Below are 121,896 nucleotides of genomic sequence, written 5' to 3'. Positions count from 1 at the left end.
CTTCCAGTGCCTCTGAGAAGGGAGCCTGTTTGGAATGCACGGCCCTCTCCCTAGGTGCTGTGTCCTCCCTGCTTAGAGAAGGGGGATTGGAAAGGAGGAAGCAGGGTGCTCTGGGTTCCTCTGCAAATCCCCATGTCCCCCCCCCCCCCCCCCCCCCCCGCCCATCATCACATACAATGCACCAACTTTGGGGCCAGCGTGGTGAGAACTTGCAGAATCTGAATTTTAATACATTAAACATGGTGAAGACTCCTTGTTAGTTCAGAGAAAGCCACTTTGCAGGTTGGCTGTATTTTAGTGAGGGGGGCATTTTATCCACTTAGAGGGAAATTATCAGAGTGTAAAGAAGCCAAGTATCTCTACCTCAAACTGAAGCAGACGTGCATATAAGAAAGTACTAATTACACTTACCTATGCAATGGTAATAGACTCTGCCCCAGCAAAGGAATATTTTTTTAAATTACTCATTATTAAAAAATTATAAATATATGCTAATTAGAATTGTAAAGACCCCTGTGTAATCTTTTCCAGATTCAACAATGATTACCTTACAGCCAGTCTTATTTCATCTATATGCACCCCCACGCTCCCAGATTATGTTGAAGACATTCAAACACCATATTATTTCACTCGTAAGTATTTTTAAGTATCACCTAGGAATCTTATTAGCAATATTGTTCAAACAAGGTACCTTTATAATAAACTTCTCATCTTTCCACAGAATCTGTATTTTGTTCCCTTGAACCTTGAAGTCTATGGGCACTGAAGCGTGAAACTTACATGGAGGATGGGGTTGTGTGAGCTAGCGCCATCCCCGTGATTAATCTATTCTGTACACAATGGCACCCAGGGTGCGGAACGCCCCTCCTTTGGTCACCTAGTAACTTCACACTGGTCAACAAGAAGCTGAATAAACTATTATGTTTCGGGAAAGTGCTCGGCTAGCTGACTTGGATCACCTCCTAGATTTTAGGAAAAATAACCATTGCCAAGTTTGAATTTGCTAAACCTTTAGGCTTTGCTGGCAGGAAAGAAGCATTCCCCTCTTGGAGCATAAAATGGATACAGAAGATATGGGCTCCGGTAAACTCGGCCAAATATTGAAGCAGATTTGGAGACAGAACCTGATGCTGAAGCAGGCACTCCTGGGCCATGACCACGGTGAAGGGGCCGATGGGGCCACGTGGACAGCCACAGTGGTCTTTCTGGGTCAAGAGCTCAGTGGGGCCCTTCAGCAGCTCTTGGAGCACACAGCAGGCACACTGCGCTCCACCTGCCAGCAGCTGTGTGTCCTGCTTGACAAGGAGAATCAGTGTACCTGGAGACAAGGCAAGTATTTATTTTATTCGTTATTTCTGTAAGAAATATTGGTTGGGTAGCCACTCCGAAAGGGATTAAGGGGCACACAAGGAAGGCTAAGATAGAGTCTCTGTCAACAAGGGACACACAATGTAATAGGGGTAGTAAGACTAGACAACCCCAAAAATGCAAAGAAAAATGAGGCCAGTTCCATTAGAAACATACAAATAAAATGTGTTAAGGCTACAGAAGCAGGTGAGGTCTCATTTTAGAGTGAGGATTTGGGAATTTCGCTAAAGAAATGGTATATTTAAACTGAAGCCTAAGGAACAGAAACTGGGAGTCTTGAAGGAGCATTCCAGGCAGCCCTTGCCAGTTTGGCTTAGTGAATAGAGCATTGGCCTGTGGACCGAGGGTTTGATTCCAGTCAGGGGCACGTATGTCTGTTGCAGGCTCCTCCTGGGCCCAGGCTCTGATCAGGGTGTGCACAGGGTGCAACCAATCAATGGTTCTCTCACAGCAATGTTTCTCTCTGTCTTTCCCTCTCTCTTCCACTCTCTCTCTCTCTCTCAAAAAAAAAATCAATGGAAAAATATCCTCAGGTGAAGATTAAAAAATAAATACAAATTTTTTAAAAGTACATCATTTTAAATTAAAAAAAAAGAAAGAAAGAGCATTCCAGGCAGAGATATTATCAGCAGATCCAAGACTTAGAAGTAAGAAAATATAGGCTTACTTTGAGGCAGAACAAGCCGTTTTTCTACATTGGAATGTGATATTCTATTTTTAGACTTATTTGAGTTTGAACCTTTAGTGAAAAAAATTGGAAAGGCTAGGGTGATCTGGGTTATGAAATTGGATTTCCCCCTGCCACTTTGTGTTCAAATTCTTGGGAATAGGCCCAATTATGGATGCTGAGAAGTATAGTACAGCAGGAATGATGAATATGACCTCAGATAACAATTACTCTAGATTAGAAGACGGAGGCATCATGAAATCCAATGCTAAATCATATAGTGTCAAGGCAAGTGGGCAGGTCTTATCACTCAGGAATCTAGGGCCAATAATGTTCAGTCTGAAGGGCAATGGTGGGCATCTGAAAAAATATATCCAAAGATAACCGACCCAGAAACTATCAGCTGGAACTCAGAGCCAGGATTCAAATCTCTGCAGAGAACTCAATGTGCTCCTAGGCAACATATTAACTTGCATTGTTATTCATAGAAAATGATAAGGACTCAGCTATCAGAACAGATATTCAGAATAAACACGCGATCTCAGCTACAAGACAAAAAACCAGTTGTCAGAACTGGATCCCAAAGTTAAGTCCAGACTAGTAAAAGGATGATTTATCTATGATTCTAAAAACACAGAGCTATGGGGTCTTACATATCACATTCCATACTTCAGAATTGAATTCTGAAGACTGGAGAGTTACTAAGACTGCAAGAAGGCGTCAGGTGAGCCCGCTATGAGGACAGGAGAAATGAAAAGGAGAATGTTAAGAAATGGGGATCCATGATGAGGGTATACACTAGAGTGAAGAGGCTTGACTTTCTTTAATGGTGTTTTAGTAGCCACTGCAGCTTCCAATCAGAGAATCAGTATAATTAGAGCTATCCTTTGAAAGACTAATTTGAAAATTGCCAAGGACCACAAGCTCAGCAGGAGAAATAGTGTCAACCTAATCCAATTCTCATAACAGCAAACAAAATACTCAATATAGCTTCCACACCCACAGAAATAATGTTGCAATGGTATACCTCTACCCAAGTCTCATCTAGAGTGTTCGCTAAATTTTAGGCAAATAATTATAAATGGATAATTGATGGGCTATAGTACATTCAAAGGAGAAAGAATAAGTCTCAAAATCTTACCTAATAAGGCATGGCTAAGGGAGATATTGACCTCAATTGAACAGTTTATGGGGAGGTTAGAATATATGTCCTCCAATATTCAAAGAATTTTCACAACAAAAAGGATTTGATTTACTACTAGATTAAAAGCAATTTGTCCCCCATTCCTAGATGTGTTAAGAGAATGACAGTTGTACAAATGACTCCTCCCTCAGGAGGGAGATTGGCTTAATGCCCAGTAGGGGCCTTGGTAGGGTTTCTAAGGTTATCTTGCCATAACTCATTACATGTCAGGGGAGAAACATAATTTGGTTTCGTTTTGCATTTCTTTTTATATGTCTCTCTGTGTGTATGTGTGCGTAGAAATCATTACTTTCATAGACTGCCTCACGAAAATAAATGAATATTTGGGGAGCACTGCTACACTTCTAAAGGAAGAAGGAAAGCAGATGTGTCATTTATGCGGCGTGAGTGAGGAATGTACTCCACTGCAGACAATGTCTGCCATTCAGGACATCAAAGCAACAGACATTGCTGCAAGAGGGGAACAAAATGTCATAGAAACAGCCACTGTTCCTCCCACAAGTGGGGAGGAAAGTCATGACACGCACCAGGACAGATTAAAGAAAAATAAAACACACATGAGTTTGGAATCAGCAGAAAAAGAAAACAATACATCAGTGAACGGAAATGTCACAGGGCAAGAAGAGTCTCAGAACGAAATGTTCCCAGATAATGCAGAAAATGGAGATTATAAACAAATGACACACGTGACTGCTGAAGACACGAATGGCAGCAGGGAAGAGACACATGACATCACCCAGACAACAGAAAGAGAAATTCAAGAGAGCTCAGAAAACCAAAGAGAAGAGGCTACCACAGCCCCAATAACATGCGATATGGCCAATAAATGCGCAAATGGTCTTCTTCCCAATGATTCAAAGAGTCTAAAGCAAAAAGATAACATAATGGAAAAGGAGTAAGTAAATGTAATCAATGGGAGACATGCTTATCTATGCCTATTCATATGTGTTTCTGTAGTTAGCAGTCATAGCATGTATACATGAATAAAATTTTATATTTACATTTAATATCTCCAAAAGATATTGCAAATCAGTAATTCAGTTTAAATTACTTCTATAAAAATTTGTTGGCTGCTATTACTAATATTTCTTGTTTCTTATAGCTTTAGGAGACAAACATTAAATACTTTTTAAAGAAGGAAAAAATTGATGATATGAGAAAGTAGTTAAACTGTATCATTATCCAGAATGGGGACACTTTATAATCACTATTTTTTTTCAATTATAATAAGAAAAAATTAGAAGGCTGCAAAGTGTTCAAAATTTGGGAGAGAATTTCCCAACCTCAGGTTTATTTTATTTACATTCCTCAGTAAATTCTCAGGTTTATTTTATCCTATCTAATAAAAGAGTAATATGCAAATTAACCATCACTCCACGACAAATATGGTGGCGCCCATAGTGGCTGGGCAGGACACTGGTGGCGTCACCCTGGCAATGTGAGCCCAGCAGGCAAGCAGGCATGTAGGCAGCACCCAGCAGGGCCTCCTGGGCGGTGGCGGCGGCGACCCGCAGGCAGGCAAGCAGGGCCGCAGGCAGCACCCAGCAAGGCCTGCTTGCCCATCCCCGTGGTGTAGAGCAGGCAGGCCCTGCAGAGAGCAGAGAACCACAGGGAGTGGGCCCAAGCCATCAGTAGCACATCCCCTGAGGGCTCCCGAATTGGAAAGGGTGCAGGTCGGGCTGAGGGACCTCCCCACCCACCCTCCCGGGCCTCTAGTTTATAAATAATCATGAATTCCGTGTCAGCAGAGCTCTAGGGGGATCAGGGAAAAGCTTTGGGAGGTTCTTAAACCTGAATGCATATTTTCATACCAATTAAATCTCCTTGGTCCAGAGCTACCATAAAACTCTCAAAGAAACTGTGACTTCAAAAAGTGTATAAGACTGATCTTTGTGAAGTATCTCCCCAATACAAGTAGGTAATTACCCCTATATATTTTATTTGTTCAAATAAAATACTCACAAGCTATATTTTTTCAGCAAAAATAACACCCTTAGAAGGCAATGTGGAATATGAAAATAAAAAAATATATATCATTGGTTTGTGAGTCAGACAGACTTACATTTTATCTCCTGTTTTATTACAAACTAGTTCTGTGACCCTGGGCAACGTGCTTCATTACTGGGCCCTCTTTGTAGGAAATTGTATCTTTTTTCTGGGATTACTCAAATGAGAAAATCATGTGAAGGTCCTAGTCCCATGTTACTTTGCAGAGGTTCACGCTAAGCTAAATGTTAGTGTGTTCATTTATTTCACCTCAACAACCCTCACTTTCTCCCCCACATGACCAACCTTCACTTGTCCCCTCACTGGCACCAGGTGTGATGCTCTTTCAGATGCAAGGTACCATTTCAGGACAACACCACAAATGAGTCTGTGATCGCAGGCAAGTCATTCTGCTCACTTTGACTTTAGTCATCTCATTTATAAAATAAGAGGTTGAGCTAGTTTTGCTGTGAGGATGCTATAGGTCTGAAAAATCTAATAAATTCTATAGGCATTCCAGAAGGACATTCAGCGCATGAAAGACCCCCATGGTTCGAAAGAATCAGCGCCCCCGCAAAACAACTGTTGAAGTAGCTGCCCATTTCACTTGAGAAAAACATTAACACTTCAGGATCCTCACATTCAAAAATGACTCAAAGCATCCGCTAATGAGTCATTGCTGCATTACACCTCTCACACGCCTTTAGGTGTTTTGTAGTGGCTGGTTTCCTCTTTGTGGCCTACAAACCAATTGTGCTTGGCTTGCATATCTACGAAGATGACTACTCATTGCAATCTCTCAGGCTACAGAGGCCCACTTGACACATAAAAGATGAGTGTTATTAAAAAAAAACACCTACCACAGAATCTGTTGTGATTCCTCTCTGAATAGTTTCTTTTTTGGGGAAAAAAAGTCTATTTTTTCTAGTGTAGTTGTCCTCCTATATACAGACTGAAAGGAAAACAAAACTGGAACAAACCCATTGATTATTTTCGAGGCTGGACCTTATCTCTTTGACTAGGGTTAGGGTGAATGAAAGCACTTACAGGTCGCCTCACCTTACTTCATCTGGGGCACAGAAGAGAGTCATTCTTGGAGTCATTCTTCTTGAAGTCATTCTTGAAGGCTGGGTCATTGTATCCTACTAGACAATGTTTCTCATTTTCTGAATTACCATAATCACCACCATCAGAGAATACTTCTACATACCAATGGGCTGGGTAATTTTCTTCTACTTCTATGGGTTCAGAATTATAAATACAAATAAATAACCCTCTCGGCAATTTCAACATATATTTTTAGATGTCTATGTTCAAGTACACTATAAAATTTAAGTTACTAATAACTGAAAAATAGTGAAGACTTGGTAATTCTAAAACTGATTATTTTTAATTAAATTTATTGGGGTGACATTGGTCAACTTGAGCATATAGGTTTCAGGTGTGGGTTTCTCTTAAACCTGATTATTAATGTTATATTTTATATAGCTCTGATTTCTCTAAATATATTTCAATTTTATTTCATTTAATCTTTATACTATTGTGAATGAGATATTAGTTTCAGTATGTAAGGCATAAAAATCTCAGGACTTTAGAATAATTTGAGGAAATATGATATTATATTAGAAAGTTTGAACATGCCCGTCGGCCGGTTAGCTCAGTTGGTTAGAGCGTGGTGCTAATATTAGAAAGTTTGAGCTTTTGTGTTAAAGGTGAATGGATTAAATTATTGATTCTATCCTTACCATCAGTGTAATCTTCAGAAAGTTAAAATTTTTAGACCTCACTTTCCTTATCTGTAAAACTAGAGGCCTGGTGCATGGATTCATGTATGCATGGGGTCCCTCTTCCTGGCCATCAATTGGGCCAGTTGGGCCGATGGGGGCCGGTTGGCCATAGGGAGGAACTGTGGGAGGTTGGCCAGCTGCAGGAGGTTGGCTGTGGGAGCACACTGATCCCAGGGGGCAGCTCCTGCATTGAGCATCTGCCCCCTGGTAGTCAGTGCACGTCATAGCTACTGGCTGTTTGTCCAGTTGTAAGGGTTGCTTAGGCTTTTATATAGAGAGAGGGTGATGATATACCTACCTGACCTCATAGTGTGAGGATTAAATGAATTAATGTATAGCCTAGTACCTAGCCCATAGAAAAAGCTAAAAATTAGCAATTTTAATAGTAATTATTGATGTTTAAGGTCAAACATAGCAAGTGACTGATCTCAAATTTGAATTTGAGTCTATAAGACTCTAAAATATTTGGCAAAGGTGATGGTATAAAAGCAAGAGTAACACACATAGTTAAAATAAACTTTCTGTCAAAATATGCTTTTGGATTGATTCTTTGAGGATTTCAAATATTCTATTTGTTTCTAATTACCTTGATTAGTCATAAATTCACAGTACGTTTGTACCTCTCTCAGTTTTTCTAAAAAATGGAATTAACATCATAAGTTGATCTAACATGTTTAGACAATTCCAATACCAGATATACATTTACTCCCCCCATAACTTAAGAAACTACTCAGGTGTTAGTATTTGGTTTATCAAGAAGCGTCAGCAATCTTCAGATTCATATTGGGACATGAACAAAACCGAGGGATGAATCAATCACTTAAATAATAACACCAATGAAAATAGTAACAATAATAATAAGTAACATATGTAATACTATGTTCTAAGTACAGATTAAAAATACTTTTATTGATTTTTAGAGAGAGAGAAAGGGAGAGGGGGAGAGAGAAAGAAACATCTATGTGAGAGTGAAAATTCGATCGGCTGCCTCCAGCACACCCCCCTACTGGGAATCCAACCAACTGAGCCACACTGGCCAGGGCGAGGCACAACTTTTTAATTACTTAACCTATAGTAGTTCATTTAATCTTCACAGCCTTCCTATGAAATCAGTTATTATTTTAATTCCATGCTATAGTTGAGGAAACTGAGGCACAGAGAGTATATTGTTGAGTATATTGCCTAAGGTCACAGCATCAGTAAGTCGGAGAACTGGGATTCACAAAAGAAAATGTGACCCTAGCGCTCAGGCTCTTATATATGTACCCATGCAAACATAAATCAAATATCTGCAAAAACTATGTCCTTTCTCACCCCTGCAGGTATCTTGATGTGCTGAGTGATGATAGGGGCCCTCAAGTATCTTGTTACATCACAGCGCCTTCATACCTTCTACAACACCTAGAATGCCGAATAATTAACAGCATGAGTTCTTTGATAGTGAGTGATAATGAAGAGTTGGTCAGCAATGTCATCACTATTAAGTGCTCAGATATGGAAATGAGAATTCCATTTCCAATATGCATTGCAATTCCATTTACCGCATGTTACAGGGGAAATTACAAAGCCATCATGGTGAAAATGTGTGACATAAACCTTCAGTCAAGTTACCTAACCCCAAGTTCCCTGGATGGAATGAGAGGAAGTTACAAGGTTGGTAAATCATTGGCTACAGCTACACTTGCTGTGTGATTCCTTCTCTAAATATTGCTTATACTACCAGACTGTAGTATAGATATAATTACTCATTAGTAACAAATGAAAGGGCTCATACATTTATTCTAGTGCATTCACTCTTTTTTTTTTTTTTTGCCACAAAGAGCAGAAAGAACAGAAATTACACATGCTAGGAGTTAAAATTATAATTTTTCCATGGTACACTTTATTATATAATTCTGAGGATCTCTAAAGTCACAAAGATCAAAGAACAGAAATTACTGGCCAAATTGAGGGATGGAGAACTTGGGTCTAGACACAGCAAATGTTTTTACGTGGTTAACAAAACCAACACCATGGCTTAATTAACTTCATGTCTTTGTTAGACTATCTTTAGACTAACATTTTTTTTAAAGGTACTTTATATAGTGAAATGTTTTTTTTTTATATTTTATTGATTTTTTACAGAGAGGAAGGGAGAGGGATAAAGAGTTAGAAACATCGATGAGAGAGAAACATCGATCAGCTGCCTCCTGCACACCCCCTACTGGGGATGTGCCCGAAACCAAGGTACATGCCCTTGACCGGAATCGAACCTGGGACCTTTCAGTCCACAGGCCAACGCTCTATCCACAGAGCCAAACCGGTTATGGCTAGACTAACATTTTTTAAAAAATACATTTTTATTGATTTCAGAAAGGAAGGGAAAGGGAGAAAGAGATAGAAATATTAATGATGAGAGAGAATCATTGATCGGCTGCCTCCTACATGCCCCACACTGGGAGTCAAGCCTGCAACCTGGGCATGTGCCCCTACCGGGAACCAAACTGTGACTTCCTGGTTCATAGGTCGACATTCAACCACTTAGCCATGCCAGCCGGGCTTTAGACTAACGTTTTCACTGTGATGGATCTCTGCAAAATTTAAGAATGTTAGAGTTCCCAGATGATAGTAGCTTTATTATTATCAGTCATGGGTTGGAAAATTATGTTAAAATGAACAACTGTGCATGTGTGTGTATGCTCTGAGATAATTTTGAGTCTATAAATTGTGTTTAGTTCATATATGAAGGACAGTATATGTGGTTGTTAGGATGTGGATTGTGAAGGATTCAAATGTGGTTCATATACTTTCTTGCTATGTGAACTTTGGTAAATTATGTAACCTTGCTATGACTCAATTTCTTCATCTGGAAAATGAACAAATAATAACATCTACCTGATAGGGTCATAAGGACAAAATGAAAAACTATTGTACACTTAAAAAGATAAAAGGAAGCCTAAAAACACATGCTAGCAGTTAAAAACGATCTTCCCCCTCCCCCCCCCCCCCATAGTACGCTTTACTGTATAATTCTATGGCCACAAATCCATACATTTTGAAGAAAGAATATTCACAATTACTAAACTTAGCATAGATTTGATGGGAACAAAAATTTAAGAAACTTCTGTGGGCCAGTGAACTTACTTTGAAACAATTTAAATATTTGTCTTGTTTTGCTTTATGTAAATTGTCATTATTTGAAGAGGAGGGCAGGGCATAAATGTGAAAACATTCCATGTATACAAGAAATTCTTTATAACACATCTTTACTTTTTCTGGTTTGGTCTTTTCTGATTCATAAATAAGGATATACAGTTAAATATGAAAGTTAAGCCTGTTCTCATTATCTACTCCAACTTATGCAACTAATACATATTATATTTAGTCTAGGAAGCCTGTAAGTATAACAGCTCTTGATTGGGCTTTTTTAATCTTGGCCATTCTGCCTGACATAGAAGCAAAAAGTGCTCAGGTACATGTGGTTTTCACAAAGTAGGTACACAAGATGTTTAGCAAATGAATAATCAGCCCTAACCGGTTTGGCTCAGTGGATAGAGCGTCGGCCTGCAGACTGAAAAGTCACAGGTTTGATTCTGGTCAAGGGCATGTACCTTGGTTGTGGGCACATCCCCAGTAGGAGGTGTGCAGGAGGCAGATGATTGATGTTTCTCTCTCATCGATGTTTCTAACTCTCTATCCTTCTCCCTTCCTCTCTGTAAAAAAAAAAAAATCAATAAAATATATTTTTAAAAATGAATAATCAAAAAGAGTGAATGAGAGAAAGATAGAGAGAGGGAGGGAGAGAGAGAGAGAGAGAGAGAGAGAGAGAGAACACCATTGCCTACTGGAAAAAAATAAAAGCATGTACTTTTCTCTTTAGAATATTCTAATAGTAGTTATCTCTATTTTTAGCTCAAGACAACTTAAACTCTGGATTCCTTCCAAATGTTTATGTGGTTCATATGACATTTAAGAATTCTAACTCCAGAGTCAGATGAACTGCCATCAGAGCTCTGTTCATGACACTCCCTTGATCAACACCCCTTCCTGTTTCCTAGCATCTGCCAGATGTGCCTGAGATACAGGCCAACCACCACTGGTTCCCAGAACACTTTCTTACCTTTCATCATATTCCCTCCAGCCAATTAGGAACATTCACCATGCCCCTTAATTTTCCCAGCGACGGAGTCATGCAGTGATATTGCGAAATATTCTCCTTAGTCAGTTTTCAAATGATAGATTAGTTTGCATTGTGATTGTCCCTGAAATGTTTGTGTGTCTGCATGATTATCCACTCACACCAGGGCGGAGCCCAGCTGGTACTCAGGAAAGCATGAATAGATCAAATTGCTTCTAAGTCTTCCTTCTCATTCTAAGCACTGGAGATTATATGAGTAGATAATTCTGTTTTCATTTATGTACAGTTCCTTTTATGTGAAAAAAGGGCTTGAAATTTAAATATCACTATATAAAAATGAAACACAAATGTCTCTCTTGGTAGTTAACTGCTCCTACTGCGTGGAGGACAGAAGTAGAGAAAATGACTTTACTAAGAGATTGAGTTGTCAGAAGGAAGAATTTGCTGACGGTACAGGTGCTATCATGTGTACGGAAAGTACCCAATGAAATTTCAGTCCTAAAGTAGGGTTGAATCTGCTGGATAAAGGCCAATATTTGAAGTCCATTCTGGAGAACTTAAGGAGGATGGGATTCCAGAAGTAAAAAATACTTTTTAAAAATAATGAATGTGATTGCTCATTGCACATATACATTTTCTCTTTGGGATATATTTTAAATTAAAAAATAAACTGACATCTTCTCTTTTCTGTTAGTAGCTCAAAACTGAGATATTCCTGGTTACCTATGTTCAGTTGTGGGCAAGTTCAGGGACAGCATGTAGATTTTTTTTCACAGCCACAGAGCATGTAAGAACAGTGCTGTGCTAATGTCCTTGTCTTACTGTCCTTCAATCCACACAGGGGACCTGTGCTGAAGTGAAAGTTTACAAGTTGGGTATCTTCTCTGTCGTGTCCTGTTTAAAGAAAGAGTCCTTCACAGTCACAAAGAAAGGCCTCACTCTCAAGCCAAGCATGGATTCGCGGATATCCCTGCATTACCCTCCGGGAGTTTTCGGCTCACCCGTGCTTGTGCAATTAAAGGTAAATACTAATAACTGGTGATTTCCTTCTTATAGATTGTGTGAGTCATCAAACCTGGTCCTAAAAGATAAAGAAGATAAAAATATTTAATAAAACAGTAAATGAATTCTTCTCTGATATTTTTAACCACCTAACATACAGTGGTTTTAGTAATAAAATGATGATTTGGAGCATACTGAATCTCACTGCAAAATGAATCTCCCCCTTGAAAGATTTTTTCTAGCTAGTTTTTGTATTATTTTGTTTATGATGGTTATGAACAAAAATGTATGTTGAGTATGATAGAATTGATGCCAGGCACTGGACATTCATATGATTCAAGATTTCCACCTCAGAAGCAAAAAAGAGGCTAGTCAATTAAAATATTTATGATTTTGAAAGTCTGGTTATATGTAATTATAAAAAAGTCATTCTTGGGAAGACTGTTTTAGACTGTTAAAGAATTCAATATATACAAAGGTGAGCAATGTTATATCAGTGTTCATTTTAGAAGATGTATTTCCTCAATTTTCCCTGTATTTCTGGCCTCAACTCTTTCCCAGGTGCTTCTATTTCTCCCAGTTGTTACCACAAAAGATAAGCAAAGAAGAAAAGTTTTAAATAAACGATATTATGAATAACTGATTTTTATAAATAGTTTTCATAAACTTTGAAATTTTGAAATTATGCTAGCTATGTTTATTATTAGCTAAAGCAGTGTTTTCTTATGTGAGAGAAAACACTTAAGTAAATATAGTCTTGTGTTTCTAGTTTCTAAGGATCACTTGATCTAACAATAGTTTTAATTAGAAATTACGTAAAATGCTTATTTTGTTTTCTAGGTCATTTTGTTGCCTACAATTAAGAGTGTTTCTGAGTTATTTATAAAAAAGGACAGAGAAACTAGATTTCACAAAGACTTTGTAAAAAGGGACTAAATGTTGTGCTTTTTTATAAATTAATGCAGTATTGGTTCAGCCAACAATGTATAGAGAAATATATTAAAACTACATTCCTTCAAAGTTTCAGAAAACTGGTTTATAAATATGCTGATACTTTACATCTTTTGCTAATTAAATATAGGAATATATATGTACACAAGGTGTCCCCCAAAATGTACACACACTTTGAATGATTATAAAGTGTTTATTAACACACTAGAGGCCCAGTGCATGAATTCGTGCATGGGTAGGGTCCTGCTGGCCCACCCCAATCGGGGCTGATTGGGCCTAGCTGGCCGGGCTGGAGGGCTGGAGGGATTGTGGGCCCTTGGCCAGCCGGCCCCATCCCCAGTCGAACTCCCAGTCAAGGAGACAATTTGCATATTAGCCTTTTTTATATAGGATAGTTCATTTTCAAAATTTAAAATTATCTACAGAAATGAATAATTTTTTTGTCAGTGCCTGTTTTCAAACTGATGACCATTCTGGTCTAGGCACTGCTGATAAAGTGAAGCAATGGAATCACAAACATCAGGAATCACTTCATTTGGTTTTTGTGTGCCCTCAATTTGTGGGCTTTTGCTGGGTTTGTACCATAAACTTTACCTTTTATGTATCCCCATAAAAAAAAGTCTAAGGGCACTTTAGGATAAATTTTCTTTGTTCAAAGCTTAGTCTAGCTTCACCCATTATTTCAAATCAGTTAAACCTGAAAAGGAGTGAAAATTGAGTTATCAGGTGTTAAAGTGTGTATTTTTGGGGGGACAACCTATATATATATATATTTTGTTTGTTTATTTGTTTAGATCCAACCAGTTGACCCATCTCTGGTGGCATATTTAAAAACACAGCAAGATACTTCCTACTCCGTACTATCCACCAGCCCTCTGATTCATGTGCAGCACCCATCCACACATCCTTTCCAGAAGCCAGTCATTGTATGCCTACCTTGTTCTTCACATCCTGATAAAAAAAATTTGGGGTCTGAGATAGATCATAATAGAAGAGCCACTACCACAACAAAAACGATGGTATCTTTATACTTCAACCGGTGAGTTAGATCCTCATATCTCTAACTGACTTGATGGTAAACAAAGAAACATAAATGTTTGAAAAATGTAATCAAATGTCTTGTATTTAAATATCAGCATTAAAATATTATGACATTTTTAATCTATAATAAAAGCATAATATGCTAATTAGACCTGACAGCCGAACAACCTTCTGGACGTCATTCCGGATGTCCTTCCAGACAAGCCACGGCGGTGGGGGCAAAGGCAGAGGCAGTTAGGGGTGATCAGGAAGGCAGGCAAGCAGTTAGGGGTAATCAGGCAGGCAGGCAGAGGCGGTTAGGGGTGATCAGGCAAGGCAGGCAGAGTGGTTAGAGGCAATGAGGCAAGCAGGCAAGCAGATAGGAGCCAGTAGTCCCGGATTGCCAGACTACTGGGATCAGGCCTAAACCGGCAGTCGGACATCCCCCAAGAAGTCCCGGATTGTGAGAGGGTGCAGGCTGGGGTGAGGGACCCTCCCTCCTCCTCCCCCATGCATGAATTTCAGGCACTGGGCCTCTAGTATAGAAATAAAATGTGGATCCATAAAGGGTAATGATTTTATGCTGTAATGGGCCCAAAGTATGCTATACGGTACAAAACAGGCAAAATTAGTCCTGACTTTCAAAGAATTTGATATGGTTAATTACAAAGATGTGGTATGGTGATTTTAATTTCTGTATTTAGGAGTATTCTGTTAATATAGGGAAAAGATTAACTTGACCTTTTCCAACAAATTAAATTTGAGTCTATATTTACCATATAGGTGGCTTCCTTCCCCTCCTGGTGTTTATAATTAAACAAAATCCCCACCAATAAGACAAATATGTATTGAGCTACCAGCCAGAAATAAAATTGCAAATGAAATGCTAACACTGAATAAGGTACACTGAATAACAGTACTCCTGATCTAAACTCCTGTCTCTCATTTAATACTTACTTTATCTTCTTAATGAAAAAAGGTAGAAGGGAATCTTTCTATTTTCTGGTTCTAAAAAGAATTAAAAAAAAAAAAAACAGAAGAAGGAGAAACAATTTCAGACATTTAATAGAAATAACTACTAATAATCGAGAAACTAGTATGCGCCAGGTCCCTTATGTATAGTATCTCATCCAATCTCCTTACCATCTCATCTTCGTTTTATTAGTGAGAAGACTGAGATTAAGCACCTGTACAAGCTAGCTATGCCTATGAAGTAGTGCAACCTAGGTGTGGGCCCAGATCGCTCTATTTGCAGTCATGACTCCAAGTAGCCATTATTTATTTAGTTTAAAGATGCAAGGCTAGAAATGGAGAAGTGGATCATTTGTTCTTCCCCCCTGTGTTGGCAGTAGTGGAATGCTGGGTTTTGGCTGAGAATAAATCAAACTTTCCCTAGTGTTAGATAAGTGAGAGAGAGCATAGAAATATAGGCACAATCCAGTTATAAATACTTTCATTACTTGGGATATATATGTGTATAAGCTCCATTTGCCAGAAATATGTATAACACATACTGGTATATATCCCAGTGGCAATTTAGTTAACCCATGTACCTATATGTCATAGTAAAGTAAGATTTCAAGCAGATATATCCAGAAACTTCTAATTTAAAATGTATCAGTCTAATAGATTAAGACATTCCCTTTTAAATATTCCCTAAAATACATATATAACATATATTTATCTATTCCAAATATAAGAACTTGTCCATAAAAATGGATTCTGACTAGTAATTTGTTGCTAGAGTATTTATACCATCTGTAGAGTACACAGCAAAGGATTAATAAAAATAATTTGTGACTGACATGTACTTTACATCATAAAACAAAGCAATACCATTTTCCAGAAATATGATAGAAGTAATAGTTTGCCTGTCCCCTATTATCTGATTTCCACATACCAATGAAAATATATATTTATCTCTGTAATACACATATATCATTTTTGGAAGTGATTAGATCAATGTTTCTTTGCCCGTCCTTGGTTATATTTCCACATCCCTCAGGAACAATAGAACAGAATGCAGAGAGAAATTGGAGGCAGCCTGTTGCATTGTCAAAAATGAATTTCCCACAAGCATACGGATAAAGATAGAGGCAATAAGAGCCCTAATAGAAATGCATGCTGAGGATGGCACCTTTCATACACTCGGTTGATTCAAAGCAGTGGAAATCCAGTTAGCACACGTAAGAGAAGGCTACACATCGGTCCAGAGGAATTATACTCAGTAAAAATGACTAATCACTGAAAATTGGTTTAAAAATTATGCACATGGATCTGCCATCCAAATCTGAGAGATTCAAATGGCTATTGAATTGAAAGTGAGTAGACAAATATTCATCCAAAGATAAAAACACAAAATCCTACTTGGTGTCTTAAGAGAAAAAACAACAACAATAATCAATACCAAGATTTTAAAAGAAGAACAAAACAAACAAACAAATAAACAAACAAAAGCAGAGACAAAGAAAAAGCATCATCCTGGCTTTCACAGAGTGAGAATAATAGTTATCTGAAGAATATCAGAGAATTCTATTTTGTAAGTTTAGTAGTAAACTTACAGGAAGTAAAATTTCCAAGAAACAGACATCGGAATAGACCAGGAGTAGATGAAAGGACAACAGGATGAAATATAAGATAATATTGAATGTAAACTATAATTAAAAATAAAATAAAAAAGAAAGAATAACAGGCTGAGATATAAAGATGATAAACTGAGATGAAAAGGGACACAGTATGATAAGAAATCATTTGAAGTGATGTAACCTAATAATTAAAGGCACAATCAAAGAAGATATCCAAGCAGCCACAAAAGGATTAATCAAAGGCATAGTGAAACTTAGTTTTCTGATGCTGATTAAAACCTTGAGTTAGAAAGTACTGAATGATTACTAGGCAAAATTTATGAAAAAGAAAAGACATATCATGGAAAACTGAAATGTCTGTTTAAATAAAATATAATTCTATCAGCATCCATTCAGCAGAAACACTTAATGAAAGAAGGCATAAAATCAGTGTAACTTCAGCCTCATTCATTGTCACACTAAAAACCAAGGGGGAAAAATGGATTAAAATTTTCAAAATTTTGAAGGGGAGGTGTTGTGGAATCAGGGTTATCACCAACAAAGGAGTTTTTCCCTTTTTTAAAATATAAGGGCTCATAATAATGTACTACTCACATATTCTTAACAAAATAAATAGATAAAATTAATGAACTGACTTGATTAAGTAAAAGGTAAGAGATTTTTTAAAAAATCTGGTATTGAATATAAAGCTAAAAGCAAAGTGAAAAAGAAAAAAGGAAAAGTTCTTGTAGTAAAGAGATAACAAAGAAAAAAAGAAAGTAGCACAGTGACATTAAAAAGTTGATGTAAATACAATAATCAATTATATTAAATAATTATAAATGGGTTAAATATATCTTAATCTTTAATATTTTATATGTTGCATTTGGGGTAATTTCTGTAGATTGATCATATATATTATCAACTTTCTCATCAGTTGTTTAAACTGTTCATTTCAATCATTATAATTCTCATTTAAAAAGACTTGCTAAATTTAAAAAGCTTTCTTTTCCAAGCTCCTCTTTTTCTTTTTCATTACGCTTTCTATGTATTCCTTTAAAACTTTAGTCATTGTGAACATACTCATTTTGTGATCTCACTCAGATTATTCTATCACCCATTAGCATAATGATTACTATCATGTCTATTAGCATGCTATAATCTAGTACATTATCTCTCATACTAATTTCATTCTCTTGCCCTTAGAAATTCCTTTCTAAATATTGGTTATAATTTTTAATCAGATCAAATTTTCTTCTCCCTTTTCCTTCCACTGGGAGCAGTTTTTATGTGCTTCTTTGTTGTTGCTTTCTTGTACCAATGTTCAAAGAGATGTAGGTTGTTTTTGTTGTTTCTTATTTCATGGTCAATGCTGCCCTTTTGGGATTGCAATATTATGACTTAGTTCCAGCTAACAGCCGGAGGCTGTATCTAATGTGCCTCAATATATGTAAAGCATCAGCCCCCACACACCTGGTTGGTGGGGAGAGTGAGGCTGACCAGGGTGGGAATATCAATAGAATCACTTCCCTGGGGAGAAAAGAGCATTCTAGCATTTTTAGATTCTTTTTTACTTGTTTTCATATCTAGGATATTTCCCCCCCCGCCCCCCCGCCCCAAGATTTTCATTTCCTCCAGAGGGACCGATTGTGCCTCTTGGTCAGCCCCATTCCTTATGCCTATCCTATCTTACCGTAGTATCAAGTTCTTTTTTTCATTTATCATCAGTCAGCAAAAGTATAACTTAGTACGTACTCAAAAAATGTTAAGTGAAACAACAAAATTAATGAGCAAATTTGTGGAAATGTAAATTATATTATTAACTTCTCTGTACTATTTTTTAAAAGCTATAAATTTTTTTAAAAATATTTTTTATTGGTTTCAGCGAGGAAGGGAGAGAGAGATAGAAACATCAATGATGAGAGAATCATTGATTGGTTGCCTCCTACATGCCCCACACTGGCGATCAAACCCGCCATCCGGGCATATGCCCTTACCAGGAATTGAACCATGACCTCCTGGTTCATAGGTTGATGCTCAACCATTGAGTCATGCCAGCCAGGCTAATTTCTCTGTACTTTTGATAATGCTAAATTGACATAATTATCATCAATGCTAAATATGGTAGATGTATTTTTCTCCATCTAGTGGAGCATAAAATAATCAAATGAGAATCTATATCACTCCTTATCTAACATGCATTCCTCAAAGGGTGAAAGCCAGTTGAACATTCTCTATGGAAATAGAAACACAGTGAAGAAATCCATGCCTCATAACATAAAAAGATAAAAACTGGTTGAGGCCAAAACATAGTCTGACTATGAAAATTAAAGGTCTTTATTGCTTTACATTCCTGCATGTCTGAATGATTTCTGGGGAAAAGATGAAAGTCATTTCATTGTGAGCCAGAAAAGATTTATTGACAGTAACGAAAGGGGAAATTTATTAAATAGAAACATTCCACACTATCCAAGAAATATTTTAGAGTTACAAGGAAAGAGTAGCTCATAAAAAAATGGTCATTTCTATTTAATGCTATTGGATTCAAGGTTATCTTATTCAAATATAATATGTGAATCATACATAATATAATAATAAAATGGATAAACTGGTAAAGCTACCACATAACTAAAGAAATTGGATATTACCCCTACAATTGTGTCTCCTTACTTGCCACTCCCCTATTTCATCCTCAGCCTCGCTACATAATTGCTCCTCATCCATACCAAAGTTAAACATATTTGGAAATTTTTAATCATTCTTTTGCTTATATTTATTTTAGTTTTATCACATATTCTTATTCATTTCTATACAGTGTCTTATTTGGCTTTGTCTATGCTTGATAAAAGTAACAATGGTATCCTTTCCACTGTGGATAGTCTTACGGTTTTGCCTTTTCATTTAGAGTTGTGGACATTCATTTTCACGTCTTTATAAAATTCTATTGAATAACTGCTACTTTATTTATCTACTTTCCTACTGATGGACATTTAGGTTCTTTCTGTTATCAGTTTTATTTGTTTGCTAATACAAATAGTGCTGTTATATCTATTCTTGACTCAAAGTATATTTGAGCAAGCACTTCTTCAGAGTAAATATCTAGAAAATGAATTGAGTCATAGGGTATGCACATGTTCAATTTTACAAGTTTTACCAAATGATAGAATGAAATTACAATCTCCTCCCATTGCTCCTCATCTTTGCATATTGTCAGATTTTATAATTTTGAAATATTGTCAGATTTTATAATTTTGAAAATTTAATAGGTGTAAAATGTATCTCATGTGTTTTTAAACTGCACTGTTTTGATTATAATGAAAATGATGCCTTTCAGAATTTCTTTGGTTAGACATCTGTGTTTTCTTATCTGTGAAATATCTGTTAATTTTTTTGCTCATTTTAAAATTTTTACCTTGATTTGTAGTGTTTCTTATCATATTCTCAATGCTAATCCTTTGTCATTTTGTGGCCTGTATTTTCATATTTCTGTGCCAAATTTATTACATTTTCTTTAATGATTAGTGCTTTTTGTCCTGATGCTAAAATCTTCCATTTCCTGAAATTACAAAAATGTTCATCTTTGTTATCACATAATTTTAAAGGTTTGAATTTTATATGTCTGCAATTCATCTGAAATTGATTATTTTTGCATACAGTGTGATGTAGGAATTTAATTTTCCGTGTGGCTAACATATTCTCCCAGCATTGCTATTGAATGGTTCTTCCTTTCACCAACAATCTGCAATGCTTCCCCTGTCATATAACAAATTTCCTTATTTTGAGCTATTCCACTGACCACTATTTTAATATAGTTTTGAGCAAATCTAATACTGTTTTAATAATTACAGCTTTATAAGTTGCTATCTGGTAGTTAAATCATATCATATTCTTCTTTAGAAGAACTTTTTTTTTTGGTTCCCATTTATATAAAATAGAATCAGTTTTTCAAGGTCCACAGAACAAATGTTGGGATTTTTATTGTAATTGTCTCTGACCTATAGGCCAATTTGGGGGGAAAATAAAATATTTACCATATTGAGAGTTTTTATCTATTACAATAATACTAGTATATGCTTCTATTTGTGTAGTTCTCTGTTTCCCAATGAAGTGTTAGAAAAGTTGCCGTATATGTACTCCACAGGCTTTGCTAGACTTTCCTAGATACTTGATAGTTTAGGCTGCTATTAAAAACAGCATTTGAAATTTTTGCTTTTTATTTGTTGGAGATATGTTTATAAGTGAATATAGTGGATTTTCTACAATGGTACTGAAGCCAGCATCTTTCTAAACCCTCTCATTATTTCTAATATTTTTTTGAGAATTCCTTCAAGTTTTGTATGTAAACTCTTACATCATCCTCAGGCAATATCATCACATTCAAGTCTTTAATCTATGTTGAGTTAATTTTTGTATATGGTTTCAGAAAGGAGTCCAATTTCATTCTTCTGCATGTGTATGCCCAGTTTTCCCAAAGCCATTTCGTAAGCAGAGTATCCTTTTTCTATTGTGTTTTTGGCATCCTTGTCAAAGACCAGTCAATTATAGAAGTGTGGACTTGTTTCTAGGCTTTTGATTCTGTTCTAATTGGTCTGTATGTCTGTTTTTATGTCAGTATCATACTGTTATTATTACTGTAGCTTCACAATATATTTTAAAGTCAGGAAGTGTGATGCTTACAGCTTTTTTTTTCTTGCTTATGATTACTTTGGCTATTCAGGTTCTCTTTTGGTTCTATATGCATTTTAGGATTGTTTTTTTCTATTTCTATAAAGAATGCCTTTGGGAATTTTATAGAGTTTGTATTGAATCTATAGATCACTTTAGGCAGTATGGACATTTTAATATTATTAATTCTTCCAATCCATGAGCATAGGATGTCTTTCCATTTGTCTGTGTATACATTTTCTTAAAATAGAATTTTGCTTTGTGCTTCAGTTATCTATTTCTGCATAACAAACTACTTTAAACAACAACTATTTTATTATTTCTCATGATTCTGTGGGTTGTTTGGGGTCTCAACAGAGTGGTTCTCATGTTGATCTTGATTGGGGTTTGTTAAGCATTCCAGATATTTCAGTGTCTGAGGGTGGGGAATCCAAGATGGCTTTATTCACATGTCCGGAGCCTTGACAGTGATAGCGGGAAGCCTGGCACCAGCTGATATGCAGAAATGGTTGGGTTTCTTTCTCTCTCCATGTAATTCCAAAGCCTTTTTCTTCCATCTGACTTCTCCATATGGCCTCTTTCTGCCAACGGGTCTTTCCAGAAGGATAGCTGGACTACTTACATGGAGTATCAGGGCTTCAAAAAGCACAAAAGCTGAGGCTACTAGTATTTCTGGAGTCTGGAATTATCATATCATCAGTTCTGTAACTTTCTACTGGTTCAAGTGAGTCACAGAGGGAACTCTGCTTCATTGTGGGAGAGTGCTACACAAGGTCATGAAAATTGAGAGGTATGTTTTGCTCTTTGGAGACCAGCTACGGCATAAGATTTAGATTGATTTTTTTCTCATTTCTTTGGGGGATATTGTTGCCACTGTTTATGGATTTTTAAAAAATCAATGTTGTAAAAACTGCAGTGAATTTAATTTTCATGACTTTATGGGTGATCTGCTTTATCTTGCTGGCTGCTTTTCAGATCTTTTCTTGGTATTTGATGTTCTGCATTTTTCTATTATGTATCTAGATATGAATTTTAAAAGCCTTTTCTGAATGCAATACATTGTGCTTCTTGAAGAATGAATTTCTGTCTTTTCTGAAAAATCCTTACATGTTTTCTAATCAAATATTGCCTCTTGTCCATTTATTTATTCAGTACTTCTGGGTTTCAATTAGATGTACATTAGGCCATCTCTTTCTAAACTCCATATTTCCTTTCTTCTCTTCCATTTTCCTTTCTCTGTGTGCTATAGCCAAAGTAATTTCTTTACAATCCAGTTCAAATGCCACACACAGTGTATACTTTTAAAATAGACTTTTAATCTATCATTGAGTTATTATTTCCAGCAATTATACATGTTATGTATTAAGATTCTATTTAGCTTTTATCCAAATCTCCCCAGTCATTCTTGCTGCCTGATTGTATTTATGATACTGTCCTTTATCTTATTAAGGTTTTCATATATAGTTGTTTTCATTCTGTATCTACTGATTCTGATATCAGTCGTCTTTGAGGACGTTGCCAGTTGCTTCTGCTATCACTCATGGTATTTACCTCGTGTTTGGGACTTTGTTTCTGAGCATGCATGGATGAGAATTCTGCATGAATGGAGCTGTTTTTCTCCAGATGACATTTGTTCCTGTCTCTGCTGAGAACCAGGTGCTACTTCCTTGAGACTGCATTAGCCTCCTTGAGAATCTTGGCTAAGGTCTCAAGTTTACCTTTTATGGATAGAATCCCAAGGATCACAGTTCTTGCTCTGCTCACTTGATTATCACTTATGCTTTTCTTCCATAACTATATTATTGGAAAGAAATCTGTCCTCCTAGTAATCCCATCATCCTTGTCCAATTGCCCCTTCATCTTCAACCCTAGCTTCATACACTTTTTGGAAGGGAGTTTTGGACATTCCTTTATGATTCCTTCTGCTTATGCAAGCCCGAAAATATATTGTAAAGCCAGTTTATCAGGACCTAGTTTCTTTAGGATTGGGGGGGAGGGGAGAGGTCACAGATTACTTACTCTCAACTTACTATTTATAATCCTGGGTTTTGTATGTTAAATTTATAATGTATTAGATATTCAAACTAAACAGAATTATTTTTTATTTATTATATTTATTGACAAATAAAATGGTAAGATATTTAAAACATACATCATGGTGATTTTAAATGTGTATACACTGTGAAAAAATTCCTCCCATCTAGTTAGTTAACACATACATCACCTCACATATTTATCTCTTATTTATTTATTTATTTATTTATTTGGTGAGAACATTTAAATTGTACCTTCTTAGCAAGTTTCATTTATATAATACAGTGTTATCAACTGCAGTCACCATGTTTTACATTAAGAAATGGTAATTTTATAAATAATAACATCACACATGCCATATTTTCCTTTGTACTCAACAGCCAGTACTATATTGTCAACACAGGTTGACCTTTAATAAAGTGAAATGATTTCAGCAAAATTCTGAAGCAAATGAATGCTTACTGAGCAAATATGACTTTTCACATTTATTCAACTTGGAGGTAGTATACTAGAAATATTTTGAATTTATTATATGCCATTGTAATTACAAGCATATAACATTACCTGTAGTTTAAAAAAACCATATGAAAACAAATTTAATTTTATTTTTCAAAAAAAAATAAACTATCACTCAAAATAGCCAACACAATATTAAAGGAGAAGAACAAAGCTGGAGGACTGACACTTCCTGACTATAAGACTTAGTATAAGATTGGTATAAAGTTATACCAATCAAGACAGAGTGGTATTGCTGAAAAAAATAGACAAATAGATCAATGAAACAGAATAGGTCCACATAAATATAATTAATTGATTTTTCGTAAAGGTGGCTTTTCAACAAATGGTGCCGGAACAAGTGGACATCTAGACACAGACCTTATCTTTCATAAAATATCTCAAAATTGATTATAAAGATAAATGTAAAATGCAAAACTATAAAATTCCTAGACTATAATAACATAGGTAAAAATCCAGATGATCCTTGATATGGTGATGACTTTTTAGATATAACACCAAAAGTACAATCCATAAAAAATAATTGATATGCTGGACTTCATTAAATTAAAAACTTATGCTCTAGGAAAGACAATGTAAACAGAATGAGAAGATGAGCCACAGACTGGGAGAAATTTTTTTGCAAAAGACACATCTGATAAAGGACTTTTGTCCAAAATACACAAGAACTCTTAAAACTCATCAGGAAGGAAACAAAGAACCTGATTTTAAAAATGGGCCAAAGACCTTAATTGACACATCATCAAAGATGTTAACAGTTGGCAAATAAGCATATGGAAAGACTACACATCATATGTCACCAGTGAGAAGCAAATTAAAACAACAATGAGGTACATGGCATATTTATTAGAATGGCCAAAATCCAGAACACTGACAACCTGAAATGCTGGTGAGGATGTAGAGCAGCAAAATTCTCACTTGTTGCTTGTATGAATGCAAAATGGTACAGCTACTTTGGAAGACAGTTCGTTGGTTTCTTACAAAACTAAACATATGCTTTCCACAAAATCCAGCAATAGCACTTCTTGGTATTTACTCAAGGGAGTAGAATACTATGTTCAGACAAAAACCTGCACAAAGACCTTAGAGCAGCTTTATTCATAATTGCCCAAACTTGGAAACAACTAAGGTGTGGTTCAGTAGGTGAATGGATAAATGATACCTGTACAATAAAATATTATTCAGTGCCCCAAACTAATGAACTATCAAGCCACAGAGAGACAGGGAGGAATCTTAAATGCATATTGCTAAGTGAAAGAACCCAAAATGAAAATGCTTCATACTAAATGGCACATACTATATGATATTTTGGAAAAGGCAAAACTATGGAGGCAGTAAAAAATCAGTAGCTGCCAGAGGCTGGGATGGGGGAGGGATGAACAGGCAAAGCATGGAGGATTTCCAGGGTGGTGAAAATACTCTGTATGATGATGGATACATGTCATTATACATTTTTCCAAATCACAGAATGTACAACACTATGCACTTTGGATGAACATGATGTCTCAATGTAGGTCGACCAGTTGATACAAACACACCACTCTGGTGGGGGATGTTGATAATAGAGAAGGCTATGCTCATGTAGGCCCGAGATATATAGGAAATCTCTATATCTTCCTCTCAATTTTTCTATGAACCTAAAACTGTTCTAAAAAATAAAGTGTAAAAAATGTAAAAGAAATTGTCCTGGAAAAGTTCTCAGTAATGTCTAGATCTACTTGTGGAAACAAAATAATGAGGCACTTTGGAACAGATCTTTTTTGAGAAAAATCTCCGGAGTGTCCTTTAATTGTGATGCATTAGGCATTTATCCAGGTCAGAAAGGCAGCCTGGAGCTGACACCTGTTGCTTTGTCTACCTGCCACTTTATTTTGGAGGAATTACATCACAAATTCTAGAAACTGTCCTCTGTATCTATATGGATTTAATGGGATCTTTCATATTTTTCAATGACCCCGTTCATTATAATTGAGCACTTGACCCCAAATGGACTGATTATAATTCCCTAAATGCCATGAATTTAGGACATAGGAAGAGTCTTGAACTCAAGAAGTAGAGAGGTCAGTTATTTTTAAATAAACAAATTCAATTAATAGAGCTTGAATATGTTTCATAGAATTCTTAGTACATCAGAATGTTATCTCAGAGTAGGGTCAAGTGCTATCACTTCTCTGCTATACTAGTTGTCAAAGTTTGCTAATAGCATACAGGGTAGAGCAAAAGTAGGTTTACAGTTGTTCGTTTGGAAAATAATACAGTAACTAATAAATAATAATAGAAGAAATTATGTTTTGTATACTCACAACTGTAAACCTGCATTTGCCACACCCATATATAAATGGAAGCATTTATTTGTAGAGTTAAGAACAGCTGGGATAAGTAAGAATGCCACCAAATCATTGAATTTCAATATGAATTCTATCTATAGTAGTTAAGTCTAAATTTGGGGTGATGGATGTGTTAACTAACTTTATTGTGGTAGTCATTTCACAATAAATGCATGCATCAAATCATCACATTGTACACCTGTAACTTACACAATGTTATGTGTCAATTATATCGCAAGAAAACTGGAAAGTTGAAGTCTAAATTTGATTTTTATATTATTAAGGACTCTTGATTTTAAGTGGTAGAAAAAAATAAAGATTTTTTAAAATAGAATTCTTTGATGAATATAATTAAAAATCTGGGATTATATTTATCTTTATGTATTTCTTGAACCAGAATGAGCTCAATGTCTCACTTCTCTGTCTTCCCTGTGCCAATTCCATTCTCTGTCATGCTCAACCTTTATACTGCAATGTGGCTACATCTTCATAATCCCAAGATCAGTGGAAAAGAGGAAGTTCTTCTCCCCCGCATTAAATATAAAGATCTAGAGTGTTATTCTAAATATAAATCTGTCACAAACCCATCACTGAACAGACCACTGGGCCCATAGGAAGATCTAATATACAGGGCAGGTTAGCCTAGGTTATGGCATGATAAGCAAAAACCTAATAACCCAATGGCTATAACAACAGTCCTTATGTCTCTCACAGGCTCTGTGGCCATCAGAGGCAGGGTGCTTCTTAGTCATCCTCACCCCCGGACTCACCCTAAAGGGCAACCACTGTCTGCTGCTGTCATGGTGGCAGAAGAAAGAGTTTGGCTGGACCCACATTAGCAACCATATGCCTCACCTCAGAGTGACATATACTTCCTTTATTCACTATTCATTAACCAGACAGAATCGTCACAAGCCATGCTCAACCACTGGAGACAAGGAAGTACAACCCTTACCATGTACTCAGAATGGGAAAATTTAATTTTTTTTTTTTTTTTTTTTTGCCAAACAGCATTAATAAATGCCTAATGCACTATTTGGCTCAAGTTATATACCCACCTAGACCTGGGAGCACAGTCAGCCCCACTACAATTGAGACCCTATATGTCCTCACAAAAAAATTTAGTCTATTGGTAGAAAAAAGTAAGAGTTGCCATCAGAAAACAAAACAAAAAACCCAAGATCACATTTAATTAAGTGAGTTTCTAGTAAATGACCAAAGTTTTGGATTCAGTATGAGTGTATTTTCCTATGCTAGTAAATTATTAACATGAAGAGTTATAAACCAAAAGCCAAAAACTAAATGTCATTTTCTCTCCATCCTCCTGATTCTAATCTGGTTGACCCCTGAAGGATCAACACAGTCTAAAGTTTTCACAGTAGACATTTTAAATCTAGTTCAGTTGCTAATTTATAGGTCATAAATAGCGCAACCTATGACACTAAGTTAGTTTTAAACCCATAACTAATTCTATTAAAAAATAAAGATGTATGAGTCACACTTGGGTTTTCATTTTTAGTACCTAGCTAGAACTGTTCTTTTCATTGTAGTTGCAGCATCATTAGATTGGGGGTTTTATTTTTCCTGCAAGATGTTCAGTATCAAGGGTTTTCTTCCTTTGGTTGTGAAGAACAGATATCCATTTAAGTGAATTCAAAAAAAAGGCATCTATTGTAAGGCTACCATAGGTAATCTCTGTTTTCTCCATCTCTAGGACTATGCTGACTTTTTTCATTTTCATTTTTCTCCTCTTCTTCCTTAGCATCTGCCCTTCCATTTTCTTTTATAATGATCTCTCTGCTCGTTCACTTTCATAGCCCAGGGCATGACAATCAAAGGACAATGACAACTTACAATCTCTAGACCTTTTAGTCAAATTCCAAAGAAAAAGAATCAAATTCACTGGGTGTTGGAAACTGGTCTTCTGTTAGTCAAATCAGTTCTGGTTGGGGGGAAAGTATCACATAGTACATATCACTGCTTCTTTCAGGGCTTTTGGGTGGGGTCAGTTAAGCAAGAAGAATTGTACAGAAAGCTAATTGGCTATGACTACTGTAGGAATTAGGATGCAAATATTAACACCACTTATGGTTACTGCAATTATAAGTGTTTTAAATATTAACTTATTGAATCCTATAATGCAGATACTATGATTCGTCTCATATTATAGATAAGAAAACTGAGATACAGAGAGATTTTTAAAAAAACAAAACTCGCCAATGGTCATGCAGTTACTGAAAGTAGGCAGTCTTGTTCAGAGTCTGTGGTCTTACCTTTCATGCTATACTACTACTCTACTATCCTAAAGCATCCAAGTTTACATCAGAGAGTTTATTAATGTTTTGGGGGCTGTTCTCTTAACTCTTTTGCCAGTAGTAAAATGCTTCTCAATCTCCAAAACTCATGTCGAATACCAGGAATATCAGTATTTTCACTTAGCAAGCTTTCCTGAGCACCTTCCTTCTGCTGCTGAACCACCGTGCACTGATGACCTGAATTACCACATGGATTACTTTGTTCTGTAATGGAATAATATTGTAATACTATGAGGTTCTGTAGAGAAAGGGTGATATGTTTCTTATCTTTATATTCAAGGTGCACAGCATAATTAGTGGCACATAGTATATACTTAATGAATTGTTATTAAATTATTCACTTAATGAAAAACATAAATGCACTAACTACGATTTGTGCTATGTAGATTTTACCAATTTCTCTTCTGCTATCATTACATAGGACAAAAAGTGCTTCTATAAGAAAACCCGGGAACAATGCCTGTGAATCTTTGAAATTACTGGGATTCAGAAGCCGAGACAGTGGTTGGTTTGGGCTTGATGGTGTTGTGGTGAGAACCATGCAGAGTGGCTTGATATCATTTGAATTGCATGAACACTTAGAGAGGTAATACAATAGTAAACAATAAAAGCTGATGATGTTCTATCCCAATGATTTATTATTGGTTTTACAAAAATGGGATCATAGGATTACGTTTTTATTCTTCAGATAGGAGTATGAATAGTCCCTTAGGGTGTGCTTAAAATGCTAAAATGCAAACCAGAGCTGACATGAATATGCTATCTGTAATTTCATTTATGATAGTTTAATAACTGCTTTTGGAAACCACTCATAACTTAGATTTATTTTTACAGGTTGCTTCTAACTCCAAAATAGTTTTAAAATAGCACCTTCATTTCTGAAATTCCATGACGATAGTAATTAACTGTTAATAGTATGCTCATCTCATAACTATGTATTTATAAACTGAATTTGTTATTTCAGTGTCCTCATTTTGCTTTCTCATTTCCATGCTTTCTAGACAGCTCATTATGAGAAGAGCTTTAGACCACTGTAAGGTTGATGAGAAGTAGACATTCATAAAGAGAGGGCAATCATATGTCCAAAGACAGACTTTACTTCATAATGGAACAGCTTGTGTCTACAACTGTCTTGGGTCAGGTTCGAGTCTAAGATGTAAATGCAAATGATTTATTGAAAAAGGGCCCTCAGGTGAATCCTGCAAGGGAATAAAAGAAACAACGAGGCTTTGCAGTGTGACTACCAAGGTGTCTGGCTTTCCACCCCTGTGTCAGTCAGTCCTTGTCTCTGGGAGTGGGGCTGCTTTGGATTGAGGGTTCCTGCCGGGCAGTTCCCTGGAGAAGGGCTGGATGATGGATGATCCAACCAAGGGTTGGGGGTCTGTATTAATTTGCTAGGCTCCCAGAATAAAGTAGCAAAAAAACTGGGAAACTTAAACAACAGAAATTTATCGCCTTAGTTCTGGATGCTAGAAGTCCAAAGTCAAGGTGTTGTTAGCAAGGTGCATTCCTTTTGAGGACTGTGAAAGAAGGACCCGTTCCAGGGCTTTCTCTTTGGCTTGTAGATTGCTGTTGTTATGTCCACCAGGCATTGATTCTGTATGCATATCTTTGTGCCCCAAATTCCTCTTTTTATGGCACCAGTCATATCAGATTGGGGCCCATCTTAATGACCTCACATTAACTTCACCTCTGTAGACCCTACCTCCAAATAAGGTCACATTCTGAGGTACTGGGTTTTAGGATTTCAACATATGGGTTTGGGTAGAGGGGACACAATTCAACTCATAATAATTCAAACCATCATAATAATCCTTACAACACCTAACAGAGAGGAATATTTCAACCCCTAGTTACTGATGATATACATATTCTGAATCTTATTGCTAGTAAATAGATTATTTTGATCATCATTCTCTTCTATATTTTGAAATACTTATTAGTAATGCTAATTAAAACATAATTTAAAATAAGCTGCCATATTTAGAGCTGAGCTGAGACTATAAAATTTCTTTGTTTAAGAACATCTGTTGTAGAATTTGGTTTGATTTGAGCTAGTTTCCTGACTGTCCAGAGTTTCATTAAAGTCATTCATGAATCTAACCAGTTGGTCATCAGAATGCTTGATTTTGCCCTAGCCGGTTTGGCTCAGTGGATAGAACCATGGACTGAAGGGTCCCAGGTTCCATTCTGGTCAAGGGCCCCAGTGGGGGGTGTGCAGGAGGCAGCCAATCAATGATTCTCTCTTATCATTGATGTTTCTATCTCTCTCTCCCTCTCCCTTCCTCTCTGAAATCAATAAAGGTATATTAAAAATTTTTTTAAAATAATGCTTGATTTTAAAGGAAATTTAGATGACAATGGCTCCTTTTGTGGGTGTTATTAGTCATCAGTGATATTTTTGAGACTGTATGTTTCCCTTCGGTCATGCCTCTTCTCTCCCATGCAGGTTTATTGTGGTCCACCTGTCCTCCATTGTGGACAATAGCCATTTGGTTTCTTTTGTGAAATCTTTAGAGGAAGCCATGCTCAGCACCAGTGCCTGCATTGTACTGTATCACCAGAAAGACAGTCCACACCGAGTGGTTATCTCAGTGGTGCCTTCTAAAGATCTAAACCAGGAGCTTAGGAACTTGCGCTTGGAAGCCTGCAGTGGTCCTCCAGAGCCGTCTCGCCATTTCCAGGTGAAAGAAGGAGAACAACTTCTTTTAAGGTTTACTGGAAACATATTTGCATCAAGTAAGTATAAAGACATCTTTTTTGCATGTTCTACAGGCTATCAGCCACAGACTTTGGAAGGAGTTTGCTCAACTTGTATCCCTAGGAAAACTTCTGAGGACTGAGGGGCTTCTGAAGAGCAGGGAGAGAAAGAAACTCATTTACTTCTTTCTTTCCAGTCTCTTCCTTTGCTTTTTAGGGGAGGCATTCTCCTTTGTGGGCAGACTCTAAGGGACACTCTTAGAAATCGTCTTCTCTATGATTACTCTCTGAGTCCATGCTAGGGTCATCTCTTTCCTACACCAAAGCAGTTGCCTCCTAAATACTCCTCTTTCTCCACTATTAGTCACAGGAAATCCATTTCCATATTGTGACAACAGTGACCTCTTATAAATAATACTTTATTACTCTCGTGATTAAAACCTTATGATACCTCCTATTCCACTTAAAATAATACCCAAATCTGGTTGTCTTACAATCTAACCTGGGGTCAACAGACTCCTAAGAGATATGTGGATAGAACTATATTCCAGTACAACTGTCTTATTTATAATTCCACTTATTTTATTTTACATATTTAAAAGACTGCTCTGAGAAGGAATCAACAGGTTTCACCAAAGTCCAAAAGGGTTCATGGCACAAAAGTGGTCTGGAACCTCTGATCTGGTGACATACCCCTGCTTCCTGCTGATCCTCATATTTTTTTTTTTAATTTTTTTTTTTCGCTAAAAGTATTACAAAGGGTATTACATAAGTGTCCTTTTTTCCCCCCCACCCTTAACAAGCCCCTGCCCTCCCTTACCCCCCAGTGTCTTATGTCCATTAGTTATGGTTATATGGATGCATACAAGTCCTTCGGTTGATCTCTTACTCCCCTCCCTCCAGTCCCCCAACCCTCCCTGGTCTTCCCACTGCAGTCCGACAGTCAGTTTGAGGCAGCTCTGCCTCTGTATCTACTATTGTTCAAAAGTTTGTAATGGTCTTAATTATCCATGAAAGAGTGAGATCATGTGGTATTTTTCCTTCATTGACTGGCTTGTTTCACTTAGCATAATGCTCTCCAGTCTGATCCTCATATTTACCTAGTGTTTTGTTTTTTTAATCTAGTGCTTTTTGTTTCCACTATAAATCTTGCCACAAGTTGGAATTATTTTACTTATTTAATTGTTTACTTATGTTTCATTCATATGCTTATGCTGTGTCCTAGTTCATCAAAGGCTTTCAACAAATGTGATGATGCTGAGAAAAAACAAACAGGGTGAGTGAATCTGAGAGGGGGCAGGAGAGGTGGGAGAAGTGAGGGAATCAATGAGAAAGAAGAGAGAAAAGGAAATGAAGAGAATGAGAAAAGGAAGGAAAAGGAGAACAGAGAAAACAGCTGAGTAAGAGAAGAGAAAAAGATTCAGGGGGAGCTGCCATCACAGAAATTTTTATTTATTTATTAATTCAACCCCTTCTCTTCTCTAACTCCTCTCTTTGAGGTGGAATAGAATCTAAGAGGTATGCATATAAAAATGAGGTGTGAGCTCTAACTGGTTTGGCTCCGTGGATAGAGTGTCAGCCTGCAGAATGAATGGTCCCGGGTTCAATTCTGATCAAGGACACATGCCTGGGTTGCGGGCTCAATCCCCAGTAGGGGGCATGCAGGAGGCAGCTGATCAATTATTCTCATCATTGATGATTCTATCTCTCTCTCCCTCTCCCAGCCTCTCTGAACTCAATAAAAAAATATTTAAAAAAAAAAAAAAAAAGATGAGGTGTGAGGGAGAACGCAGGGATAGGTTTCTGGGCCAGCAGTCTTGTAATAGACATGACTTGGAGTAATATTCTCTGTTGACTTGTAAATTAATATAGATCCCGTTGATTTTTAATGCTGCCTATTTTTCTCTCTGATTCTGGAAATTACTGCAAGCCCCATGGGCTCTTTGTTGCATCAAAAATGATGCAGCTTGAAGGCGAGGCTGTTGTTTTTCTGATGTTTCTGATGTAAGTGAGAACCAAAGTGTCCCAATTTGAAATATCTCTTCCACTCTCACATGCAGAGTCTCAGCCATCTGATTCAGCTGCCAGGACTTAGAGAGTGTCAAGGATGTCAGAAAAGGGAAAAGGGAGGAGAAGAGGGGGAGGAAGGAAGGGTGGAAGAAACGCTTCTTCCTACTTGGCAGCCGGAGCAGGAATCATGGTGTCCACCGTGGGACAATCTCTCTAAGAATAGAGAGTCAAAAACTGGAAGTGGCCCACCCAAATGAATGATGCAAATGATTTTCCTGTAATACTTGGGACAGCAGCTGTGTTTACCTACTGCCCTAAACAGGAGTGAGTTACTGTGCTTCTTATGGGCAGTGGCACTGAGCGTACTTTTGCCTGTAATGCCAGGGAGCATATGCTAAAACAAGAGTTCCTGAAGATAGCCATTGTGTGTGCAATTCCCCCTGAATGAGGAACAGAGAAGAGCTCATCTTCACTCAAAGAAAATGAGTCAGGCAGGATGCCAGAATCAGTTCTGCTTTGTCTTTTCTAGAAACCCATGTTCAGTTCTGGAGTCTCACTGCTTTTTTGTTTTTTCTCTGTTTAAGAGAAGCCAGGAGTAAGGAATTGTATTCATCTTTGCATCAGGGCCTGGGTCCTTTCTGCGAATCTCATGAAGTCAGAGGCTGTCTGCCTAGGGTTCTCCTCCCCACCCATCCCACCCCTACCTGCAACTATCTCCGCCTGCATCTTCATCTCTCACCTTGATGATTGTGTTCAGAGATGCCTTCTTTCCAGTCCTTATTTTACTTCTTCAGAGTCTATGTGCTTCTTTTTTTTTTGTGGACCTCGCCATAGATGCAATCTTCTACTTATTCATTTAATTGTTGGTCATTGACAGTTTCTCTGACTACAGTCTCACGAAGGGAGGGTGTGTCTTGTTATCAAGCACCATTCAATCCCCTAGGACGGTGCCTGACAGAAGGAGTGTATTGAGTATTTGTTGGAAGAATGAAGACAAAAACGTTTGAAAGGACTTAACACAATAGCATTGTGCAATTAAGTGTTTAAAACTTTAGTACATTTAGATGACTGCTCTCTGAGAAATGTCAAAATCTCTATATTCATTATGTAAAATAGAGATGACTTCTTTGAGTGAGGACCATGAGACATGGATTTTATTTAATGTCTAAGAGAAAAATAGATAGGAACGTCCCTTGGTCTTTATATTGACCTTTGGCATTCTGCACACAAGCCATAGTGTGCATTGTCTAGGTCAGAGGTGTCAATTCAGCACATAAGCTTTTTACTGAATGACATGGAAGCCCCCAGTACTTACAAAATCCAGAAGGTGCTGGGAAATGGGCAGACCAAATTTAAGGGGGCTACTTTTGTCATACAAATCCAAAACAATGAAAAATTCTGCTTCTTATCATTTGCTATCATTTATTGAGCACATTATATGCAAGGCCCTGTGCCAAATATTTTTTATCCATATTATCTCTCTTTATTCCCAGAACAAACCTAGGAGGTAAGTTTTATTTCTCCCCTTTTAAACATAAGAATGTTAAGTAAAGCTCGAAGAAGCTCAGGGATGTGAAAGAACTGGATAAATATGACAGCGTACGAAAGTAGTAGAGGCTGGATTGGGATCTATATCTTTATGGCAAAAACATATTATAACTGCTGCATTATACCTGGCTAAGGGTAATGCAGACATTGCCTTAGGGAACATGGTAGTGTCTGTTTATGGTTGCTGTGATGAAGCAAAATAATCCTGATTGTCATGGTAAAACCCCCATGGGTGAAAGGTTATGTTTACTAAAGCTTCATTATTTTCAGTGTGCAATGTGAAGACTTTGGCATATCATTGTTTGGGGGAATTCACCAGGTTTTAATAGAAATTCCACAAATGTGACTCTAATAACCATTTCATGTAGAAGTTTTCAAACAGCACTGCCTATTTCTGCGATGGTGGAAATATTTTACCTCTGCACTGCCCAGTAATGTAGCTACTGGACAATTTTGGCTAATGAATATTTGAAATGTGGTTAGAGTGACTAAGGAATTGCATTTTAACTTTAATTAATTGTAACTTTAATTTAAAAAGCCACAGGTTGCTAAGTGGCACCGGATCTGGAGTGTCACTACGAGGTCATGATAGTGTGCACTATGATATAGAAAGGGGAAAGGAAAAAAATAACAATTCTTGAAAGGTAAAAATAATTTTTTAAACACAGGGTGAGCTGACTATTTCTAATTGTTTCTTGGTATAGCAAAATGTAATAGAAAATGAAAGATTATTAGACCTAGAAGCAGGTGGAGATTCCTTGGTCTAATTACAGATAAGAAATCTTTTGAGTAATTTACACAGTCTCAGGGTCTATTGCTGCTGCTTTGTCAGGATATATTTTGACAAGAGGTAATGACACCAAAAACGCTTTAAGTGCATTAAAGAATTATATGATTATTTGGATTTTTAAAATTTAAGACAAATTGGTATATCTTACTAATAACAAGTGCATTTTACTTCTATGTAGGCAATGGGAAGGATTATGGAAAAGACTACAAGCTTATTTTTCATTTACAAAGAAAACCCAGGCTGGAACTCCAAATCAAAGAGGTGGATGAATTTGGCAACTACAGCTGCTCTCATTATAAGGGCACTGTTGTAGTTTACAAACTACCTAAACAAAAGACAATCCACAACTTGGACCAATCTCTCATACTTAATGAAAACCATTATCAGTTGCCAGTGTGTAAATTACCATTGAGACTACCAAAGGTGAGTTCTTTTACTTCCCTAATGACCATATTTTGTTAATTATTTGTAATGCTCTAGCACAATCAAAACTTCTGCACACGGATACTTGAAGTTAAAAGGAAAGGTAACAATAAAGTTGATAAGGAAGAAGTGGGTAGCAACAATTTTAGAGTGTAGAATGCATACCAGGGTTCCCACTTTCATATAAACTTTCTAACAGGAACAATTCAAGTTGAGTTGATCCTGACAGCATGTAGTTAATGACTATGGAAATCATGTCATTCAGTTTCTGTAACTGCATTTGAGTGACTGGGAGATCATTATGAAAACATTGGATATATTTTGGAGTACAACCCTTTGAGGAAAAATCATGTGGTGAGCATGGAAATGACATCGAAATATTTTCACCAAGATTTACCAAATCCTGCACATTTTTTTTAAAGAGTTAATTACTCTTATTTAAAACTAGAGGCCTGGTGCACAAAATTCAGCCTGGCCTACTCCCTCTCACAGTCTGGAGCCCTCAGGGATGTCTGACTGATGGCTTAGGCCTGCTCCCTGTGGGCCTAAGCCATCAGTCAGACATCCTTAGTGCTGCCGTGGAGGCAGGAGAGGCTCCTGCCATCGCCACTGTGCTCTCCAGCCATGAGCCCGGCTTCTGGCTGAGCAGGGGAATGCACTGATCACCAGGGGGCAGCTCCTGCATTGAGCGTCTGCCACCTAGTGGAAAGTGCGCATCTTAGCAACTGGTCATTCTGCTGTTCAGTCGATTTACATATTAGCCTTTTATTATATAGGACTAGAGGTCCGGCGCACAAAAATTTGTGCACTGGTGGGGGGGTGTCCCTCAGCCTCACTTGTGCCCTTTCACAGTCTGGGACCCCTCAGGAGATAACGACCTGCTGGCTTAGGCCCGATCCCAGGTGGCAGAGGGCATGCCCAATCCCTAGGTGCAGCCCCTGGTCAGGCTCAGAGCAGGGCTGATTGGGGGATTGGGGCGCCGCCCCCTGTCACACTCAAGGCAGGGTCGATGGGGAGGTTGCCGCACCACCCCCTGTCACGCACAGAGCAGGGCTGATCGGGGGGTTGGGGCGCTGCCCCCTGTCACACATAGAGTAGGGCCGATAGGGGAGTTGGGGCACCTCCCCCTGTCACACACAGAGCAGGGCGGATCAGGAGGTTGGGGTGCCACACCCTGTCACCCACAGAGCAGGGCTGATCAGGGGGTTGGGGCGCCGACCCCTGTCACCCACAGAGCAGGGCCGATCAGGGGGTTGGGGCACTCCCCCCAACACACTCAGGGCAGGGCCGATGGGGAAGTTGCGGTTCCACCCCATCACACACAGAACAGGGCCCATGGGGGGGGTTGGGGCGCCGCACCCTGTCACATACAGAGCAGGGCTGATCAGGGGGTTGGGGAGCTCCTCCCTATCAGGCACAGAGCAGGGCCGATCAGGGGGTTGGGGTGCCTTCCCCTGTCATGAACAGAGCAGGGCGGATAGGGAGGTTGTGGCCCCACCCCCTGTCACACACAGAGCCGCAGGGTGATCAGGGGGTTTGGGATCTGCCCCGTCACGCTGCTCCAGGGGCCAGGAGGCCTCGTGGCTCCACTGATCCCAGTGCTGGGAGGCCTTGCGGCTCCGCTTGACACGAGCAGTGAGGCCTCGCTGCTCCACTGATCCCAGTGCCAGGAGGCCTCGTGGCTCTGCTGATCCCGGTGCCGGGAGGCCTTGCAGCTCCACTGATCCCAGGGCGTGAGGCCTCGTGGCTCTGCTGATCCCAGGTTCGGGAGGCCTCGCGGCTCAGCTGATTCCGGTGCAGGGAGGCATATTACCCTTTTACTATATAGGATAGAGGCCTGGTGCACGGGTGGGGGCCGGATGGTTTGCCCTGAAGGGTGTCCTGGATCAGGGTGGGGGTCCCACTTGGGTGCCTGGCCAGCCTGGATGAGGGGATGATGGCTGTTTGCAGCTGGTCACACCCCCTTCAGGGTGGGGGTCCCCACTGGGGTGCCTGGCCAGCCTGGGTAAGTGATGATTGCTGTTTCCAGCTGATCACACTCCCTTCAGGATGGGGGTCCCCACTGGGGTGCCTGGCCAGTCTGGGTGAGGGGCTGAGGGCTGTTTTCAGGCTGGCGGGCGACTGAAGCTCCAAACTTCTCCTTTTTTTCTTTTTTTTTTTTTATTCTTGGATTTATTTAACTTCTATGGCTGTCACTGGAACTGAGAGCCAGCTTTCTCTCTGAGGCTTGGCTCCATCTCTGAGACCGTGGCTGCTGAAAGCAGGTATCTGGTTTGTTTGGGTTCTATAATCGAAACACTGTTTCAACCTCAGCTCTGAGGCCCAGCTGGCTGAAAGCAGGTTTCTGGGGTTTTGTTTAGCTTCTATATTTGTAACAATGTTTCTTAAACTGCAAGCTCAGAGGCCGTCAGCGGCAGGCGGGGAACGTTGGCTTCCTCCGTCACTGAAGCAAGCAAGCCTCTTGTTCGCTTCGAGCTGCCTGGTTGCCGGCCGCCATCTTGGTTGGCAGTTAATTTGCATATCGCCCTGATTAGCCAATGGGAAGGGTAGTGGAGGTATGGCTAATTACCATGTTTCTCTATTATTAGATAGGACTAGAGGCCCGGTGCACAAAAATTTGTGCACTGGAGGGGGGGGATCCCTCAGCCCAGCTTGCCCCCTATCACATACTGGGAGCCCTAGGGGATGTCCTACTACCTGCTCCCTGCTCCCTTTGGGGAGCGGGCCTAAGCCACAGTCTGGCCTCCCTTTTTGGGAGTCGACCAGGCTGATCAGGGGAAGGCACCAACCCCATCACCGCACTGTTGCAGCCACTGCCAGTCACAGCAGCCACCAAGGTGTTTTCATCAACACGGACTCCAGTACCTTTACCATGAAAAAATGACAACTTTCTTTAGGCATTTTCAAGAAGTGTCTTTCATAGGATATGATCTTTCTTTCTTTCTTTCTTTCTCCTCACCTGAGGATATGTTTCCATTGATTTTTAGAGAATGTGGAACAGAAAGGGAAAGACAGAGAGAAACATCAAAGTGAGAGGAACACTTTGATTGGTTGCCTCCTGCATGAGCCCTGACCTGGGCCCGGGTCAGGGAGGAACCTGCAACCTAGGTACATGCCCTTGGTCAGAATTGAACCCAGAATCTGCGTTGGGCAGGCCGAGGCATTACCCACTGAGCCAAACCAGCTAGGGCAGGATATGACATTTCTTAACCCTCCAGCAGCAGACCTTCCTTTTTTTCTTCAGGAGTGTGGTAAAAAAAACCCTAGATCACCTATTTGGACTCTCATTACCCAAGTTACTAAGAATATTACCAGTGGCATACAGGGAGCTTAACCCAATCAGCAGTCAGAAAAGGTGTTGCCTCTGTAGTTCACACCAATTGCCGGTTTGGCCCCTGTCCAGGCCTAACGCCTCTGGCTAGTCATTAGCCCTGGGCCGGAGCACCCCCAGCTCCCCTCCCCACCGCCACCACCATCAACAATCGCTGGCTGGCTCCTCCCTGGCCCAAGCCTAAAGCCTCAGGCTGAGGTGTTAGGCCTGGGCCGGGGCACCCCCAGCTCCCCGCCGGGGTGCCATCAACGATCGCTGGCTCAATGATCGCTGGCTGGCTCCTCCCTGGCCCAAGGCTAAAGCCTCAGGCCAAGGTTTTAGGCCTTAGCCGGGGCACCCCCAGCTCCCCGCAGCCGCTGCCACCTCCATCAAGGATCGCTGGCTGGCTCCGCCCCAGTTCCCCGTGGCTGCAGCCATCAATGATCCCTGGCTGGCACCTCCCCGGCCCAAGCCTAAAGCCTCTGGCGGAGGCTTTAGGCCAAGGCCTGGACACCCCCAGTTCCCTGCTGCTGATCGCTGGCTGGCTCTGCCCCGGCCCAGGCCTAAAGCCTCAGGCCGAGGCTTTAGGCCTGGACCGGGGCACCCCCAGCTCCCTGCCGCCAATTGCTTGCTGGCTCCGCCAGGTTCTCCGCCGCAGCCGCCATCAAGGATCGCTTGCTGGCTCTGCCCCGGCCCAGGCCTAAAGCCTCCACCAGAGGCTTTAGGCCTGGGCTGGGGCACCCCCTGCTCCCTGCCGCCACCGCCATCAAGGATTGCTGGCTCAAGATCGCTGGCTGGCTCCTCCGTGACCCAGGCCTAAAGCCTCAGTCCGTGGCTTGGGGCTGACATATGCAAATTAGCCGCCATCTTGGCTGGCTATTAATTTGCATATCTTGCTGATTAACCAATGGGAAGGGTAGCGAAGTTATGGTTAATTACCATGTTTCTCTATTATTAGATAGGAGGATTCTTACTCTTATCAGAAAAGTAGGATTGAATTGTTTCTCCAAATGTATCAAACAAAAAAAAATTTTATTACCATACATACTATTTCTTTTAGTGATCCATGGCTTAGTACTTCTAAACAACACTATTAATGAGAAAATAACTGAAAAAGTTGTTTTATCACTCTAGAGGAAGAACAAACTTATTCTTTAAAGATGCCAAGATTATTTTTCCATGTTTTTTTCTTTTTTGTGTTATGACTAGCAGGAATATATTTTCTATCAGGTTAGATTTTGTAATGATGTTAAATAAATCAGTAAAGTAATTACTTTGACAAATATTCATGGAACTTTGGAAATAGGGAATGTGTCATGTTAGACAGGATGACAAATACAGAGCTAGAGAGGGTACTTTATGCCCTAAAGCTGCTTTGTCCTGAGTGGTAGCCACTATCCACATATGCCCATGGAGCACTTGAAATATGGCTCGTCCGAATTGAGATGTGCTGTATGTGTGAAAGACATACTGGATTTCAAAGACTCAGTACAAAGAAATGTAAAATATTTCATTAATAATTTATGTTAGTTACCTAATACTGTAATACTTTGGTTAAATAAAATACATTATTAAATTAATCTCATCTGTTTTTTTAAAAATGTATGTGACTAAAATAAAATAAATAAAATTACTTATGTGTCTGAAGCTATATTTCTATGGGACAGCACTGCTGTAAGTGATTTACAATCTAGTGGGTTTGCAAAACAAGTATACAAATCACCTTGTAAGGGAGTAACAGATGAAGCTATGGCATAAATAGCAGTAGTAATAGTTGCTCAGAAGGGAACTGGCCTTCTTGGAGGCTGAAATCAGAAATTTCATGGTGGTTGTGGCATTTTATCTGAACCATGTAAGTTCGTAGAAATTTGGCCTTTGGAAATGGAGAAAAAGTATGCTAGGATGAGGAAGTGGAATGAATTTAAGTGGGGATGGTAGGCATAGCTTAACAGGAATTCATAAGCCATATAATAACCATCATAATATTTTTAATGAGTTAAAAATCTTCCAAAAGCTTTAAAACACAATATAATTAAATTCTCACAAAGATCTTAGGAGCCATTTTCACTGTTCTCATTTTATAGGAAACTGAGGCATGGAAATTTTAGGTAACTTGCCCACGGTCCCATAGCTAGGTAAGTGTCAGAGCTGGGATGCTAACCCAGAAACCTGCGTGCTGATGCCTCTTTGGCAGATAAACCTAGGATTCTTAGAGATGGATTTTAGTATGGCCAGGTTCACCCTTGAATTTATATGACAATATCATGTATACTATGTTTAGTGTGCAGATGATATTAAAATTAGGTAACAAATGATACGACATGGGTTCTGCTCATTCAAACTGAAAATAGCCACTTACGCAGAAGTGTGGGATCCTTAGAGACATTAACACTTTACTTACTAGTTTCTGGGAAGGTCCTGCAGGTCCTGGCAAGTATGTGTAGGGTGGCAGAGTCTATTAAGCTACTGATACTGAAAAGTGTATGTTAAGAACAGTATAGCCTTTCAGGTGTGTACCCACTCTCAGTTTTCTCTCTTTTCACTTTCATTTCCACCCAGGGCCTTCCCACTTGCTGCTTCCTATGTTTGGGGCTGTCCTCTCTCAGCCACATGGCTGGTTAACATTCAGGTCTCAGCTCAGATATCACTTTCTTAGCCTGATGTCCCCACCCCCAGATCTAAAATCGCTTTAACCCATTACCTTTTTAACACTTACCCCTAATTGAAATTATTAGATTTATTTGTGTCCATTTATTTTCTATTCGCCTTTGCTCCTTGAGAAAGCTTCATGAGTGTAAGCCCTCGCCTACCCCTAAAAGTTTAAGAACTTGACTTGCAAGGGTGGGGGACCTTTTTTCTGCCAAGAGCCATTTGGATATTTAGAACATCATCCACGGGCCACACGAAATTATCAACTTACAAATTAGCCTGATCTATTTGGTCAGACATTTAACTAACTCACCCCACATGCCTTGGCAGGGCCAGAACAAATGATCTTGTGAGCCTTATACAGACATTCCCCTCCCTTGGGTGTTAAAGGGTCTTGAACTGCCTTAGATCAGCGGTTTAGAGTCTGACTGCAAAAATGCTGAATTCGAGGGCTAAGGCATTGATTTGGATTCACACAAAGATTTGAGAGCAGAGGAATGACACATCAGGGCGTCTCCCAATAGCTCGATTTAGCACATTACTTCCTAAGATCACTATGTGGCTCTGCTGCTACGGGGTGACCAGAGGGAGACAAGTAAGAGGGCTTTCAGACTTCTCTACCAGGAGGTAGTGAGGGCCTCACTGTGATGATGGCCGACAATGGAACAAACGGCCATGATGTAAGCGAGGACAAGTTTGAGGTCCAAAATGTGACCACAGATATAGCTTTCGGTTTGCAGTGTTTTCTCTGTGGCCTATCTGATGTCATGAATTAATTAGCTAAATTAGCCAAGCTAGCTAATTTAGGGATTTATATAGATTTGTTTCAATTCAAGTCTATGTTAGTGATTGTCCAGGTCTTTTGCCTAAGCTCTGCCTCTATTTTGATTCTAGTACCGCATTCCCTACCTCCTTGCCTGAGCAATTCCTAGTGGTCACCCCTCACACCTCTGCTGAGGTGTGGCTTCTCCCAGGAAGCCTTCCCTGACCTCCTCCATGCCTAGTCCGGTGTTCCCATAACATCCTGTATTTTCCCTATCGCTGTAATTACCATATTTCACTATAATCACTGGCTTCCCAGTAGACTAATGTTTCTCAATCTTTTTTGTTTGTTTTTGCCACCCTAAAGAATCATTTTAGACAACTTTTTCCCTAACCAGTCTTCCCCATTATATTTTCATATCACAGATATTATGTGTGTCTGTTTATGTACTATGTGTATATATACATATAGAATACATACATATATACATATTTCATATAATATGCATATTTTATAAGATACATATATGTTTTACACATTAAAAGAGTAAGCTTTTTTTTTTTTATCTTGCCCACGAGCAAATTTTCTTTTTTTGAGGGTAACATTACCTCAGATGAGAATGAGAGCAATTGACTGGGCAGGTACTTCCGTTGTCCTGTTCACTTTGTACCATCAGTGCCACATACACATACATGTGCTTGACAACCATTTGGGAATGACTAGCTGAGTCAAACAATTTCTTCAAACCTTAAAATTGTCCAACCTGGATGTTGGTTATTGAAACTATAGGGACGTATTTAAAAATAGTATATTTTAAATATCTGCTGCCTTTCATATGTGTATCTACTGCCAATGTGCCCCTGTCCTGACCTCCTCTTCCAGGGGCGTTTGCATAGGGCCAGTCAGCATCACTCTTTCTTATGCTCAAACACAGTCTTTACAACAGTTCTTGTGATTGAAGAAGAACCTGTGGCTGTGGAAATGTTTCCCATCTTTTTAAACTAATATACCTAAGTGGGAACTGAAACTATGACCATTATTTTTAAAAGAACAGATTTCTTCCATAAAGTTCAAAATTTAAAAAAATCAAACTCAGCTAGACAATATTAGAATGGGCTGTTTTTGAGGAAATGAATGTAGCCTTTTTATATAGAGCTTGGCATTAGTCACTACTATATTATACATACATTTATACATGTAGCATAAATTAAGTGAAGTCATTTGTCAAAATTAAAAGTGCTTTCCACACAGAAGACAGGCAGAAAATGTTTATATGTATGTATTTAGATCTAAACACAAACATATTCATATGACACATAAACATACGATATTATGCTAATATACTACATCTGATTCCCAAAGATGTGAAAACTTACCACCTGTTACTTCATGCTCATGAGGATCTCTGTGTATTTTATGCTTCAGCCACCATAGTGTATTTATTCATATGTTAATTTGATAAACACTGCTTGTATCCCATGAGGAAGACATACATGCTATTCCTGTATATATGGTCTCGTTCTTCCCTGGCCTCTTTGCAGACTATTCTTAACTCAGAGTGTTTCTTCAAACTGTCAGTCAGATCATTTCTTGCCTTTACTCCACCCTGAATGGCTCCTGGTTTCACCCAGAGAGAATGATTCTGTATGAACTTGGCCCCTCCTGACTCTAGGACCTTCTTTCCTACCCTCTTCACTTACTGAACTCTGGCCACAATGACTTTCTTACTGTTACTGGAAATTTCCACACATGCTTTAGGTCTTTGTGTTAGTGGTTTCCCCTGTCTGGAATGTTCTTCCATCAATCAGATACCTGAATGGCTAACAGAATCACCTCCTTCAACTCTTTGCTCAGATGTCACCTTTTCTCTGAGACCACCCCTGATTCTACATTTTATTGCCATCTCCTCCTACCCACACAACCTGACCTGCTGATCCTCCTTAACTTCCTCTGATCTATTCTTTCCTCTAGCATCATTACTTTCAAACATGTATGTCTTCATTTATTATGTTTATTTAGAAAATCCTCCACTCTACAACAAGGACATAAGTTCCTTGAGGGCAGGTCCCTGTATGTGTTTTGTTCGCTGTAAATCACAAAGACCTGGAACAGTGCCTAGCATATGCTAGGTGCTCAAAAAATGTTTGTTGAATGAATGAATTCATAGAAAGAACTTGCATTTTAATACCAAAGTGGGAAGGGGAATGTTGGAAGTGTCAAGTAGGAAAATAAATTAGCATCAGGTGTTGACAGAATTGGCAGTGATTATCACAGATGGGGTGGCCACTGAGGACTTCATTGTGGAGGGGTCTTCTGTGCTGAGAAGCAACAGTGAAAGAAGCGCACTGGCCTGTGTGGCCAGGAGAGCACAGCAGTGAGGAGAACAGCAAATACCAAGATGGCACTAGGCGTGAGCTTCTGGTCCCGGCTAGAAGACCATCAGGGCAAATGCGCGTGTGATGGACAGAGAGAGGTGATGAGGTGTGACAGAAAAAGAGGGTCCTGGTGACAGTTCACATTTCAATAAGATCTCCTGAAAATGGTCTCCAAATCCATATATGTGAAGATGTATGGCTGCAAAGAACAATGATTTGTCTCTAAATCTTCCCAAAGTTGTGCTTCTAACTTCCTCCTTTGACAAAATACTCGCGTGAACTCAGTTCACACTGTGTCTATGTGTGCTTTGGCAGAAGCAAATTTCAAAACTCTCCACAATTTTTTGGGGGGGTGGAAGGAAGCAGTGTGTGAGCTTCTGAAATAATGTCACACAGGGGCCTGTCTGTGCCATCTGGTCATTTGTGCTTGAGTTGTGACTGTCCTTTACTCTTCCTGACGGAGAGAAGGGCTCCAGGCCTGGTGGCTGTTTCTGCCGAAGCCTGTGGGAGGCTGCAGACAGACCTCACCTACACATTTCCGTAAGCCTCCTGCTGACCAAGTTTTGCTTGGGCTGAACTTCCTTTTTTTAAAAACTGAACTCATGACATGTGATTTCTAGTAAATAATGATACTGCCTCAACACTTACTTTCTCACCACATTAAAGAACTCTCTCTGTCAGAGGGAGGAAGCTTGCAGAGGCTAGTGCGACATTCATTTCATCAGAACTACAGCTGCCTCACCACTTGGCATGGTTCGCAGCCAAGTGGTGAAGCAGTGGTGGGATGCCCTGCTGGGCATGATTTTTCTTCTGTATAATTTTTTTTTTTTTTTGGTAATTACATGAAATACTAAAGAACAATCTTGACTAAATAAATGAGAAGATTCTAAGCTATTGAAATTTTTACATTCATAGGCACTTCAATTCTACTTAGGGTGCGTAGTTGTCATAATTTACAAAATTATCTTAAGGTTCAAGAATAAAATGAAATGAAATGAAATGAAATGAAGAAAGCAGATTAGAAAAAGTACATCTCTATATAAAAAAGCCTAAGCCAGCGGTTCTCAACCTGCGGGTCGCGATCCCTTTGGGGGTCGAACGACCCTTTCACAGGGGTCGCCTAAGACCATCGGAAAACACATATATAATTACATATTGTTTTTGTGATTAATCACTATGCTTAAATTATACTCAATTTGTAACAATGAAATCGGGGTCACCACAACATGAGGAACTGTATTAAAGGGTCGCGGCATTAGGAAAGTTGAGAACCACTGGTTCTGACCATTCGCCTATTCGCCTGTTCGACTGTTCACCTGGTAGCTATGATGCGCAATAACCACCAGGGGGCCGATGCTCCAGCCAGTAGAGAAGAGAGCCCAATTCCTTACAGAATTGACCCTGGGTTAGGTTGCTGCTGGGGCACTGTCGGCCCCCAAATCTGCTTCACTCGCACCCCGGACCCAGAGATTGGTTTTGGCCCTATTCCTGCAGGCCAGGCCAAGGGACCCCACCAGTGCATGTATGGAGGGGGAATAGTGGACTACTAGTAACTGGTGATTTTAAAGTTTTCTGTAACTTAGTTTCATGCTTTCCACACTAGACTTAATTCCAATAACATATATGTTGCTTCATGCTAAACCCCCTACCAACGGTGGCGGGGAGTCACAAGAGTCTTGGTAAGTAAAGAGAGCATGTCAATATTTTTTTATCCTGTGAAAAATTTTAAAAACCTTATCACCCTTTCCAGTGTTCCAGTTTGGCTCTCCTTGCTCTTCCTTGATATCCTCCAGGCCAGCAGTCTAACTTTCCTCTAAGTCACCAGAATGACCTTGAAAGACCCAATTTTGACTATGTCACTGAAAATTGACTTTACATTGTATGTGACATGTGAAAATGAGCAAAACTGGTTCAGTCAGAAATAGGAACCTCACTTTTTTTAAGAAAGTGTTTTACCCACCAATGTAATTAGAAGAGAATCTTTCCCTTCTCCTTCCCACCTCCTTCCTTTTCATCTTCTTCCTCCATTTTCTTTTTCCCTCTCCCCTCTCCTCCTATCAATTCCCTTGACTATTCCTCTTTCCCTTGTTTCACCCCTCTTCCTTCTCTGTCCCTTATCATTCCTCTTTTTCCTTCTTCCTCCTTCACCCTCTGTCCATGAAGGGGAAGGTTTGCTCTGCTGAACAGGCAGTATAACTAAACCAGAAATTGAGCATTATGTTGTCATATGGCTTTCAATAATTCATTTATCAAAAAAGTACATATATCCTTGCCTATCTGAGAAAACAAAAAAAAGTGTTTGATACTTGTATTACTCTTTTAAAATTGCAACATTTAAAAGTAAACAATGATGTTCATCAGTTCAAACAATTTTTTAGTTCATAAATTCCAACTATTTCCTTTTTTTGGTAGATTTACCAGTCAACATGCCAATTAACAAGTACTAACTAAGTGCCTATTTGATATGAGATATTATGTAGAGCCTAAAAATAATAGTGGTACAGGTCAAAGTCCAAGCTTTCAAGGAAGTTTCAATCCAGTTCAGGAAAGAAAGCGTAAACACTTGAAAAATTATAAAACAATGCAAGAGATAGTGCAACAATACAGTAATATGGCAAGACAGGAACTGATGACTAATTGCAAATGAATGACCAAGATGGTAAGTGCTAGGGCCTTTCAGAGAAGGGAGTGATTCCTGTGGTCTGAGGTGGCCTGGGGACATGTCACAAAACAAGACAGATGTAGAAAATATTCAGGTTCCAAAGGGGAAGAGAGAAAGAGGCAGTGGATTCCACACCAAGCAATGGAATGAGCTGAAACTCTGAAGTAGCAAAGTACAGGTGTTTCAGGAAACAACCTCTGTGGCCTGAGAAGAAGATGTGGAAAAAATCAGATTGGAAATAAGTTGGGGAAAGGCTTATGGAGGGCTTTGAAGGCTTTGTTTAGGTCTACCAAAGGTCTCTGTGACATTGTCATAGGTGGGGCTCTCTGTCAAGATTTGTCAAAAGAATGTGGCATTTCATGATGTAGAGATCAAGACAGAGATTCAAATCAGAGGTCCTTAGTGCATGAGCAAACAGAAAAGCTCTCAGCCGCTGGTACTGTTGCAATGAGCATGGCCATCACTGAGAGAAATAGGCATCTGGTTAGTTTATACGTAGCTTTTCTTTTATCCTCTAAGTAATGACAAACCATCAGTAAATTTTGACCAGGCAGCTTACATAAACAAATTTTGTTAGCCATATCACTCACTGTAACAGCCTATAAGGATAAATTAGAAAGAGATGAACTTCACAGTAAAATAAGGGCTAAGGAAGGAGTCATGGAAGAAATGGTGATGAACTAATGTAAGACCATGATAGTAAGGATGGCAAGTAGAGAACAGAGCTGGAGAGATTTAGGATCTGGAACCAATTGGACTTGGCCTTAAGGTGAATGTGTGTGAGGGTCATAGGCTAGGAAGATATAGGGAGATAGAGATAGCTGTGGGAAGGGGCTTCTGAGGGTGGCTCCCTGAACACTGGTTTGAGTTATTGTCCTCAAACCAGTCAATAAAATAGTGTTTTATTGACTTTACTTTGGAATTGTGCTTAAATTTGAATTTCATATTTATTCTCCCAAATATTGCCACTTTCTCTTTGAAGGCCTATCACCAGCCCCCTTTGCTGCTCTGGGCCACACAACTGGCGGGGTGGATTATTTCAAAAACAATTATATTTATCACTCTTCTAAAACTTCTCAGTTGATACTTTATATCTATTAATCAAAGTCCAAGCCATTTACCCTGTTATAAGGCCCTTCATAACTCCCCGTATCTTATCCCCACAATCCCTTCATATGACATCTACCCAACTAACTTCTTCTGCTCCAGTCCACTTAAAGTCTCACTCCTTTGACACATGATGCTCTTAGCTGCCTCAGAGACGTTTCACAGCTGCCCTTGTGACAGCATTGACTCCACACTTTGTTCTGTTATCATCTTTTTGGAAGAGGCCTTTCAATTTCCCAGGCAGAATTAGGTACAACACTGTAATAACTAATGTTTATCAAGTTATTCCTTGCTGGTAACTTGATAAAGCATTTACACATATTAACCATTTGCTGAAAAGATAGGTGGTTGAAGAAACTGAGGCACAGAGAGGCTTGTTCAAGGGGAAATAGCTAGAGAATGGTAGTTACTGTGTGAACAAAGTTTGTCTGATTCCGGTGTACCATTACCCTGCTCTCTCCTTTTGGGGCTGAGTTCCTCTGTGCTTGGAGCATAGCTCATTCACTTTTGTAATCCCATCTCCTACTATGCATCCAATGATGTTCTGTTGATTTAGTTCACAGATGAAAGCATGCCTGGGAATTGGTAAAGTGGTTTAAGGCAGAGACAGTGACTGACAAAAGCTTTACCTCTATCCTCCCCCAGCTAGCAGCTACATGGAGCAGAAGCTTTTCATGCCTTTGAAGGAGTGACTACTGTGAGGATACACACACACTGTGGCAAGGCCTGGGAAGATAGAGCTATCCAGGCCTTTCCCAGCAATATTCATATCATACTTTCTGTTTGAAAAGTTATTTCTGTCTATAATCCAAACAAACAAAAACAAAACAAAAATTCAGGAAATTAAAAAATATATATTAGAATATTCTAGAAAGAATTATATCCAAGTTGAATGGGTACCTTGGCAAGTCTTTGGGATGGATAAAAAGTTGTTGCAATTCTAATTTAAAAGCGGAACAGTAAAGAGCAGAGGTGGAAATTGATGCAAGTTCTAACAGTGTTGTGCATCTTTGATTTGTTGAGCTACTTTCCAAATCAATAATATCTCCCACATAGCTGCATTTATGAATCCAGGCCATGTGCCTTTGCCAGACTCACTTTGAACAATGAGAGAAATGTAAAGCATATTAACAATAGTCAGCACTTCATTGCTAAATTCTAGGTATGTTCAAAGCACTTTACCTATTCTAGACTGCTTCTGAAAACTATACCGATTCCATGCATATTCCATATAGATGTCCTGAATTATCCAGGTCTATGGCTCCTTAATATTTGCAGCCATCCCCTTTCTTCTGACTGGCCCGACTCCATAGATCAGTTGGAGTTTCTTAAATTGCTCTCTCTGGTTACTACTAGGGATCTAAGGTTTCTCCTTTTGTGACTAACTTCCTCAAAGGCTGAGAGATAGTTAATCCCTTTCTCTTGACAAAACCATAATCAGAGTGAAGCCTTAAAAAAGATCACTTTCAGAGAAGCAATTGAAAAAAAGAATGAAGTAACAGAACCTAAGTTTGACTGCAGGGGTTTAAAACCAAGAAAGAACTGCATTAAGCAAAGACATAGAACTTCATTATTTTAAGAATTGGCAGCAGCCTGATTTCATGTCCAAAAAAACTTAATTTCTAGATTTATCTCCACTGAAACCACTTTGGGTCAGCTCTTATTGCTCTCAACTTGGTTCCCATTTCTCCCCGGCCCCCCTCTGCACAGTAATCTTATTTCTCTGTGGCTTTATTCTGGTCTTCATATCTCTCTATGTAAAAGCACTTTGCATTTCTGTCCAAGCCATCAGGAAGTTCTACACTGTGTGTGCAATTAGAATAAATCCACAAGGAAAGCAACAGGACATTGATGAACTGATACTGTTCTCTTTTAAGATATTTGTTCTAAAGTTGTTTTTTTGTTGTTTTGTTTGTTTGTGTATGTGTGTGTTGTTTCTTTCTCTTTTTTTGGTGCATATGTTCATGTGGAAATTTTCAGAGGCACACAAAAATAGAGAAAATATACAATGAACCTACATGGACCCATCACCCATCATTTTCTGCCATTCTTGTTTTATCTAATACCCCTGGGTATGTTTGTTTGTTTGAGTATTTTAAAGCAAACCACAGCTACTATATCACTTGTAAATAATTCTGTATGTGTCTTTAAGAGATAAGAATGTCATACATAAAATGAGCTATTATTATTTAACTAGAGGCTCAGTGCACGAAATTTGTGCACTTGGGAGGGGAGTCCCTCAGCCTGGCCTGAACCCTCTCACAGTCTGGGACCCCTCGAAGGATGTCTGACTGATGGCTTAGGCCCAGGGAGTGGGCCTAAGCTGGCAGTCGAACATCCTTAGTGGTGCTGTGGAGGTGGGCTAGGCTCCCACCACTGCTGTTGTGCTTGCCAGTTGTGAACCTGGCTTCTGGCTGAGTGGTGCTCCCCCTGTGAGAGCGCACTGACCACCAGGCAGAAGCTCCTGCATTGAGCATCTGCTCCCTGGTGGTCAGTGAATGTCATAGCAACCAGTCATTCAGCCATTTGGTTAACTTGCATATTAGCCTTTTATTACATAGGATAGTATCTACTATTCAGCATGTGCTATATTCATGACTTACTCTTTTTTTCTTTTTTTTTTTTATGGTTAATTTGTAAAAAAACACACCACAGGGTTCAAGGGTTCTAAAAATGCCCACACATTGCATTCGGCTTGTGTATCTCTGCAACCATTTGTTGAACTGCCAGTGTAGGTTGCATCCTTTACAGACAGTATCTCAATCCACCCTCACAGCATGCTTCAGAGGTCGGGCCCATCATCTCTGTCTCACCAGCTGGAGTTTAGTGAGAATGTTTGGATGGCTTGCCTCAACTTGCATGATTTCCCCAGGCAAAGGCTGTGTATACTGGGACCCAGACTTCAAAGTCATTCCTCTTTTATGCTGGTCTATTTCTTCTTCCCCAAGTAAGTGAGACTCCTGCTTCCTTCACACCTGCCACTCTTAACTCTGTGCCATTGCTTTTCAGATCCTTTGCCCCTTCAGGGTGTTTGGCAAACCTAGACCCTGAAGTTAGGTATCTCCCTTCCCCCAGGTTAGTGAGGTGCTGAAACCCCCCAAGCAGGGGAGACTTTGGTTAAATTGTTTCTTCTGAGAGCCGACCTGTTTATGGTAAGAAGAACAGAATGCTGTGGTGTATTTGAAAATGGTTCCTTTTGCCCTCTCCCTGCCAGATGGATAAGGGGATTTTTTTTCAGATAGTCACTGTGAGAAGCTGGTTGAGCTCCTGGAGGTGACATTCACAAAAGTGTGGGAGCATCCTTGAGGGGTCCCCTAGGGTTTGTAACTTCCAGTCTTGTGTGGACACTGAGCCTCCAGCAACTTGTCAATTACAGTTCAGGTTTCCTTGCAGGAGGGGGTGGGCTAGTTCCTGCTGGTCAGTGCTTGTGGGTTTCAGCTTTGGAAAGTCGCCATATCAACTGTCAGTCTTTTCCAAACTGGGACAGGGGTTTGCCCTGTGACCTTACTTCTCTTACAGATATAAAGAGAGTTGCTCATTTTTTTCCGTTTGTTCAGCTTTTTCCTTGTTGTTAGGACAGAGTAGCAGCTTCCCGCTTCTTACATGCCTTACTGGAAACCAGAAGTTTAGCCCAGTTCACACCAGTGTGTTCTCACTCAACTCTGAAGGAAGCTTTTATTTGATTTGTAGTTGAACCCATGCCGGCAGCACAAACTTTTAATGCTAACATCACTCTTTTGACCAGATTACTTCTTTGATGAATATTCTAACTTATTTGCAATGGGGATTCTATAGGATTTGTACATTATAAAGATTGAGAATATAAATGTTTACTATTATGAAGCAAGAGATGAACTAAAGTTAAGCAAATAGCAGCTATTACTTAGCTGAAGAGGCCTCTATGCAAAATAAACACAGAACACAATAAGCAGTGAAAACCGGTACTTAGTCATGGCATCTAAAAGGCTTATGGTAAAATCCATGCTAAAGATACACAGAAATATAATTATTACATATACTTCCTCATTCTATGTATTATTCATATCACTTTCACTTGTATATCTTTTAAAAAATGATACACAACAGAAATGACCTATTTACCAGAAATGATAGACAACAGAAATGACCTATTTACCAGAAAAATCTGCAATAAGTGTGCGGGGGTGGGAAGAATGTGAGGGTTAAGGCTGCTTGGAGGAGTGGTTGCCACATGCTATTGTAACAATTACTCGTGAAATTCTCTTCATGCATAAGTGCCTCAGGGTAAATGATAAGAAATAATAACATCAGCATGACATCTTTTTGTTATCTGCTGTTGCTGGTTGCATTGCACTGACATTAGCTGTCCTGCTCTGTGATATCCATGTTAGAGGGAGCTTTCAGGGTCTTAAAATCCTTAGCACGTTACTACACAAACTCTGGTTCCCCAGTAGACACCGAAGAACTTGTAGGCAAGTGCAAATTCAAGGGGAGAGGTCTATCACTTATTGTTTCTGTATCTGCTAAAGGGCAACAGTATTGTGGGTATCCTTGGAATTAGTGAGCACCCAAGTTACCATTGAAAATGGGATATTGCCACCAGATTCGAAGAGAGACTTTTATGTCATTATTACCACTTAGTGCTTTAAAATATGTGTGAAAGTCTGGGGAGCGTCAACGTAAAAGCAGGTTACCTCAGAGAAATAACAAACCTTCTTTCAGCAAAAAGTGGAACCTGAGCAGATACAACAGGATAGCACCTTTTGGTTGGGAGAGGAAAGTAGGGAATAATTAGAGGCAGTTCCACCAAGGGAGTCACCTAGGGCCGTGGTCGGCAAACTGCGGCTCGCGAGCCACATGCAGCTCTTTGGCCCTTTGAGTGTGGCTCTTCCTAAGCCTTAGGAGTACCCTAATTAAGTTAATGACAATGTACCTACCTATATAGTTTAAGCTTAAAAAATTTGGCTCTCAAAAGAAATTTCAATCGTTGTACTGTTGATATTTGGCTCTGCCGACCACTGACTAGGGAACCACGTGTAGATGCTGGGAACCTGTGGGAGGGGATACTCTATAGGACAAGCAAAGGCTTCCTGGTTTGGCTTGGAGCTGACCCTGAGCACCAGGGAGATTTCAAAAGTACTGTGCAAGGCAAAAATAATGCACAGATAAAAATCCAGCAATACAAGAAAACAGGAGGGGAAGGGGAGGGGTCATTGAACTTCCCTGATGAAGAGGTCATGTGTGAGGCTAGCACAGGGCCCGGTTGCCTTAAAGAGCCAGGGTGTCCTGTGCTGCTCCTCCGCACTCCACCACCTCCATGGTTCTGTGCTAGACGAAGGGCTTGGCTTGCATTTTCATGCTTGTGAAATACATATATTTAAACACTAGAATCACTCTGAATGCATCAAGATTCTAGGAGACATCTCTGAAGAAAAAAAAATGACTGAGGGGAGAATTATTAATGTGAACAGAAGAAAAAATGCAATATGTATCTCTTGTCCTGGATTCAATCAAGTCCACGTGCCCTTTGATGGGTATGGTAGAATGTGCTGCACTATTCAATTTGGCATTTCTCTTCTTGTTTTGAGAGTTTTAAGCACATAGTTGATGTCTTGAAAATTCTGTGTATTTTGCAGTGCTACAGTATTAGTATATTTGAACTTAAGTTGTTCGTTTGTTGTTTCTTGATTGCCTCCAATTAAAATTTCTTTTTAAAAAAAATATATTTTTATTGATTTCAGAGAGGAAGAGAGAGATAGAAACATCAATGATGAGAAAGAATCATTGATCGGCTGCCTCCTGCATGCCCCCTACTGGGGACCGAGCCCGCAACCCGAGTATATGCCCTTGATGGGAATAGAACCCAGGACTCTTCAGTCCACAGGCTGACGCTTTATCTACTGAGCCACACTGGCTAGGGACGATTAAAATTTCTTAAGGGGAAATATATATATATATATATATATATATATATATATAACTTTATATAAAATTTATGTAATGGCTATGACAAGAATCTCTATAAAATTATATTCAGAATTAACCAACTTGTATTGAGCGCTCATTATGATTTAGACAGTGTTCTACTCATTTGAATAGAGAATTTCCATCCTCCTTGAATCATCGCTGTAAAGTAGGCTTTTAAAAAAATATTTTGAAATAATTATAGATTCACAGAAATTCAAAAAAATAATAATACAGAGAGGTCCCATATAGTCCTCACCCAGTTGTTCCCAGTGGTTACATCTTACAGGACTAGAGTGACATCAAACAGGAAGTTGTCATTGAAGTGCATGCACACTTCTATGTCATGTTATCACGTGTGAGATTTGTGGAACCACTGCACTCAAGATACAGAACTTTCCCATCCACCACAAAGATCTCCCTTATGCTTCCACTAACGGTCATTCCCCCACCATCCCTAATGCCTGGCAATCATTAATCTGTCCTACATCTTTATAAGCCTGTAATTTCAAGAATGTCATGTAAATGAAACCAGAGAATGGTTGACTTTTTCACTCAGATGAGTTCTCTGAGGTCCATGCAAGTTGTTGCATGTATCAGTGACTTGTCCTTTTTATTGCTGAAAAGTATCCTACCATGTTGATGTATCACACGTTGTTCACCCGTTGCAGAAAATATTAGCTGTTTTCAGTTTTCTGGCTACTACAAGTAGAGCTGCTATGCACATTGTGTACAGAATTTTGTGATGTGTGTTTTTAAAAAATATATAAATCACTTTTCAGAGCTGAGATAGAGGAGATAAAGTGTCCGGAGCACAGAACAGGTTTCCAAACCCAGATGTTTTTACTTTATTTCCTGTGCCGTTTCTAATGATCTCAGATTAAATGAGAACAAACTGTTCTACAGACAGTGTAGAAAAGTAATGATTATATTTTTTATTACATCTTGATAAACTATTGGTTTTAGAATAATATCTGCTCAATGACTTGGTTGTTTTTAGCATCCTGTATGCACATTGATTTGCTCATTTGTTCATTAACACTATTGTTTTAGTGCCATTAGGTGCCAGGGCCTGTGCTGTGTCACAACAGGTGCCTGCCCCATGAAGTCCTTTCCAAAATACTATGTTTACAGCACAGAGGTAGCTTGCTGGTTTAATAGTTTTAAGTTATACTTGGAAAAATATTTACTCACAGATAACTGCTATAACAATAGTTAAATCTGTGTTCTTTTTTTAAATTTTTATATTGAGTTTTGGAGAGAGAGGAAGGGAGAGGAAGAGAAAAACATCATCGGCAGCTTCCTGCACAACCCCCTCCCAGGGATTGATCCTGCAACCGAGGAATGTACCCTGACCTTTAGGTGCCTGAGACAATATCCAGCCAATAAAGTCACACCAGCCAGGGCCAAATGTGTATTCTCAGATTTAAATTTTTTGAAAGATTTGGGTTAACATATTTTGCCTCATCGTAGGAAAGCAATTGCTGAGCATGCATGCACAAATGCACAATCTAATTTGCAAGGTATGCAGTTCAGTACTGCTTTCAAATACGGGTGAGGTTCAGATGGATTTTTATTTGTGACTTGTTCACAAATTAATGATTTCTTCTACTTAGTCTATGTCTCTTTCCCCCAATAGCATGGAAAATTAATCAACCGGCCACAGAGTACCAAAAGAATTTCTACAGATCCTCTAGGTAAGAGTGCCCTCACTACAGAGCTGCCTTTTCTCTCTTATATTATACTAGAGGCCTGGTGCACGAAATTCATGCACGGGGGTGGGAGGGTGGGGGTGGGTCGGGGGGGTCCCTCAGCCTGGTCTGTGCCCTCTTGTAATCTGGGACCCCTCGGTGGATGTCTGACTGCCAATTTATGGGCCTAAACCAGCAGTCGGACATCCCTCTTGCAATCCAGGATGCTGCATGCACCAGTGACCATACTTTTCATACAGGTGAAAGGCATCTTGCTGTTGTATGGGCAGCTATATTTTTTTGCCCTGATTATAAAAAGTAGTATGTAACATGATCCTCCTGAGGCAGTAGTACTATTTTCCCCTTCTTATGGGTGGAAAACTGAAGCTGAGAGAAGTTAAGTAATTGGCTTTGTCACACAGTTATAAGTGTCAGAATCAGGGCTGACCACAAAATGTGTAAGCCAGAGTCTATCCATATCATCAATGCATCATCCTGAGTTAGAGTAGCCTTGCCAGGTTTTAATTTTTAAATCTAAGAAACTGTTCCCAATATATAGGGTAGGGTCTCTAGGCCTGGCTGGCGATCAGGGCCAATTGGTGGGGCAACCAGCAAGGCAATTGGGGGGCCCCTGCTGGCACCCACCTTGGCCGGCCTGGCAGCACCTTCTTGCCGGCCCTGCCCCCTACTGCTGCCGCCACCGGTCGCCTCCCTTTACAGGGTGACCAGTGGGGTGATGGGGGGCCTTGGCTGGCCTGGGGCCTGCGGGCTGGGGGCAGCTCCTGCATTGAGCATCTGCCCCCTGGTGGTCAGTGCTCATCATAGCTACTGGTCGTTCTGCTGTTCGGTCAGTTTTCATATTAGGCTTTTATTATATAGGATATTTTATGCAAATTCTTTTATAAAAATGAATAGAGAACTTTGCAGTTCAATAATCATTAAGTTTATCACCCTAATATCACTCCCTTTGGAAGTCATGCATGTTTAATTCAAAGCATTAAATTTTGTATTGGTTTCAGGTGTACAGCATAGTGGTTAGAATGTAGACATAGTTAAATTGATATTAAAATCTATAAGAAATATAAAGTCTACTAAGCAATATTTTACTAAGATAACTAGCAATTGCTTAGTTTGGTAAGTAGACCAGTGCAGTTTTTTTCTGAAATGCTGACTATTAATTGTGAGTCTTAAAGTTTGGTCACCTCAAATCTATATTTGAGGGCAATAGACTTTAAATGGAGGTATACTGGTATGAAACCACAACAGAAACCTGTGCTTTTTATTGTGGTTATGCATAAATCACTTACATAACAATGATGGGGATTGCAGGGTAGAATTGGACAGTTTTATTCTATTTTAGCCTTTGAAACAATTCATTTTGTGATGTTAATAGTGACTTTAGTCATTTATTGGTCTCCAGAAAACACATGAGTGTGTTTCACTTCAGTGTTAAACCCACCACCGATGGCAAAGCCTTCCCTTCAGGGGTTACCTTTATAGATTGGTACAGAAAACGTCCAGGCTTTACTGAATTACACTAGAAGAAAGTAGGCTGGGAATAAACCTCAGTGCTATACATCCTCTCGAGGCACTAAAACTGCTTTCAAAGAGACAGCAGGTGACATAGCAAAACAAAACAGAAAACACCAAAGCTACCCCCTACTCCCCATACACACCTCCGCCAAACAAGAAACCAAACGAAACCAAGTGAAAAACAGCAGTAGATGAAAGCCCAGGAAGTTTGTTAACTTTTGAAGAATCTGATGTTCAAATAACTCTCACTGCCATTGTCACAACCACGGGAGGGCACAGGGCACCCTGCTCTTCCCTGCCTGCACCAGGAAGTCCTAGGTTGTTACACTTTGTGGTCTTACAGGACCAATACCATCTGAGCTGCTGCAGGAAGGGTGATGGGAGGTGAGGTTAGAGCAGGATTAAACTATAAAAAGCTTTAAATGCTAAGTTAGTTAAGGCATTCAGACAATAGTTTATGAGAGATGTATTAACAAGGAAAAATAAGATCTGCTTAGACTGAAAACTTCTCTTTATTACTTATATGGAAGACTAAAGTTAGATAAAACTGATAGCAGTGATATGAATTAGAACCCAGGTTCCTACAATTCTCCAGAAAAGAGAGATAGGTCATGACCAAGAGTGGGTCAGTAAGGCCGAAAACTGGGGGAAATAGCTGAGACATGTTTACCAGTAGAGTTAGAACCAGTTGAACTTTGGTACAGGGGATAAGAAATGGGCTTTGATAAATTAGAATAATATAACATGTTTTAGCTTACTCAATTGAGTGGTCACATTTACTGAAAAAGTTGATAGAGTGAAGGATCAGGTGGAAGAAGGAAAGGCCAAAGTTGATTTTGATTTGAGAAATAGAGAGTGGTATATCCTGGTAAAGATAACTGGGAGATGAACATTGCATAGGCTATACCAGGATCTAGGAAAACAAAGCCACAGATGAAAATCTAGTAGATCTGGGCTGTTTCACAAAGAGTAGATGGCTGAGGTGATAAGAGTTGATGAATTCATTTAGGGGAGAGGATAGAAATAGAGGAGGCCTGAGATCTGAAGCACTAATTCAGCTGTATCAGGAGGAAGAGGCTCAGCAGTAAGAGCCATGTGGCAGAAGAGGGAACCCAAGGGAAGCAGTAAAACGCCTTGTAAAGTCAGATGAGACAGAATGAGAATCAGCTGTTGTAAGGAGTAATCAGGAGGGCTCTGGGAAAACTGGAAAGGCTTCAGTAGAGTTTTAAAGGGGGTCCAGAATCCCTAAAGCAAGCGTTTAAGAAGTGAGCCGGCAGAGATGAACTCGAGGCATCAAGTTTACATTAGGCATTAAAAGATTTTATGGTAAAAGGTGTAACATTTATACAATCTGAAGAGAAACCACAGTATAGGGAATATAGTCAATAATATTGCAAGAACTATAAATGGTGCCAGGTGCATACTGAAAATATCCGGGGGGAACACTTTGTAAACTATGCGATTGTGTAACCACTATGCTGTACACCTGAAACCAATACAAAATAATATTGAAAGTTAAAAAAAAAGATAAAATAAAGACCCTTGTCCTTTAGCTCTGAAAACAAACATAAAAGATTTTATGGGAAGGGAAGGAAGAGATAGCTCAGTAGATTGAAAGAGAAGCAGAAGCAGAGAAATAGGAGGCTTGAGAGTGTTTGTAAGAAGTATGGCAAGAACCTGTGGTGAGAAGGAGACTAAGGAACAGGTGTGAAGGGAAATAATGATGAAAAACACTGTGATGGATGGAATGTGGCAAACACCAGGAGTTAGATTTTGTAAGAAAATGATTGTGAAATGAAAATAAGGTTATGAGAACTTAGGTCAAATGGCTTTGGGTAAAGTAGGAGAAACAGACATTGGCTGAGTGACACAGAATGCGTGTGAGTGTGGGGCTTAAGGATGGTAGAAGATCCTTAAGGATGGGGCATTGTTCTGGAAAACTTTAAATGGAGTGCAGGAAAAAGATTTTTTAATGGATTTGTAATCTACTAAGGGCTTAAATAGTGGAAAAAACATAGAGTTTCTTGATCACATTCACCATAGGTTCATAACCCCGGACGGCCTGATAGTTAAATGTAGTATGAGTCAAGCAGGATTGGGGATGGACAAGTTGAGAGCAATGAAAGCTAAAGAGGACAGCATAGTTTAAGGAAGATCCAAGACCCTTCTTGATGTACACAGCTGGTTGTTAGAAGCAGCATGTGACACCCAGTAGGTTTGACCGAATGACTGAGGGCATCAAAGGAATTGGTATATTAGTAGTGATGTGGGCAAGAAGAATATGAAGCAGGAGCAATGAAACAGAGGCTGTGGAAGTTTAGGAGGTGCTGGTGGGCAGTAATATGGAGAAGCTGAGGCCAAGGAGGTGGAATAATTCTGGTTGATGATGAAACATGAGAACTGGCTATGAGAGTCAGTATCCAACATGGAGTCACACGCAAATCATTGATGTTGACAAGATTAAGGAACTATGTGGTCAGTGATGGTACTGATGGCCAAGGCAGTTGCTGATAATTCTGCCTGCTGATGGCAACAGACAGATGATGTGGACAGGGAGAAGAAGGCCTGTAGCACGGACATCATAATCCATATACTGCAGAATGCTTGTTTGAAAGTGACAATGGAGAGCAAGAATGTGTTGATTCCACTTCCCGGTAGCCTTCACAGAAAAGTGGAATGACTCATAGTGTAAAATCAGGTGTGTTTGAGTGAGCAGGTCAATGGGAAGGAGTACTTGAGTGAAAGGTGGCACAAGACCAGGGAAAATGGTCCGGGGTGAGCATGAGTGGGAAAGTGACTGTGAGGCAGACTAGTGCTGGATGTGAAAGGAGAGAGAGAGTAAGGTTGGGGGTATTATGAGAGTGATGGGTCTGAGTTACACAAGGAAGAAAATAACAACAGAAAAATGAATCGTGAGGTTCGGTGGTAGATGAGAGTCACAGAGTAAGGGAAGAAGTATGCTGAGCACACAGGATATATTCAAAGGAGATGTTTGTGGTTCTGAATACTAGTCTGGAGGGCAGGGGAAATGTTGGTATGGGGAACCTTCCACAGAACTGATCTGTGGGGAATAGATCTTGTTGAGTTTGTGGGTGTCTGTAGTGGTGTGTGTGTTTGTGTGTGTGTGACAATTGTCCAGGTGCCCCCAACACTTAGGCATCAGATTAGTACTAATTAAGGAAAGTATTTTTTGAACCTAAAAAATATCCTTTACCATACATGCTACTTATAATAGGGTTGGGGGCTTGTTAAAAATGCCAAGTTTTGCCCCCCTCCTTGTCCTAATTAAGTAGACTCTCTGAGGCAGGGTGACAAACTATTGCACAAGCCCATTTGGCTCTTAGGAAAGTTAACATTTGAGAAGCATTTTCAACCCTCTGTAGGAGAAGACCCCAGAAATTCAAAGGCTCTCAATGGTCCAACTGGGTGGTCCCAAATCTTCCCGCTGCTCAGAGGACAAACCAGAGAGCACTTAGATTCCTGTGAACAGGGATGGAGGATGAGATGAGCACATGACCCAAGAAAGAGCCTTAACACTGTTCCCCTGTGCCTGGCAGAAGCCCTGTGGGATAACCTGCTCTACTGGTTGGCCGAGGAGCTCTCAGAAGAAAACGCCACGAGTCTCTCCTCGTCCCTCCCCCTTCGCCGCAGCACCATTCAGCTCATCAAACTGAAGAACCCAGATGATCTCACAGGACAGATCCACGAACTCCTCTGCTCCTGGAAGAAATCACTCCCGAATTCCACAGATAAGCTTCGCCTTCTGGCTCGCCATCTCCGCAAGATCGGCAGGAGTGACCTTTCGGAAGAGCTCAAGTTCAAGTGGGAAAATAAAGTGTTCACCGAGCCACAGCAGGGGTTGGAGGTGGCAGAGTAAAGCTGGTTGCTCTTCCTTGGGGTCAGAGTTGGTTGTAAGATTGTTTTCTGTCAACATTTTACTAGGGGCTCCCGGTAATGCTGTCTGAAGTGAATCTATTTGATAGATGTGCTACTGAGTCCAGGGGCAAAGCACTAGTCAGACAATAAAAAGATTCCTAGGTCTGAGTGCTCCTTCATGGGTCAGGGATATGTGTTGTGCAAGCATGACCGTCTTGGGTCCAGCCGAACTTAACGGCATTTGCAGTAGAGTTTGCTCTGTTCACATTTTAATAGGTGAAGTCTCTAAGTGTAAAGGAAAGATATGATATATAGAATCCCTTTTTATTGTTTTAACAATAGCAATATAGGCAACAATACACTGTTATCTAGCTACATAAAAGGAAAATAGTTATCCAGGATTCCAAGCAACTAATCTTCAATACATGATACAGTGGAGCCCATAGGTAACAATGCCAAATAAATTGGGCTGCGGAGATCTGACATAGATGATAGCAAATCACTTTCAGAAAACAGACAGGTTCTAAATAAGTTAAAAATAGAATAACACTTCATTCATTTACTGCCACAAACCTTTCTTTTACTAAAATGTAGCCTGGAATAAGGAAAAACCTCATGTTTTATTACTAGTGGGATGAGGGAAGTGCAGAGGATCTGAAAGAATTCACCTACTTAGGAAAAAACTCTGCTTATAAATCAGTTTGAGAAAAACCTTATTACATGAGCCCTATTTAAAAAGTTAAAAAAAAACAACAACCCACAAACTAAAAGAAAAAAAATAGTAATTATCTAAGCCCCTTCATCACTAATAATCCCTGTTAATGTCTGATGCATAAGCTCTGAGACTTTGATAAACCTAAAGCCCCTTTGCTCCCTGCACAGCATGAAATGAAAAGGACATTACATTAGTAACCAATGTCTTTGAATGTTTTAATAGCTGCTTAAAATCTCATTTCATAGCATTGCCATATTAATTTTAGTATTACCTGTTTTGAAAAATGTAATGATGTAGTACTTTTTTATTTCTGGCTTTTTTATTCAACTTTATGTTGTTGAAATTATCCATGTTGTTTGGCAATAGTTTGTTCCTTCTCATTAATATATAATATTCCATTATATGCATATACTACAAATAAATGTCTATTCCACTGTAGATAGCATTTCAGTAGATTTCTGTTTGGAGCTATTATAAACAGTGTTTTTATGAACATCTGTACCTACCTTTAGTGAATATATATAGTTATTTCTCCTCAATATGTAGCAGAGAGCATAATAAGTGGTTATCAGAATTAACTTAACCTTTCCCCTCTTATTGTATAAGATTGGATTTGTGCACTGGTGGGGACCCTCGGCTTGGCCTGCAGATTGTGACAGGCTAAGGGACCTCAACGGTGCATGATCGGGCCAGGGAAGGACCACAGGAGAGCTCCAGGGCGTGTCCAGCCCATCTTGCCCAGTCCTGATAGGCCAGACCCCAGCAGCAAGCTAACCTACTGGTTGGAGCATCTGCCCCCTGGTGGTCAATGTGCATCATAGTGACTGGTCGAACAGTCAAACAAATGGTCGGACACTTAGCATATTAGGCTTTTATTATATAGGATTCAGGTGACTTCCTTCTTTTCATAAAAATAACACTACAATGACTACTTTTCTACATATGCATGTGAACTATTATTTCTTTGGGATAAACTTTTAGAAATGGGATTACCTGCTGTTAACATATTTTAGGCTCTTGATAGAAATTGACAGATTTCCACTTTATATTCTAATCATCAGGTTATGAAGATTCTTAGCAAAACAGCATTTTCAAATATATCTAAAAATGAATCAACCTGAAGCACATAACATGAAATCCTACATCCCAGAAAAGCCTGGATTGTCTTCAATTGCTTTATTGAGGAAAAAAGATATTGACTTAAATCTTTTACAGCATCTCCTCTACTAATGAGTGGAGTATTTTTCATTGACACTTCAAAAAGTATCAGGAAGAAGAATAATATAGCAGACATGTGGACAGATTTTCAGGATGTCAGAGAGCTATGGTATCAAACAACAGCTAAATTCCAATGAAAAGATGTTAAATTCATTTATTCAACAGATATATGTTGAACACAAATTCTGGGTCAGGCAGTCTATTCTATGCTAGAAGAACAAAACAAGTAAGAGACAGCCCCCGGGATATGTTTTTGTTTGAAGGAAGAGTGAATGAATGAGATCAACAGGCTGTTATTGCCTGTAATGAACCAGGCTCTTAATGTTGAGCTCTTTACAGGAATTCACTCATTTAATTCTCCTAACCTCCTGTGAGGTAGGTACACCGCTGCATTCTATGAGAGGAAACTGGAGATTGGAGAGATTGAGTGCCTTGCCTAAAATCACAAGTAAGTGAGTGACATAACCAGGATTCAAATGCATGCTGCCACCAAATTAAAAAGAAGAAAGAAGAAATATATATATATATATATATATATATATATATATATATATATATATTCCATTATCCTAAACATTCTGTATTTCTACTTCTCATTTTGCAAAACATTTCTAATTCATATCAGTGGTGCAAATAGAAGTTTTGAGGATGAGGATGAGGATGGGGGAGGGACAGGTGATGGGAGGGGAGTGTGATGTTGACATCCTTGATATTTGTCCCAGCTCAATTGGTTAAATGTTGTCTTAGACTTGTTTAAGGGACTGACTAACAGGTTAGGGCAATATTGAAAATTGACTTAATCATAAATTGGTGGTGCATAAATACTGTGGGTTTGTTTTATTTCCACAAATAACAGTAGTCACCAGTAATTAGAGCTACTTTGCCACAACTTGACTCTTCAGGTACATCAAAAGCCCTTCAAAACAGTGGCTGTAAAAAAGGACCATTTAGCAATTAAGCCTTAGACCTCCTTACTGAGGTGCCTGTTTCATACCAGAGGGTAAGAATGCTTTCACTATATAAGAGCCAATCTACTCATCTTGAATAACAAGAATTTCATTTATGAAAAGCCTTTACAACCACCCTTTTGCTAATTATTAAACACCAAATTTTACAAATAAAATAGATCTAACATATATTATTCTAATGAACAAAACTTGTGATGTTAAATCATAGTTACCTTCACCAATGCTTACCATATCTACAGTGTACATTTATGATGAAAAATAATTGATTATTCCTAAAAAATGCAGCTTAAATGGACACATACACACTATCACATTGTGTATTCTGAAGCATTTGAGAGTGAAATAGAAGCACCTTAACAAGTGAGGGAAACTTTGACGGCATCATAATCCAATTTTCAAAACAGCTAAATTTTGCGGGGAAAGTTCCATTTTCCTAACTCGGTGTTTCTAAATGGAGGTGTTATTGGCATTTTGAATGGGATATTTTTTACGTAACCTGAGTTGGCGCCTGCATTGCAGGCCACTCAGCATCCCTGGCTTGTGTTCACCATGTGGACAGAGCCTCTCACCTCCATCAGAGGTGAGAAACAAAATTCTTCCTATAGATTTCTAGTTATGAGGGGTTTGAGAGAGCACAGAAATGCTATAACTGGACTTGAGAGTGGGTTCCATGGACCTTAAGGCGGGGGGTGTTGAGAATCATTGTTTTAATCAACTTTTGGTTTGAAGCAAAGCATAATATAAAGGTGGGGAGGAGGGGGAGAGGGAGAATACAGTAAGAGAAACTAAGAATATTATAAGCAAAAGAGGACCCTACCTTAAACTCTCCAACTGCTGTCACTGTTTGCAAGAAAAGTCAACTGCTGTCTGATGACTTGTCCAGAAATATTCTCTATGAGGATCCCCTCTGAGTTATAATCCAGGGCTGTGGTATAGAACGAGAAGTTTGTCTAAGGGTCAGAGCAGGCTCCTTGGGGTTCAAAGAGCAACACTTCAGAGGAAAAGGAAAATACTGGCTATTGCAGGTTCCCTAGTTCCCCATAGCTTAGCCAAGTACGCAGGGCTTCTGTGATTTTCTTACAGGATAGCGAGAAGCTACAGAAATTCAAAGGCAGGAGGAATAGGGAAACTGAAACAAAAAAACAAACAAACAAAAAACAACAAAAAAGAACTAAACAAGGCCAAACAGTTTGGCAGCCTGCAGCCAGCTTGTAAATAGCAAGCCCTTACCTTCCCCAACCAAGGACGCTTGAAAGCAAATAGTTAATGTCTCCCGCAAAGACAGCAGAAAGGGAGGAAGGGGATGGAAGAGTGCAGTCTTATCTCATCCCACTCCCTAAGCAGAAAAGCCAGCAGTCTTGGGGCTTGGCAAGATAAAATTGCCAGGTGCTCCTCACACATTCTGGGCAAGCCACAACAAAGTATAAGAGGGACCTTGAAAATTGAGCTGTTCCAGACCAGGGAGGGTGGGTAGGTGAGAAGAGATCAACCAAAGAACTTGTATGCATATATGCATAACCTGTGGACACAGACAATAGGGTGATAAGGCCTGGGGCAGGGGATGGCGGAGGGGGGGGGGGGGCATAGAAGAGGTCAATTGTGGGGGGAAGGGACACATGTAAAACTTTCAACAATAAAAATGTTTAAAAAATAAATAAATTAAATTAAATGCTTACCACCAGAAAAGGAAGAAAGAAAAAAAAAGAAGAAAGAAAATTGATCTGTTCCAAGATATTCATTTGGCAGAGGAATTTAAAGATCTATAGACAGAAAAGTATATAAGGAAAAAAAAACCCACTCTACTCGCTCTTCAGATTAGCTGGGAGCCCATCCGTGCATTATACCCGATTATAGATTTGCTGGCCTTGCTTTTTTAATAAACTTGCATGTTTTGCTTTCTCAATAAATTAATAAAGTGGCTTTATCACAACGCAAACATCAGAATCACTCATTTGAATTCACTGATACCAGAAGACAGGAACTGAGGTAGAGACAGCCCTCCCTCTAACTCAGGCGGCTGTCCTGTAAGACCTTTCTTGCATCTGAGAGAGTTGCTTGCTGATGTCATCAGCATGTCCCTGTGCCATGTCTAGGTGTTTTGACAGATGTCACTTCTTTTAATCCTCAACTCATTGCTTCTCCCAGGTTTCCTCCACTGGCACTTCCAATTTCCCCCATTCTGCATTTATTACATAACACAGTAAACACTTTACATTTTAATTGTAATTATTATTTATTTGATAATCCCCCACCTTAGTTCAGGCTATGTAAGGGCTAGGAAGCTTGTATCTTGTATTCAATGATGCAATCCTATCACTTAGGAACATTCCTGTCCCTATGAATGTTTCTTTGTTTTGTTATATTTATTTGACAAGTGAGAAAACTGCAGCTCAGAGTTACAGTGAAACCCACGAAGTGGTACAGCCTGGATTAGAACTCAAATGATTCTGTTTTTTAAAGTTCTTTTTCCTCTATTTCCAAATTTCTGCCCTTGCCTCTTCCTTCCCTCCACCTTACTCCTCACTCTTCCATAACCTCATGTCACATTTTTCCAGTTCCCTGAATTCCCAAGGCTGGGTTAATTGTCCATGGCACCTATTCTTTTTTTCTTTTTTTTAAAAATATATTTTATTGATTTTTTACAGAGAGGAAGGGAGAGAGACAGAGAGTTAGAAACATCGATGAGAGAGAAACATCGACCAGCTGCCTCCTGCACATCTCCCACTGGGGATGTGCCCGCAACCCAGGTACATGCCCTTGACCGGAATCGAACCCGGGACCCTTCAATCCGCAGGCCGACGCTCAATCCACTGAGCCAAACCGGTTTCGGCGTGGCACCTATTCTTAAGTAAGTTATAGCACTTTATTTTCAAGTTATAGTACTTTTATACCCTGCTGTAATCACCTACCTATCTGTGTTTTTCTCTAATCAGTATAGTGTGTAAGTTTCTTGATGGCAGAGAGTGATTTCTGTTCATTACTAAATTTCCAAGACCTCAACACAGGACCTAGCACATAGTAGGCACCCAATAAGTTTCTGTTAAATAAATGCATGAATAATATCTACGTGCTCACATGCTAGGACCCTCTTTTCCTGTCTCTTCTTCCTTCTGGAAGAAACCCGTGGTTATTTTTCAAAAGGTAAAAATTAGCTTGGACTTCAAACATCTGCCCTTCCATTTATCAGACTGGAATAACAGGCACAGAGGAAGCCAGCTGCACAGTTAACTGGATACAGTATATCCCCCCCCCCTCCAAACACCCTTGCAGCTGTAATGTGTCGCCTTCTTTGAGTGACCGCTGTTGTTTTTCATACACTGAAAATCTTTGTTTTCCTAAATCACAGGCTATGAGAAACTTTGCTGTTTGAAATCACATCAGTAAGAATTTAATATCCCTGTCTTGTCCAAGCCACCTTGACACAGAAAAGCAGTCTTGATTGACAAGCCACAGGAAGAACTTCTGCTACAGGGTTTCTGGATGCAACATTGCACACCCGTCTCAACAATGATGCTCTAAGAAAGTGGGGCCCTGGGTCTACTTGGCAGTGCAGACCTAAAGCTGATCCCTACACAGCTCTGTTTTCTTTCCAGCCCATCCAAACACAACTCCACCCAACGCCTATGTCCTAAAATAACTCTGTTTTTGCCTTTGTTTAGTGAGACATCACTGTTCCTTTGGCATGCAATCTCCCTCATTGCAGAATCAATAAACCTGACCTTGTTGAACTTTAGGTGTGTCTCTGGTGGCCTTAAACTGACTAGGCCCAGGCGCCCATGCTTGTGTGCTCTCTAACGCAGTGGCTCTCAGATGGGCTGCAGGTTAGAACCAGCAAGGGGTGCCTGGACTTGTTCTGAGAAATTCTGATTGACATGCTCTAGAGCGGATCCTGGGAGTCACAGTTGGTTCTGCAGCCAGGTCTAAGAATTATTTCTGTAGCCAAATGGACCCAGAAATAACTGAAGTGGATGTTAAAAATCAGGTTTATAGAACTGCAACTCAGTTTTCTAAATCAGAAACGATGGCTACCGACCTGAGGAATCTGTACTCTTGGTGAATACGTGAAGTGATGCTTATATCCCCGGAAGTTTTAGGGAACTGCCTACTTCCTGTCCAAAGCACTCTCTCAGTTTTATTTTTATGTTTCATGGTTAGCACAGAACCAAGAGTAACACAGGAAAGAAACAGAAGGAAACAGAGCAGGCTCTGTGCTGTGATGAATGGAAAAGGCTTTTTCCTCTCAGTTTATAGTTGTCTTTTGAGTCAATTTATCTGTTCCCAAGACTGAGCAGGGTGGGGTCAGGAGCTGAGGCCAGGAACTGGGATAGTTCCGAAGGAGGAACCCTTGACCCAGGCCTCCTAGTAACAGAGGAACCAAATACAGAGTTTTATTACTCTCTTAAGGAGAAGATCTGTGCCACAGTCATAAAGATGAACTGACTTCCCTGGAAGCCGATTATTGTATATTTTCAATCTGGTCCCATTAATAGGCTACATACCCAATCATATGCTGTAAATTGCATTTTTAAAAATTTTCTCTCATTTTAAAGAACAGATTTATGTTCCATTGCATTTTTGCATGCTACAATTTTTAGAAATGCATTGTGCTATGTTCTCTCCCTCCAGACTCCTTTTTGATCATTCTTGCATCTGTTGAGGGCCTGAAGGATTGAGTGGCCCACCCCTTGCTCCACCTGAAAGGCTGTCTCTGCCAGACAAGTTGACATTGAATTTCAGAGGGAAGAGATTAACCAAATAATTTACGTGCATATATGCATAGCCCATGGACACAGACAATAGGTGGTGAAGGCTAGGACGGGGCGGGAACCAGGTGGAGGGAGGCAATAGGAGGGGGTAAGGGGGGAGGGGGGACATCTATAATATTCTCAACATTAAAGATAAAAAAATAAAATAAAACATATTTTAAAAGTCACTGCAAATGTCTACAATATACCACAAGAGGGCACTTGTGTCTCAGATAAAATTAAGAAAACTTTCAAGACTACAGAGAAATTCTCTTATGTTTTCAAAGAACTGTTCTACATGATTCTTTTAAAAAGTTGTTTTAGGGTAAAGGGAGTATAATTTGACTTATGGTTAATATATTGTTAATGTAATAGTAGATGATTCTGTGGCTAACTTCTCTAATATTCTGAAACGTCTAATTCCCGATTGACAAGAAACCAAGTATCTAGAAACTGCTGTATTTATCCTGGCCTTTACATTATATTGTACATTCTGTTTCTTCAGTCAAAACAATAAAAATAATAATGCAATCTGGTATTAATCATTGAAACTGATAAGTAAAATTTCTTTGAAGTTGTCTGGAAATAGAAACTGAGAGTATAAACTATTGACAATACTATAAAATAAATGTAGTTTTGACCCACCTCACTTTCCAATAGATGCTATTAACTGATGTGATTTTCAAACAATTTCTAATTTTTGAAAGGTTCTGAATGGAGTATTGCTATGCTTATTAATAAACAAAAAATGGCTAACATACATTAAAATGAATCTCTAAATTAAGATTATTTAAAAACAATCAAGTAATATTTTTCAGAATATTATTTTTTAATTGTGTTTTACTAAAATCATGTTTCCTGAGATAAATTCTAAAAGAAGCTGAATATTTTCCCTTTCACAAAGCATCACAAAACACAAACCAAAGATTGGGCTGGCGATAGAGCAACACTTAAAACTCAAGCAGAAATGAGCAGCACACCCAAGAGTAGTAGAATATGCAAAGATGCAGGATGGTCAAGTGCCTTAAAACATGTGCTGCTCCTCTTTGAGAGAGGATTGTACAGCCCTGTCATATTGATGCTACCCTTGGTCATGAGATTTAGGGTCCCCAGGAAAATGAGCACCATGATTTCACAGAGAGTTACAAACCAGTGAGTAGCTCACCATGTTTCTTTTCTCTCTGCGTTGAGACCAGCAATGTCCTATAGAGGGCTGGCTCATCTGCCTGGATCTGGGAACATGGAAGAGGTCTACAGCCTACCTGTGGCACACAGCATGAAAAATATAAGTGAAAACTATTTTTTTCTTGCTGTAACTCTATTTTCCTGATGGATACAATTAATTTACCAAGCATAAGAAAGAAAACACTATGATTGGCTCCCAATGCTATCAGACTTTAGAAAAAGGGCTCTATAAATAACGTAAAAAGAAGAAACAGTGGTAAGAAGAGCGGCAGAATCACTGTTAACAGCAGACTGCTACAGAAAATGGGGTTAAGGGAGGTGGGTAAAAGTCTTTATGAAATGGTATGTCCAGATGTTATGCCAAGTAGAAAGATTAATAATAGATACCAATGTACTGCATGTCACATATGCCAAGCACTTTTTATGTATCATTTTCTTTTATTCTTATAGCTATTCTTTAATTAGATGCTATTATTTTTCTTTCTTAGACAAAAACACAAGTTTTGAAATGTTCATCTCATTCATGTATACATTCCCTGTTCACTTGTTCACTTATTCATAATTCAGTTAACAAGTATTAATTAAGAACCTATGATATACCAGCTGGGTAAAGTTAGGTTCTTAACGTCTGTCAGATTTCCAAGCCTATGTTCTCACCATTCCATAGAACTCTGTGCTGGGTAGAATTCTAAGATGACCTCCAGGATTTCCCACTCATATACCCTGAATAATCCCCAGGAGTATGGATATAATTAATTGAACTCCCAGCATTCGGTTATGCCATACGGTATGACACAATTAACTGTAGAATAAGGAGACCTAATCTTATGAGCTGTTGAATCTGGGTAAAGGTTTGTGGCAGTAGTAGTCCACCCATAATATGGGACTTTGAACATGAAATATTTTTCATGGCCATTAGTCATTTAATTTAAACATTTCCATTTAACAAAATTGTTATGACTACGCAAGTCTCTGCAGCAGTTGAACTAGACGTCTTCATCCTTTTCTGTGAGATTCAGAGGTCTGTACAAAAGCTTTCCCAAGAGAATAGTGTGAGCAAATTTATGAGCACTTTTATTATCATGGTTTTTCACTTCCATGCACATATTTCCTACAATAGCCTTGATCTCTCCTCATTTATTCTTTTCCTGTTCTTATCTGTGTCTCATAGGTTAAATAGTCTTTGAATAGTTGACATGTTTTTGACAAGATCCCATAATTTTTGTGCAAGATGGTCTTTATTTAACCTTAGTAATTTTCTGTAGCAATAGCTTCATGAATAATTTTAATTTTTTCTATTTATAATACATTTCTATAATCAAATGTCAGATAAAATACATAGGAAATAAATGGCCTTTATTTTAAGAAAATTATTTTCTATTTCAAGATCTATGTGAAATGTTACTTGGAATTACTAGAGGGGTTTGGACAACAAGCTATATAAAAGTGCTTATACAGCATGATCTTGAAAGCTTGCTAAATTCACAATGCAAAAATTGGGCACAAAAAAAATTGGTCATCCAACCAACAGCTTTATGAAGTGACACCTTGCCATGAGACTCTATCCCACGCTTCCCAAGCATAATGGATCTTCTAGCGTCTCCCTCCAAGTGTGCTGCACTATTCATTCATATGTACTGTCAGGGTGCCCTCCAGCCAGGTTCAATTTCCTTTTCTTTCATTTTGACTTGTTACATTGAATTATGTGTCTCCAGTCAAGAAAAGAACCCCCTTCTTCTTTGTTCTTCCTGTGTATTTGGGAATGTACTTATCATTGGACTCAGTAGCATTGTTTCAATTAATGTCTCAACTTGTCTTCCTGAAAGAGAATCATTTATGTCAAGTATGTGTGTGACTTGCCTGTTTTGAATAACATGTAAAGAAGTTAAATTGCTGCTTCTACTCATTGAGTTTACCTGCTCAATAAGGGCGTTATTTACCTAGTTTGCAAGCTCTTACAGAGGAACAATTCTGCTTTTTGGGGAGAGTCTGGGTTAGAGTGTATGAAAATTGCATAGAATGGGCTGTGACATAGGTGAAAGTTTCCATATTAGATTATGCGTCAGATGTCTAAGTGTCTGTCTAGTTTAGGATCTGAAACTAATTCATTGTTGACTTCTGGCAAGTCCCTTAATATCCCTTTCTCATTATTTTTTCATTTGAAGATGAAGAATTGGATATATTTGGAATAGCATATATGCTGCGTGAGGGATGTTATTCTTCTCCCATCCGTACATACATCCGTAACACAAAGTTGATAATGACACAATTTGTTCATTCACATATTCAAATTCAATCAAAACCTTTTTTTTAAAGTCAGCAGATTTCAATATAATTATTAACATTATTAAGTTACTGTTTAACATGAACTGCTTCTGGTATAAATGGTCTCCAAATCTTCTTCTCTTTTCCTAGTGTTCAATAATTCTTGCATGCATCTTCCTGTACAAGGAATTTTTCATGAAACTTGAAGAAGGCTCCATTTTGCTCGAGTTCTTGACTATGTGTCTTGCTTGGCTGCTCTTTCCTTAATCCGGAAGTTGTTGTTTTTTTTTTTTAGTAGAATTGATTGCTGGACAGTGGTTCCTAAATGTGTGTGGATCCCCATCTGATGAAACATAGATTTCTGGGCCTCACCCCCAGTTACTGACTCAGTAGGTCTGGTGTAGGACCTGTGAATTTGCATGTCTAACAACATCCCAGAACTCAGTGGTCGGCAAACTGCGGCTCTTTGGCCCCTTGAGTGTGGCTCTTCCACAAAATACCACGTGCGGGCGTGCATGTACAGTGCGATTGAAACTTCATGGCCCGTGCATGGAAGTCAGTATTTTGTGGAAGAGCCACACTCAAGGGGCCAAAGAGCCGCAGTTTGCCGACCACTGTCATGTGATTGTGATGTTGCTGGTCTAAGGATGGCATCTGGAGAGCCACTGCTCTCCAGAAGAAGATTCCTTAGCCTAGAGTTCATAGATCTCAAAGTCATCTATGGATAGAATTCTGAGACTTTACAAAAAATAAAAAGAGGGTTAAAAAATTGTATCCTTATTTTTACTCTGAATGTAGGCATCAAACGAGAAATATTAGTAGTACCCTACTTTGCCACAAAAAAAAATCAGAGATATTTTCATAACACTGCACCCTTGTTTCAGATATTTTGAAATGTGTTTGATCCATATCACTACTTGACATGATATTGGTTATTTTCATCTCGTTAGATTTTATTTTACGAGAACATGTATTAATCTTCATTTAAAATATTAATCTTAATTCTATCCTTCTGAATAGAATTTATAGGCTTCCTCTGTCTGTCAGAAGGATTCATGGCAGGAGACATGAACTCCCTCCCCGAAGGATGGGTATAATAAAGGCTTTAAGATCAGGGCACATTCCACCCATCAGGACCATTCTGCTTGTGCGAACGTTGTTGAGGATCTGGTAGCAACAGCTCTGGAGGTGCTGGTCAAGATTATCTCTAATTATTACCTTTGCACCTGAGTAGGTAAACATTGAGCTACATGAATGGACAAATGAAACTATACATTCAATTTTGCCTTCTCATGTCATTTTGCTACTCTAAATTGTGCTACAGAGAGCTGTCACCGGTACATTTTTTAGTTTAACTGTCAGTACAATGGTTCTCAAAAAGTGATGGTTGCCATAGCCGGTTTGGCTCAGTGGATAGAGCATTGGCCTGCGGACTGAAGGGTCCCAGGTTCAATTCCAGTCAAGGGCATATACCTTGGATGCGGGCATGTCCCCAGTAGGGGGTGTGCAGGAGGCAGCTGATGGATGTTTTTCTATCCCTCTTCCTTCCTCTCTGTAAAAAAATCAATAAAATATATATTTTTTTAAAAAAAAAGTGATGGTGGTGGTGTCCCTGAAACTTTTTCAGTGGGTCCGGTGATTTCAGTTCAGTTGGTTACTGGGTAATTCTGACAATCAGTTAGGTTATAGAATCATTGGCTCTAAAGCACTACAAAACGCATGGTACCCTATTGGAAACTACAGAGCTTGTCTGTATTGGGTTTGACACTCATCCTACAAGGTTGGTGCTTGTCTTTGTTTTCCCTGGAACTGTAAGCATGTTAAAGCAAAACTGTCTTACATTTTTTATGCCTCACTGTATCATCACGCTTGCTATTTTGTGCACAGTGTGTACTCAACAAATTGGATTGGGTTTGACACGACAGCACAAAGGGGAGGGGCGGGGGCTGGGACCAGCACATTCGGAAGGATCTAGAGTCTGAGTCTGCTTTTGGAACTGAGGGATCTGTGCCTCTCATTGCACTTAGAAGCCGCCCTGTCCATCGCCTGGGGCACTAGATGCTCAGTATGGTAGGTCAGACATCTGGTCAGATTACAGCCTGTATTTCACCCACACAAACAACAACACTTCTAATGTAATATCTGACATTCACACAAATTTTATGTCAACATTTACCAACTAAAACTAGAAAAGGAGACTCAACGTAGTTTAAAAATTCAATATTGTTGCTGGAGACCTTTAAGATAACAAGTCAAGGAATAAATAGGGTAGCACATATTTTCCCCTATTGTAAATTATATTAAATATTGTGTTTCCTTATTATAGTAAAAATTCTATGAGTAATTTTTATTTATACCTAAGTCAAGACTTAAACTGAAATCTTGATAAGACTAATATAAACAATTATTAGTATAAAAATGAATAACAAATTAGCACATAAATGCATATATTTTAAGAAAATATTCAGATTCTGGGTAATTTGATTTTTTCATGTGAATTATAAACTCACCTTCTGCTTAGACATCTGAGGCACAGTTCCATGGATATTATTTAGGAAAAAATCACTTTTTAACAATTTTTCAATTTGTGCAGTTACCGCTGTCTACATGTTGCCAATAATTCAATCGATTGCTAAAATTAATGAACTCCTCAACCATTAAAGCACAGGCACTCTGTGTGGGATAATTAATATCTCACTTCCTAAAGTTAACACTTACCATTTATTGTAATTTATAAAGCACATAAGTTGGTGCCAGGAAGTAGTTTGCTTACAGGGAAAATTTCTTTCTCTGAGTTCTAATTTCAACTCTTTATTCAGTAAACAATGTACACACAATAAAAGCAAGTAAAAATATATATCACCAAACATACAAAATATAACAGAAGTTGGAGCTGGAAAGGATTTTAGAAATCAATGTGAAGGCTAAATGCACATGAGAAGACTAAAGTCCAGAGTGTTTAAATAATTTTCCATAGGCTATGCACCTATTCATTGCAAAGCAGGTCTAGAACCCAAGTGTCTTGATATCAAACCTATTTATCTTCCAGCATAGTAGCATTTTTAAAAGAGTGACATAATGTTGATGGGAGGAGGGGAGCAAATCTTGCTACACCCAGGTCACAAATCAAGACTTGCTGTGGCTTAGAAAAAGAAATAGGACAATACTCTGTACACCTTGGCAGGGGCAGGAAATCTCCTGGGCCCAGACCACGAAGTCTTCTGCCACTGGGGGAGGGGAATGATCACTGAAGGACCAGAGATGCAGTGATACAGGGTCTGTCTAAGATCGAGCCAGGATCAAGGCAACAATGAACCTGCCTCCCTCTACCAACTGAGTAGCAACCACTCGGTAACAAGCAGCAGCAGTCTTCTGCTGGGAGATGGACAAGAGCTTGGAGAGAAAGCCTCTCTGAAGCACAGGTGCATAGGAAGATCTAAAGCTGAGGGTGGAACAGAACATTGTGCAAAGTCCTTCAGCAAACCAGCCCTCGCCACAAGCACAAGGTAAAACTAGAAGAAATTGCAGCCAGCAATGCACTGAAAGTGGAAAAAAAAAATCTCTCCTCCCCCTTACATGAAAAGACCAGCAGAAGAAGAGGTGTGCTCACTTCCAGGCATAAATAGTAATTATTTCAGCCCCCACTGTCCTATACACAATGTTAAGCATTCAACAAAAATTACAAGACACACAAGAAATCAACAAAAAAAACAACATGCTGTCAATGGACAAAACAATAAATTAAATCATATTCACATATGACCCAGGTATTAGAACTATCAGACAATTTAAGTTAAGCACAATTAATATGTGAAAGGCTCTAGTGGGAAAGGTGGATAATATGGCTGAATAGATGGAGAATTTCAGCAGAGAGATGGAAACTATAGGAAGAAGTCAAGTGGAAAAGCTAGATATAAAATTACAGAAACAGAGATAAGAATTCCTTCCATGGGCTCATCAGGGCATCCAACAGAGCAGAGGATAGAATCAATGAACTTGAAAATAGGTCAACAGAATTTACTGAAACTGAAACACTAAGAGAAAAAAAGAGTGAGAAATGAATTAGAAAAACATGAAAAGCTCACCCAAAGTGTGATATGAATTCTACTTGTTATTTGAGGTTGAAGTGAAAAACAAACACGTTAACAGCAACAGGGCTCAGTCATATTGATGGTATGCAATCTTGATACCGTATGATGAGCAAGACCAAGCTTTGTGGTCTTGCTTACAAAAACCTATAAATCCAATCTAATCATGAGACAAATATCAAACAAAGCCCAACTGAGAGACTACAAAATACCTGACCCTTACTTTCCCAAATGTCAATGTTATCAAAAACAAAGAAATTCTGAGAAACTGGTGCAACCAAGAGGAGCCTGTGAAGACTACATGTAATATAGTAACCTGAATGGGATCTTGGAACATAAAAAATGACATAAAGTAAAATATAGAAAAATCCCAGTAAATTATGGGATTAGTTCATAATAACATGTCAGTATGGGTTCCTTAATTGTAACAAATGCATCAGATTGCTACTGTAAGGTCTTAATAATAGAGGAAATCAGATGTGGGGTATATGGAAACTCTCTGTACCATCTTCACATTTTTCTTATAAATCTAAAACTGTTCTAAAATAAAATGTCTATTTAAAAATAAAAACTTTGATTTTAAACCTCATTTAAATAATTATACACATCTTATGCAGAAATGGTAAAAATTATGAAGGTGCTATGGGAATACGGGGGTTAGGGAACATTGCAGCAAAAACAGTTAAGTGATTATACTATACCACGCTATTAGAAATTTATTTGAGAAAATTCTGAATTTCTTGGTCCTGGGTCTATATTTTTACTCAGTTCTTTAATGGTGTTTTATGGTTCTATAGCTCCACAACATAACTTTCCCTTTGATTGGAAGCTTCATTAGTGCAGAGCATATGCCTTTTTTTCCCAATGCCCTTGGGGTCCTATATGACTATCTAAAATGGATATAAAGCATTTATTCACACAACCAATTCATATGATGATGCAAGCTTCTTTGCACTTTTCTTTAATTTTATGTTACTAATTTCTCTCAAGTGTTGAGAAGCCCAGAGTTTTTGCTATATTTTCCTTTAGAATGACTTTAACATTTTGATCATTGATAATCCCAAAATTATCTTGGGCATTTTTTTCTGTGATCATTTGCATTACCTTATATGGAGCTCAAGGTAGGTGAATCTCTTCATCTCTATTAATTCTCAGTAAATCTGCTTAGAGCTGGTAGAGCCCATAGGTAGCATTTTGCAGGCCAATTCCAATCCCAGGCCAATTCCTGTCCTGTCCTGAGGAGTCTGAGGTCATGAGTGCTATGACCAATCTAAGGGTGAAGGAGAGAGAATGATGATGCCCTGGTGGGTTGCATGCCACACGCCTGGCAAGTTCAATTTGAAGACCACTATTTGACACTGATACGTGTTACCACGCTCATAAGGGGCCTATGAAAGCCTGAAAAAGTTAAATGTTAAAATATATAGATTTCTATGAGCAAATTCAGGCATTTTGGCAGGTGGCAGGTGGCAGTGTGGGCAAGAGGCCTTCCTGGCCTCTTTCAATTCTTGCCAGAAAGGTTATTAAATTTGTCTATTTGTGAGGCTGCTCTTTTTGGCAGCTTTCCATATATTTTCACTAAAATAATTTATAAAACATACATGAAAGTCAATTTAGACAAAAATTGTGTAAGTAAAATACATTACCATTATTTTCATTACTAAAGGAAAAAAGATAATAAATTCAGATGAACATAGAAAGGTAAAAAGTTCTATTTTATAGAATAGGAGTTTTTTTAGAAGAGGAGAGACTAAAAGACACTCTATCACATTTTTAAATGTTTCCCAGCCTGGCAATTGTCCCAGGCATGATTTCTGGGAAAGCTCTGAGTCACCTCTGACTTACCATATAAGCCAAGTTAAGTGTGGTTCATCCCAACTGAGGCCAAGGGCAGTCACTCACCTCCCTATATCACCTCACCTGGCACTGCTTATTCCTGCTGAGAAAGATGCTGCTGTGACCACCAATCAGGTACAACTTTCCAAAAAGTTGCTAGAATTTCCACTTCTAGGAAGTGTTTCCAGAAGGCAAATTAAAGGAGCAAACTCCCCATTGCATCATTTATCTGCTAGATTACCAACTCTTTGAGAATTGAGAGATGGTTTATTTATCTTTACATCTCTGGGACTTTAGCCAAGTGAGATTGCTCTTCTTCACACTGTCTCCATGTTGAGGGCTACTTGGCTCTGGTATATGTCCATTCTCTCTCCGTCCATCCATTACACTAATCAACAGACATTTATCGAGCACCTACTGTTAGCAGGCTTAAAGAGATGAATGCATCAGTTTTTGTCCTCAAAAAGATCACACTCTAGTGTGGGAAAATTATAATACAATACCTCTATGTCAGTTTTCTGTAGATAGATCAGAAGTGCAATTAGTGTCTGCCCAGAATTCAGGGGAACAATTTTTGTCAGTATTCAAAGTAATTCAACCAGCTGATGTGGCTCGGTGATTGACCGTTGAGCTATGAACCAGTAAGTCAAGGTTTGATGCCCAGTCAGAGCACATGCCTGGATTGTGGCTGGATCCCAGTGTGGGGCATGCAGGAGGCAACTAATCAATGATGAGTGCTATGACCAAACTAAGGGTGAAGGAGAGAGAACGATGATGCCCTAGTGGGTCACGTGCCACATGCCTGGCAAGTTCAATTTGAAGACCACTATTTGACACTGATATGTGGTACCACTCTCATAAGGGGCCTATAAAAGCCTGAAAAAGTTAAATGTTAAAATATATAGATTTCTATGAGCAAATTCAGGCATTTTGGCAGGTGGCAGGTGGCAGTGAGAGGATCATTGATGTTTCTATCTCTCTCTCCCTCTCCTTTCCTCTCTGAAATCAATAAAAATATATTTAAAACTAACTAAATAAAAATAATGTATTTATCTGATTCTAAGACTCACATTTCAGCATTTTTGAAATTAGTATATCACTTGAATTGATTTTTTACTTTCTTTTTTTAAAAAACATATTTTCAGTTATAGTTGACATACAATAATATATTATTTCAGGTAAACAACATAATGATTAGACACATATATTTTACAAAGTGATCACCTTGGTGAATTTAGCACCCGCTTGGCCTCATATAGTTATTACAATGTCATTAACTATATTCCCTATGCTGAACTTTACATCCCCATAACTTTTTTTTTTCTTTTGAAGAGTAAAAAAAATCTAAACATCAATGATCTTTTAAAAAAACATAATTTTTTGAGCAGGCTTATCCTGTAAATTGGGAGTCAAAGTACAGGCTGACTACAAAGGGCACTACTATTGAATGATGATTGCTACCCGGCAGGAGGCACCTGGATCAATGCAGAGGCCAAGCAGGTAAGAGGAGTGAGCTCACCCTGGGATCCAGCTGGAGTGTGAGACTGATGGATGTGCTTCTTGCTTTGGAGAAGGACACTCTTTCTATCATTTTTTTTTCTTAGTAGAAATATCTGTTCCATTCATTAATCTTACAATTGAACACCAGAGATGTACTTGAAAATACATCCATCTCTCCCTGGACTCTGCAAAAATACTTTCCCTGGCAGCTGAAAAGTCAGCAATTGTACATCAGTGACAGTGGCACCAGGACCACCAGGAACAGATGCAAAGCCAAACCTGCCACGCCCCACCCCAGGCCTTCTAGGTGTTGAATAGAGGCCTCGCCAAGAACTTGACACAAGGAAAATGAAAAACAAACTATGGCTTATTTTTATGGTTGGTTCTGACTTTTTCTCATAAGAAAAGCTGGAAAGCATGGTGTAAGGTGACTGAAATGGAAATCTTACATGGGGTTGAAAGGGGACAATACTAAATAGGAAGAGAGGTCAGTCCAAGGGCTTTCCTCACTATCCCCCAAACGTCACACACAGCACTGGCCTGTTGCACACGCTAATTATTTCTACCCGGAGTAAACTCTTCCCTTCAGACCTCTCGCCAAACGAAACATCGGTCCATTCTTCCCTCCTTTGTGGCTTTTCCAGCCACAGTGCTCTCCTCTGAACTCATTGTGTGTGTGTATCTCACCCACTTCTCTGTTTAGCCACATGCTGCTTTGTGACTCTTTCAGATCACTCATCTGTTGTTACTGTTCAAGCGTCCAGACTAGGCTCAAAACACAGGCACTTATGCTAAGCCCCACGTAACTTCAACCAGAACGTAGCTAGCTTTCTGTAGTTAGCTCTCCTGGAGAAGGAAGACCTAACCCAAGCAATCCGGGCTTGCCTGCTCAGACAAGTCACCTGACCCAAATCCAAGACTTCTCTTTGCTCCACACGAGGGAAGTAAGCCTGCTTTAACCCGTCAGCAAATGCCCGGTATAACTTCCTATTCCTGCTCACTTTGGTCTATAAAATTCTCTCGCTTTGGAGCTCTTTGCTATTTTCTATACCAGTTGCTTCCTGGTTCATGAGTCACTGAATAACAAACCAGACCTTTTAAAATTTTATGATTGCTAGACATTTAACAGTATTTAGCTCATCCAGGTGGAGATATCTCACATTTTCCCCACCTTATTCATAAATTTGTAGGGATCAGGGATATGTCTTCCACACACTTCTATGTCCATCATGTGGACGAGGCAGAGAGTCAATACCGGATGCACTCATGGCCTTAGGTACTCAGGAGCTACCCTGTAGCTGGATCAGTGAGCCAACTCGCAGATCCCTTCTGGGCCTCATACATCCTTTATCCTAGTTTGGCTTCTTTTTTGAATAATTTTTGGATTTTAATGATAAATATTTGTTGAATAATTAAGTAAATGATTGAGTGATTTGTGTTCCAAATGAAAGTCTTATTCTGGCTCCAAAAATATGGGATATTTTGGATACTTGAGAAAAATATTTGAGGAATCTTTGATCCAAAGGCTTAAAAGAGAGACTTAGGGTACTTTCTCCAACCTCTTGTCAAACACACAAAATGTTGTAAGTTAGCCTTTGCTCCAGATAATGCCTTGTCAGAATTCTGTAGAACACAGAAGAGCATTGTCTTCTGGTACCTTCAGCCCCTCCCTCATGTTTCACTCAAGTGGTGACTGAGAGGAATATATCCCAAATGAATTAGCTTTTTTGCTTTTTTTAAAAAAATAAATCTTTTTTTAAAAAAATATATTTTATTGTTTTTTTACAGAGAGGAAGGGAGAGGGATAGAGAGCTAGAAACATCGATGAGAGAGAAACATCGATCAGCTGCCTCCTGCACACCCCCTACTGGGGATGTGCCTGCAACCAAGGTACATGCCCATGACCGGAATCGAACCTGGGACCCTTCAATCCGCAGGCCGACACTCTATCCACTGAGCCAAACCGGTTAGGGCAATAAATAAATAAATAAATCTTTATTGTTCAGATTACAGTTGTTCCTCTTTTTCCCCCCATAGCTCCCCTCCACCCAGTTCCCACCCTACCCTATGCCCTTACCCCCACTGTCCTTGTCCATAGGTGTACGATTTTTGTCCAGTCTCTTCCCACATACCCCAGACCCTCTTCCCCCTGAGAATTATCAGTACATTCCCTTTCTATGCCCCTGATTCTATTATATTCACCAGTTTATTCTGTTCATCAAATTTTTTATTCACTTGATTTTTAGATTCACTTGTTGATAGATATTTGTTGTCACTTTGTTGTTCATAATTTTTATCTTTACCTTTTTCTTCTTCTTCCTCCTCTTAAAGAATACCCTTCAGCATTTTATATAATACTGGTATGGTGGTGATGAACTCCTTTAGTTTTTTCTTGTCTATGAAGCTCTTTCTCTGACCTTCAATTCTAAATGATAGCTTTGCTGGGTAGAGTAATCTTGGTTGTAAGTCTTTGCTATTGATCACTTTGAATATTTCTTGTCACTCCCTTCTGGCCTGCATAGTTTCTGTTGAGAAATCAGCTGACAGTCATTTTTCTCTCTTTAAAGGCTATATTGCATGACCATTTAACTCCAACTTTATTATCTACTGTAGAGTCCTTTTTTCTTCTTAAGCTTCAATCTTGTAGTTATCAGAATATTCTAAACAGTATATCCCAAAATGTGGCTGGTACATATTAGAAGTAACACAAAAACTGCAAAACTGATTGCATCTTTCTTTAAAATTTCAGAGCCTCTTGATACCTTTCAGAGTAAATATTATGAACATAAACTACATGTTGCTTGGGAAAAAAGTAGGTGCTTTGAGCTTTTAAATAAAAGCTGAATACATGGGAATTTAATGTTTTAGTTTACTGGGATAAGGAACGTTTTTTTTCTCCTAATAACAATTGAAAAGATGATACAGCCCAGCTGGTGTGGTTCAATGGTTGAGCATCGATCTATGAACCAGGAGGTCACAGTTTGATTCCTGGTCAGGGCGCATGCCCAGGTTTCGGGCTTGATCTCCAATGGGGGGCGTGCTGGAGGCAGCTGATCAATGATTTTCTCTTACCATTGATGCTTCTATCTCTTTCTACCTCTCTCTGAAACCAATAAAAAATGGTTTTTTTAAAAAAGAAAAGATGATACAAATATTAAAATAATGGTTAACATGTATCAAGGACTTGCCTTTTTTAATTCCTTTGCATGTTTTATCTCTGTTAAAAATTCTCACAAATACCCCCAAAATATCACTTTTTACTTAAATATAAAGTAACTTGCTCAAGGTCACATAGTATATTGAAGAATCAAGATAAATCCAGCATTCTGACTTAGGAACCCATGCTCTGAATTCTGATAGCAGGAACTGGTTTTTCTTTTCTGGCTCATAAACCAGTTAATGTCCTACTCTTAGTTTGAAATTGGCCATAGGGGTGTTGTAGATAGAAGAATGACTTCCCAAAGTTGTCAATGCCCTAATACCTGAAACTTGTAAATATGTTACTTTACATGGCAAAGGGACTTTGTAGATACAATTAAGATGAAGGACCCAGGAAAAATTATCTTGGATTAACCATGTGGGTCAGTCTAATCACAGGTATCCTTAAAAGTGAAGAACCTTCCCCTAACTGAAGTCAGAGAAATAGGTGTAAAAATAGGAGCACAGTCAGAGAGATGCATTATGAGAAGAAAATTGCTATGGCAGCAACAGATATCTGAGGAGTTGAGTGTGAGTCTTTACACCACAGGAATCAGCAAATGGTATAAATTGGCTTTTATTTATTTTTTCCTGGAGAGACAGTTTATAACCAGTACATCACTGCTCTTAACCAGTATATTATGCAGTATCCTATTAAATAGATGAGGAAATAGGAACATAGAGAAGTTAAGTAATTTATTCAAAAGACAGAGATAGAGATTCAATTGTCTTTATATGTTTGCTGTAATTAATATATAAACTGTTTTTAATCTTTGCAAGAACCAGGAAGTTTAATGCACTTCTTCATTGCTCTACAATGTACGTAGGTTAAATGTATTTAAGTAGGATCCTTCCCTATCACAGAACATCTCTTTAGGGTCCCCTATTTTTCCTGACTACACCTTAGTGCATAACACTGTGTCTCATAAGATGGCATCTAAGAATAGATTAAAGAAAATAATCTAAGAATTTATTAGATTATTTAAATAATCAATGATTATTCATCCATCCGCCCATCCATTCTTCCCTTAATTTTTGCCTTCAAATAATAATCCAGTTACTTCTTCAATTTAGTAAGTCCTTATTGATGAGCTACTATACATATATTCCATTCTACATATTAGGTTAGAAGTAGACAAAACAGTCAAAAAACAACAAGAAGAACAACAAAAACCCAACTACCATGATCCCATAGAGCTCAAGTTTTAATGAAGCAATACACAAAAATTATCCCCAGGAACAAAATATTAATTTGGAGGATAGAGACACTCACATGACTAGATATTGTCATCGTGACAACCCCACCACAGACCTTTGTTACTAGAACTCACTGCTGTCTTCAGTCATTCACTAACTTTCAAGCTGGCTCCTTTTTCTGGTTTACTAACTTAATGTGTTTCAGAGGAAATGCCCTAGTGCTCAAGAAAATAATCAGATATAGGCGACGAGGGGGTTAGGGTATCCCAATTAGGTTCTATCCTCTAATTTATTAGTGTGTATTTGTGCAAAATGAAACACTGTGATTTAAAGAATGGATTTATAAATTTAACAAAGTATTAACAGTTGTTAATTGTACATATGGGTGCATAGGTATCTAATAGGTTGTCATTTGTACATTTCTGTAACTTTCAATTCTTTCCAGATTGCAGTCAAATGTGGTGGTATAGGAGAATAACTGTTGGCATGGGGAAATTGTCAATATATATATTTTAATCTGTTTTATTCGATTTCAGAAAGAAAGGGAGAGGGCGAGGGAGAGAGAGAGAGAGAGAAACATCAATGATGAGAGAGAATCACTGATGTTTGCCTCCTGAGGATCGAGCCCGCAACCTGGGCTTGTGCCCTTGACCAGAATCGAACCTGGGACCCTTCAGTCCACAGGCCAACCCTTTACCAACTGAGCTGAGCTGGGTAGGACCATCAAAATATATTTTTTATGAAAATAAACACAGACTATAAGAGTTAAAGAAAAGGAAAAAGAATGGACCCTATGAGAGACTTTGGGTGAAAGAAAACCTTCCAGGCCTGTGGACATTGGGTAGCCTCGGGAAAGTTATCCACTGATATACTGGGGGGAAGAAGAGTTTTTGCATCATGTACACTGTTAGCCAGCAGATGTCATGCAAAGTCCTGTGCACGTTTTTCTGCTTATTGGCAGTAGACGAACAACAGCATATGGAGTTCAAGAAAGAATTCTTGTAACACCGAGAACTATCCCTGTCTTTATTGAGAATAAATAGCAAGTTTAAGAAAAAATAGCTTGTGTTTTAATGTGTTTGAGGGGAAGAGAAGCAGTCATTTATTTAATACCTTGGGGAGAAAAGAGGCAATCAGAAAGAGAAGTAATCAGATCAGATATTCTTATATTTGAATCTTAATCTTAAAATACAAGTATTCTAATTATTCTTCATGGTGTTCAAGCCCTCATAAGTTAGTAATTGTTCTGTTTCTTAATGTACGGAGGACAGGGAAAATTTAGAGTGCCTTTCACTGGCATTGATTTTGTTTCTTTGATCAATGGCTAAGTCGTATAGATTTATGACAGTGCTCTAGACTGAAGAAATGCTATTATTCGGTGCCAAATCTTCCTGTTAAACACAAAAAGAGTAGCTTTCACCCAGAAAAAGATAGTCACACCTTGTTCTAAGACTGCTTATATCTTAAGATAATTTTTTTTTCATTTTATGCTATACCAATATGGAAATTTTTTCATATTGAATCCTACTCTGTTCATTCTGACTAAAAAAGACCCCCTTCAGATATGTTTAGTTCATTCTTTCCCTTCACCATCAGCTGCATCATTCACAAGCTTTTCATCACCCACATATTTTATCAATTTACTATTATCTTTCTCTTCCAGATCCCTAACAATTTGGTGGACATCACTGGGCTACATACTGAGTTTTGTGGTACTCTAGTGGCCATATCATAATTAGTTGGGAGAAAAGACAATGCATCACTACAGATTATGTTTTTACTCAATCTAATGTGAAACACACAGTTTATACCCAGTGGGTCAATAAACCAATTATATATAGAAGAATACATGATTCCATGATTCATGCCAAGCATGTAGTGATTGTTGATGGCTAATATTTAGGATGATAAGTTTTAATTATTTTTTCTTACGTTAGCCAGAACTTCATTTATGAGTTAGGATTTTTCAGAGAAACAGAACCCATGGGATTATATGTAGAGAGATTTATTATAAGGATTGGATCCTGCATTTATGGAGGCTGACATATCCCAATATCAGCATTCAGCAAGCTAGAGACTAGGACAGTGACGGCATACTTCCAGTCCAAGTAGGAAGGACTGACAACTAAGGAGAGCCAATGGTGTAGACTTAGCCCACAGGCCTTCCGGCTTGAGACTCAGGAAAAGATGATGTTTTAGTTCCAGTCTGAATGCAGGAAAAACCCAATACCCTCACTAGAAGGTATTCAGACAGGGGGAATTTGCTTTTATTCAAGGAGAGGTAGCTTTTTTGTTCTATTCAGGCCTGAATTAGAACAACTGACTGGGTGTGTGGCACATCCGCATCATTGACAGCAATCTGCTTTACTCAGTCTATCAAATAATAGGATGGTAACTAAAATGAAAGGAGGATTAATAAAAAAAATTAATTATACAAAAAACCCGCATATCTATGCATTTCCACTAGAGAGGACAAATTCATGTCCTTGATCTAGGGCATGGGTAGAGAGATTCGCTTTAGACACACTGACAATTCATCTACTATATTTTAAGTCATAAAACATATTATTTCATTCCCCCCAATTAAATTCTGCGAATGATTTTCTCATTGTTTTAGAAGAAAATCCATAATTTTTTACCTTTGCCTTTAAAGTTGAACATGACCTGGATTCTGCCGATTTGGCCAGCAATCATCTCTTACCACACTCCCTGCCACACTCAACTCTAGCTAGACTGACCTCCTTTTTATGTCTTGAATGCATTGAGCTTTTTCCTGCCTCAGGACATTTGCACTTGCTATTCCAACTATTCTCTAGGGTTTTTATGGGCTTCCTCTGTTATATATTTCAGGTTTCAGTCTAACTACCTTTTTCAGAGACTCCCTTCCTGATACCCTTATGTAAAGTATGTGCTCTGTAATTACTCTGTATCCTTGTGCCCTGTTTAATAGCACATCACAATTTGTATTTATCCTGTGTATGTTTGCGTACTGCTCATGATCTTTCTCCCCAACCAAAATGTAAGTTCTGGCTATATCGCCAACACCTAGGAAAGTGCTAGGATCACACAGGTGATCGATAAATTATGTCTGTGACCTAAATAAACTGATGTTAATACAGGAATTAAAACCTCAGTGTCCCAGAGTTCTCTAGACCTTGAGGGTGCTTATTACTTTTAACATACATACAATGATAATCTGAGCGCCCATACTGAATGATTGCAGGAAGTCTCTCTTCCCAAGTAGTTCTGAGATTACTCTGACTGTGTCCTAGAAATTCACCATCTTATTTGTCACTTCTTTCTCTGCTTCACAGATCACCCCCAGCTGTCTCATCACCACTGTCTCACTCCTGAGCATACTTCACTCCAAAACATGGACACACGTCCCCAAACACAGCTAGAGCAATGCTCTCATGCTTAACGTTTATTAACTCTTGGGGGTGGGGATAAACATAGTGTTGGTAATACAATCACATATGAAGCACTTAAGAACTAGATCATATGTATTCACTTAATGATCCCACCATTCCTATAATTTAGGTATTATTATTATCCCCATTTTCTATGTAAGTTTCCCAAAGACATGTAGCTCATAAGTGATTCCAGGCAGTTGTGCTGTACAGTTCATTCTCTTAAATAAAAGGGAATGATGATGTAGAAAAGGTTAAAACTGGCTCTCTTATAGCTTTCTTCCTCTAATGCGTGCCATTCACTTTGAGTTCTCCCACTAGACAAGTCTTTCTCAGCTGCTGGCTTACTTCCATCTTACAGGGGCTTAAATTATTTTCTTTGGGATAAATTCATTGTTTATCAGCTCTTTTTAAAAAATATACATATTTTTATTGATTTCAGAAAAGATGGGAGAGAGATGGAGAAAAATCAATGATGAGAGAGAATCACCAATTGGCTGCTTCCTGCAACTTTACACTGGGAATAGAGCCGCAACCTGGGCATGTGCCCTGACTAGGAATTGAACCATGACCTCCTGGTTCATAGGTGGACGCTCAACCACTGAGCCACACTGCCTAGGCTGTTTCTCAGCTCTTTATTCACCCTCACTGCCGTCCCTCAGCCAGAGAAAAATCAATATGTCTTAAGGACATAATAATCTCTGCAAAGACTGACAATTCAAAATAAAAAGCCTTTTACATGATTAATTATGCGACAACAGCTTGGTCTGAGGCACTTGGATTTTCATTTCTCTGCTGTCTTACAAATGCATGTCTGAAAGGGTCACTTAAAGAGATAGCGATAAGAGCAAATGGAGGATGTTCCAATATTCATCCTAGAATTTAGAACTGGCTGTAACCTTTAAAGTGGCATATTCTTGTCACCACTTTATATGCAAGACACTAGAAGGGTTACACGAAACAACAATGGCATTTGCTACTCCTACAACTAACAGGAAAAGAGGAGACAGCATGACACATGACTTAAAGTGTCACAAAACAGCCTCTGGGAGCTGGGAAATAACAGCATTTTGTTCACCAAAGACATGCTACAATGCACAAGGCCAGAAGCAAAAGTCTAAAGTGACCACCATAAACCTCTAAGACAGCATTCATGTGAAGAGTTTTTTGTGTTTTTTGGGGGGGAAATGCTGTTGAGCAGTAAGGATATTAAAGAAGACTGATTCTCATGGCTAAACTCAGAATGTAGAGACTCCCGGTATATTGAAACCCAAGAGCAAAACTGTCTTCCCTAAACATTTTGAGGGCAATACATGCTTAAGTGAGTTGAAGATTAAAATAAACCCATCTCTCGCTTTATGAATGTCGTACACCTCAAGACCTTACATTAACAACAAATATAAGAACAACAGTACAAGCAGGTGCCATCAATTAATCAATCCTATATAATAAAAGGCTAATATGTAAATCAACTGAATGGCAGAATGACCGGTCGCTATGACACACACTGACCACCAGGGGGCAGACGCTCAATGCAGGAGCTGCCCCTGCCCCCTGGTGGTCAGTGCACTCACACAGGGGGAGTGCCGCTTAGTCAGAAGCTGGGCTCACGGCTGGCGAATGCAGTGGCGGTGGTGGAAGTCTCTCCCGCCTCTGCGGCAGCGCTAAGGATGTCAGACTACAGTGCTAAGGATGTCCAACTGCCATGGGAGCAGGCCTAAGCCGTCAGTCAGACATTGCCCAAGGGGTCTTGGACTGTGAGAGGGTTCAGGCTGGGCTGAGGGACCCTCCCCCCCCAAGTGCACAAATTTCGTGCACTGGGCCTCTAGTTAATCATATAAAAGGTAACTAGGTGGTGTCAGGAGCTGAGGAACTAGCAATGAACAAAGCAGAGAAAAAGCCCTGCCTTCACGGAGTGTATGCTTATGAAGTACTTACTTTGTGCTAGACACTATTGAGTTGCATAGACATTTATTACTGTTACCAGAGGCCCGATGCATGAAAACATGCAAGAGTAGGTCTTCCTTCCCCCAGCTGTTGGCACCAGCTTCCCTCTGGCACCTGGGACCCGAGCTTCCCTCTGGCCGCTGGCAGGCACCTAAGACCTGGGCTTACCTCACAGCCCTGGTTTTGTCCAGAAGGACATCCGGTCTAATTAGCATATTATACTTTTATTATTATAGATTCCTCATAACAACTGAGGTGTTTTCTCTTTGGAAGGCACTGTACACTTACAGAATGTAAAGAGTGAGGCTTAGAAAGACTAAGTCACTGATCCAGGTCCAGGAACCAGTAACAAGGGAGCCGAGTTGCAGACCCAGGCCTGTCTGACTCCAAAGTCTAGGGGTCTAATACTTTTAAACACTATTTGTGTTACTTTTTACTATACCCATTTGTGTTCTGTAAATTCCTTGGTCCTTCATCACTAACGCAGGGTACCAGTGTGGCCGTGTCTCCTCTGCTCTGTCCGTGGATATTTCCACTCCATAATAGACTTGTTTATAGGTATTATTTGTTGACTCCACCCAGACATACACAGAATCATAGTAGCACCATAAGTGCTTCTTTTCTTAGTATATTTCTAATGAGAGCACTTATGAAACCCCAATTTGTAGGAACCTCACTAAATATAATCATCTAGGCCCATTCATTTGTCTAATAAAGAAAGTTTTCTAGTACTCAGATGGTCAAAGGTGTGTTCTAATAAAGTCCTGCATATTGGTCTATAGCTTGTCTAAGCCTTCAAGCACAGACACATTTCACAACTTAATCTGATTTTTACAATAATGGAGCATACATATGACATTCACTGTGGTGACAGTGGGTAGTCCGGAAGCTACCTTTCCCTATATGCTTCCAAATCAGAGTTGGTCTAAAGGACTTGTGTGCACTTGAGATGCAGAAATACAACAGGGTCCATTGTTTTCTGAAGGCCCTTTCCCAGCCGTATATGGGGACAGAAATGCACAGAGGTGCTCGCTCTGTGTCCAGTTATCCCTCCAGACGCCCGGCATGCTGAGCAACAGTGACCTCAGGCTCTCCTCACACACTTGGCTGTACATCCATTGATTCAGTAGCTACTCATAGGCTTCTCCAGAAACTCGCCTTTCCTGCATCTATAGCTTCTCTGATTGAGTAGTTGGTGACTCAATCTCTGGTCTAACCCGTCTTCTGGACCAGTGTTTTCCAACAATTGTGTAAGGTCTACTTCCTATGATAACTCTCTTATTCCAAAACACTCAGACTGACAGTTCACTGATTAAGTCTAGGTGGATTCACCAACAAAGAAAAATCTTAATTATTAGTGAAAGAAACCAAGGTGGCAATTATTTATTTCCAGATATGGAATTCTGAGTAAAAATATTTCTAATCTCTTTTTAAGAAGTATTGTCTCTACCTTAAAGAGATATCTTAAGACCCATGTTCATTGCAGCATTATTCACAATAGCTAAAATTTTGTGTCTATCAATAGATGAATGAATGTGTAGACAATGGAATGTTATTCAGCAGTAAAAAAAAAAAAAAGGGAATATTGCCATTCGTGACAACATCAATGCCCTTGAGGGCATGTGCTAAGTGAAATAAGCCAGACAGAGAAAGATAAATACCATATGGTCACACTTATATTTGGAATTTAATTCCAAATATAATTCATAGAAACAGAGTTGAATGGTGGTTGCCAGGGACTAGGTGGTGGAGAAATGTGGAGATGTTGGTCAAAGGGTACAAACTTCTAATTATAAGATGTATAAGTTCTGGAGATAATGTACAGCCTAGTGTCTATAGTTAACAATTGTATTATATACTTGGAAGTTGCTAAGAGAGTAAACCTTAAATGTTGTGAACACACACACACACACACACACACAGTAATTATGAAAAAATTATTGGGAAAGTTAATATACCACATACCACACATGACTTGGTATTTTACTGCCTCATATGTTGATTTTAACAAGCAATGGCCTGAAGTTGACAAGGCAAGGAATGACAGAACAAGTCTGCCCCAAACCCTCAGACAAGTTTCATTTTGTATGTAATTCAAAAGATAAAAAGTTACTAATAAATATTTTATTATACTCCTTTATTTTCTCTTAAGTCATTACCATAGGACATAAAAAGTGGTTCAGCTGAAATTAAATGAACCACAAGTTGTTTATGTAACTGTCAGAGGATATGTCAAAATATATTATGATTCTTAGTAAACTGAGAGGGAAAAAAAAAATTTATTAGTTATGGTTTTAAAAGGATAAAAAGAACTGTTGGAGATCATTTTAAAATATACATCCTGCCTCACAGAACTGTGTAATTTATATCAATAATTTATGATGGTACCATTTTTTATTTAATGTGTACATTAGCTTTTATGAGCATGTTGGAAATTATTGCAAACTAAATTTTCTATAAAATAAAGCTATATTTCACAGTACTTTGCTTTATGCATTTTAAGTCCATTACCAGATGGGTAACTGATCCAATCTTTTTAATTTATTTAACAAACTTTTCATTATTAAACAGTATGGGATTTATATAAAAATTGAGAACACAGAGAATTCTTATTTTCCCCTATTATCAACATCTTATATGATACATTAATGAACCAATATTGATATATTAAATAAGGTCTTTAATTTAATCCAGTTTCCTTACTTTTAACCCAGTCTCTTTTCTGTTCTTGGACCCTATCCAGGACATCATATTACATTTAATTGTCATACCTCCTTCGGCTCCTGTTGGTTGTGACAGTCCCTAAGACTTTCTTTGATTTAGATTATAGTTTTGGGGAGTACTGGTCAGGTGTTTTGTAGAATGTTCCTCCATTGGGATTTGTCTGATATTTTTCTTATGATTGGACTGGGGTTATGGGTTTTTGTGAGGAAACCCACAGAGGTACAGTGTTCTTTTCAGCACATCTAATGAAGGTACATGCTCTCAATGCTGCTCATCACTGTAGATGTTAACCCTGACCATCTGGCTGAGATAGTGTTTGTCTGGTTCCTCCACTGTCAAGTCACTCATTTTCTTTTCTCTTTCCATACTCTATTCTTTGAAAGGAAGTCGCTGCATTAGTTTCCTGGGGCTGCCATAACAAAGTACCACCAACTGGCTGTCTTAAACATCAGAAATGTATTATCTCATGGTTCTGAAGGCAAGAACATCTAAGATCAAGATGTAGGTAGGGTTGGCTCCTTCTGAGGGTGATGAGGGAGACTCTGCTCCGTGCCTTTCTCCTGGCTTCCAGTGGTTTGCTGACATCTTTGGAGTTCTTTGATTTGTACGCACAGCACCTAGATCTCTGCCTTCCTGGACACTAGGCATTCTCCCCGTGCTTATATCTGTGTCCAAACCTCTCTGTTTTGTAAAGATACTGGTCTTATTGGATCAGGGGCCCGTGCTACTCCAGTATGGCCTCATCTTAACTAATTGTATTTGCAATGACCCTAACCTAAATAAAGTCAAGTTCTGAGGTGCTGGTAGGACTTCACATATGCAGTTTGAGAAGGACACAATTCACCCATTCACAGCTGCTATGAGCAATACACACTTAAAGAGAGGGGAGTTCTAGTCTACTTGATTTATTTATATTAATATGAACTCATCAGCACTTACTTTATGCTTTGGGTTAAAATCCAATGTTACTTCACTTTGTTGTTTAGCTTTGGCCATTTGGAGCTCTTTCATTTGGCTCCTATGTCCTTTTAACATATTCCCATCAACATAGTTTTTTATTTTTATTAAAACATTTTTTTTATTACTTCCTTACTTTCTGACATCACAAAATGCCCTAGCCTGATCTTTTATAATTCCTGTCCCAGTATAATATCAACCCTTCCTTCAAGGATCTGAGGAGCCTGGGTTCCAGTCACTGGAGAACTGCATTAGCAACTAAGATCAGGGCACCAGATGTGCTCAGCACTATAGAGTTGTTTCTAGGCCCTTTCAGCTGACAAAGTAACCATCCTAGGCATGTACACATATCTACATATATTTCCATATGCCAGCATTTGAATCTATCTTAAGCTAAATCAGTTCACATTAATATCTCCAACCTAATCCACTACCACGTGGATCATTCTAGTCTCCTCCCCTGGCTTATCTGTAACCTCCCACTACAACAATGAGAAACCTGGCACCTACCATTCTCCATTGATTCAGCTTAATTGTTCAATTGGAGTACACATTAATAGCAGGTTTTCATTTACTGCTAGTCTACAGAAGTATTAAACTATAAATACTTAGAAACCAATCATAAATATTTAAATATGCAAACATAGCACAGAATAATGACTTACATTTCCCAGGAATAAGCTGCAGACTAAATTGATAAAATGTAATTTCTTCTCTGAATCACTGTTAATGAGAACAGTACCATTACTGAAGTGGCACTGACTTTCTGTTTACTGTAATATGTTAAGATGTGCATTAACCAATTAGAGTGTTGATAGCAACATCAGCTTCATGTTTTATCAGAGTAGTAAATTACAAAGTTTACATAACCCTGCCATATGTATACATGTTCCCTCTCCCTACATATGTGTATACATTCATAACCTCTGTGTACATACATACATATACTCTAAATATCCAAAAATTTCACTGTGGACATCCCAGAAATAGTGAAATAATTAATGAGTTAAGATGACCTAAAATAGAAATGAGATATAAAGGTAAAAAAACTAGAACATATTTTTCAATATAGTAAACGTCTTTGCTTATAGGAAGGGAAGGAAGCTCCTGATGCCAGAGGCTTGTATTGGTAAAATTCCAACTATCTCAGACATAGCAAAATGTAAAATTTCCTCTTTGTTTTGCAATATTGAATTTTTCCTGTCCTTTATACAATGAATATGGTATAGCATCTATCAGTACTCTTTTTCTTTTGGTTATAAGTTTAGTTATAATTGCAAAGTCCTGTTTGCTTCAAGGCAGAGAAAAAAAATTAAGTATGGGAAAAGCACTAAAATTAAATACAAAAGCAAACGGAGTTAATATACAAAATGCATAAATTCTCTGCACTGGTTGTCTACCAATGCAACTCAAAATTTACTATTAGTCAGTATTTATCAGACACTTTTTGGCACTGTTTGGAGTCTCTCAGCCTCACTTATCTCTTGTCCCAGCTACCACTGTGGTGACCAGCTCAGCAAGGATGGGACTACACAGGTAGTGTTGTACACAGCGGGAACGGCACCAGGTATTAGACTGGTGGGGTCAGACAGGGCCTGGGCTCAACAACCTCGGTACTTGAGTTCTGGCTAGGAGAAGTGATTTGTAGAAGAAATGGGCTTAGGAAACAAGTTACAGAGCTTAAGGAAGGGCCCCTGGGAGCTTAGACATGAGGAGGGTTGGGTTGGAGGAGGGGGTGCTCCCAGGAGCACCATCCAATGGGTTTTAAGGGTGGAGATTTTAGGGGAGGTCCCGGGGGAAGATTTCAACAGAATATACAGCAGCTTCCAAGGTGTCTGCTTTCGGGGTTGGGGTTCTCCACTGGTTGGTTGGTGCCAATGCAGCTGGTCCTGAGGGCAGTTGTGGCATAATTTGTCTGGTTTTGCTGCTTTTCTGGGCCTGGAGCTGAAACACAGCTGAGGCCTAGATGTTATCTTTAGGGATGACAAGGTCAGGTCATCCAAACCGCATGGCCAGTGATATGAAAGGCCAGGGCGTTCAAACTGCATGACCAGCAATATGCTAGGGGAGGAAAGGTCACCTTGGGGACAAGGTCCTACTCTACAATTGTCCATTGCTAGGCACCCAGGGCTTTCTGCCTTGATGACCTCTGTACCTGGCCCATTGTCTTTGCTCTGCTCATGTCTGTCTAACTGCCCACCACAGTATATACAGTGATGGCAAACCTATGACACGTGTGTCAGAGGTGACACACGAACTCATTTTTTTGGTTGATTTTTCTTTGTTAAATGGAATTTAAATATATAAAATAAATATCAAAAATATAAGTCTTTGTTTTACTATGGTTGCAAATATCAAAAAATTTCTATATGTGACACGGCACCAGAGTTAAGGTTTTTCAAAATGCTGACACGCCGAGCTCAAAAGGTTTGCCATCACTGGTATATAACATGACAGCCTTGGGCCCTGGACCTGAACTACTGGTCCTCACCTCCCATCCTGTAACTTCTCTTGATATTGCTTTGGGACCTTCACTCTAAAATCTTATCAGTGGCATCGTGAAAGGAATAAGGTAGTCTTTCCCCTTTCAAATTTTAATCCCCAATGCCATTTTCCCTTGTACTGCTCTTTTCTTAGCAAACTCTTATGCATCTGTCTGATTACTGTGTTATGGGGAAAGCATCAAACAGGAGATGGGAGCCTATCACATGTGGGCCTCTGGGTCTCCCAGCAAGAGAATATGGTAATTCATTACAACAGCAATAGAGTTGGTAACAGCATTGTTTAAAGCTTCTTTGTTTATCTTAAGAGTGGACCAAGAAGCTGTGAAGAGCTACAGCTACATCAGGAGAAAAGCTGGTTGTCCTTGATTGGTCACAGGAGGAGGGATTTAATTTTTTGTTCAGTCTCACTGATATGTCTTAGAGGAAAAATCTGCGGATTGCATTTAAATGCAAACCTAAGCTCATTGTTTTCTGGGCAGGTGTCCTTGAGGGAAGTTCCTTTATCTAGGCGTTCATTTCTGATCCCAAGTCACATGGAACCCATTCACTTTGTCTCATTTGAAACTAACTGACTGCTTTTAAAAAGCTCATTTCCTGCTAGTCCTTCTTGACAATACCCTGATGCAGCAGGGGAGATTGTTAATGCAACCAGAGAACAAAACAAGACAAAAGAGAAGATCATTAAGACTTCCTCCAAAACCATCCAAAGTAAAATTCAGGCTGTGAAACAATGATGCCTCTTTCCAGTAGGGGACTTTATAATTGCTATTCATGGAAAATGCAATTAAAATGTGCACCTCTTCTATTGCCTGGAAAAGGTAATTTGCATCTTAACTTGCTACCGCTGTGATCAAGATTTTCAAATCAAATATTAAAAATGAACTCGTCAACTCCAATAGCTTTATGCTGGGAGCTAAACAGTCATAAATTCACTTTCATTTTGAAGTCTATCAAGATACACTTATAAGTGAAAGTGTATTGTCCTAAATGGGTAATGGGTAAATTTTACAATGAGTTTTAAATTAGTCTCTCTCCACTCACTCACTAATCCACCTTATTTCCTGTATGTATTTTTATCTTCATACCAGATTCATGATCTCAGAATCAAACACAAACCATTGTGTTGGTTGAATAATCTCAGAAGCCCTGTAGTCTGATAGCTCATAAACTTGCTTTTCTCTTTAGTTTCTGAACTATTTTAGATATCTTTTAACAACAATGCAAAAAATAAATAAATAAACAAATCAGAATTCATTAGACATATCTGCCTTTGAATGGAGAAATTATGGCTTTATTATTCCTTAAAAAAATATTCAAGATTGAAGTTCAAAATGTTTTTGTTTTTTTAATGTAGATACTGTAGGTGAAAAGGGGGCTACATGATAAACCTGACAGGCTCAGGAGAGGCCTGCATGACCACCTTCCGAACTGAGAGACCAAAAGTAACCACAGAGGATGGTCTGAACTAAAACTTCCTAACTGGCCATCATTGGTTTGGTTCAGTGGATAGAGCATTGGCCTCGGACTGAAGGGTCCCTGATTCAATTCCAGTCAAGGGCATGTACCTGGTGGGGGCATGTGTGGGAGACAATCAATCTATGGGTCTCTCTCACATCAATGTTTCTCTCTCTGTCTCTCCCCACTCTTTACAATCTTTCTAAAAATCAATGGGAAAATATCCTTGGGTGAGGATTAACAACAACAAAGAAACGCACAAAAAGACAACAAAAAAACACACCCAACTTCCTAACGAAAAGCAGTGCATGGCAAGTAGTGATGTGCTAGTCTGGTATTTCTGCCTAGTAGGGGTCACTCTTTACCTTAACTGAGTCTCTCTGTTGTCTCTTTTCGCATCTATGATAACATATCTTTGGAATATCAAAGTAATTTTCTTTTTTCTGGACCCCTCAAAGCACAACCACCCTCACCTGAGCAGAGACCACAAATCCCCTCATTGTTATTTTTATTATGATAACTATCCTATAACTACAGATGTAAAAGCCTGTGTCTATTCATTTTACTCTTTATCCAATTCTAGAGATTTCCCCACTTTGCTTTCTCCCACCTCCCTAATCTATCACCAATGAATTTCATAAACCCCTCCGCTTTTGACTGTAATGCACAAAATTAGGTGCAACCTGCCCTTCTCTAGAGCATTTTCTCAATCCATTGAGATTTTACTTCCCAGCAGTTGTCATCAGTTTGTCTCAAATAAACCCATAAAAATCCTTACAGGTTTGGAAGTTTCTTACATTGACAATACTAAAGGGCTATAGTATATGATATCCTTTGTAAAAACCAGAATTATTTTTACATGCAAGCGGAAGGAAAAAGCCTCACATGAGATTTGCTGGATATGATGTGTAGCTGATTTTCAGCAGGACTAGATCCTGGGGCTCCTTTGGATTCTGTCTCTCCCGTCCCTTCTGTTCCATTGGCTTACAAAATGTCCACCAGAAGCCCTGCCCCCATCTGTCAAGCTTACTGGCCTCAGAGGAAGGACAATCTTTCTCAAGAGTCCTTGAAAGAAAACACACAGAAAGGCCTGGCTAGGAACACAAGATCATTACTGACCTAATTTGACTAGACCTGAGTCACAAGAATATTCATATAGCTCCATAAAAACACATGAAATAACTTTTCCCAGAAAAGAGGAGTTTGGTCACCAGAGAAAGGAGGGAGAAGCTATACTGAAAAGACAAAAATATTAGTAGTTACTACCCTCTATTCCAGCGGTCCCCAACTGGTGGTCCGTGAGGTCCGGAAAGGTTGGCGACTGCTGCTCTATTCACTAGTCTCGGTTTCAGTCTCTCCTCACACCTGACCTTAGATTGTATTCTCCTAGATTATAGAATTTACCATGTTGCATTGTAATTATTGTCCCATGTCTTCCTTTCATCAAACCCAGAACATCCTAAAGATAAGATGCCATTATTATTAATGTTTTTTATGTTGCATTATTTCATTTTCAAAGTGTAACCCAGCATTTGGCACTCAGGAGCTCTGCAACAGATGATCACTACTTGTACTAAATAACAGCATGCAGTAAGGTTGTTCCCCTTATCTCTATATTTGCATTATTTGGTCTTCTTCTTCGGCCCTTATAAGTCCTTTTGTTATATTAACATAAAAATATTCAAGCCTTTAAAGAATGTTTGTGAGTTTATTTGAGCCAAACAGTCAACAATTGCCGGGAAGCAGAATCTCAATGGATTGGGATAATGCTCCGGAGAATGGTGGTTTTTCACCTTGTTTTATACCTTCCATTAAAGGTATAAAGGTAAGTGGGTTACATGAAATCCATTGGTGATAGATTAGGGAGGTGGGAGAAAGCAAAGGGTGGGGAAATCTCTGGGATTGGATAAAAAGTAAAATGATAGACACATCACTTAGGTGGGTACAGGATAGTTAATAGTCAACAATTAACATGGTAACAATAACAACGAAAGAATCTGTGGTCTCTGTCCTGGTGCCCAGGCATTTGGTTGTGTCCTGAGGGGTCCAGAAAAAAAGGAAGTTACAAATTACCCCAACATTTCCATGATATAATATCATAGAAGCAAAAAGACAATAAACTCAGTTAAGGTAAAGATTGACCTTGTCAAGAAAGATACTGGTGTTGGGGTCCAATCCCAGCGGGTCCAGGGGTCCCCAAAGGTGTGGACGGAGTCGGCGAAGAAGGAATGACACGAAGACAGCCTTCAGCTGATCAGCAGCCTAGTCAGGACCTCTAGCCAGGATCTCCAGCCAAAGTTCTGGTCGGAACTCTGGTTAGGAACTGATGAGGTTCTGATGTTTATTGTCTTGTTACATTCGTATTTATACCAGCCGATTTTAATCCTGTCAATTTCTATTACAAAGGGTAGGGCGTTTCTTATCTCCATTCCAGGGAGTAAAGATTATGTAGCTTAACTACCCGCCTGGCACTTAATTAAGGGGTTGTATCCCCTCCCTAACCTCAGGGAAAGATCCCCACCTGGGGAAACAACCTTTCTCGGAGAGGTGACCTTGGTTAAAACACATGGCGCTAAAGAGAGCAAACATATTAAGAACAATATGCTATATATGCCAGGTCCCTTGAAACATATGCTGTGCAGATGTTTCTTTCCTGCAGCGACTGTGTCAAGCAGCAAGGATGGACCGGCTCCCGGCATACTGGCCTAGGAGTGGACTGCCCACCATAACTGCTTTCAGTTAAAGTTTCATTTCAGACCATCCTTTGTAGTTCTTCTAGGTCTTTGAGTTTGCAAGACTGACATGCAGGCCTTCCCTGAGCTTGTCAGGTGAGCATGTGGCCTCTTTTGTCCATAGTTATTGGTGAAAGTAGAGTTCTTAGGGTACCACTGGAAAGGAATTTCCTGAGTCTCCCATGGGAGGATACGGTTGCATGGAAAGCTTTATTGATGATATAAAATTAAGAGGGCTTCCCTCCAAGGTCCCATCTCCATCTGTCCCACCATGGAAGAAGTCCAATTTCGACTTCAGCAGGGTTAGTATTAAGACCACTATCAATACAGAACATGATCCTACTCCCTTAGTCCTCTATATCACCCATCCCCTAGAAGCCATACCCTAGGGAGCCAGTTCTTAGAACACTGGGTCACCAGTGACTCTTGGTGTGGCATCATTTCCTTAATTAATAAACTTTTACTTTCTTGGCTGCAAACTCCTGTTTGCATTTGTTTGGGCTCTGATGTGTGTAGGCAAACAAACCCCTATAGTTTGGTAGCAGTACCTTGCTTTCTTGCTGGCTTTACTCTAATCTCCAGTACCTTTGGATTGCTAACTGCTGTTCTTATTTAAAATGAAACCAATTTTGATTGTGTAGTGTTATGATGAATCTCTTGTTTTGAATTTTTGGCATGTTTTTTATTTTATTGGCTGTTTATGAATCACAAGTATCATTATGTAATTTATTATAGGCCCAAAGTTTGTCTCATCCTAATTAAACCCAATGAGATTAACTTTGTTTTGGCAAGCAACATTCCAGTTCTTTTTTTTTTTTTTTTTTCTTTTTTTTTTTAATATATTTTATTGATTTTTTACAGAGAGGAAGGGAGAGAGATAGAGAGTTGGAAACATCGATGAGAGAGAAACATCGATCAGCTGCCTCCTGCACATCTCCCACTGGGGATGTGCCCGCAACCCAGGTACATGCCCCTGACCGGAATCGAACCTGGGACCTTTCAGTCCGCAGGCCGACGCTCTATCCACTGAGCCAAACCGGTTTCGGCAACATTCCAGTTCTTGTCCTAAGTCTTACAGCTCTAGATTGGTCTTGGGGCTGTTGAAAGGATGAAGTTATTCCAAATCAGATATCAGATCAGCATACATAGTATGATGAAGGAAAAAAATATAGTTCCCTAGGCAACCACTATTCTATACCAAACCCTTTTGTGACTAGACTCATCTTCCCTGAGATGCTTATTATTCTTGTCTGTGCTTTTGGTGTCATGTCAATGAAGCCATTGCCAAGACCAATGCCATGAAGCTTTCCTTCATGTTTTCTTCTAGGAGTTTTAAAGTTTCAGATCATATGTTTAAGTCTTTAACCCCTTTTGAGTTGTTTTTTTTGTTATTTGTATGGACCCAATTTGTCTTTTGATTGTGGAAATTTAGTTTTCCCAACACCATTTCTTGAAGAGACTCTCTCTCCTTTTCCCATTGTGTATTCTTGACACCATTGTCAAAGATCAGTTGTGGATTTTTCTTTCTTAAGATTGATTTAATTATTCCTGGTACCTTGTGGTTCTATATGAAACTTATATATTTTTTGGTATAAAATGTCATTGTGATTTTGATTGGGACTGCATGAAATCTATACATTGCTTTGGGTAGTAGGGACATTTTAATAATATTAAGTCTTATAATCTATGAACATGGGATTTCTTTCTATTTGTTTTTAAACAAGCTTAGTAATAGAGATCTTATTTTGTTTATTCATTGCTGTATCCCCCAGGACATAGAACATTGCTTGGTCCATACTATGTGATCAGTAAATGCTCTTTGAATAAGGGAAGGAACCTTATATATGGATCAAGTAATAAAATATATTAGCATTAAAGAACCCATTAATGAACCAGTGGTGCCCTCTGGTGATCAAAAGTCATCACTGTAGCCTTTTTCTTGAAGTAATTGGCTATTGGGTTAGTCTAGTAGTTCATGTAACTGGAGGTTGTCCCAAAGAGATACAAGTAGTGTAAGAGTAATATCTTATAGGTAAATATCACTTTACAGTTGTTCAAAGTTTGGGGATACATAGAGATATAGCAGGGCTCTCCATTAAAACAGAACCATCATAGATATATGAATGATTCTGACACATTCAAGAAAGAGTAAGAAAGCTAGCGGGGTTAAGAACTGAGTGAGTGATGAAGAAAGAGGTTGTTGAGGTTGCAGATATTGTCTGGAGACTTGAGCTTTATTTATCTCTAATCGAAATCCGAGGTATTTACCCAGCATAAGATATGTTACAAAAATGACTTAATAAAAAAAACTGTGAGTTAGAAATGTAACTAAATGCTATGTGAAGTTGGGTGAAGAACTTCGCTTTGCAAAGGTTCAAATTCTTTTTAAAAATAAAGGCAATAGTACCTAATTTATTGGATTATTGTGAGGATTAGATGATTAAATAAGATAATTGAAGGAAGTGCCTTGTCAACTATAAAAAATTATATAAATATCCTGATCCATCCCACCCATCCTGGGAATCTTCTATTTTAGAGACACAAAAATGATAACCCCCACAGATAGTCGCTCTGATCTCCTCAGACCATTCTCGGGCAGGAAGCTCCACCCACGTCTCTCAGACTGAGAGGACAAACACTCCAAAGGCACGTAAACAATGTCCTTCCCCAACTTCTCTGAAGTCAAGTGTATTGCTTTCCTTTAAAGCAATAATTCTAAGGAAGCAACTCTACATAAGACAACATTTCCATTGAGCTTTTCCCCCGCTTTATGAGGCATAATTGACAAATATAATTGTATATATTTAAGGTCTCCAACATGATGACATTGTGGAATGATTATCAAGATCAAGGTAATTAACAAATTCATCACCTCACATAGTTAACCCTTTTTGTGGTGAGAACATGTAATATCTACTCTCAGCAACTTTCAAATATATAATTATTAAATGTAGTCAGCATGCTGTACATTACATACTTTCAGTCCTTGATGAAAATGATAAAACAACACAGAAATCACAAAATGTTAGCTTAGGAGAAAAATCCGTTACTTATTTAGAACTCACAAATAAAAAATTAGTGGGTCCTTTGTGTTAATTCCTATGCAACATCTTCCTCCTATTTTAAAATTATGTATTCTTTGAAATGTGATTCGGTTCTCATTACACTTTTGACAGGTTTATGTCCAGTGTGATTTAATTAGGAGTCTGTTTTTGTTTTGAAAAAATTAATTGAGATAAATATGTGTTCATAACACAGATGAATTTCTCTAGGGTCTTTATTGAAAAGAAGTCACCCTGTTTTGTAGCTAAAGACACCAACATTACTGGTTGACTGGTTAGTCATTTCTTTACCAATGAAAAGAGACAGCATAGAGATTTCCTGGAAAATGAATTTATGTGAATGGAAATAGTAGGTTAAAATCTTTCTGCTTAACTATTTGGGAACATAACAGAGACTAAACAAGATTACAGAATATTAAACTGTGTAGGACTAGACTATCCCTGCGCTGTTTAAGAAACTAGGGCAAAGTGTCTCCCTTCTTATTTTTAAATGAATATGTCTTTTATTTCATTAACCAATAGTCATTGTGTACTTTTTATTCACTTAAAATTAAAAATTCAGAATATCATAAAGGATGACTAGTGGTTTTGATGTGATAGAAGATGATGGAGCTACTGGGACTTAAAAGTAAAATTCTCTCAGGGTATAGCCCATCATTTTAGGAAAAGAAAACTACCTTCAGAAGCTGTATTAATTTGGAATTACCATCCAAGAAGTGTTACATGTATTACATCATTAGTCTTAGGATAGCTCAAATGCAGGGAGGATGGGCCAAGTATGAAAGAAAGTCAATGAAAGGGGGAAAAGAGATTCAATTATGTTGTTGCCTAAGTACAAAGAAGAAGAAAAACCTTCAGTCTAAACATATCTGCTATCATTTAAATAGAAAAGTTTTTAATCATATATTTATGGTTCTTATTTTTATGTTTTTCCAGTGTAACATTTTTATGTTTAGAATTAGGCAGCTGGACTCAGTTTAGATGGTCCCAATTCTGTTGGTCCAAAGCATCATAGTGAGGAGCCAGTCGAACATATGCCTTCTTCTCTCCATCAGGCCTGATCAGGGTGTTGACCTTGGCCACGTCAATGTCATAGAGCTTCTTCACAGCCTGTTTGATCTGGTGCTTGTTGTCCTTGACGTCCACAATGAACACTAGTGCAGTGATGGCGAACCTTTTGAGCTCGGCGTGTCAGCATTTTGAAAAACCCTAACTTAACGCTGGTGCCATGTCACATATAGAAATTTTTTGATATTTGCAACCATAGTAAAACAAAGATTTATATTTTTGATATTTATTTTATATATTCAAATGCCATTTAACAAGGAAAAATCAACCAAAAAAATGAGTTCGTGTGTCACCTCTGACACGCGTGTCATAGGTTCGCCATCACTGCACTAGTGTATTGTTGTCTTCTATCTTCGCCATGGCTAACTTGGTAGTCAGGGGGAAGTTGATGATGGCATAGTGGTCAAGCTTGTTCCTCCTGGGTGTGCTCTTCTGAGGATGTTGAGGCTGCCTCCGGAGCCTCAGTGTCTTTGGCTGTCGGAAGGTAGGGGACCTGTGGATTTTTTTTTTTTGTGTGTGTGTGTGTGTGGCTGTGGACGCCTTTCAACACTGCTTTCTTTGCCTTCAAAGCCTTTGCTTTGGCTTCAGCTTTGGGAGGGGCAGGGGCTTCCTTCTTAGCTTTTGGCACCATCTTTGTCACATTTATGATTTTTAATTATAATTGTAGAACCTGCTCTATCTTTAAAAATACAGAAGCATATGGTAGTCTTTTGATGTGCCAACTTGGCTAGGCTATAGTCCCGAGTTATCCATCAAATGCTAATCTAGGTGTTGCTTGAAGGTATTTTGTAGATCTGATTAAAGTCCATAATCAGTTTAATTTAAAGAAGATTATGGGTTAGATTCATTCTGTTGGAAGGCCTTAAGAGCAGAGCTGAGGCATCCCTGAAGTAGAAGCAGCTCTACCTGCAGATTGCAGCTTTAGCATGTGCCTAAGAATTCCAGGTTGTCCTTTCTAACATCATGTCCAACAGATTTTGGACTTGCTTTATCAGACCTGACAACTACATGAACACACTTCTTACAATATATTTAGTATTTCACACCTCTTACTGTGAGTCCTAACTGATACAAATTTTGGTGAGGCGAGCAGAACAGAATCTGAAGGGTGAATTTTCTGAATAGGTTCTGGGTTCTCTGGAATTGATTCTCTCGTTGATAGATTTAAAGTTACCAATGACTCTATTGCTCTTAGTAAAGACAACACTGATGGTCCATGGTTTGATGTGGCAACAGAGGTATGCAAAATATTACCACTGAATACTCCCAATCAAATACCTATAGAAGGTGAGGTTCTGGGTAACCATGTATTTGCTATGTTAGGACATTTTAGTCAAACTAATTAGTATAATGGGATTGACTGGTTGTCCTACCTGTGCTGAAACAAATGGAAAAAAAATAAGAATGAATTCTAGGCTTGAAATTCCCAGCATGAGCTCTGCATAAATCACTTTAAAGCTTCAACATCTTCCCTGAAAAAACTCTTGTCTATCCTAGTTTCAGGGCTATGCTTTCTGAGAACCAAACCCAGAGTCGCATATTGTGGTTGACTAAATTAAATGCAAATTGAATTCCCTCCCAGGGTGCTATTAAACTGAGGGCATTTATTGGGAAGGAATGAGTTCCTTAAAATTAGAATGGGGTCATATAGGAAGCTCCTGATAAAGCTGGGGAATATTGAACCCCTAAATTCTGCCAAGTCTTTTTTTTCCCCCCAGGAAAAGCAGTTCTTTCATCTTTGCCTAAAAAAAACCACAATGGCCTCCCTGAAGCAGTTGTCTGACAAGGCCCTACTTACTCTCCGAAGGAAGTACTGTTTAATATCGCTTTTGGATTCTAAACCTATCATTGGATTCAGTTTACAGAAGGCCCCAAAAGTTGAAGTAGAGATTTTAACCCAAGAGGAGGTTCACTATACACTGAAAGAACTGTATTATTATTCTTTTTGGGTCCAATTTATAGCAACAGAAATAATGGTAATGTGTGTGAGAATGGATCTTAAAGGTTTGGGATAATTGTAGAAGAATATGTTGTTGGAGCAGGATAATTTTATTTATATGGGGTCAAGTATGAGAGATTCTGGATTTAAGTTTTAGTTTCAGGGGATGGAATAGGCTTTAACCATTTGGTCCATTGACTGAAATGTGGACTAGAGAACAGCTTATACTAAAGCAGTGATCGGCAAACTCATTAGTCAACAGAGCCAAATATCAATAGTACAACGATTGAAATTTCTTTTGAGAGCCAAATTTTTTAAACTTAAACTATATAGGTAGGTACATTGTTATTAACTTAATTAGGGTACTCCTAAGCTGGCCTTTGCTAAAAACGTCCTCAATCTGATTGAGGTACGTTCGCTGAGGTCGACCCCTTCCAACTTGCCCATCCACACTCGTCTTGTATACTTGTTTTGTCTATCTCCTTTCGTTCATCCTCTATGTCCAAACCATCTCAACATAACCTTTCTCAATCCTCGACACTGCATCTTCTTTCACTCCACAATGTTCCCTAAAATTAACTTAATAAATTTACTTAAAGTTTTAAGTCTTGGTTAAACTATAGGTACATTGAATAAAACTTGATATCATACTTAATAACAATATTATTTATTGATAAAAATTAAATTCCTTACAATTTACCTTACAATATCCATAAAATTAAATCATGACAATGACTGACAAACACTAATGTGAACAATGGCCTTGCATCTCCATGGAAAGTTTGGGTAAGTCAGGTTTGTATGTTGTTGTTTTTAATTTTAGGCACGGCACGATTCCAGGTTCTCATCAATAAGACGACTTCTCAATTTACTCTTGATAAGGTTCCTGCTTGAAAATGATTGTTCTCATAAATATGTAGACCTGAATAAGGAAAGAACAGCAAACGCTGGTTTTTTTCACTTGATTATATGAGTCAGGAATACTATTCCAGGTGTTAAAAATCAACATTTCTTCCTTCTCCAGGTCTTTCAAAGCAAACCACTTATGCTGTGAACTAAGTTCACATTTGTTTTTCTCCAATATTTCTATATCAGCACAAAGACGTTCACATTTTGAGCTCCACAGTTCTTTGTTTTTTAAATCCAGCAATTGCATTTCAAAGTTGCCAATGTCAATATTAAAGGGAGAAAAATTTAATTCTGTTACAGTAGCATTGAGAGGTTTTTTAACAAAGGCTAACGTCGCTTTGCTGTTTCTGAAACCTGTTGAGAAAAGCTTCCCTCATATTTAAAAGTGTTGTTTTGAAATAGCAAATGTCAATATCAGAATTATTTTCTTGGGGATGTTTCAACAGGCTTGGAAAGTGAATCAAAGTTTCTCTTTCAAAATCTTGAGCAAAAAGAGATAATTTGTTTTCAAATGAAATAACTTCTTCTAACATTGAAAAAACTGTGTTTCCTTTCCCCTGTAGTTCACGATTAAGCTGATTTAGATGAGAGGTAATATCTATCATGAAATAAAATTTTTGGATCCACTGATCGTTCGTTAGTTCTGGATAGTGAACACCCTTCTCAAGGAGAAATGCTTAAATTTCTATTAATAAGGAAGCAAAACATTTCAAAACGTTTTCTCTTGATAACCAACGTACCTTGTTATGCAGCAGAAGATCTGCGTATTCACTCTCCATTTCAACTAAAAATTCTTTAAATTGGTGATGATTAAGAGCTTTAGCTATAATGGAGTTGATAATCTTAATCACCAATTCCATAACTTTGCAAATTTCTTCTGGAAATGTCTGTGCACAAAACGCTTCTTGATAAATGATGCAATGGTAAGTAAGTATCTCATGATTAACTTTTTTCTTTCAAAATAGCAACAAACCCATTTCTTACACCGGTCATACTTTTTGACCCATCTGTTGAAATTGAGAAAATTTTATCGAATGGAATATGATGTTTTTCAATGCACTCAATTACAGCATTTGCTGTATCCTCTCTAGGTGTTTGACCTTTGAGTGGCAATAATCCTAAAAGTTCTTCTTTAGGACCTGTAGATGAAATAAATCATACAAAAAGTGAAACTTGCACTGTATCATTTATGTCACAAGACTTGTTAACTGCTATTGATGAAGCTGAAACCAATTTAAGATCTTCGACTTGTTGGTTGGTTATATTCGAAGACATTTTGACTGTTCTATCTTTCACTGTTTTAGCAGGCAATGGTAACTCTTTAATTTTTTTTTTTAGAATATCTGCTTTGTTCTTAAAATCCTGAAATAGCTCTTCAGATGCATTTATAAAACAACTTTTTATGTATTCGCCATCTGTATATGGTTTTCCTCTCTTAGCAATCTCTTGACTAACCACAAAACTTGCAATATTAACATTGTTGGAAGATTGCATCCAGTAATTAAATACAGAACTTGATTTTTCTTGACTCTTCTGAAGTTCCTCAAATACTTTCTTCCTTGCATCACCGACAGGATATTTAGTACTAAATGACACGTGTTTAGTTGTAAAGTGTCTCTTCAAATTTGATTTCTTGTTCTGTGCCAATTTTTCCTGACAAATAAGACAGGTCGGAAGGCCATTTAAGTTTTGAATAAACTCGAAAGTCTCGATCCATTCAACTTTAAACTCACGGTTTTCATCTTCCGTTTTCTTTGCTGCTTCTTTGTAGCCATGTCAAACAGGGCACCTAAAAAATGTTTCATTTTATAATAATAAAGCCACCAACACAAAAGAATTATAATTCATAAATTGATGACAAAAATACCTGTGGGATTTGCAGCTGGTTGGAAAAATACAGGTAACTTTATGCTTAGAGTAGGTATTTTTGTCACCCACGCGTGATTTGCGGACTCGACTAGCACTAACCACTGCACATGAGACTGCTGACTGACTGGCTCACTCAACTCATGCATGAATCTCGAGTGCCTCCCCCGCTCTGCATATCCCGCGGCCCATCTGCACCGTGTCTCCCGTCGCCGGACCGACGGAAACCCCCCACTTCTTCTAACGCCACTTCTTCAGAATAGACTCGCCCAGGCCGAAAACCGACTTCTGCACAGGGACCACAAAGTTTCAATCGCACTTGCTGGAAGCCGGTCCTTCCTTGCTGTTTGACACAGTCGCTGCAGGGAAGAAACATCTACACAGCATATGTTTCAAGGGACCTGGCATATATGGCATACTGTTCTTAATATGTTTGCTCCCCTTCTTGGTGCTATGTGTTTTAACCAAGGTCACCTCTCCGAGAAAGGTTGTTTCCCCAGGTAGGGATTTTTCCCTGAAGTTAGGGAGGGAATAAATCCCCTTAACTAAGTGCCAGGCGGGTAGTTAATCACTTTAACTATGAACAATCACGCTTAAGCTACATAATCTTTACTCCTTGGAATGGAGATAAGAAACACCCTAACCCTTGGAATAGAAATTGATAGGATTAAAATCAACTGGTATAAATACAGATGTAACAAGACAATAAAACACAGAACTTGGCTGGAGATCCTGGCTAGGCTGCTGATCAACTGAACACTGTCTCCGTGTCATTCCTTCTTCGCCAACTCCGTCCACACCTTTGGGAACCCCTGGACCTGATGGGGCTGGACCCCAACATCTGATGCCCTAACAGGAACCCCTAGGTACCCAAGAAATAATAGACAAAATATTAGAAGCCGGAAGGAGGGGCAAAGCTCAAGATGGCGGACAAAACTCCAGATGGCTCTCAGAAGGCCAGTTCAAAGACAAGATCATCAGAGGTTCATTCATCTGGACCCTCAGAAAGTGATATGCCAAGTCAAACACGACCTAAGAGCCCAAGAAAACATAATTATAGGAATGAAAGTGCCCGTGAAAACCTTTGTGATTATCCTCACCAGAATACTTCAAACCCTCTTCTAGAAAACAAACTTAAAGCATTCAGTATTGGAAAAATGAGTACAACTAAGCGAACTTTAAGTAAGAAGGAGCAAGAAGAATTGAAGAAAAAGGAGGATGAAAAGGCTGCTGCTGCGATTTATGAGGAATTTCTTGCTGCTTTTGAAGGAAGTGATGGTAATAAAGTGAAGACATTTGTGCGTGGAGGTGTTGTTAACGCAGCTAAAGAAGAACATGAAGCAGATGAAAAAAGAGGCAAAATCTATAAGCCATCTTCAAGATTTGCAGATCAAGAAAACCCTCCAAATCAGTCATCCAACAAAAGACCACCATCTCTTCTTGCGATAGAAACCAAAAAACCTCCACTGAAGAAAGGGGAGAAAGAAAAGAAAAAAAGCAATTTGGAACTCTTCAAAGAAGAATTGAAACAAATTCAAGAAGAGCGTGATGAGAGACATAAAACAAAAGGCAGGTTAAGTCGCTTTGAGCCTCCTCAGTCAGATTCTGATGGTCAGTGGCGTTCCAAGGATGCGCCTTCAAGAAGAAATAGATCAGCTGTTCTTGATGATTATGCGACTGGGTCACATGATGTGGGAGATCCAAGCACTACTAATTTATACCTCGGAAACATTAATCCACAGATGAATGAAGAAATGCTGTGCCAAGAATTTGGAAGATTTGGACCATTAGCCAGTGTGAAAATTATGTGGCCTAGAACTGATGATGAAAGAGCAAGGGAGAGAAATTGTGGCTTTGTGGCCTTTATGAATAGAAGAGATGCTGAAAGAGCTTTAAAAAATTTAAATGGAAAGATGATTATGTCTTTTGAAATGAAGTTAGGTTGGGGTAAAGCTATGCCTATTCCTCCACATCCAATATACATACCACCGTCTATGATGGAACATATGCTTCCCCCACCTCCATCAGGACTGCCTTTTAATGCGCAGCCTAGAGAGCGGTTAAAAAACCCCAATGCTCCCATGTTACCACCACCTAAAAACAAGGAGGATTTTGAGAAGACTCTGTCGCAAGCCATAGTCAAAGTGGTTATCCCAACAGAAAGGAATTTGCTCGCCCTGATACATCGAATGATAGAGTTTGTTGTACGTGAAGGGCCAATGTTTGAAGCTATGATGATGAACAGAGAAATCAACAATCCCATGTTCAGATTCTTATTTGAAAACCAGACACCAGCCCATGTTTACTATAGGTGGAAGCTTTATTCTCTTCTGCAGGGAGATTCTCCAACTAAGTGGCGGACGGAAGATTTTCGTATGTTCAAAAATGGATCTTTTTGGAGGCCACCACCATTAAATCCATACCTGCACGGGATGTCAGAAAAGCAAGAAACAGAAGCTTTTGTAGAGGAGCCTAATAAAAAGGGAGCACTTAAGGAAGAACAGAGGGACAAATTAGAAGAAATCCTGCAACGGTTAACTCCAAGGAAAAATGATATTGGAGATGCAATGGTTTTCTGTCTTAATAATGCTGAAGCTGCTGAAGAAATAGTGGACTGCATTACTGAGTCATTGTCGATCCTAAAGACGCCCCTTCCCAAAAAGATTGCCAGATTGTATTTGGTTTCTGATGTTTTGTACAATTCTTCAGCAAAAGTTGCCAATGCTTCCTATTATAGAAAAATTTTTGAAACAAAGTTATGTCAGATATTTTCAGACCTCAATGCTACCTATCGTACAATTCAAGGCCATTTACAGTCTGAAAACTTTAAGCAACGGGTAATGACCTGCTTCAGAGCATGGAAAGATTGGGCAATTTATCCAGAACCTTTTTTGATCAAATTGCAAAATATTTTCTTAGGACTTGTAAATATTATTGAAGAAAAGGAAACAGAGGACGTACCAGATGACCTTGATGGTGCCCCTATTGAAGAAGAGCTTGATGGTGCACCTTTGAAAGATGTGGATGGAATTCCTATTGATTCAATAGGAATCAATGGAATTCCCATTGATGATCTTGATGGAGTCCCTATAAAGAGTTTTGATGATGATCTTGATGGAGTGCCTTTAGTGGATGCCACTGAAGACTCAAAGAAGAATGAGCCTATATTTAAAGTTGCTCCATCAAAATGGGAAGCTGTAGATGAATCTGAATTGGAAGCACAGGCTGTAACAACTTCTAAATGGGAGTTATTTGACCAGCATGAAGAATCAGAAAAAGAAGAAAATCAAAATCAAAAAGAAGAAAGTGAAGATGAAGAAGATACTCAAAGTTCCAAATCTGAAAAACATCCTTTATATTCTAATCCAATCAAAGAAGAAATGACCGAGTCCAAGTTCTCTAAGTACTCTGAAATGAGTGAGGAAAAACGAGCCAAACTTCGTGAAATTGAGCTCAAAGTTATGAAGTTTCAGGATGAACTGGAATCTGGAAAACGACCTATAAAACCAGGCCAGAGCTTTCAGGAGCAAGTAGAACACTACAGAGATAAACTTCTTCAAGGAGAGAAAGAGAAAGAATTAGAAAGAGAACTAGAAAGAGATAAGAAGGATAAAGAAAAATTGGAATCTCGATCCAAAGACAAGAAGGAAAAAGATGAGTGTACTCCAACAAGGAAAGAAAGGAAAAGGCGACGCAGTATGTCCCCTGGCCCACCTCACAGTAGCAGTGGTAGACGAGTGAGGTCCCCATCACCAAAGGCGGAGCGATCAGAGCGTTCAGAAAGATCGCATAAAGAGAGTTCGCGGTCCAGGTCATCTCACAGAGATTCTCCTCGAGATGTTAGCAAAAAGGCCAAAAGATCACCATCTGGTTCAAGAACACCTAAAAGGTCCAGGCGATCACGGTCTAGATCCCCTAAAAAACCAGGGAAGAAATCCAGATCCCAGTCTCGATCTCCACACAGGTCTCATAAAAAGTTAAAGAAAAACGAACATTGACATACATTTTTAAGATGCTGTCACTTATTGGAAATGCAATTTTGTTTTGTGCCTGAACGGTCTGTTTTTTAAAAAAAATCAAATGAAAGAGCATTCCTAGGATTTTTGTTTATTTGTGAAGCATGTGTAAACTCATGAGTAACTGCATCGGTAGACCTGTCATTGTTTTCTATTGTGTAAATTACTTTTGTTGTAGCTGTTTTTCAATATGAAATTATTGTGGTAATAAATTTCATCAGAAATGTGTTTAATGGATCTGCTGGCTGTACTATTTTGTTTTAGAATGCTGTGACCTAGCAAAACTAATACAGATGTCTTCCCCCATTTTGTAGCTTTGGCAATTTGAATTAGATTTCAAATAAAATCTGAACAGAAAAAAAAAAATTAGAAGCCAAGGTTAATGTTCTTGAAGAAGCCCTTACAAGGATACATCTTTAAACAAAGCATTATCCCCATGCTTTTAAGCACAGGCCTATTTTTATTCATAACTTTAATAATTATTTGTCTTTTCCCAGGCTCCTTCTGAGTCTTAAACAATTTAGAGCAGTGGTTCTCAACCTTCCTAGTGCCGTGACCCTTTAATACAGCTCCTCATGTTGTGGTGACCCCCAACCATAAAATTATTTTCGTTGTTACTTCATAACTGTAATTTTGCTACTGTTATGAATCGTGATGTAAATATGTGATATGCGTGATGTATTTTCATTGTTACAAATTGAACATAATTAAAGCATAGTGATTAATCACAAAAACAATATGTAATTATATATGTGTTTTCTGATGGTCTTAGGCGACCCCTGTGAAAGGGTCGTTCGACTCCCAAAGGGGTTGCGACCCACAGGTTGAGAACCACTGCCTTAGCGTTACTTGTGACTTTTTCTTTTCCTCACACCAAACATTTCAATCCATCAGGGAAACCTCTTGGATCTGCCTTAAAAATACATTCATCTAACCATTTTTCTCCACTTCCACTGCTCTCACCTTAGTCCAAATCATCATCAAATTAATCACAGATTATTACAATGATCTCTAAACCAGCGGTTCTCAACCTGTGGGCCGAGACCCCTTTAGGGGTCGAATGACCCTTTCACAGGGGTCGCCTAAGACCATCAGAAAACACATATATAATTACATATTGTTTTTGTGATTAATCACTATGCTTTAATTATGTTCAATTTGTAACAATGAAAATACATCACGCATATCACATATTTACATCACGATTCATAACAGTAGCAAAATTACAGTTATGAAGTAACAACGAAAATAATTTTATGGTTGGGGGTCATCACAACATGAGGAGCTGTATTAAAGGGTCGCAGCATTAGGAAGGTTGAGAACCACTGCTCTAAATGGAATCTCAGTGTTCAAACCACCCCCCCAATCGATTTTAACTACAGAAGATAAAACAGAGATAATTTGGCATACAAAATAAGTAAATTAATGCTCAAAATAGCCTAGTAATTTTCTTTTCTTTTTTTAAAATATAATTTTATTGATTTCAGAGAGGAAGGGAGAGGGAAAGAGAGAGAGAGAGAAACATCAATGATGACAGAGAATCATTGATCAGCTGCCTCCTGCATGCCCCTTACTAGGGATTGAGCCTGCAACCCGGACATGTGCCCTTGACCGGAATCAAACCTGGGACCTTTCAGCCCACAGACCGACGCTCTACCCACTGGGCAAACCAGCTAGGGCTGGCCTAGTGATTTTCTACTCCACTTAGAGTAAAAACCTACAAACTAAGAAATCCTTACAACCTTACACACTTAGATTCTAAATGTTTCCCTCATCTCATTTCCTGCTGTTCTCTGCCATGCTGGTTCCCTCCAGTCATGCAGGCCTCCTGGCTGTTCTTGGCTTCCCAGGATGCTCCTCCTTCCATCATGGCATGGCCTCCTTTTCCTCCCTCTCCCCACAATTCTCAAAGGGCTTATAAAATAATAATAAACAAACGGAATTGTACACTCAGCACAAATTATTTCACTCCAAAAACGAGGTGGGATAATGACCTTTCAAAAAAACAACAACAAGCACTTTTGAGTAATCATACCAGCAGCGTTTGAGAGAAGCTCGGGAGAATGAATCTAGAGATGCAGGAAGGCATAAAGGGCACGGAAGGTTACATATGCGTGAAGATAAATACCAATTGTACGAAACAATGGAAAAAATGTCTTTCGAGGTTTCAAATCTATAGAAAATTCAAATACCCACCACAAACTAGTTGGATGAAGCTTAAAATAGTTTAAATATTCAAAGGTTCTTGCATTATCCAGGAAGTGATAAAAGAACAAATTTAGTTAAAAAATTAGAAGAAACATCAGCCGATTATCTCTAGGAAATGTAAGGAAAAAAATTATAGATATAAGGGGAAAAAAGAAGGTACAAATAATTAAATCAGTGTTTGCAAATAGTGTATCCTACAAATGCAAATAAATTTGAAAATTTAGATAAACATGAAAAAAATTCCTAGAAAAAAGCCCAAACTTATCAAAACTGACAGAAGAAAAAATATGAAAATTCAAATAATATAAAGGAGGAAAATAATATAATAGCCTTCATAGATGAAGGCTATTTGTTTAAAGGCAAGATCCATTTATAACAACAACAAAAATTGAAAATTGTGAAGAACAAAAGGGAATTTCTTTAATCTGATAAGATTTATATTCAAAATATCTATTTTCCATCCTTTTTGTCAGGTTGCTTCAGTATGGTTATTTTCTTATATCTATTTTCCAGTTCTTAGTCAAAATCTCAGTTGTATTTCAGTTGTTTAAGCATACTTTTAAATATTAAAAAAATAAGTATAATTATTTTAAAGTCTATGCTTGCTAACTATGACTCTCGTACTATTGTCTGTTTTTTCTTTTGATCACCAATCTACAACCCCTCCCTTGTATATGTAACAAAATAGAGAAAATTTTGAGGATCAGTATGATATTATCCTGTTCCAGAAAATATGTTTTTGCTTTTGGCAGATGCCTGGTTAGGGACAGTAGCTTAATCCACTCAAAGTTTGAGACTGAGAACCAGACTTTAGTCCTTGTGAGGACCAGCATATTTCTAGTTCACTTTTGCTTTTTAAGTATAGTCTTTTGGGGTCCAGACCAAAAGCCTGCATTTTCACTAGCCTCTCTCTCTCTCTTTGTGAAGTCCTAAAATTCATTATTTTTTCTCTTTAGACATGCAAAAATTTTGAAAGCTCTACTTGGCTTCTAAGTATCTCAGGAACAAGTACTTGGAAAAAAATGTGGCTATAAATGTAAGAGTTAACTCCCTGGTTTTCCTATATTCTCTCAGATCTAACCTTTTAAATTTCTCTATGCTTTGGTAGATCTCCAATGCATGGGAACAAACTTTTAAAAATACCTTGTTTAGCTTTTCCTTTTGTCCTCAGTAGGAGGATTTGTCCCGATTACCTACTGTGCATTAGTTAAGCCAAACTCCCATTATATTTATTTTTAAGTATAATTTGTGTACTTAGAACATAATGCTAAATTTTCTACTTTAGTGTAATGATACACAGTTTCCATTAAAACAAATTTAGTGAGTAAAATGTAAGCCAATTTAAATAAAAATATCAAGTAAATAGTATGTACAGAAGTTCAGTATTAGTTTAAAGTTAGACAAATATGGCGCAGGCATTAACGAATATACCAAGGATTGAAGTCTGGGGAAGACAAAACTGAAACAATCTATATTAAAAGAATAGTAGAGTGTCTTCTCAGTTTTGGTGCTCAGTGATGCCTGCCTCCTTTAACAGCGGTAGGATCTCTACCCATAGACTCAATTTCCATAAAAACTGTGTTCTCTTTAGTTCCTATGCTCAAGCCTCTGTGTGATTCGCATATTGCTCAACCATTTATTTTACATACACCTTGTGTAGGATGTTTATAAGATGTTGGTGATTTGGTGACTGATCTCAAGGTGCTCAAAGCCCTCCAGTTGAGATAGAAAAATGAGCAAATTGCTCTAGTGTCAAGAGCATAACAACTCAATAATGGACAGGAAGCAGAAGTAGCACGATATTGATGCAACTGACCTCCTTTGGAGGTGGGGAGCTATAAAAATTTTCTAGGAGAAACTGGGGATGAATCAATTAATAACAATCTGCCAGGTATCAGAGAAGGAAAAAGTGAAAAAGGTCCAGTGAGAGTCAGGGAGGGAATTTTGGGGAAAGAAAAGAGCTGAGTAAATACAGTGGCATGAAACGGCATAGCTTGAATGGGTAACTGGAAAGAGTCAATTATCATGAATACAATCCTTGAGAGGAGAAAGCAGCAAGATAACAGTGGGCCCCTTTATCTGCAGTTTAACTTTCCATGGTTTCAGTGACCCATGGTCAGCCGTGGTCTGAAAATATTAAATGGAAAATCCCGGGAATCCTAAGTGACCATCAGTAGATGAGAGGATAAAAAAGCTGCGGTACATTCACACTGCAGAATACAATGTAGCAGTAAAAAAAAGAAGGATCCCTTACCCATTGAGACAGCATGGAGGGACCTGGAGAGTATTATGCTAAGTGAAATAAGCCAGTCAGAGAAAGACAAGTATCACATGATCGCACTCAGATGTGGGATCTAATGAACAAAATGAACTGACGAAGAAAATAGATCCAGAGACAGAAGCATGGAACAGACTGTCACATCTCAGAGTCAAGCTAGTTTTTGAACATCTATGGAAACGGAAAGACCTTTCAGCAGCTGCTGCCACTCTGAGCGTGCACGTCTGGGATGCAGTGCTGGCAAATTAAAACTCATTTTGCTCAAAGTTGTAATAACATAGATGTTGGCCTCAATTTGATGGATATAATTTTGTTTCAACCTTTGTATCACAATTATAAATTAACTGGGAACAGGGAGCAGAAAAGAGATAAGGAAAAATGATAAGAATTAATTTTTTATAAATATTATAATGGAAAAAATTCATCATTACTAGCTTCTCAATTCTCACCACATACATTTAAAAGTAATTATTCATCATTTGATAAAATGAGAACTTATACAACAGAGTCTTTCACAGTAGATGTACTCTAAATTCTAAATTCTAAATTCTAAATTCTTACTGTTAAACACCTAGGCTGACCTTTTCTTCATGAATAAAATCTGAATAAATTTAATTAGTACTGATAGAATTCTAGTTCATTATTGTTCTTATTCCTATTTATTTCAATGACAATGAACCACTGAAAGGGACAGAAGAGTACTAATTTACTAAAATATATGCCTTAATTTTTATTATTAGAAATAATACTTGCTTACAAATAGATTATTTTTAATGGATTTTTGCTAACCTGGGCTTTGAAAAAATATCTTTAAAGTATACGTCTAAAAAATGAAAATAGGCCCTAGCTGGTTTGGCTCAGTGGATAGAGCGTTGGACTGCAGACTGAAGGGTTCCAGGTTCTATTCTGGTCAAGGGCATGTGCCTGGGTTGTGGGCTCGATCTCCAGTAGGGGGCATGCAGGAGGCAACCAATCTATGATTCTCTCTGATCATTGATCTTTCTATCTCTTTCTCCCTCTCCCTTCCTCTCTGAAATCAATAAAAACCTATTTTAAAAAAATGAAAATAGTACCTAATGGCAAAATGGGCAAATATGTTAAGATTGGCCAGCTTTAAAAAATGTGAGTAGGAACTTCAAATTTTAATTAATTCGTGGTGTTCTTTTAATTATTCAAATAATGGTCACCAAAATGAATACCTAAAACATTAAGCACTGACAGCTTAATGGGGAGAGGATGTGCCCACCTCTTCACTCTACCATGCTGGAAATCCCACAGCTCCTCTGTTCTTCAGGTCAAGAGTTAATCTGTTTTTTGTTTTAGGATTTCTTTGCTAGCGGTGAATGCTGGGTCAGATTGGACCAGTTGAGGCCATTGCCAATGACCAGAGAGGGGCTATGTGGACTTAAACCTGGGCAGCAAAATGGAGTGGGTCTGGCTTCAATGAAGCTTCAGGAAGACAGTCAATGGAACTGGTTACTGGATATGAAGTGTGAATAAGAGAAGAACAAATGTTGCCTTTAGATTTTTGGCTTATGTGAATGTATATAATCATTGTTTAGTTCATGTAATCATATTTATGTACCTTCCACTTTGTGTTCGGCACTATGCTAAGCACTAGGGTTATGGCGATTCACAAAATCACGCTGTTGGTATTCAGCTTGCATCTCTCAGTGGTGTGTGTTCACCTGCCGCTCTGACTCCTGACAACCCTGTGGCTGAGGGGTGTCCACAGTGTCCTTGCTCAGCAGCCCTGCTCAGCTCCTGTAGACTCAGGCCTATGGCTTCTTTCATGGAGTCATTCCCCCTCTTATTTAGTCTTCTTTTCCTGCTGCCTTCTGTTTTCTCAGCATGATTGTCTTTTTCAAATCTCCCTGCCTTCTTCTCGTGATATGCCCAAAGGAGGCTAGCTTTAGTTTTATTACCTTTTCCTCCAGCGATGTTTCAGACTTAATTTGCTCTAGGACCCAGTATCAGTGGTGCCATCAGATACAACTGAGGGGCTGATAAATTATAATTACTTGTTGAAGTAATTCACTGGTCAGCTTTCATTAGAAATCTTCATAAATCTCCAGGTACCAGGTATGAAATAAGCAAATGGAGCAAAATTGTGAGAGATAGTAATGACTACTTATTTCCACATGGGGGCGCTTTTAAACTCAGAAACAATTCTCTGCCCTTGCCCCAACCTCAATGTTATTTGGGAACAGAATGATTGTGGATATTTACATTAATCCCTAATATATTTAAATGTTGTTGTTTTTTTTAAAGAAGAAAACAAATAAGCACATTTTCCTCAAACTCATTGGCAGAAATGCTATTTTTTGAAAATACATAGTCTGTCCCCTATTTTTCTTATCATTCTAGAAGTACTGTACAAAGAAGAAATATGTTCAGCGTTTCCCTTTTCCACCTGCTCTTTATTTATTTAGAAAACCTAAAAGGTAACTGAGAGTTGTCATTCAATTGAGAGCTTGAATTTCCTCCATGACCCAAAATGACTTTAGTTAGTAGACAACTTTCGTGGAACAAAAAGGATATTAAATATGGCAAAATTTGAGTGCTTTTTTGGCAAGTGCAAAAAATTCTCTAATCTTGAATTCTAGCTTAGATAAAAGGAATGCTATCTTAGATTCTGGAAAAATTGTAGGCTGTCTCTCTGAAAAATAAATGTGTCATTAAGTTCTAGCTTTTCATTAACTGTGTTTATGTATTCATTTCCAGCTATTATGTGGAGAAAAAAAATTATCTACCTTTCTGATACAAAAAAATCATCATCTTACCTGTTGTAGAGTAAACACGTGTTGTAGTTGTTATTTTGTAATCACTCTGATTTGGTAAATGTCAGTGTTATGAAATTTTTTCTTATATGTTAATTGATTTTAAAAATGTGAGTAGGAACTTCAAATTTTAATTAATTCATGGTGTTCTTTTAATTATTCAAATAATGCTCACCGAAAGGAATACCTATAACATTAAGCACTGACTGCTACTGAAAAGATATCGTTTAAGCTCATTGCCATTCACTGATTTCTAGAGCTCCAAAATGTTTGTTTTTAAACATTGTATCTAGTAGTTTTATAGCTGTTTTTTGGGGGAGAGAATGTGCCAACCTCTTGGAAAAACATCTACTGTGATTTCTACAACTTAGCAACCAATTATTTCCTGTAGCTAATCTTTTAAATGTAAAATACGTATTTCTTACGTTTGAAAGATTTATTTACACTCCCACCCCTCCCTTCTGAATTTGGAGATTGTAAAACAGAAAAATATGGGATACTTTTTTGTCTCAACTGAGGCTCTTACTTATGCCTCCTTTAGAACTTTAGATGAATGTAGAAGTTATGAAAGTGATTGTATCAAGTTCACCTTCAACAAAATGAGGAAATTAATCTAGTAAATCTTGGCTTTAAGATTCTGTGATTTTATTCCTTTTATATAGTGAGGAAGTTTCTGAAACAAACAAACCTGTCCTACTCTATCCAGATGCTTTTCCTCATTTGGAAGTCTCCTACACATTTATTCTTACAAAGCATGCTTGGCACGCTTTTGGAATATCTCCAAAGACTGAAGAAAATTCTTTTAGAAATCAGTCACAGAAAATCTCAGAGAATGAACTGAATTTTTAGAAGGCAACCCATTTTTTCATAGTCAAATATGACAAACAGGGCTTATTAGTTTTTCCATATCTTATTCATTGCTGCCTTTTTTTCTATCCCCATGCTATTTTTATTTTTTTTTATTTTTATCATATTTTCTTTTCTTTTCTTTTTTTAAAATACATTTTTATTGGTTTCAGAGAGGAAGGGAGGAGAGAGAGGTAGAATCATCAATGAGAGAGAATCACTGATTGGCAGCCTCCTGCACACCCCACCCTGGGGATGGAGCCTGCAACCTGGCCATGTGTCCTGATCAGGAATTGAACCGTGAGTTCCTGGTTCATAGGTCAACTTTCAACAACTGAGCCACGCTGGCTGGGCTACCATATTTTCATATGATACTA

The 121,896-nt window shown here is 38.8% G+C and overlaps 1 protein-coding gene and 1 pseudogene across 2 annotated transcripts; both read left to right on the top strand.

The window, feature by feature from the left end:
• The first annotated feature begins 955 nt into the window (after nt 1–955).
• On the top strand, nt 956–62,924 carry DTHD1 (death domain containing 1). Of its 2 annotated transcripts, XM_070410781.1 has the most exons (10): nt 956–1,329; nt 3,519–4,134; nt 8,335–8,665; nt 11,971–12,150; nt 13,877–14,121; nt 28,945–29,109; nt 30,973–31,262; nt 35,750–35,994; nt 56,443–56,500; nt 61,585–62,924. In XM_070410781.1, the coding sequence occupies exons 1-10, from the start codon at nt 1,059–1,061 to the stop codon at nt 61,902–61,904; spliced, it is 2,721 nt and encodes a 906-aa protein (XP_070266882.1). In that variant the 5' UTR covers nt 956–1,058; the 3' UTR covers nt 61,905–62,924. The 2 variants fall into 2 exon arrangements, with proteins under 2 accessions (XP_070266882.1, XP_070266893.1); XM_070410792.1 differs by lacking the exon at nt 28,945–29,109.
• A 47,390-nt stretch (nt 62,925–110,314) lies between these two features.
• LOC138996904 (U2 snRNP-associated SURP motif-containing protein pseudogene) lies at nt 110,315–113,389 on the top strand (annotated as a pseudogene).
• The last annotated feature ends 8,507 nt before the right edge of the window (nt 113,390–121,896 follow it).

Source organism: Myotis yumanensis, unplaced genomic scaffold (assembly GCF_028538775.1).
Source record: "Myotis yumanensis isolate MYYU_CA2020_CCGP unplaced genomic scaffold, mMyoYum1.0.hap1 SCAF_1, whole genome shotgun sequence".
Classification (NCBI taxonomy): domain Eukaryota; kingdom Metazoa; phylum Chordata; class Mammalia; order Chiroptera; family Vespertilionidae; genus Myotis; species Myotis yumanensis.
The sequence above is the reverse complement of the archived record's forward strand: the minus strand, read 5'-3'. Positions and strand labels throughout refer to the sequence as shown.

Coding starts and splice junctions, on each gene's coding strand:
- DTHD1 (XM_070410781.1), top strand. CDS start 1,059: ATGGATACAGAAGATATGGGCTCCGGTAAACTCGGCCAAATATTGAAG. Junction 8,666..11,970: donor GAATGAGAGGAAGTTACAAG/GTTGGTAAATCA, acceptor CAATCCACACAG/GGGACCTGTGCTGAAGTGAA. Junction 35,995..56,442: donor TACCATTGAGACTACCAAAG/GTGAGTTCTTTT, acceptor TTCCCCCAATAG/CATGGAAAATTAATCAACCG.